The sequence below is a fragment of the Saccopteryx leptura genome, chromosome 2 (genome assembly GCF_036850995.1).
Source record: "Saccopteryx leptura isolate mSacLep1 chromosome 2, mSacLep1_pri_phased_curated, whole genome shotgun sequence".
In the NCBI taxonomy this organism is placed as follows: Eukaryota; Metazoa; Chordata; class Mammalia; order Chiroptera; family Emballonuridae; genus Saccopteryx; species Saccopteryx leptura.
The window spans coordinates 168,614,937-168,759,115 of record NC_089504.1 but is presented as its reverse complement, the minus strand read 5'-3'; the positions used below and the strand labels follow the sequence as shown (position 1 = coordinate 168,759,115).

At 39.0% G+C, this 144,179-nt stretch overlaps 1 protein-coding gene across 1 annotated transcript; it reads left to right on the top strand.

The window, feature by feature from the left end:
• Nucleotides 1-41,645: 41,645 nt before the first annotated feature.
• On the top strand, nt 41,646-133,513 carry UBL3 (ubiquitin like 3). The gene is made up of 5 exons (XM_066369285.1): nt 41,646-41,785; nt 95,703-95,811; nt 100,662-100,748; nt 130,246-130,323; nt 130,657-133,513. Exons 1-5 carry the CDS (start codon nt 41,759-41,761, stop codon nt 130,707-130,709), a joined length of 354 nt encoding a protein of 117 aa, XP_066225382.1. The 5' UTR covers nt 41,646-41,758; the 3' UTR covers nt 130,710-133,513.
• The last annotated feature ends 10,666 nt before the right edge of the window (nt 133,514-144,179 follow it).

Below are 144,179 nucleotides of genomic sequence, written 5' to 3'. Positions count from 1 at the left end.
GGTTTCTGAAGGGTTGCTGGTTTGAGACCTTATTGAAGAAAAATTTGGATGCCAGATTGGGGGCAATATTTGTTTCCCTAAGACCTCAGGAGCCATTCAATATTTGTTTTTAATTTTTTATTTATTAGTCACCAACAACAGAATCCACTCTGCTAGTCCAAACTGAAGAGGAATTTATTAAATAACATTAGTAGCTTATAGAATCTTTAGGTGAACCAAAAAGCCAGGCTCTGAAGCTAGATAACAGGAAAACTCACACTACCAACACTCCTGAGGCTCCAGAAACTCCCCACACTGCCTTTGACAGAAGAGTGAATCCCCTGGCAGCCACCACCAAAAGTTAATTCTCTTTTGATTCCACTTCTCTTTTGGGAACCTGAGGTGCCCACAAATCACAGAACTGAAATCATAAATCTGAGCCTCAGCTGCAAGGGAGTCTGGGAGATTGATTTCCACTTTAGAAAGACGTTGACTCAAAATATGCAAGGATGTTTAATGAGATGATGGTAGCTTTGCTACCAAATTAATTCAGCATGATTTGTGCAGAAGAATAAGAGAGAGAAAAAGCTGGACATGAATAAGAACACTTATAAACCTGTTGCAATTGTCAAAGGAAGCAGTGATAAGGTGTTTTATTACATGCTAGTGACAGAAACACAAAGGGGAAAGATTCTGGAATCGCTAAAGAAATAGAATTGACATTTACCAATGGTAGTTGATGCCATCATCAGAAATAGGGAAGTCAAAAGGAGGTATCATTCTGAAGGGGAAGGGTGAGTCTAGTTTGGGACACGTTCAATTTGGAGGAAAACAAGATACACCTAGGTAGACAAATCCAGTGGGCAACTGGAAAGATAAATCTGGGACTCTAAAGCAGGGGTCAGGAACCTATGGCTCGCGAGCCAGATGTGGCTCTTTTGATGGTTGCATCTGGCTCACAGACAAATCTTTAATAAAAAGAATAATAACATTAAAAATATAAAACATTCTCATGTATTACAATCCATTCATTTCCTACCGCTCATGTTCATGGTTGCGGGTGGCTGGAGCCAATCACAGCTGTCCTCCGGGACAACACCAAATTTTTATTGGATAATGCATAACATACACGGGTTGTTGTATGACTCTCACGGAATTACATTTTAAAATATGTGGCGTTCATGGCTCTCTCAGACAAAAAGCTTCCCGACCCCTGCTCTAAAGAGAAGTATCCAGTATTAGAGTCACCTACAGAGAGATGGTGGTTGAAGGAACAAAACTAAATGGGTGCAATTCAAAGTTAGTATTTTCATTACTTTTGCAATTGGTTTCTTTTAGGGGCAATGTTCATGATTGTCTGCTGTCATGATTTAAGGAGACCTTAACACAGAGCCTGTTTCTCTGCAGCAAAAAAAAAAAAAAAACCAGTTGAGGTTTTACTCATATCCAAATACACCTTCTTTTCTGCTTGGAGGAACATAGCAACTGTTTGCAAATGATTTCCCTGTTCTCTATATAACTATGTCTTGGGGGTTTGAAGACTGACTTCTGTGTCCAGGTGACAGGTGTGTCATGGGTAAGGAAGGTCAAGCCTTCTTTTCATGGCAGTCAATTTTCACCTGGTCTGAGAGAAAAACTAATGACACTCTGTAGTTCAAAAGAGTCCACATCACAAAGGAGAAAGTTTCTGAATCATTGACCTTAATGAGTCTCTGCCTGCAGAAAAGGGGTGGGGGCCTTGTCTCCAAGGCTGTAAGTACCCCCCAGCTCACAGCGCAGGCCTCCTGTCTCACATTCCACTTCCCGGTCTCCTAACAATGAGGCCTTCTCTGAGGCCTCGGAGAAAGAGACCCTCTGCAGAGAGAATGGGAGGCTTGTTGCCCACAAAGAGTAGACTAAGTAGGGACCAGCATTTTCTTTTAAATCAAGGGACACTTTTGTTTTGAAGGACAAGACTGTCTTAGAGTAGCTTGAGCTGCCCTTAGGAAAGAGGCCTTGGCCTCCTGCTCCACCCTGAACAGGACTGCAGGGACCCTGGCACTGACCAGAATCAGGGTCACCAACACCCCTAGAAGGAACCTGAAATGGGGGCCACTGACCTGCTCAGGGTCATCACTTGGGCACTACGTCACAGGTGCCCTCCTTCTGTTTGAGCGCTGCCAGACACGGAATCCTCTGAGAAGATGCCAGAGAGAGATGGACCTACACACACAAATGGATGCCTTGCTACAGAACCAGCCCTCCTAACATTGCTATTTGTTTTCTGAAAAGTAGGGGACCTGCAGTTGCCCAGAGGGGGAAACCCACTGACCACAGCCACTGAGCCCAGCGACGCTGCAGCTCCGCGCAAACCATCCCGTTCTCTCCACGTTGAGCAGTAAATAGTTGAGTCAGTCTTCAGGGCTCCATCTTCCCAAGAGCACTAGGAGAGGCAGGGCATCATTATGTAATATCTTGAGGCAGCACAAATGTGGATTACTCTAAACAGTGACTGGCATTGTCTCTGAGACAGAAAGAGTCTTTCAGGGGACAACTCAGGCAGGGAAAATGTGGGGGTTTCCTTCAGGAGATCGGAGGACTGAGGTGGCTCAGGATGGCATCTTAGATCTGGTTAAATTCAAACATCATACTGTCTGTGGGAGGGGCATTCTGCTGCCCAAGTTTTACAGATGGCTCTAGATGTGACAAGGAAAAGCAGACTTGCTTGGCAGAGTTTATACTTCCCAAGTGTTAGCCTGGGTTGTCGATTTTGCAACATCAGTTTTAGAGGATGTGGGACACTCACAAAGCCTATCTTGGAGGAGCAAGAAGACAAAGGAAGAGGTGCTAGTGACTCAGTCCTCAATGCAAAAGGACAACAGTCACACATGGGGCAGAGTGCAGAAATTAGCCAGTCACTGGGTGTGAGTCAGCATGGATTCTTTCCTTCTAAATAGAAGCATATTCTCAGGGCTTTCTGGTGGCCTCCAGGGACCCCAGTAGTGACTGTATTATCTATCAGGTTGGCCCCACAGAGTCCCAGGGCACTGGGGGCTGAGACTCAGCAGTGCTTCCATCCTGCAGAGCCCTGGGAAGAAAAACTGTGATGTTTACAGCAGAAACCTTCTTCCTCCCATCAAGACAGTAAATCCAAGGTCAGCTTTTCTGCTCCTTAGGCACTAAGCTTCAGAAAGTGAGTGCAAAGATTTTTTTTGCCTCTTGGTCCTGAAAATAATGCAATGTATATCAGACTTGCTTGGTTGAACCCTCAGAGGAAAGCCAAGATTGCAAAAGAGACTGAAGGTGTCAGATGACAGGAGTGAGAAGTCTGAGTTGTCAGCTTGCTCAAGGGTTATCCAGGAGGGAAAAAAAGGGGAGATCTGGGGGTTCTAGGACAGAGCTCCAGGATGGTAACCCCCAGTTGCTCCTTGCTTTATACCAGCCAGCATCCAGTAAAAATGTCACTTACCAGCTCTGAGTCAATTCCCTTCATGGATGGTCTGACCCAGTGGAGGTGGAGGTGGAGAGAATAAGACAAAGGACAAAATGACATGAGTCCACTGACCTTTTACCTTATCACAATTTGAGGGTGGTCTGGATGTCATGGATTTCAGAAAATCCTCCATGGTCTTCTGCCCTTCCTGACGATTTACCTCCTTTCCATGACTGGCTGGAAGCCTCACCCTCATACTTGTCCTTCTTCCTCTGACAGGCTGTTGACAACAGCATCCTGACATCTGTAGAGGCATTTACAGACCACAGAACATCTTCCTGCTAACCCTCATGACAACCCAGAAACTTGTTATTATTGTCCTCACCTTCTCAGTGTGTAACCTGAGGTCCAGAGAGGTTAAGAGACTTGTCCAACATCGTACTATCCAAAGAAAAGATTCCTAGGATCTAGCGTTCATTGAGCACTAATCACCTTCCAGATCAATGCTTTACTTGACTTTATTATTTCAACCTCATAGCAACCCATAAACTTCCTTCCCAGTTTATGGGAAGGAAGCAGAGGCACAGAGAGCAGGCAGGCATCTTGCCCTCAGGCTCAGCATTCATGGGATGTCAGTATCTATCATGTCAATCATGTCTGACCCTAGAGGCTTGGCTCTTCCTTCCAGGCTGTGCCTCTACCATAACTAGAATCTGGCCAAGGCAGGATTTGAATATGTGTCTTATACCAGTGGTCCCCAACCTTTTTTGGGCCATGGACCGGTTTAATGTCAGAAAATATTTTCACAGACCAGCCTTTAGGGTGGCATGGATAAATGTATCACGTGACCGAGACAAAAGTCAAGAGTGAGTCTTAGATGAATGTAACAGAGGGAATCTGGTCATTTTTTTTAAAAATAAAACATCGTTCAGACTTAAATATAAATAAAACAGAAATAATGTAAGTTATTTATTCTTTCTCTGTGGACCAGTACCAAATGGCCCACAGACCAGTACCGGTCCACTGCCCGGGGGTTGGGGACCACTATCTTAGACCACCTTTCCCAGTGCACGGGGATTTTGTAGAAATGTAGGTTCTGATCTCACAGGTTTAGGATATGGCCTACGGTTCTGCATTTTTAAGAAGCTCTCAGATGACATTGATGCTGATGGCCTGTCACCCCACTGTGAGTGATGGCCTTCTGTATTGCAACCAGTTTTTATTGCTACCTGGCCACCAAAATCCATTCACTTATCTCTGACTGCTACAACCCACTGCCCCTCCCATGCACTCCGCTGCCATACCTACTCCTAAATGTACCTTGTTCTTCTGATCTGCCTCATTAGAATAATGGCCCTTTACCAAGAATGAATCATTAGGGAGATATTTCAATATAAAAACACCTTCTCTTCAATCACAGACACTATGATTTAGTACATCAGGGGGGCCAGGGATTTGCACAGTGATTTTAGCTCTTTTTCCAATATAAATCAATCCATCCTTTCTCTTATCCTTTTAATTTACCCATTACTCATGTAATCTATAGAACAAGATCCAGAATTGGGCTAGCATATCCTGAGTGTTTATTCTTCCCCACTACACCTGGATAGGTCAGCCTCTCTCCCAATTGTACTGTGTACTTGTACAGGATTTGCTCTTCTACCACACAGACTTCATCCTTCTGCCAGGGTTGGTTTGGCCAATAGGCATAAATCTGAGCCTTTCTGGGAAGGATCAATCTTACTTCTGATCTTACAGGTATAAGACTGAAGGAGCAGGGATGTTTTCACTCTCCCCTCAATCTTTGAGCCCAGATTGCTAGCTGTTCTGGGTCTTGGCTGAGACATCAGAACTCTTCAAGAAGAGTCATTTCACTGTAAGGATTTTTTAAATTTAATTAATTGTGTTTAAATAGATTCTAGGAACACCCCGAATGTATCCCCCCTACCCCGTTTTACCCTCAACATCTCCCTTGCCCCACTCCCTACAGCGCCCGCCCCCCTTCCCTTCAAGTTTATCCCATCCTATCATCCCCTTTCCCTCTGTCCTCTTTTCCTCTGGTCCCTTTGATCCCTCCTCTGTCTCAATTCCATTCCTCAGTTCTCATTATTCCTTGGATTCCTCAAATGAGTGAGGTCATATGATATTTTTCTTTCTTTGCCTGGCTTATTTCACTCAACATAATAGTTTCCAGGTCCCTCCATATTGTTGCAAAAGGTAAGATTTCCTTCTTTTTCATAGCCCCATACTATTCCATTGTATATATGTACCACTGCTTTTTAATCCACTTGTCCAATGACGGACACTTGGGCTGTTTCCAGATCTTCACTATTGTGAACAATGCTGCCATAAACATGGGGGTGCATTTCTTTTTTTCAGTCGGTGATATGGTGTCCTTGGGATATATTCGTATAAGTGGGATGGCTGGGACAAAGGGCAGTTCCATTTCTAATTATTTGAGGAATCTCCATACTGTTTTCCACAGTGGCTGCACCAGTCTGCATTCCCACCAGCAGTTCAAGAGGGTTCCACTATCTCCACATCCTCGCCAGCACATATCGTGTGTTGTTTTGTTGATGAGCGCCATTCTGATTGGTGTGAGGTGGTATCTCATTGTGGTTTTAATTTGCATTTCTCTAATTATTAGTGATGTTGAACATTTTTTCATTTGTCTATTGGCCATCTGTATGTCCTCTTTGGAGAAGTGTTTATTCATTTCTTGTGTGCATATTTTGATTGGATTGCCTTCCTGATATTGAGTTTTACAAGTTCTTTATAAATTTTGGTTATTAATCCCTTATCAGATGTATTGTCGAATATGTTCTCCCATTGTGTGGTTTGTCTTTTTATTCTGTTCATATTGTCTTTAGCTGTGCAAAAGCTTTTTAGTTTGATATAGTCCCATTTGTTTATCCTGTCTTTTATTTCATTTGCCTGTGGAGATAATTCAGCAAAGATATTGCTGCAACAGATGTTGGTGAGCTTACAGCCTAAGTTTTCTTCTAGGATACTTATGGTTTCACAATTTACATTTAAGTCCTCTATCCATTTTGAGTTTATTTTTGTGCATGGTGTAAGTTGGTGGTCTAGTTTCATTTTTTTGCAGCTAGTTGTCCTGTTTTCCCAACACCATTTGTTAAAGAGACTGTCTTTACTCCATTGTATGATCTTACCTCCTTTGTCAAATATCAATTGGCCATAAAAGTATGGGTTTATTTATGGGTTCTCTGTTCTGTTCCATTTATCTATATGTCTGTTCTTATGCCAGTATCAAGCTGTTTTGAGTACAATGGCCTTGTAGTATAACTTGATATCAGTAAGTGTGATACCTCCCACTTTATTCTTCTTTTTCAAGATTGCTGAGGCTATTCGTGCTCTTTTTTGGTTCCATATGAATTTTTGGAATATGTGTTCTATATCTTTGAGGTATGTCATTGGTATTTTAATTGGTATTGCATTGAATTTATTAATTTCTTTGGGTAATATAGACATTTTAATTATGTTTATTCTTCCTAACCATGAGCACGGTATATGCTTCCACTTGTTTGTGTCTTCCTTTATTTCTTTGATCAATGTTTTATAATTTTCCGAGTACAAGTTTAAACCTTCTTGGTTAAATTTACTCTTAGGTACTTTATTTTTTTTGTTGCAATAGTGAAGGATTGTTTCCTTAATTTCTCTTTCTGACAGTTCATTGTTCATGTATAAAAATGCCTCTGATTTCTGTGCATAAATTTTATATCCTGCCACCTTGCTGAATTCGTTTATTAGGTCCAGTAGTTTTTTGACTGAGACTTTAAGGTTTTCTATACACAGTATCATATCATCTGCAAATAATGATAGTTTTACTTCTTCTTTTCCAATTTAGATGCCTTTTATTTCTTCTTGTCTGATTGCTGTAGCTAGGACTTCCAGTACTATGTTGAATAAGAGTGGTGAAAGGAGGCACCCCTGCTTTGTTCCTGATTTTAGGTGAATTGCTTTTAATTTTTGTCCATTAATTATAATGTTGGCTGTGGGTTTGTCATAGATGGCTTTTATCATGTTGAGGTCTGTGCCCTGTATTCCCACTTTGCTGAGAGTTTTGATCATACATGGGTGCTGGATTTTATTAAATGCTTGTTCTGCATCTATTAAAATTATCATGTGGTTTTTCTCCTTCCTTTTGTTTATGTGGTGAATCACATTAATTGATTTACAAATGTTGAACCATCCTTGCCTCTCCAGAATAAATCCCACTTGATCATGATGTATAATTTTTTTCATGTATTGCTGGATTTGGTTTGCTAATATTTTGTTGAGGATTTTAGTATCTAAATTCATCAGGGATATTGGCCTATAATTTTCTTTCTTGTGTTGTCTTTGCCTGGTTTTGGAATCAGAATTATGCTAGCCTAATAAAAGGAACTTGGAAGTGTTCCTTCCTCCTGAATTTTTTGAAACAGCTTGAGAAGGATAGGAGTTAGTTCTTCTTTGAATGTTTAGTAGAATTCACCAGTGAAGCCATCGGGCCCAAGAGTTTTGGTTTTGGGGAGCTTTTTGATAACTGTTTCGCTCTCTTTTGTTGTAGTTGGTCTGTTTAGGTTTTCTGATACTTCCAGATTGATTTTTGGAAGATTATATGTTTCAAGGAATTTGTCCATTTCACCTAGGTTGTTTAATTTTTTGGCATACAGTTCTTCATAGTATTTTCTTACAATATTTTGTATTTCTGTTGTGTCAGTTGTTATTTCTCCACTCTCATTTCTAATTTTATTTATTTGAGTCCTCTCTCTTCTTTTCTTGGTGAGTCTTGTTAAAGGTTCACCCTTTCAAAGAACCAGCTCTTGGTTTCATTGATCTTACGTATTGTTTCTTTAGCTTCTATATCATTTATTTCTGCTCTGATCTTTATTATTTCCTTCCTTCTACTAACTCTGGGCCTCACTTGCTGTTCTTTTTCTAGTTCTTTTAGATGAAGGGTTAGGTTGTTTATTTGAGCATTTTCAAGCTTCTTAAAGAACATGTGTGGTGCTATGAACTTCCTTCTCAGGACTGCTTTTGCTGTGTCCATAAATTTTGAGTTGTTGTTTGCTCTTTATCATTTGTTTCTAGGAATTTTTTTATTTCTTCTTTGATTTCATTGTTAACCCATTCATTATTTAATAACATACTATTTAGTTTCCATGTGTTTGAGGATTTTTCAATTTTTCTGTTGTGGTTGATTTCTAGTTTCATGCCATTGTGATCAGAGAAAATGCTTGATATGATTTCAATCTTCTTAAATTTGTTAAGACTGCTTTTGTGTCCTAACATGTGGCCTATTTTAGAGACAGGACCATGAGCACTTGAAAGAATGTATATTCTGCTGCCTTAGGGTGGAAGGTTCTAAAGATATCCAATAAATCAGTTGATTTAGTGTGTCCTTTAAGTCTGCTGTTTCTTTGTTAATTTTCTTTCTTGAGGATCTATCTAGTGATGTTAGTGGGGAATTGAAATCTCCTACTATTATAGTATTGCTGTTGATCTCGCCCTTTATATCCATCAAAGTCTGCTTTATATATTTAGGTGCTCCTATATTAGGTGCATAGATATTTATGATGGTTATTCCTTCCTGTTGAATTTCTCCCTTTATCATTATGTAGTGACCTTCTTTATCACTTACTATAGTCTTTGTTTTAAAGTTCATTTTGTCTGATATAAGTATTGCTACCCCAGCTTTTTTTTTCATTTCCATTTGCATGAAATATTTTTTTCCATCTTTTTACCTTCAGTCTATGTGCATCTTTTGTTTTAAGGTATGTCTCTTGTATACAGCATATGTACGGGTCTTGTTTTCTTATCCAAGCAGATACCCTATGTCTTTTGATTGGATCATTTAATCCATTTACATTTAAGGTTAGTATTGATATGTAGTTGTTTATTGCCATTTTATTCTTTAAAGCTGTATTCCTCTTTTGCTATATTCTTTTCCCACTTTGATCTGTTTATAACAGGTCCCTTAACATTTCCTGCAGCATTGGTTTGGTTGTAATGAATTCCTTGAGGGTTTTTTTTGTCTGGGAAGCTTTTTATTTCTCCTTCAATTTTAAACGATAGCCTTGCTGGATAAAGTAGTCTTGATTGTAGGCTCTTGTTCTGCATTACTTTGAATATTTCTTGCCATTCCCTTCTGGCCTCAAGTGTTTCTGTTGAGAAGTAGGGTGTCATCCTTATGGGGGCTTCTTTGTAGGTGATAGCCTTCTTTTCTCTAGCAGCTTTTAATATTTTCTCTTTATCGCTTAGCTTTGGTATTTTAATTATGATGTGTCTTGGTATAGGTCTTTTTGAGTTTCTCTTTAATGGAGTTCTCTGTGTTTCTTGAACTTGTGAGACCCTTCCTTGCATCAATTTAGGGAAGTTTTCAGCTGTGATATGATTGAACAAAGCCTCTATCCCTTGTTCTTTCTCTTCTTCTTTAGGAACCCCTATGATGTGAATGTTATTTCTTTTCATGTTGTCACAGAGCTCTCAGAGTTTCCTCAGACTTTTTGAGTCTCTTTTCTTTTTTCTGCTCTGCTTTCGTGCCTTTGTTTATCTTGTCCTCCAACTCGCTGATTCGATCCTCAGCTTCATCCATCCTGTTTTTAATTCCTTCCATTGTAGTCTTCATTTCTAATATTGTATTTGTCACCTCCGACTGATTCTTTTTTAATATTTCAATGTCCTTTTTTTATACCTGCTATCTCTTTATTTAGGTGTTTATAATGACCATTCATTGTTGTTCTAAGATCCCTAAGCATCCTAATAATCATTATTCTAAACTCTGCATCTGGCAGTTTGGTTATTTCCATATCACTCAGTTTCTTTTCTGGAGATTTCTCTTGTGGTTTCATTTGGATTGCACTTTTCTGTCTTCTCATATGTCTGTGTGTTTGGTGTGTTGTTTGTAGGGCTGGTTGAGTTTAGGTTTGGTGTTGTCTCTCACTGTAAAGTTTTTTAAAGACACCATCCTCTGTGATTAAGTTTCCCCTGACTTTTTTCTACAATGCCAAAGAAAGCCTCACATTGAGGAGAATTAGAAAGGCATGATTCAGGGATGTCGAATGTTTTCAGGATTCCTTCTTCTAAAGGCTTTGTTAATTGTACCCAGTATCTACAGTGATAAATTTAAAGACACATGAAACTGCAGTATCCCAAAGACACTGGACTATTGTATTGTCCCATTAAGTAGAAACAATGGGGCAGAGTGTCGAGCCTATCTCTCGGGCAACAGAAAATGCCAATCACAGTCAGGTGGACTTTCTGATGAATATTTTAGAAATAGAGTTTCACATACTGTGTTATTTTAAATATAGGAAAGTTAGCTCACAAAGATTTGTATTAAATTACGAACCAAAAATGTATCTCTGATTTTATCCCAAATTTTCTCTGTAGGTATTTTGTTGATTCAAGGCAAAAAAATTTTTTTTCTCTTTTCAAGAGCAAAAAGACACCATGGAAAAGTTCAAAACAACATATTAGCAAAAACAAAACAAAATAACAACAACAAAAGAACCCCATGCACACACACAAAAAACAAGAAACCTTTCTTTCAAATTTAAAAACATATTTTAACACTTAGGTATCAGCAGATCAATTGGCAATATTCTGTAGTCTGCTTACATGCTGACACAGTGTCTTAAATCTCTATTACTAAACAGCTTCACTGTGCTCTGGACACCAGGCATGAACCTTCTGAAAAGGCTGAGGCAGCCAGATGTAAGTCTGGAGCTATAGGTGAGGGACTCAAAGCATACTGAGGGGAAACTGCCAGTGCATCCATTGGGGACTTTAACATCAGTTTCTCAGTTTGGCCTCATCTGTCTCTGTCCCCGGTTGGTCCTCTGCACTCAGCTTTGATCCCTTGCCTTCAACTTTCCTCCATGACCACCCATTTGGGCATTTTTCTGGCTGACTTTATCCTTTTTTGGATAAGATTTTAGGTCCTTCTTTTCCTGACACATTTATGATGACTAAAAATAAAGAATTCTAGAACTGGGCTATTCAATATGGAAGCCACTAGCCACATGGGGCTATTTCAATGATTTTAAATTAAATAAAATGTAAAAAGCCAGTTCCTGTCTGACCTGTGGTAGCGTAGTGCATAATGCATCGACCTAGAATGCTGAGGTTGCTGGTTTGAAACCCCAGGCTTGCCCAGTCAAGGCATATGCAAAAAGCAACTGCAAGCTGATACTTCCTATTCCTCCCTCCTGCCTTTTTTTCTCTCTCTCCTCTCTATAAAATCAATCAATAAAAAAAATCTTATATAAAAAAGCACCAATTCCTCAGTACCATTAGCCACATTTCCTTCATTGCAGAAAGTTCTAGTTTACAATGACTTAGAGACATTCCTCCTCCCATCCTAACCCCAAGGAGATGATCATCTTTACTTGAGCATCTTCCTCTAAGTCCCCAAACCAGGTAATATGAGACTGAAGTGTCTAAAGTCTAAGATAATTGTATTAGCCCTCTATCTCTCTCTTCCCCTCCTGCAGTCAGGACTTCATTGGAGTCAAGTTGGCCTGGGCATCGAGGATGGCTCCATGGCCTCTACCTCAGGTGCTAGAATGGCTCTGGTTGCAATGGAGCAACATCCCAGATGGGCAGAGCATCGCACTCTGGTGGGCATGTCGGATGGATCCTGGCCGGGTGCATGCCGGAGTCTGTCTCTCTGCCTCCCCTCTTCTCACTTCAGAAAAATACAAATAATAATAATAAGAGTGGTTTTAAGAATACTTTAACATTAGAATCACTCCAAAGTCCATTCATCCATCATAAAATTTTAAAGTTTTTGAGTGCTCAAGGCAAGTTTCTTCTGCATTTTTTACTTAATTAGCTAACATCATCTTTTCTACATCCTTACTTTCATTTTATTCACTTGTTTATTTATTTAGTTAGTTAGTTATTATATATAGCTATTTTTGTGTGTCTACTCAGCATTGTTGTCTCTTCAGAGGATACAAGGTTGAATAATACCCCCTGGTCTAGAAACCTGAAAAGTGACTATGAAATCTCAATAAGACCCCTTTCTTCTAGAATAGAAGATTTCAGCCTTGCTGTCTTTGATTTGTAGTCTCCACCTCAAATGTTTGAATCCAACTCTGTTGGCTAGATTTCATCTTGTATGCCAAACTGAGGAAACCCTCAATAGTAGTGGCTTACACAAGACAGAACTTCATTTCTCTTTCGGGTAAAAGCCAGAGTTAGCTTCCAGAACTAATATGGTGGCTCATCAGGAAGCCAAGCTTCTCCCTTCCTCTGGTTTTGCCGACCTTCCTTAATCACTGCATGGTCTAAGAGCTGCATTCTAGGTAGCAGCAAGAAGGGAAGGAAAGAAGAGCATCTCTTCACCCATTCAGGAGGTGTCTCTTCACCTCCCTTGGCAGAATTTAGTCTCATGGCTGCACCTCACTACAAAAGAGAATGAAATGTTTCATATTGTCCCCCTCAGGCTTCTGATCCGAAAGAGAGTTTCTCGTGGACGGTAGGGTGATACTAACAGTCTCTGTAGCCTGCCACATACTCCTCCTAAAGAACTGTCCTACTCCAAGTGCACTGCCTACAGATATGTCAGTAATAATCCATGCCCTCTGGTGACGGAAACAAAAGCCATAAGCTAGAATGATATTATTCACATTGTGCATACTGCAAAGTTCTAATCTTTTGCTTGTCACCATAAGATAGGAGTAAAATGGAAGTCAGTGGATAAGGCAATTAAAACCTTTCATAAATAAAAAAGGAAAAGAATAAAAATAAAACCTTTCATATATATTAAGACAAAACCCTTGCAGCATAAAACACTAAAAGTTATATTATTAGAACATCAAAGGTTTTATTTTAAAAAAAAACAAAACATCAAATTGGTCATATTGACCATGAATGGTATTTTAAATTTCCAATTTCCTACTAATTGCAAAATCTTAGAATAAGACATGGAAAATGGTAAAATAAATTAATGTTACCATGAGAACCTGAGTTTTTTAAACCATACCTTTGAAGTAACTTTGTGCCTTTAGTTTTGATACATAAATGGAAGAAACAGAGCAGAGTGGGGAATGTTGGCATGTGTAATACTCATAGTGACAAAGTCCATGGAGGTTTTGATGTTAATATCTGACAAAGTTAAAAATGGACCAGCTCAGACCTCACCTGCTGTTGATATTTAATTGGGAACAATTAAATCACCATCAGGTTTCACAAGCAGAGAAGAGACTTTTCTCGTGTGAAGTAAAATATTTCTCTAAATTCTGTCTGAATCATACCCTAGGGAGAAGACTTCTTTTTAAACTGTTTAAACTGTTTGTTTTAACTGTTTGTAGCCACTGTTTCACTTCCTCTTGCCTTAGTAGTTAATATTGGTTCCTGGTCCAAAGTAAACAACCCTGTCTGTCTCCAAGTGTTTCTGAGAGCTCTCCCATGCTCCCTGTGCTCCTGAAAAAGCCAGGTGGACTTTAAAAGGCAGCTATGGTGGTGTTTCTTTTTCAAGCTCCCTGATGTCCCATCCTCTTCTCCTCAATAAAGTGCCATGTCTGCAAGCTATTGACAGGTGGTCATGTCTGTGAGTGCTGTGGCATCCTGAGCACCCTGCCAGCTCTGGTGGTCACTCATTTGCCTCTGCAGTATTCCACCTCACTGACTTCCATCTAGAACTGCCTATAAAATCAAATAGAAATGCTAAGACATGTTTGAACCCCAAAAGTGGAGCCAACATAAAGGGAGCTGGAATCCAGTGACAGAGACTCTTGTCTTCCAGTGTTCTTTCTCCCATTTTTCCATAGTAATAAAACCCACAATTTTTGAAATACAAAATAGAGGAACACTTTCTAGCTTCTCCTGCAGTTAAATGTAAGATCACATGCCTAAGCCCTGGCCAAAGAAATATAAGTAAAAGTGGGACAGAGGGGTCATAGCTTTCTTTTCTCCTTCCTCCTTTCTGTTGGTGAGATTGTAGATGCTGGAGCTCCAACAGCAATCTTAAAACATGAGATGATCTGAAGAATGAAAATACAGCATGCAAAAAACACCAAACAAACAAACAAACAAACAAGAAAAGGACTTCGGGTTCTTCTGACACTACTTAGTAAAATATAGCTCAGAAAAAATTATCTCCAGACTCACAGAATCTAAAAAAATTAATAATCTTTTTCTTGCTTAAATCACTGTTACATGTTACTCATAGCCAAATCTGATCTTAAATGTATGTTACAATTATAGAGCTACCCATAGTCAAATAGTGAGTAGATGAACTGGTTTTTCATCTTCTTGGCTCTCTTTTATGATTATGATTCTTTTCTCAGAGCTCACTGTGCTCTCATGCCCTCTGTCTTCCTTGGCACTAATGCCCTTTATCAAAGCGCTCATGCTCTGCAATTTTTCTAATCATTCTTCTAGCCAGACATAACAATCCTACATCCCATACCTCTTAGGATATGGCAGGTGACTGAGTAGCTAATGTGATAAATGAAATGTATACTACATTATTCATGGGAAACAATGAGTGTTTTTATTCTAATAGAGCATGCTAACAGAGATTGGTGTGACTAGACCGCAAGAATGACTATCATGTGTTTTCTAGTAGTTAATCATGGCAGTTATTTTCAGGCAGGCAGGCCTTTTGACATTTGATATAAGAAATATGGTTCTGCAAACTATCAGGCAGCTTCAGGTTTGTGCACGTAGCATGTGGGATTCAATTAAGATTCCCAGATACTTATTTCAGCTTTCTCCTTATAGCCTTTACTTGTGTAAAACCATTCCAGTGGTGTTCAAAATAAGACAGGTGGAGGCTGAATGAGAAGTGTGGAAGTTAACAGTTTAAAAACATTTCAAGTTTTCAGAAATGATATTTTTTTAATTTTTTCTACCATTGAAATTAGAAACAGTGTTTGAACAAGACCTCCACATCCAACACAACTATGCGTATTGAAAAGTCTTTGGTTTCTCCCATAAACTCCATAAGCTAGCCCTCAACCATACATATAAGCATACAATCAAAATAAAAATGGTGTGCTCCATATGGAAACACTGCTCCTGGACTAATCCCCTGGCTCCAGTCCTTCCAACAAAATTGCCATCTCATCCCAACACCCTTTGATTGGGAAATTATGGAGCTGCCACTGATAGACACAATATTATGTTTTGTGCTTCTCCAAACCATCAAAGCTAAGTCTACTAATTATAAAATAGTAATCATCTGTTGTTATTTCAGTAGCTTTTTATTAATAGGCTTTTCTCTAACTTTGTATAAGCCAGAACTAGCTAACAGTCAAGAAAATCTATAATGAGGAAATACAGGACACCACTTGAGTCACCGAATACTGCCTGAATAAACATCCACTTTTCCTTAGCGACCATTGGTATCACTTCCACTAGAAATACAGTAATTTGAGCCTGTGTCCTGAACCCCAAAGGAACAGCTTATGACTGACATGTAATTGTAAACCAACTTCCTTGAAGATAGCAGTGCCTTGAAATGTGAGGCTGGCCTTGGAGCGTGGGGTCCAGCAGCCTCATGGTAACCTTTTATCTTTGCTTTCAGCATCTCTTATCTTACTCTCCTCTTCCTTCTCCCTCTCTCTTTCCTCCCACTGCTGTGTACAACAATTGTCCCCTGGCAGGAAATGAGTTTTTTTTTTTTTAATTATCAATATATCCTCTGACCCACATTTTTTAAAAAATCTTATTACTTTCCCCCCTCCTTTTATTTTCTTTAAGAAATGTCTCTTAACTACATAATTGTTGTTCTTTTTTTTTAGGGCTTACCCCTAAGTTTACCAAGTTAGAGATCAAAGGCCAGGATACAAGGCTTAGGCAGAAGCACTCTCCTGGGCACACAGGGGAGTGTAAGTCATCTGGCAACATGACTGCCATAATTAACTGGTACTCTTCTTGTGGGAGGCAAGACAGAACAAATGAAACAAGTAGAAAACAATGTCAATTGAAGATAACTCACAGTGATGTCATGCTAGAAGTCAGTCCTAGAAATAACAACATACATTCCTAAAAATAGAGTTCAGGTGAGTAAGGTACTAGGTGGGTGGAAAGTGTAAGAACTGGAAAGGCCCAGTCAGAGCAAGGTGAGCCTCCCAACATCAGAGAGAGCTCTAAGAACCACTGCAGGCAACTGTTGAGACCACAACTCAATCCCGCTAAGGTCTTTACAAAGTTTCAGGGTTGAGCTTTCAGTACTAGTTAAAAGGAAATGGATCCTTAGGTATGCTCCTGAGTGGGAAAGCCACTCAGGTTACTGCGTCAGAATGACCCTGAGCTCTCTTCTGCATCCACCTGTCAAGGTTCATGGTTTTTCTTATTCGGCAAAATCCTCTGGGATGGCCTGACCAGGCGGTGGTGCAGTGGACAGAGCATCAGATTGGGATGCCGAGGACCCAGGTTCGAGACCCCGAGGTTGCCAGCTTGAGCGCGGACTCATCTGGTTTGAGCAAAAGCTCACCAGCTTGGACCCAAGGTTGCTGGCTCGAGCAAGGGGTTACTCGGTCTGCTAAAGACCCACGGTCAAGGCACATTTAAGAAAGCAATCAATGAACTAAGATGTCGCAATGTGCAACGAAAAACTAATGATTGATGCTTCTCATCTCTCTGTTCCCGCCTGTCTATCCTCTCTCTGACTCTCTCTTTCTGTCTCTGTAAAAAAAAAAAAAAAAAAAATCCTCTGAGATGCAAGGAGAGGAAGGAACAAGGATCACCCCACTAAAATGCTATTAGAGGGAAATAAGTGAAAATGAAATGAGGTTTTATTCTTACTTCTAAGCCATATTATACATATCTATACATAATGTTTGGTCTTTTTAGATGCACAGCAGTCAATATTTAATTACCCATGAATTCAATATAATTTGTCCTCTTAGAAATGTAAAATTCTTGCTATCAGAAGAAAAATTCAGTCTAAACTGAATAAGATTTTGCTCCTAATTCTAGGTTTAAATAAAGCTTCCCTTTAAACATAGTTTAAATGGTTGTGTTTATCAATTTATAACTTTGTGTTAAATGAGATAGAAAGAAAATGTCCACACACTGGCTGGCCAGCCACACTGTGTAGCGCTCAATAAATGATCATTTGTTATTTTTAACAAAACTGTATAATTAAGCTATCATCTGCATTAATACAGATTTATTGAGCGTTCTACTTTTTCATTAACTCAGTCCATGTTTTTCCACTTAGATGAGTTTAAAAAGCACAATGGGAACTGTTTGAAAATGTTCAGTTTTTAAATTATACTAGGCCCTCCCAAAAACTTTTATCTCAAGGTTCTGTATTAGAACTAATTCTCCTTTGTGTACTTCAGTAACCATATTATCTCAGTCAAGATCTTGATTTGCAATTTATCATTATCTCACCAGTCAAACTGGTCTTCATTAACAAAGTGATTCTGCTTCTCTAAAGTGGAGACGTTTTTGTGCATATGTAGTAGGTGTCCGTGTGTCATTCATTTTTAGAGAAACTGCTGCCAACCTGGTTGATCTCTGAAATGGTTTTGACAGCTGGTATCTTCCCTACTTTCTTTAGAAGTAGTTAGCATGTTTGGCAGGAGATGCTCTCACTATAAATGCAAGGAAACTAAATTATTTTCAATGCAATAGAGTTTTCAAATAAATCCACTAGTTGTTCTTTTGGAAAATGAATGATTTTTTCACAAAACCAATAATCACTTCCTAATGCAAGGGTTTTGCAAGTCAGGAATTCAATCCAGCATATTGGCTTAGAACAGGTGACCCTCTGTATCCGCTTCTCCGAGGGCTGGTCTTTTGGCCTAATTTTATTTATTTTTCTTTTTTTTTTTGTATTTTTCTGAAGTTGGAAACGGGGAGGCAGTCAGACAGACTCCCGCATGCGCCCGACCGGGATCCACCCGGCATGCCCACCAGGGGTCGATGCTCTGCCCATCTGGGGGGTTGCTCTGTTGCAACCAGAGCCATTCTAGCACCTGAGGCAGAGGCCATGAAGCCATCCTCAGTGCCCGGGCCAACTTTGCTCCAATGGAGCATTGGCTGTGGGAGGGGAAGAGAGAGACAGAGAGGAAGGAGAGGGGGAGGGGTGGAGAAGCAGGTGAGCGCTTCTCCTGTGTGCCCTGGCCGGGAATCGAACCTGGGACTCCTGCACGCCAGGCCAACGCTCTACCACTGAGCCAACCAGCCAGGGCCTTTCGGCCTAATTTTAATGGAAAGAGTAAAAGAATCGAGACCAGATTGCTCCAGTCACATTTGAGTTGGACAGGGTTGATGACTAAGATGTGAATAACAAGGAGGCATGAATGGGATAAAATAGAAGGCAGGGCAATGGGCTGGGAGACTGGCCCAGATCAGTAAGTTTTAAGATCTTAGCACAGCTGAAGTTTGAATAATTTATGTTTTCTTTTTAAATTTGCCAGACTCTTTGCAAGATTACATTCTCCAAAAACTAAGAAAAACCTGATATTGCACAACTGATTCTGTACACGAATGGTAGCAATAGAAGGGGTTGACTCCATCACAAGGAAGATATCTAGGCTGACCAAGCTAATGTCTAAGTTGATGTTGTAAAACAAAACCAGGGAGGTGGGAAAGGGCAAAGGAGTTGGAGAACTATGTTTTTCCAACGTGAAGAATAGAAAACTAAAAATAAGACCTCCTTCCTATCCAGAAAGGCTGGCCGTGTCCTTTACATTTCCCCTTTGTGCCCCTCACTCACATGCTTCCGTCTGGTGTGGCCGCCATCCAATCCTCCAGGGAGAAAAAGAATCTTGCTTTGTCCTTGCCAGACCTTCCAAGCAAATGCAGCCCTTTGTTTCAGAGCTATTTCACCTTCACAAAATGCTGAAACAGTTCCTACAAAACAGAGGAAATCTGATGGTGGGAGTGGGGGTAGGTTTGCAGAAAAATAATTTCCCTTCCTGCAACCAAGACAGGATACTTTTAAACTCACCTCCCCAGGATAAAGACTGGTGTGCTGGTGGCAGAGACCCGGCATGCCTTTAGGGATCCTTTCAGGGACTCTGTGCCAAGCAGTGTAGGAGTTAGCGGGGGAATCTATCCCACCTGAACACTCTGCCCCTCTAGCCGTCTATATTTTTCTTGCAATTTTTAGCTGAATGTTCTTCAAGGTGATGAGTTTTCAAAAGGAAACCTCCAATTCTGACTGCTCAGCTCAGTCAACCTCTTTGAACTTCATTTTCGAGTTCTCTAAATCCTCAGTGTGCCTTTCAGCTTGACATTGAGCATGAGGGCATTTTGGAGGATCAGTCGAAGATAATAGAAGGGCTTGGAGCTTTTATAATTTAAATAATGCTATTTTCACAAATTGTGAACAAGAGCACTATTATAAGCATTTAATTATTTCTATGAATACATTACAAACTCCTCTATCACTAAAATATAATAACTAAAAATGGCCTTACAATGAAATTTAAATGAATTTCATTTCATGAAAATGAGACTTTAAAGTCAGCCAAGCAAACAATGGCATATTTTTCCTGTTGGCTCCTCCAAACTGCTGTTCCATCAAAACACAGAGGAATGTTGCTCCCATCACATAAGACGTGATATCACTATCATCATAGTTCCAAGACCCTAGTTATATAATATTCCAAGGCAAGGCCAACTACTTCAAGGATTTTGAACCCCACTTCCAAAAAAAATGAAATAAATTTAATCTACACTTCTTCTACACCTCAATTAAAAAGGTAAACATGGGCCCTGGCCGGTTGGCTCAGTGGTAAAGCATCGGCCTGGCATGTGGGAGTCCCGGGTTCGATTCCCGGCCAGGGCACACAGGAGAAGCACCCATTGCTTCCCCGCCCCTCCCCCTCTCCTTCCTCTCTGTCTCTCTCTTCCCCTCCCACAGCCAAGGCTCCATTGAAGCAAAGTTGGCCCGGGCGCTGAGGATGGTTCCATGGCCTCTGCCTCAGGCACTAGAATGGCTCTGGTTGCAACAGAGCAACCCCCCAGATGGGCAGAGCATCGCCCCCTGGTGGGCATGCCGAGTGGATCCCGGTCCGGCGCATGCGGGAGTCTGTCTGACTGCCTCCCCATTTCCAGCTTCAGAAAAATACAAAAAAAAAAAAAAAAAAAAAAAAAGGTAAACATGAAGGATTTTTGGAGGTGGAAATATCAATCACCAACTATATTAATATATAAATATTTGTTTTTCACCAACTGCCAAGAGCCCAAAGCCTGGGGTTTGAGGATGCTAGATTAACCTTTGAAAAGTAAAAAAGTAAACATTTAGCCTGACCAGGCGATAGCGCAGTGGATAGAGTGTCGAACTGGGATACGGAGGACCCAGTTTCGAGACCCCGAGGTTGCCAGTTTGAGCGCGGGCTCATCTGACTTCAGCAAAAAGCTCACCAGCTTGAACCCAGGGTCGCTGGCTTGAGCGAGGGGTTATTCGGTCTGCTGAGGGCCCACGGTCAAGGCACATATGAGAGAGCAATCAATGAACAACTAAGGTGTCCCAATGCGCAAGGAAAAACTAATGATTGATGCTTCTCATCTCTACGTTCCTGTCTGTCTATCCCTCACTCTGACTCTGTCTCTGTAAAAAAATAAAAAAAAATAAAAAAAAGTAAAACATTTATATCCTTTCAATGTTGACTATTTAAGGGTTAAATATACAATTTTGAACCTTTTATTTTTCTACCTTATCACACCTAGACCTGCTGGTTTCGGCAAGAAAGGATATGAAAGTCATACTCAGGTAATTACTCTGGCTCAACTAGAAATAACATGTGTGTGTGTGTGTGTGTGTGTGTCTGTGTGTACACACACACACACATATATATATATGCTGTGGCACATTCTCATAATGGAACAATATGCAGCCACTCACTATGTTAACAAAGTACTGTGATGCTGGCCAAGTGTTTATGGTCATGATAAACAAAGGCAAGATTACAAATTGTATATATACAGTAAGTCCAAATATTTAAAGAAACATAGAAAACAAGACTGATAGGAGAGGTAAGGGAAGTTAGGGTTAGGGTAAGGGTTAGGGTTAGGGTCAAGGTAAGTGTTAGGGTTAGGGTTAGGGAAAGGTAAGGGTTAGGGCTAGGGTTATGGTTGGAGTTAGGGTAAGGTAAGGGTTAGGTTTAGGATTAGCGTAATTTTTTTCTAATGAGGATTATTATTTTTCTGTTTTTGATTTTCAACAATGTTTTAAAAGACAAATTCATTTCTATGCTCTCTCTGGCCACAGTCATTTTTAATTAATCCTCTTGTTAGTTTTGCGAAGGATTAGAGTAAAGAAGCCCCTTTGGTGTTGGTATAAATAGAGACCATTATAGTCCTCCCAGTTTCACAGAGTAGAACAGAGTCTAACTTGAGCAGGGTCTGTCCAGGTGCAGTACGTGATATCATGTTTGTATCTCTTAAATGGCTCTCCTGATTACTAAGGATTACCTTTGAATGGGTAAACACATGATACTTTTTTTATGTCTTCAGGAAAAAAACTAGAAGGCTTAGAAACTAATGGTTTAGGCGGTTTGAGGTACAGGCAGAAACAAGAAGACCATTCCAGAGAAGAGATTTGGTGTCTATTTCCATAGAAGCTGAGCATCTTAAGAGACCTCCTTTTTCGGTCAGAGACATTAAAATGGGAGTTCTGCCAAAACTGGAACCAGAGTAGAGGGCCCAGCAGAAGCCCCACTCTGCCGACCAGGAGGAACAGTTTGACCTAGTGAGTGGGTAAAGATATGTGGGGCCTGAGGCAGCTGGACAGAAATCAGGAAGATGTTAGATGAAAACAGTCTCGACTTGTGAAGCTGGGCAGAGCAACTCCATGGGAGTTGAGTGACCTGAACCAAACCAGACTCTATTTCATTACCCCTGCCCATGGATTGTACCCTTGTCATCTATTATCTGAGGGAAAATTGTTTCCATGGCCACACTTGCAAAGACTGGCCTGCGTGTGTATTGCTGGCTTGATGATCTGCTGGCATGATAATGATGACCTCTCAGGGAGAAAAAAACAAGGAGGATGATAGATTTTTGGCCAAGAGCAATAAGAAGAATGTCAGGCTCTTGAGGGGATAAAAGCAAGGACACAGAGGTCTCAGCTGTGTGGCATGCTCCTAGACATGGCAGCCACAAGCTGCAATGCTAACTAAATTGGCATTCCTTACCACCACTATTATAGTTCCTTAGAACATTTTGACATGTACATTTGTCCTTGGAATATTATCACTGTCTTTTTGGTAATCCTTTTCTTTATGTGACCAACTGCTGTTGATGTAGGGGGGCAATTTGGCTGGTCTTTCAACTCTACCTTAACACATATCCAGACTCCAACCATATGTCCATCTTTGCCCCCTCCCACCCAGACAGTCCAAGTCATCAATTCTTCTTATCTAATTTGCAGTAAAAATCTCCAGCTGTATTGCCCTGCTTCTCAGGCCTCTTTCACAAGGCCCCATTCTCCATAAAGCAGCCAGAGGTATTTGTGGAAAACTTAAGTGAAATGTTGACACTGTTCTACTGAGGTCCTCCACATTCCCCTGCATTAACATCAAGCCACATTCTTTGCTGGGATTCCAAAACCCTGCACAGGCTACTAACACCTGGCTTTTCTGATTTCACCTCTGCCAGCTCCCCCATGTGCACGGAGCTTGAGCTCCACCAGTCTTCTTGTCTCTTCAGCTCCCCGAGCCTGGCCCTGTCTCAGGGCCTTGGCACTTGCCCGTCCCTCTGCTTAGATAACTCTTACCTCTACTCTTTGTTTTGTTTTGTTTCTTGTTTTAGTTTGATTTCATCACAGATATTTTAAAAAACTGAACATTTTCAAATATAACTACCATTCATATATACAATGTAGAACGATAACATTTAGCTAGGCAAAGTAACCACTGTGCTTTGCAACCATGTCAAAGTCTGGAAGACTACACAATGAGATCTTGCCTAAGAAGGAGCATGGCTGGCTGTTCCTCCCCACAAAAGGCATCTCTGCTTACATCTCCTTAGTAACTTTACTGAAGTCCAGATTCTGAGCTTCACTCCTTGTACTCTTTTTTTAATCTGTTGTGTGTGTGTGTGTGTGTGTGTGTGTGTGACAAAAACAGAGAGAGAGAAAGACAGACACAGAAAGAGGAACATATAGGAACAGACAGACAAGAAGGGAGAGAGATGAGAAGTATCAGTTATTTCTTGCAGCACCTTAGTTGTTCATTGATTGCTTTCTCACATATGCCTTGACGGGGGGACTACAGCAGAGTGAGTGACCCCGTGCTCAAGCTGGTGAGCTGCGCTTAAGCTGGAGACCTCCGGTCCTCGGCATCCCAGTCTGACACTCTATCCACTGCGCTACTGCTTGGTCAGGCCACTCCTTGTACTTTTTATGTGGTTTTTCTCCTTGCCGTTAGGACTCAGCACAAATGTTCTTCTTTGGAGAGGACTTCTAAACTGAGTTAACTTTCCTTTCTATCACTTTGTCCCATCTCCCCATGTTCATTTTCTTCATAGCACTAATGCAATCTGAAGTGGCCATATTTATTTTAGTTATTGCATAAGTTTTTAAGGGTTGACATAATTAAGTACCACAAGACTGGGTGGCTTAAACAACAGAAATTATTTTTCTGGTTTTGTTGAGATATAACAGACATATAGCACTATGCTAGTTTAAGGTATACAGCAAAATGATTTGACTTACATATGTCATCAACAAAAATTAATTTTTCACAGATTTGGGGACTGGACACCTAAGACTAAGGTGTAGACTGGTTTGGTTTCTTTCCAGGGCTCTCTCTGTGGCTTGCAGATGGCAGCCTCCTCACATGGTCATTCTGCTATGCATATATCCCTACTGTCTTTCTGTGTGTCCTATATTTTTTTCTTAGAAGGTCACCAGTCAGAATGCAATGGGGCTCCACTGCAACAACCTTGTTTTTAACTTTATTACCTCTACAGTCCCATCCTGATGGGGTTAGGACTTCAATATATGAATTTTGAGAGGAATGCAATTCAGCCTCTAACTAATATAATTTGCTTTTATTGCTTACTTATTTATTTCTTTATCTGCCCACACCAGAGTTTTATTATCACAAGAGCAAGAATTTGTCTTTTGCTCACAGTTCTGATGCTACTACCGTGTCATTTCATGGGAAGGGCTAAGGGTTTGCACAAAAGCAATCAATCAGGGGTTTTGCATCATTCTTATTATTTTTCCCAATGTATTCTATTTTTCTAAACAATTTTATCACCTAAACTGCATTTATTATTAAGCTTTTACTAATAGATTCTCCCATGAGATAATCAATGCCATCACTTTCGAGTCCAAACTTAAGAAATCTGACATTTGAATTCTCTGAGCAGCCTCATCAGTCATAAATCCACAATTTCTATTAAACTTGTTAAAGTATTGAAAGTATCCTGGGGATTCCTTCTTTCTCTCTGCCCTATCACCATCTTTATAGGTCCTTAACATGAAGAAACCCGAACTAGAAACCTACTAGATTAATCCTTCTGGATGTTGCCACTCCAAGTTTCTCTGATTCTATGAGGCACTAAGAAATGTTGGCTAGTCAAGCCTCAAAATGTTACCCTCCACCTAGGACCACGTTTTCCTTTACTTATCTGTGTGGCTCAAGTAAATTCCAGGCCAACTGCCAGTTAGCACAGTTGAGCTAAAAGCAAAGGCTGAAAGGACAGCATCTGCTTTAGTTTGAGAATGCATGGTGAATTGTCCACAAAGTGAGATCCATTCCAAATGGCAGGTCCCTATGATTGATAGGAAAGCTTTGTCATATCTTGCAATCAGCAAAACATTTTTGCAAGAATGAAAAATAAACATACCCATGGTGCTATCAATAAAGCATGAACAGGGAGCCAGGTCAAAGACAAGCCAGCCCTCTAAAGCATGCGGTGCAACGGACAGCTGTTCTGAGAACCGCAGTGCACCCCTGACAACAAAGATACTGGCAGTTGACAATTAAGAATTTTAATTTTACGCTAACTCTCATAAGAATCCTTGCTAATTCAATTTCTTTGAAACTGGAGACTTCACACAGTTGATTTATCAGAGAAACTAAAACAAAATGGCACATGTGAAAAAAAACATACATAATCTCAAGTATAATTGGAGTTGAAACACAGTATTTGGAAGAAAAAAAACACCTCCAAAGACAACAAACCCTTCCCAGAACAGTTTTATAACTGTTCTTTGGTACATTCCAATGGAATCATCTTATTCAGATACAACTGGTTTGTTAATTTAATGGCCATATGGCATAAGCTCCAAAACACTGCCAGGTTGCAGATGGGGGCAAAGCACATTCAAGCTTCCAGCACAATTACCCTTCACTTTGTTCAGTGTGCTTCCTGAGAGATAATTTGAATTTGAAATTTACAAGCACATCTTTAGGGCACTTTAAAAAATGATCTTTAAACCACAGGCTCTCATCCTAATGAGAAGGAACTTGCAGAAAAAAGAAGGGTAAAAAGTCACAAGACCTCTTCAGCCCACCAAGCATTCCATGATGTCAGAACATGAACATGTGCTTAAGCTTCTCATAGTTTTATACGCATAATGTTAGTGGTGTGAATTGCTTTCAAATAAATGGTAAAATTTGATTTTGATTTCTTTTACTATGTCATGATGCAGAGTTACCTGTAATCATATTTGCCCAGAAAGTAGGAATATCCATCCAGGAATACGACAAACCTAAGAATGGATTGATGGCTAAATTATATCTTTAAAAGAAAGTAAGATCAAAATCCAACATTTTATTAAGCCAGTAACTTATTTCTTGGTTGCTAAATTTACCTATTTGTTTTTGCATTTTAGGGAAGAAAAATGTATATGTGTGAGCTAAGAAGGGTGAAGCTTATGTTCTTCTAAGGTCTTACAACAACTCTGCATTAGTGACTTGGTAGAAATGGTCACCTGCAACCTTTTCTAACTGTTCCCTGCCCTGCTCCTTAATCTTTTTCAGAATTAAGTAGACCTGAGTATGAATCCCAGTGACCTTGAGAGAGTTATCTAACTTATGAGCACTTTCTTCCTCTGTAAAAATGGGCATAATGATATGAACTCATGGGGTTGTCCTAAACATTTCACAAAAGAAAGTATATAAGCCCCATGTGATGGCCAACATGTGGAGGTCACCTGGGGGAGAGGAGTGCCATCCACCCGCCCTTCTGCCACCTCTCCTTTTCTTTCTATTCTCTGCTTGATTTTCCCTCTCTTCTCCTCACTTACCTATATCCTTAAAACAAGCAGATATGTGGTAGAAACCAAAAATACTTTTGCAAGGCATATTCCATATTCTTTGCCCCTTCTGCTACCTGATTAAAGCCACACCTTGTCTGAAATCTTACAAGTAAAAGAGCTCCACCAGTTTATTCATGTATGTCCATGGTTGTGTAGTTGCTATAATTCCCCTTGGGCAAGTTAACTAAACAGCCCAGGAATAATTTACAAATGCAGGAGATGAGAGCTAGGAGGACATGGAGAATGTCAAGGAGAGTTGTCCTGGCTCTTCTTCAGAAAGAAGAGGAAACTCCTAAGGCAGTCACAGCCATCCTCTGCCTCTTGCCCAGGGCATGGCCAGGGCTTGTGTTCATTGGTTCAGTTTATCCATTCACTTACTATTTGGCAAACTCTATGTCTGGGTGTACTGCTTCTGTCTCTTCCGTTTCTCTCCAGTTTATGTTTGATTTATATTCTATGTAGCACATTGAAGTACTTGGGATGAAATGTGCTCTGAGCACCCTAGGATTTAGGGAAAAGATGACTTTGCTGAGATCATGAATAATGGAAATTGCTGGGGTTCACCTTTCGTATCTTCAGACTACCACCCTGTATGGCAAGAACATCAAGTATACCTTTGTTCAAATTTCTGCAGTGTTTTGAAGTACCTACAAAATAAAGCATTTGGGGGAAATCCTTTGTCTTAGATTTTTTTTCAGTGGGAAATGACCTTTTTTCTCAACCTTGAAGCTTGTTTAGAACCCATGTGTGTTTTCATTGTCATACTCAATCTGAGAGTTTGTGACTTCAGTTCTGTTTGAAAATGTATGGCGAGACAAAAATTCCGCTAAACAGAAGTGAAAAGTGCTCCCAGGGCTTTACCAGAGGCCATGAAATTACTGCCCTCCTCTCTTTGCCACGGGATCTTGATCGCACCGAAGCAGCATGTGCATTCCTACAATGTAACTTGGGCTTAAGATCAGGAAAGTGACAGAGGAGAAAAGAACAGTAGGAAACATACAAAGGAATATTTCATAAAACCCTAGCTACAAAGACAACATAGAAAATGTCCTCCCAACAGCCCCACAGAATTTAGAAACCATCAGAACTGCCCATACCCAGGAGTCAGGGGCAGCTTTGTTTACAAGTCAGAAACCCAGAAACCCCCCACTGGTTCCACTTTTCTGGCTTGCCCAAGACAATTAGAGGAATCTTGTAATGCAGTATTTTCCAACAGAGGGATGCTAAGAGGGTCCTAAAAGATGCCCAGGCTCTAAAGCCTTCCCAATTTCTTCAGTTTAATAATCCAATCCAGCATTTATTGAGCAACTACTATGTGCTGGACTCTGAAAACATGCCAAGTATAAGTTTAGGATTTTAGATGTTTATGCGTGATGATTCGTTTCAGTGAGGAAAACCTGGCACCTCCTCCCCCAGCTCTGCACTGCACTCAGCTGGCTCCCTCTTTTCATCTGTCTCAGCTCAAATGCCTTCTCTCCTGAGACTTCTCTGACCACTCGCCCGGGAGCTGCCTCCAGCACCCTGCTCCGTCATTCGTTATTTCATTACTCCACTTTAGTTTTATTTTCTTTAAAGATTTGTGATGATGTAAAATGATGTTGTATATTCATCTCTTTACTTGTTGAGTTCATTGACCATCTCCTTCACTACAATACCAGCTGCACGGGAGCTGGGCTGTTCCTGTCTTGTCTGTGCACTCCTCAGGTGCCTGGCACACAGTGGGCAAATGGAAGCAAATGCAGAGCACACGCCGAATGAAGCAGTATTATTCAAGGGATATCACAGGGCCAGGGCTGTCCCCGGTGTCTTTCCCTGGTCCTTCCAAGGCTGACACTATGATCGAGGTTGGGGCAGGGTCATGGACTAGTTCAGACGGGCACTGAGCCAGCTGATGACTCAAGAACAGGATATACCAGGTGGGAGGAAGGGCTCAAGCAAATGCACGGATGCCAGAAAGAACTTATCAAATTCTTAGATTTTAAGGTTTTTGCTGTAACTGAAGCAAGAATTTAAGGATGAAAACAGGTAAAAAAAATAGTTGAGAGAAAGCACAAGCCAAATATCAAGTGAGACAAACTAAAATATTTGGGTTGTAATTAAAAGATTTTTAAGCAAGGAGACAAAAAGTAAACTGGTGCAGACCAATCAGCGGCTCTGAGTGAGTAAAACCCAGGTCCAAGCCTCAGTTCCACTACTTAAAAGCTACATGAGCTGCTGCCCATGCTGCCTCTAAAACAGGCATGAGAGCAGAACCCACCTCACACATCTGGTGTGATGCAAAGTCATCATGCCCTGTGCTAGACACAGAAAAGCATGTAATCCCTTTTAACTTGATGATATCGGGGACAATGTGATTCATTTATCCATTTTTAGAAAGAGCCTTCTAGAATGTGATAAGCTTTCACATTTCATGAACTAAAAAGGTTGTGAGAATGGGGACAGAAATGTAGGTGATGATTTAAGAAACACTAAGAGTGTAGAATCAGTAGGATTTGGATGCTGGGAACGAGTGATGGGAACAAGTCAAGTATAAACCCTGGGAGGAAGGAGGCACAACACGGGAGTGAGAACAGGTTTGGTGGAGAAGCGGGTGATGCTTTGGTTTGTAATGTGTTGACTTTGGTATTGCTATAGATTCCAATAGAGAGGTCTAACAGCAAAGTTGGGATGGATGGATCTGGAACCTGGGGAAGTAGTCTACACTTGAGATACAAAATTGGACATCATCAGTTCAGTATGGTATTTGAAGCCACTGGAGTAAAAAGAAGCAGGGAAGAGGAGGGGAGAGGGGAGAGGAAAAGAGCCACTAGTAATTTTTACCTTACTTCTCTGCCCCCGGGGAATTCTGATGAGCAATCAGGACAGAGAAGCACTGTTGGAGGGGGCAGGAGAGATATTAAACTTTAGTAGGAACACCTCATATTTGTAGAGGTATTTAGAATTTAGAAATGTTTCTGCATATATCTATTGAATATATGCAATCATCCACTGAGGTAAGAGGTATATCCAGGTAAGAAAACAGGCTAAAATCAACAATTAAGAATCAGACATAGTATAGAAATTAACAAAAAAGATGGAAAGGGAGCAAAGAGGCAGTTGGAAAACTAGGAAAGATGGTATTGTGGAAGCTGTATTGCTTTGGGTGCTGGGCACACAACACAATCAACAGTTCAAATGTTATAGGAATGTTTACCTGAAACCTATGTACTCTTATTGATCAATGTCACTTCATTAAATTTAATTTCTAAGTATAAATCATTTTTGAATAAAACTAAAATTAAAATAAATTTAAAAAAAGATAATGATAGTGAGCTTTTCTAGAGTGACATATCTATTAGGCATTGTGTTAGTGTTTTGTACCTAACACTATTTCATTGGGCCCTGACAACAACTCTGTGAAGAATTTACTACTATTAACCATATCTTACAGCTGATATGCTCCCAATTTATACAGATTAAGTAAACTCGCTTACACTGCCATGAATGGGAGAGTTGGAATCCAATCATAGAAGATCTAATTCCAGCCCTATCTGAGAGCAAAGGAATGTCCAGTAGTCAGTGGTGGGATTCAGCTGGTTCACACCAGTTTGGCAGAACTGATAATTAATTTTTTCATTGACTTCGGCGAACCAATTTTTAAAATGGCACTTATAATCAGGATTCTTGCTAAGGTAGGTGCCTGGGCAGGTGCCCAATGTGGAAATCACAAATTTACATTCCTTACTCTGCACAACAGCATATTCTAAGCACCCGTAGTAATGTTCATTCCATCCACAGGTAAAAAGAATTGCAAGTGAGGACGCCAATCAAGAAGCAATATGGAAATATCTTAAATGACAGTTTTATTGTTTTTTGTCAGGTATTATTTAATATTTTTTCATTAATATTTTAAAACTCTTTCTTATAACATAATCTAGTTTTGTGTACCTCTTTTATTGTTCTTATTTAAGCATTAAATGCGTGAAATAATAAACTACCTTTTGATATATCTTTTTTTATACTTAAAACAGTCATTAGGGCAGAGAACCAGTTGTTAAATTATTTGAATCCAACCACTGCTAGTAGTGCCAAGAACTCAGAGATTTGGTCAAGGATGACCAGGCCTAAAATGTGTTTGTGGCATTGGGCAGTTAAAAAGTCTGAGTAAAGTATGAAAGAAAGAGTAAATAAGGCTTCCTCATCCATTTATCTGTGTGTGGTCTGAATAATTGTGCATCCACAACTGCAGAAGGCACGGCTTGCCTCGACTATGACAGGAGTCCTTCACTGGGAGTTGTGAGGTGTACCAGCACAGCCCTGTGCAGCAGCCCTGAGTGGGGTTCGATGGAGTCTGTGGGACATGTTCCCATGGTCTTTAAAAAGCTTATGTAATGGGAGGGTCGAGACTGGGTAGGACTTAGAGAAGAGCACTAAGAATTGAGACAGCCTATTTGTTTATTTGTTTTAAAATATGGAAGCAGTTTGAGCATATTTCCATGGTAAGGATAAGTTTGCCTGGGTAGTCCCAGCTCCCCTAAACAGTGATTTACAGTGCCCTTTCCTTTCACTCTTCTTTGTTGGAACAACATATATTATGGTCGCCCTAAAGTAGAAAAACTTCGGGACAGGGAGAGGCAGAAGATGTAAGAGAGAGAGAAGGAAGGCTGTTTATTGGGACAAGGTTCTGGAGACAGAAGGAGTGGCTCCCTGGCAGGTGGAGAGCTGAGTCTCAGGAGGATGGCTGTCTGGCTTCCCCTGAAGCAGGCTGACCAGGAGGTGAGAGTAGGGTGAATGCTAACGAGTTAGGGGCTGGATACAAGCTGGGAGATTTCACATTTGATTCCTCTTCTCTGTGAAGTACATGAGGTCACAATTCAGGGTTCAAATTCCATGCTCAGTTTGCTTTACTCTGTTAGCCATGAGGCTAACATCCTTTTCATAAATTCAACAACTTTTTCATATATGTGCTTCTGTTGGCCTCTGTAACAAAAGGCAGACAGCATGGATAGCTCTGAGCTGAGCACAAACTGAGCTGCAAACACACGCCCGAAGAGAGGTTGGCTTGGTCCTGCCACCATCACTGGGGAAATGCTAGCATGGCAGGAAAATAGAGTGAGACAAACCTATACCACTAACACTTGAATTATGGTAATTAAAACAGTAGCTTATTATGGAGAGCTTATTATGTGCAAGAAGAGTTCTATTTTAAGTTGATATATTTTAATGTAATATTCTAAATGTACACATTTTTCTATTTGTCTTTTTTTTTTTTAGATGAGAAAATTGAGTAAGTTGCCCAATTTACTCACCTAGTAGATAGCAGAATAGGATTTAAATTCACCTGTTGATTTAAATTCATTTCAGGCCTTCTATGTCAAAGACTGTCATTGTGGTAACTAAATCATGGCTGAACACTTCCCCCAATTTGGTATTCTCACTCTTAGGTAGCATTCTAAGCAGGGAAACTCTTTTGGGAAGATAACTTGGCTGGGCCATTCAGAGCCACAGAAATGCTTGCAGACTTTGAGTCAGTGACAACAGTTTCTGGAGTTTGGTCCTTCAAAGTGCAGACAGATTTCGATGGCCTCCAAATGGGAAATAATTGCATGAACTGTAGGACACTGATGCTGTGAATAGCGCACAGCCTTTAAAACGAAGGAGTAGAAGATCAGGTAGCCATTTGAAAACATTTATTTTTTAATGTTTAAAAAATAAATTTTGATTAAGTGTTTCAAAGAAAAACAGTATACAATAAATATGTGGCCTGACCTGTGGTGGTGCAGTGGATAAAGCGTCGACCTAGAAATGCTGAGGTCGCTGGTTCAAAATCCTGGGCTTGCCCGGTCAAGGCACATATGGGAGTTGATGCTTCCTGCTCCCCCCCCCCCCCCTTATCTCTCTCCTCTCACTCTCTCCCCCCCCCCCTCTCCTTTCTAAAATGAATAAATTAAAATAAATAAATAAATAAATACGTGAAATCATGTACACCAAAATCAAAAATATTTTTTCTAGTTTCCAGAATTTCCATACTATCAATATTGCTTTTTTACTTTAAAAATAAAAGAGAAGATACGGACTGGATTGAATATATATTATTCATTAGAGCAGTGATTTTCAACCATTTTACATTTGGGCAGGAGAATTATTTTGGGGACTACTAAGGCAGGACTAAAAACCATTATTAATATTTTGTGCATTATCTTTTAATTATAAGACTTAAAATGAGGCCTTGGCCAGTTGGCTCAGTGGTAGAGCATCAGCCTGGCGTATGGAAGTCCCAGGTTTGATTCTGGGGCAGAGCACACAGGAGAAGTGAGCATCTGCTTCTCCACCCCACCTCCTCTTGCTTCTCTCTCTCTCTCTCTCTCTCTCTCTCTCTCTCTCTCTTTCTTCATCTCCTATAGCCAAGGCTCGAGTAAGCAAGTTGACCCTGGCGCTGAGGATGGCTCCATGGCCTCGCCTCAGGCATTAAAATAGCTTGGTTGCTGAGCAATGAAGCAGAACCCACATGGGCAGAATATCAGCCCCAGATGAGGGCTGCCAGGTGGATCACAGTTGGGGTGCATGTGGGAGTCTGTCCGCTTCCCTGCTTCTTATTTGATTTAAAAAAGAGACTATAAAATGAAAATTCTCTAAAATAACCAGACGAACTTCAAAAAATATATTTTTGATAAAATATAATTAAAACTTCTAGAGAGCAATATTTAATTCAAGTAAAGCTAGTGTGAAATCCGCTGTTGCTTCTTTGCAAGAATACTTGGTACCTGAGGCTGCAGTTTTGTTTCCGAGAGACAAAGCACTGCAGTGACTTCCATCTCATTTCTCTGTTTGCTTTTTATTAGTGGTAGGGCTGAGAAAGTCTCTTCACACATAGAGGTAGTAGAAAATACAATTAAAAATTCAATAGTACCTGACCAGGCAGTGGTTCAGTGGATAGAGCATTGGCCTGGGATGCAGAGGACCCAGGTTCGAAACCCTAAAGCCACAGGCTTAAGTGCAGGCTCATCTGGCTTGAGCATGGGCTCACCAGCTTGAGAGCAAGGTCACTGGCTTGAGCATGGGATCATAGTCATAACCCCATAGTCACTGGCTTGAACCCCATGGTTGCTGGCTTGAGCCCAAGGTCACTGGCTTAAATAAGAGTCACTGTCTCAGCTGGAGACCCCCAGTCAAGAGAAAGTAAGCAATGAACAACTAAGGTGCCACAACAAAGAACTGATGCTTCTCATCTATCTCCCTTCCTTTCTGTCTGTCCCTGTCTATCCCTCTCTCTCGCTTAAAAAATAAAAATAAAATAAAATAAAATAAAATTCAATAGCTTTGTAACTAAGAGATGGCTATTCTTTTTCCAGTGATATCCAAAATTGTGACAATGATTGCATTTTATGTTTGAACCCCACAGTGACATCAGAAGATAAATCAGTGTTTCTTTTTTATAATTATTAAGGGAACAGGAGTTGATATTTTCCATGGGTGAGTTATTGATTCAGAGGTACCTTTATAGGGATCCTCATTTTCAGGGTAATAATGGTCAAAGTTTTGAACTAATGCTCTTAAATGTTGAATTATTACACTGCTCACAAAAATTAGGGGATTAGGGAATGTCAGATACTCCAGTACTTTCAGACTTTTGTATAGTGCATTTTCACCAATAAAATAAAAGTTGGTTTAGCATCTCATTTGCATAATCAAGCAAAAAGTTGGTTTAGCATCTCATTTGCATAATCAAGCAACTTTCTTTGACTTGTTATTTGCTTTTCTGATGTTCTTGTTTAATAAAAAAATCAAATGCGGCCCTGGCCGGTTGGCTCAGCGGTAGAGCGTTGGCCTGGCGTGCGGGGGACCCGGGTTCAATTCTCGGCCAGGGCACATAGGAGAAACGCCCATTTGCTTCTCCCCCCCCCCCCCCCGCCCCCCTCCTTCCTCTCTGTCTCTCTCTTCTCCTCCCGCAGCCAAGGCTCCATTGGAGCAAAGATAGCCCGGGCGCTGGGGATGGCTCCTTGGCCTCTGCCCCAGGCGCTAGAGTGGCTCTGGTCGCGGCAGAGCGACGCCCCAGAAGGGCAGAGCATCGCCCCCTGGTGGGCAGAGCGTCGCCCCTGGTGGGCGTGCCGGGTGGATCCCGGTCGGGCGCATGCAGGAGTCTGTCTGACTGTCTCTCCCCGTTTACAGCTTCAGAAAAATACAAAAAAAAGAAGAAAAAAAAAATCAAATGCTTCTTTTTTTAATCGCTTCATATTCATTTTGAAATATCCCCTAATTTTTGTGAGCAGTATATATTAAATATGAATTTCCAGTTGATGTCTGAAGCAATCAAGAAGTCTTAGAAAAGTAGAAACATTTCTGCATCTTCTTCCTGTGACTTTCCCAGAGAATAAATTTCTTTTTGAGTGCATCCGTCTCATTTTTTAATGTAGAAATATTTGTGTTAAACCCTAAAGAAAAATATTTCGTTAATTGAAGAGGCTAAATATAACCACTATATATGCAAGCTTAGCCATCCATTGCTCATCCAACAAAAGCTCCACTAATACAGAGTCTCGCTCTTGCACAAACTGTTTCACTTCTTCTCTCAGCTCGAAAAGGCCTGAGAGAACTCTTCCTCTTGAGAGCCATTTCACTTCTGTATATAGGAGACATTGGTGTTGTGAATCTATGCTTTCACATAGTGTCATGAACAGTCTGGAGTTCTAACCTCGACTATGAATATCATTAACAATCTTCACTGAGACATTCATCACTGTGTTCAATTCAGGGGAAGGTTTCTTTGCAACTAAATACTGCCAGTAAATCATATATTGTGTGGACAATATCTCTGGGCGCATAACATATTTTATTTTCATAGCTACCAGTGAGTGATACTCAATCATGCTAGCAGCACTGTCTGTACCCACTCTGACACACTTTCCCCAGTCTAAGCCCTCTGCTTGAAAGTATTCAAGAACATTAAATATCTCTGAACTAGTGGTCTGACCAGGTAGATCAAGAAAACAGTAGTTCTTCCTTAAAGTCTTTTTCATCAATAATACAGTGTGTCTGTAAAGTCATGGTGCACTTTTGACTGGACACAGGAAAGCAACAAAAGACGATAGAAATGTGAAATCTGCCTGACCTGTGATGGCGTAGTGGATAAAGTGTCAGCCTGGAAACACTGACATTGCCGGTTCAAAACCCTGGGCTTGCCTGGTCAAGGCACATATGGGAGTTGATGCTTACTGCTCCTCCCCCCTTCTCTCTCTCTCTCTCTCTCTCTCTCTCTCTCTCCCCCCTATAATGAATAAATAAAATCTTTAAAAAAATTTTTTAAAAAAGAAATGTGAAATCTGCACCAAATAAAAGGAAAACCCTCCCAGTTTCTGTAGGATGATGTGGCAGCATGTGCGCATGCGCAGATGATGACGTAACACCGTGTATACAGAGGAGCAGCCCACGGCCATGCCAGTCAAGATGGGGACGGTACAGAGGAAAGTTCAGTGTGTTCTGTGGCTCACTAAATTCGAATCCGTAACCAAAGTGCAACATGAATATCGGCGTGTTTATAATGAAGCTCCACCACATAGGAATAACATTACTCGGTGGGATAAGCAGTTGAAGGAAACCAGCAGTTTGGTGGAGAAACCCTGTTCTGGTAGGCCATCAGTCAGTGACGAGTCTGTAGAGGCTATATGGGATAGCTACCTAAGGAGCCCTAAAAAATCTGTGCATGAGCCCACATCGAACTGCACTGAATAGGTATGAAACTAGGAGAGTTTTCCTTTTATTTGGTGCAGATTTCACATTTCTATCGTCTTTTGTTGCTTTCCTATGACCGGTCAAAAGTGCACCATGACTTTACGGACACACTGTATACCTCACAAAGCAAAGTAGAATATCATAGTTACTCACGTTAGTTAATTCATTAAGTTGAATGGCAAAACATTTTGATTTCTTTATCAAAATTTGCTCTTTGATACTGTTGGCCATATCAACAATTCTCTGAACGGTACTGTCTGAAAGCAGTATAGCCTCAAGTTTTTGTGCAGCTTGAGGATGTAAAATTCCCATGTGACATCTAAGATGCCAGGCTTTATTATTTCTTTACCAATAGTGAATGTCCTTTCCATTTTCAATATTCAAAGGACAGCTAAATAAGACACTAGAAGCAATGATTTGTCACTAGGCATTATTTTCCTCGTTTGAACTTTCTGGATTTTCATTTGGTTGGGTAATCTTTCAAAAAAAAAAAAAAAAAAACACCTGGTGGCTTCTTAGTAAGATCACTATGCTTCAAATGCAAACGGAAAGTAAGTTTGGTTTTGTTGTGTCATTTGACGGAATTTCAGAAAATACTCCACACAAGGGCTGTGGCAATAATTCACTACCAGGTCTGCAGTGAAAGCAAGTTTTAAATACTCCTTATTGTACTGCCTAAGAAAGTTTCTTTTTGTTTGTTTTTCAACTTGAAGCACTAACACTTGTTTACTTTTGGTGTCATCACTACTTTTATTTTGATATTGTTTTCACTTTTGAAGCAAGTTAAAATGTTTTGTTGTTTTTTTCTTTCCATTTTGCAGGGACACTAAAACACAATAATTTACTTGTAAACAATATGGACACATTTTGAACAGGCGAATACATGTATGACTATTTGCACAAGTATGAAAATATGTACTGCTGAGAGAGGGATGCAGCCAGAAAGGGAAACACACAGCAGATAAAGTTTTATCATACTGTGCACTATAATGCAAACTGGTACCTGATTTACAAGTGCCACATGTACAATGCACTGAACACTACAGAAGTGTGTCTGAATGCTATTTGTGCAAGTGTGAAAAAAATGAACTACAGAGAGAGGGGGTGGGAGTTAGAGCCTGCATGTAAACTAGCCTGCCGGAAACAAAAACATGCAATGATAGTGTTATCTTACCACACATAACAGTGCAACACGGTACAAGCTGCTCTTGATTTCCAAACTCCACAACTATGATACATTGAATACTACATAGTTTGTCTGGATGCTTTTTGTCTGTTGCGTATGATTTGTAAATACTCTGCACAGTGCAAAAGTCATCCCAATGAGCCTACAAGTTCCAAAGATATCTAAGACAACCACAGTAGTATTTCATCAATAATACAGGCTGGTAAGTGTCAATTAGCTAAGCAAATTCGACTAAGATCATTAGGTTTATAATCTTCATACAACATCAGGTGGTTAATGCTTTTGTGGACTGGCACAAAATTTCTGGCAGACCGACACAGGTCCAAGGATTGTTAGTTGAAAAACACAGCAATAGAGTAACTCAAAGTCCTCCCCGTTTTTGTGAAAGTTTGTTGGCAGGAGAAGGGATATTGGAACAAGCTCTGTATTAGGAGTCTGCCTGGTCTCCCATTAAACTGATGCCTTCCTCAATTGTGACATGAATAGTTGAGGTTTGATCATCTCTAAGACCCCTTATAAACTTTTAAATGTGAGTCCAAGAAGACATATACATGGTAACTAACCCCCAAAATACAGACAAATGGTACTATTGGAGTTCAGAGGACTTTTTCCATCCTTCTGTAAAAATAAATCTTATCATGATGCCCCCAGTTTAAAACCTTTTAATGGCTCCCATTTGTTGTCAGAGTAAATCCAAACTAATTTGCAAAACTTAAATTGCAAAGCCTTTGGTGACTGGCCTCCAGTTTCTCTCTCCTGCCCTTTTCTTATCTCCTTCCTGCTCACTCCTAAGCAGCTTCTGCCACTTCCCTTCCCTGCACCCTTTTCCTTGGCTTATAATCTAGGTCTTGGCTCATGTGTTTTCTCTTCCTTACTACACTATTGAATTGTGCACCTAAGAATATTCAAGATAGTAAATTTTACATTATGTGTATTTTACCAGAATTTTAAAAATACAAAATAAAGTCTCCCATTTAAAGTGTTCAATTCAATAGCTTCTAGTATATTTATAGAGTTGTACAACCATCCCCATAATCCAGTTTTAAAATATTTTCATCCATCACCCACACCCAAAGACTTTTATACCCATGAACAGTCACTTTGGGGGGAGATATTTTTACAAGCCTTGGATGTCATGTGCTAGTCTTCTGGGACTTGACACTCAAGAGACTCTTAGAAGTGACCTTAGAGATTTAGTTCCGCCTCCTCAGATAAAGAAATGGAGGCTCAGGGAGGCAGTGTCTTAGCAAAGGTCACACAGCTGATTCATAACAGAGCCAGGCCTTTTGATTTCCCATGAATTCCTAATGCAAATGCCATGTCACTCACCTCCTCTAGATTGATGATGGCAATAAATTAATGGGATCAAGAAGATACTACCCATCCCTGCTGTGGACAACTGGGCTCTTTCTGCAGCCTCCTATCTCACCTGTCTGAGTCTGGAATCAGAGAGTAAAGATAGAGAATCTACACTGTGTTCGGGAATGCTCTCATGCCTTAATTCAGTGAGGGAAGTTATGATGAGTTTTATGGAGAATAATGTCTCAGCCCCTCTTACAAGAGTGGTTGGAAACACAGATAGGTGCAGTGACTTTACTTTTGAAATATGTGGTCTTTTGTAGTGTTGCAGGTGTAATTGGCAGCAACATTGTGTCTGAAATGTCAAGGCTGTAGGCTGGTCATGATGGTTGTTACACCATATGGTCCTTGGAAAGCAGCAGAAGAGGTGTGAGTTGATGTTTGCATGAGTCCTGCTATCTTATGCTCCTTGCCTTCCTACTTACAGCAGCTTGGAGGCCTAGGAGACCTTGGCTAGGGCAGTTGTTGGATGAGAGTTGGTGCAAGGGGTGGGCTGAGGGACTAATTTTGTGAGCAAGAGCCTTCAAAATGTGTTTCAATATTCCCTCTGAACTCATTGACCAACTGAAGCATTTTCAACTGCCCTTATTTCTAGAAGACTGGGGAGAGGGCTCTGTGGTTGCTAAATATGGCAAATGAGCTACCAAGAACCATGGCCATAGACAATCATATAGCTATTGACACAAATATCTAGACAAAGTCCTAAGGCCTCATTGTGGTGTGATTTCAGCCTTTATTTCCTCTGTCCTTTGGTTTTTCTGGGCTTTTGCTCTATCTTCCTCCCTGGTTACCAAGCTAACTCACCACAAGATGAGGTAGCCCCTGGGGAATGCTTGGAATTTGCCAGGCTACTCAAGAGGTAGGCACTGGACATGTCCTGTGAACTTCCATGCTGATGAAACAAACCTGACTGCAGCGGTTGATGCAGGGAATGCTAAGCTGCCAGACAGTAAATTCCCTGCAAATAGTGCCTGGATTACCCATTTTTAAACTCCTGATGTCTAGCAGTGCCTGGCACAGTTGTTTGCTGAATGAAGGAGAAATAACATTTCACACCAAATATGTGCTATTACTTACAAAGGGATCTATTTCCCCTGCATGAACTCATTCTACTTTAATGGTAGAAGGTAGGCAAGACTGTCTTAGAGATACAGTCACATTGCTAGCTGTAGATTGGAGAGGTGACTTTCAGACCTTAAGTCTGCTGGCATTTTCACACAGGTGTCTTATTAAGACTGCCCTTCCTAAAATATTCTGCCAAAGCACTGAGAGATGAATAGGATTCAGATAGACATTTATAGTTTCTGCATTTTGTTCCTAAATCTGGGGTAGACATATTTTTCACCAGTCTCTCACTAAAGGTATTATTTTATGTTATTTACTAATCACTACAGGTATATAAGTTTTCAATTCTAATTTAAGTTAAATAGAATTAAGGAGATGGCTAGTGAATCACGGGTAGTTTGTAGTAGCTATTTTCTGATGTGGATTAGGCACTATTCATTATTTTATCTAATACAGGTTTTGGTAATTTCAATTAACTAGATAGTAACTTTATGGCCCTGGGTCTTCAGTAAACACATGTTCAAACATTTCCCCTGCTTACTAAGATCCGTGTTCCTGTTGAACTTTCATGACGTCATTGGAAATCAATGATTGCTTCTGATCTTCCAAATGTAATGTTGAGAAGACTTTGAGGAAATCACTACACAAAATGCTTTCAGATTACAGGATGTGGAGAGCGTGCTGTCATTAAAACAAATGATTCTGCTTCAAAATAAACTATACTTTAAATCTGTGTGTATATCGTACATGAGGGAATTTTCTGGGCAGAGATATCTCCCCTGAAATAATTCACCCCATCACACCTAACTGCTGGGCCTTAGCTTGGCAGGAGCGAGCTTTCCTTTCCTAGCAACTGTTACCGGGAGGGGCGTGGCTTCAAAGCGGGGCGAGGTCACGTGGACTACACTTCCCGTGATGCTCTAGGGTGGTCTCCGTAGTGACGCACTCCGTAGGGGGAGGAGGAGTGGAGGCTGCGGCCGCGAGGGGGGGTGCGAGCTGCCTGTGTACTGGACTCGCGTTCAGGCTGCTGCTGCCGACGCCGCCGTCGCCGCCGCCATGTTGGCTTAAGGGGCGATGACTGGAGGCGGCCGCGGCGTTTGAGACTGAGAAGTGGAGGAGGAGAGACGACGCTCTGAGAGGAAGCCGTTCCCAGGCCGGGGAGAGGGAAGACCAGCCTCTTCTGGAGAGCGGCCGGGTTCGGCGTCGCGGGAGCTCGCGAGGCCGGGGCGGGGAGGAGGCCGGAGAGGAGCGGAGGCGATGCGCCCCGAGTGCTGCTGCGGCCCGGAGGCGCCCGCGGCCTGAGCCCCAAGGGGCGCTGGGTCCCTGCCTGCCCGATCTCCGCGCCGCCGGCGTGCCGCCCCGGCATCGGTCTCGGTTCCCGACGAGTTAAATGCCCTTGAGCGCGGCTTGGGGCGGCCCGGCCCCCGCCACTCGGCGCTCACGCGTCCATGTGTAGCCGCATAGCTCTCCGTGCACCTCCAGCCGGGGCGTTCTGCACATAATGAGGACCTGACTCGCGCGGGGTGAATCACTGCCGGCCGCCGGAGGAGGAAGACGCACTTAACCCCCTCCCACCGCTCCATGCCCGTGTGTCACTCGGTTCGGTCCACTTGGCGCGGCCGGTCGCGGGGCTGCTGCTGACGACGACGGGCTGCCTCCCTCCGGGACGGCTGCTGGGCTCGCTCCTCTGCGCACAGCCTTGGCCGGGCGCCGCTTAGTCTCCGGAAAGCACACCGCGACCTGATCGGGATCCTTAACGTTGGTTTCTGCGACTTGAAGATTCTCTGCTCCTTTTTTTCTTCTGGGTTGGTTTTTTTCCCCGTGAACATCTGGGTGTATCTTATCAAGAGGCAAGATGTCCAGTAATGTCCCGGCGGATATGGTGAGTGGAGGCTAAGTTACGACACACTTTGATTTTATTGTGGTTTCCGATCTTATTTAATCAGAAAGGATGCAGGCGTGGGGCGAGGGTTTGCAGGGGACTGTTGAGAAAGCCACCGTACTAGGAGATTTGGAGAAGTTGGAGGTTCTGGTTTCCTTCTTTTAGAAAGCACTGCTTTTAGTATGGGATTTCTCCTTTGGTTGCGTTTTTTAAATCATTAAAGGCAATGGAGAAGTCGGGAAAGGCAGCGAGGAAGCTTGAAGTGGTGATCTGCTTTGCTAACAACCTCTGAACACTTGTGCCTTAAAGCTTCGGCAAACGTCAGCTGACAGCGGTGCCGAAGACTGTGTCCTTACTATCAGTAGATACCGAGGTCGACAGGAAAACAGAACTTCTGCTCTGTGACACTGACGAGCTCAGGGGTACATTGGGTACAAACTTGATCTTTGCGGGAACAAGGTCGTATAGCTCTTCAAGAAAAAAGTCCACGAAAATTGGCGCTGAGCTTTTGAAGTGTCTAGGTGAACAAGTATGGCAACAGTAAGATGTTTGGGGATCTTCACAAATCTAGGCCGACCGTTTATTGGGACTTTTAATGAATGATCCAGGGCATTTCGTATCAAATATGTGGTAGTATGTATTACATCATGGGACTTTTAAAAAGCTGATCAAACACGTTATTGAGCCTTGATCCTAAAATGTTGGGTAATCGAAACAAAAAGTGTTTTTGTTTATTGATGCTTTTCTTTTTGTTTGTAAACGTGAAGGTTGTGAGTTTGTTGACTAACAGTAGTAACCCTGTAGACTTAAAGTGGTGGAGGTGAGTTTGTGTGAGTGTTACACTTTGCAGTCCTAGGGACAAATATAATACAATTAAGAAGATGAATAATGTTCATGGAAGAATTGATGTTAACATAGTTACATTTTCTTACGTTGAGTTAATATTATTTGAGTGTTCATGTATTGCCCGCAAAAAATTTCTTTTTGAACTTTGTTGATTACATTTTAAAATGTCAGGTCTTTCTATAGGAGCAAACCTTATTTACAGACTTTAAAATAACTTAAAAAATTAAATGATTCTAAATGACGTGTTTTGACCTTGGTTAAAAGACATCTTGCTTATGTTGGATTTCCCGTTTAATGTGCTATTTAAAAGCGAAGGAACCACAACATTCTGTGGGGCGTCCACGCAGGAACCTTAACACTCTCTTTCCTGAATCTTAAAACTCCTGCATTTCCCTTCCCTCCTGGTGTGCACACAGAATAGTCTCTTGTCCACTTAAGGCGGTAGCTGTATATGGTTTCCTCTACCCATCTCTCAAAGTTACCTGGAGACATCTTAGGACTGAGATGGAAAATACTGTTTTCTGTTTGTTAAGTGTTTGGACTCATCACCTCCAGCAAAAATTTGGTCTTTAGAAAGCCACCATTTTATATCAGCTTGCACACTGCAAGATGTGTGCACTGCTCTATCACAGAGTTAGAATGAAATAGATTGGAGTCATTAAAGCAGTGCCACTACTTTCTTTAGGCCCAGTGATGAAGAAAAACTGGAATGTGTGTAGTAGTATCAGTCACAAATTGAAATGATTTATGTAATACTGTTTCCAAGTCAGAAGGTTTGTAAGCTAATATTTGGATCATGGGATTGGGAAGTAGTGGCAAGGTTTTATTAATAGCTGCAATTATAAAATATAACTATTTCTGTTTTAGACCGTATTTTAAGGCCTTAATGATTTTGTTGTGCTTTGAGATCCCTTCATTAAAGGTGATACGCAAGGGCACAGCAGTATTATGTAATAAACATAGAACATTCTGATGATGCTATTTCAGAGTGTCTAGGATACAGCTCAGATAAGATTGTTCTGCGTGTACTTATGTCTTGTTTCTAGCTGTTCAACCTGCTGGAGGTTTTAAGATGTCCCCCTCCTGTATTAAAGCCTTTTAAACTTTTATTTGCTCTTACTTTGCATTTTGTTTAAAAAGTGCCTTTATTTGATATGCTCCTAGAATTCTCCACTTTTTGAGCTATAACATGGTAAGTACTGGTTAGAAGTTGTCGATTAAGTGCTACAATTTTTTAAAAACTTTTAATAGCAATAATGACAATTAATTTGCGTTTTTATTCATGATGAAAAGTGACAACAATTTTACCACTCTGAAAAGGCTTGGCCTTCCCATCCCCACCTCTTTCTACTATCTGACGTTTCCCTTGCAGCATAACTCGAAATTGATCAGAATACATACTCATGCAAGTAAGAATACATACATTTTTTGCTGAGTGCAGTAAAATTTTCAAGTTTCTAAGTGGTGACAGCTAGTATATGAGAATTTCAAATGTTGCATTTTTTTCCATGTTAATGGTGCTTGTCAGCTGTATAGGGAAATCCTACCTATTTGGGAGATGAGGTGGGGCAGTGAAGTTACAATCCATTGTCATGTTTTCATTCGAGATAATTTATTCTTGAGCTACAATAATTGCTAAATAAATTGATATTTTTGCAAAGTCTTATGGCAATGATTATGACTCACTTTAACATAGATTTTTTTCTAGCATCTCTTATTTTGTAAATATAATTCACATTTAAAATTTATTTTTAAACATTCGGTAAATTTTTGTGTTTGCCATAAGGAATCTCTTTTTTTTAATAATTCAAATTTAGCAAGTTGATATTTTGGATGAGCAGTGGCACCTTTAGTGAATAGATTTCCTATATTCTTTTAAAAAGTGATTTGCAGTTAATACTTTTTCAATTAACATTCAGTAAATATGTCCTACATATAATATAAATGTATTTACATAAAATACTGGCTTTTTTGCCTGACCTGTGGTGGCGCAGTGGATGAAGCGTCGACCTGGAAATGCTGAGGTTGCCGGTTCGAAACCCTGGGCTTGCCTGGTCAAGGCACATATGGGAGTTGATGCTTCCAGCTCCTCCCCCCTTCTCTCTCTCTCCTCTCTCTCTGTCTCTCCCTCTCCTGTCTAAAATGAATAAATAAAAAATAAAAAAAGAAAAAATTAAAAAAAAATACTGGCTTTTCTTTTGCTAAGATGGACTGAGTTTGAAGTAAAGAGATTTACTACCATTCTAGTGTAGTAACTTGTGAATAAAATCTGAGAATATTTGAACAGAATATTATTATAATATTGTACATTGTAATTAAATGATTCACTTCCTTCATTTTTCTCTTCCTCAGCCCAAATCATTGGTTATGAAGGGGCAATATTTATTGTTTATAATTGTAGCATGAATTATGTTAATGACTATAGGTTTTCTGAAGGATAATGTATATGAGTTAGTAATAAGGCCTAAGGCTAGATAGCTTAGATGGTAATTTTATTTTCTGGATTAGGAAAGTTATCAAAAAATAAATTGTATTTATAAAAGTAGTATATAAAACAATTGAGCTACTATTTAGAGCTTTGGACTTAAAATTGTACTTGCTGATAGCTATAAAATTGAAAACCCTACCTAAGACAGAAATTGACATTAATGTGAGAATAATGGCAAAGCAATTTTGGTATTTGAAACATTTTAGATGATAAAATAGTTAAAAGCCCTGTGTTTTTTTGAACTATTAATGTAGAAATTGTAGCAGTGTAAAAGTTTTTAGGCTGGGGTTAAATGAGTGATAATTTGATTTTTTTCTGTAGTTAATGAATATTTTTATTGTAAAGTTATATCTTCCATTTATGGAAGAATTATTGGAGCCCTCTGGTGGACAGGAAATTACTAAAATGAATTTCCTTTTCAAGTGAACTTTTATCACTTTTCCAAGTACAAGTAAAATGAGAAGTGTAGAGTATACTAAGTGAAAACGTCATGCTTCCAGAAAACAAAATTGTTGACTTTGACAAAATATATTAAGATTTAGTGCCGCAGATTTTCTCTTTGCTTACAGCTCCTTTCAAGTTTTCTTTCTCTTGCTGGAGCTCTTATTTTAAGACTAAGTTGGGAGGTTTTCTGTGTGATGCTAAGCTGTCCCACTCTGTACAAAAGTGTGTTCCTTGGTGAGTAACTTATGTGTCTATAACAGACACTTTTTCTAAATTGTTTTACTTGAATGTGTCTTATATTTGGTGTTCTGAATTAGACGTTTTGTTAAAGCAAATGACAAATGATTTCCTTCAGCTTTCATTGCTCTTTTCTAACTCTGCATCCTTCTCTGCTTGTCCCACTCCTGTGAAAATGGTTTTGAGTTCATTCTAGCTCTTAGTGATCTTTCTTTACTGTGAAACATTTTCTGTCAGTATATTCAAGATTATTTTATGATGCCAGATTTATATGGATGTGTCTTATATTTATGTTCTCTTGTACTTTTTAAAACAGAATAGAATGGAAAAACTGGTTGATTTCTTGACTTATGAACCATTACTCTGTTATGGAAAAAGTAGATATTGTTTCATACTCCTACTAATAATGGTGTTAACTGTGAAGTCTGTGATGTCTGCTTTTATTACTACTTTGAATGTGAAAAATATATTTTTCATATTAAAGCTTGAAGTTATTTAAATTAATGGATAAAGGACTGATGACTCCCCTGGTTTTCATAATTGGAACAGTAAATGTATTCTAGGAGACCAAAGTAGATGCTTCTTAAATATGCTTTTTAAGATTTCTCTCATTCTTGGGTAAAATGGAAAGTGACTGTAGAATTTATGATAACTGTAATCTCTGGTTTGAGAGATTCTGAATCAGTAAATTTTCTGAACACATGAAAGTTGTTTTTTGGAAATATTACAATCTAACAATTTTCAATTACTGTCCTTTGGATTTAATATGCTATGCGTAATTTAACTAGGTGACTTAGAGCCATTATTTGAATATTATTGATTCAGTTCAGTCAGCATTCGTTGAGTACTTCTCAGTATAATGAAGTATCATTTTATAAACTATAAATGTCATAGCCTCAGTGCCTAATATTGTTAGTGAAGCTTTGTGCTCCTTTACTAGTTCAGCAATTTATTAAGTTTGATGAAGAAAGTCAGCTGTGATGTGAACATAAAAATACTAGAACTTCTGTGTTGATTTTGTGCTTCAAAATGGGGAAAGAACTGAGCTTTTATATTAATTACGGATTGTCCGTGAGACTTTTTTAGGTCCACATCCAGGTGGTTACGATGACTGTGATTTTCTGAGGAAAGATGTGGGAATTCTGTAATGTAGATAGAGGTCAGCAGCAGCACCTTCAGTTTCTCTTAAGTTGTTGCAGTTTTTCTCGTATAGTATGTATACTGCTCACAAAAATTAGAGGATATTTCAAAATGAATATGGAGCGATAAAAACCATTTTTTATTAAACAAAAACTCAGAAAGCAAACAAGTCAGAGTTGTTAGATTATGCAAATGAGATGCAAAACCAACTTTTATTTCATTGGTGGAAATGCACCATACAAAAGGCTGAAAGTACTGGAGTATCTACACGTTCCCTGATCCCCTAATTTTTGTGAGCAGTGTAGTTACCTTTAAAAATGCTTTTTAAAAGAATGTATGATACTTTGTATGGAGATGAGGAACAGAGAGGTTCACTGTCAAAAGTATTTAAAAGAGCTGTAGAACTCAAAACTGAATTACATATTTTTATTTTATTAAAGATGAATATTCTAGATGCTGATTTTCCCCCCATGATGACAAAAAGCTATCAATAGTATGCTACCTAGCAGATATTTTGAGAAATCAAATACTAAGTTGTTTCTTCAAGGCAAAATTGACATTTTAACCAATAAAGGAGAAAATACCAGCTTTTCAGAAGAAACTAATGTTATGGAGAGAACATTTTGAAAACATGTTTAGATAGTTCTAGCGTGTTGAAAGATCTTTATAGAGAATTTTGTTGGATTTTGGACTTTCGATCCCCCACCCCCTTTTTTAAAAAATAAAAAACAATACATTTTGCTTAGTTTGCAAAAATACCTGACATTAGGTAAAATAAAATTTTAATAGCATTGACATTAGGTAACTGACTTTTAGTAAAAGCTTGTGTATATTTGGTATTAGACTAGAAAAGTGATGTGACTTAGTAAACTACTAAATGACATTCTTTTATAGGGATCAATGCATCTTTGTGAGCTAAGTTTTTCAGTTATGACTATGACAGCTCTTAAAACCAAGTGTCAAACTACACTGAACTTCACAAATAAGGAAACCAAGATTTGAAAACACAGTGAGGTATATTCAAGAACAGTGCTCTCATTTAATACAGTAATAGTGTTTTTAGTGATTGCAAGATTAAAACAAATTAATATTTTAAGTAGTTAATATACATGACATACATAAATGTATGACTTATAAGTGAATATGCATATATTGGACGTATGGGCTCGAGTATTTTATAGTTGGGATTTTCAGTCAAAAAAATTAGAATACATTGCATAAGATAATAGCAAGATTTCTGAGCATTTTAAGTCCTTATGTTTGATAAAGTTTTTCTGTCTCTGCCTTGTTGAGCAGTTACATTTTTCTGTGTCAGTGTGCCTACCTGCCCCTTTCTAACTGTTTACAGATGCTGATTTTTATTTGCTCTAGATTTGGAAACCAGATTTTCAAAGTTTAGTAGAATAAAGTGTGTTAAATATGGGCAAATAGTGTCCAAATAGGATATTCAGGAGCTGCCCTATGGTAAAGTGTATGATCTTTATTTCATGAACTTGGTCATATCTCTTTTGGTTGCTTAGATTTCTCTTTACTTGAGGGGCTTATTTTCTGTGTTTACCATGGTTTGCAGAGATGTAGATTCTTATAGTGAAGAACTGTGTAGACGATTTAAAAAAATAAAATTACATACCTGTATATAGCTTTATTTTGGGCTCATAGAGGAGAAAAGCTAATAATTGTTTTGTATTTGCTATTTACCGGCAGATGCTTGGCATTTTACATGATAGCATTTTATCTAATTCTCACAGTGATCCTGTATAAATACAGTTGGTATATAGATAAAACTGCTGCTGCCACCAGGTGAAGACCACCAGGAATGTATCTGTAGTGGAACAAGTTAGGTTTGTTGATTTGCTGCAGCAAGGATGATCACATTGCTGAGGAACCCTGCTTAGTCTCAGGAAGAGGGATTGAAGAAGTTTTTGAAACATTTGGGCAGTGCAAGATGATTCTAATGAGAGACCAGGGTAAGTGGAGAGAGACTAGCTCTGGATGGATTTCTAAAACACACATGAAGTGGAGTGAGGTTAGTGATTGGATGTCTTAGCCATCCTTGTTTTAGAGGCAGGAGAGACATGAAGGGGGCCAGGGAAGATCTTTAGTCATTTTGAAGCTATAGCATGGCCCTGGAAGAAATTGTTATCTGAGGTCTTCTGTTGGCCTTGTCTGTGTCTTTTAGACATCCGCAGCAGAGATGATTTTTACTTTTCACAGCCTAGGTTCAGAGAGGATAAGGAGGTTCTTTGAATTTATGTAACTAGTAAATGTAGCGCCAGGATAGGAATTTGAATCTGATAGCAATAGTGGTAAACGTATTAAATCCTTAACCTCTGCCATCCCTGAGCAATCTTTGCTGAATCCCTCAGGCACACTTTCCTAAGCAGAATACCACAGTTTCCTTCCCAAGACCTTGTTCTACTCAGTCACTGCTGACTGCTCTGAGCTAGCATGGTTCAGTAGAAATGACACTTATTTATATATGTTTGCAAAATACTATATATAGACTCTCTGGATTGAAATGCCTTTAATGAAGGTGGATTGTCTTATTGATAAAATTAAAGGGAGTTTTCTTTATAGTCTTTGGAACTTTGAGTTCTCTTTTGTATCTCATATATAAAATTTTGAATGCAGAAACTATATTGCTTTATATATATATGTAAACAGACTGATTTGTAACAGTTTAGTGCTTTCAGGGTATTTTGTCTTTGTCTTCATACTATAACTGCTTTTGTATGATGCAGATGTTCTATTTTATGATCTAAATAAAGTACATACGTGGGCAATTTTCTATGAGTAGATTTTGAGAAGAAAATGTTCTTTCTGCTAAATAAAATTGTCCAAATTAGGCATTATATCTTCTGTTTGTGAACTTCAATTAAGATAGCATTCATTGTGTGTAGACAAAATGTTCTTTCCTGATACATGTTTAATTTTCTTTACTTTCAAATAAAATTAGTGTCTTTGTCTTAGAAATATTTCTGCTTTTTGTATCCTGCTTTTTTCAGTTAGTCATATATCATGAACAAATACCATACAGATCAGTAAGTATCCTTGAATTTCTGGGTAAACCTCACTTCACTATGCATTATCCTCTCTCTGCTAGATTTATTTCATTTACAACGTTTGCAATTTTGTTCATGAACAAGATTGACTAGTAATTTTAATTTCTTGTAAAGTCTTTAACAGATTTAGACATCAGGGTTATGCTGACTTCATAAGGTAAGCTGGAAAATGTTTTTTAGTCTCGGGAAGAGTTTGTGAAGATTGATTTTATTTCATCTGTATTTGTGTTTGGAAGAATTCTGGAGTGAAGTCATCTGGAGTTTTCTTGGGGATTATTGATTCTATTTCTTTAATACATATAGGACTGTTCACATTTTCTATTATTTGTCAGTTTGGACAAATTTTGATTTTCAAGGGATTTGTCCATTTTATCTAAATTTTCTATCTATTCGGCTTAAAATTTTTCACAATATTTTTTTTATTATCTTTTTGATGTTTGTAATGGTATGGTATCTGCTTTGTAAAATCTGTTTATTGGTAATTTGTGTTTTCTCTTTATCTCAATCAGGTTTTTTGTTGTTGTTTTAATTTTTTATTTTTCTTAAGTGAGACATGGGAAGGCAGAGAGACAGACTCCCACATGTGCTCAGACATGGATCTACTCAGCAAGCTCCCTATGGGGTGATGCTCTGCCCATCTGGAGCCCCTCTGCTCCATTGCTTGGCAACCAACCTATTTTTAGCACCTGAGGCAGGCCATGGAATCATCCTCAGCGCCTGAGGCCAACTTGCTCCAACCGAGCCATGACTATGGAATGGGATGAGAGAGAGAGAGAGAGAAGGGAAAAATGGAGGAGTGGAGAAGCAGCTGGTCACTTCTCCTGGGTGCCCTGACCAGGAATTGAGCCCAGGACATCCATGTACTGGGCCAGTGCTCTACTGCTGAGCCAACCAGCCAGGACCTGGATCAGTTTTTTTAAAAGCCAACTCTGAGATACAAATTGTTTTGCTTTTCTGTTGGGTTCTGCTTTTACTTTTATTTCTTTCCTTCTGGTTTTGTTTTTTTTAAAAATAATTTGGTGTTATTTTTCAAGTCATGAGATGGATGCTCAGATCATTAATGATCAGTCTTCTTTTTTCAAGTATGCATTTAAGTCTATGAAATGTCCCTATAAATGCAATGTTAGCTGGACCTTACAAGTCTGATATATTATTTTTCACTTAATTTAAAATATTTTTAAAATTCCATTGTGTTTTCTTATTTGATCCATGGGTTATTTAGAATAGTATATTGTATAATACCTAAGCATTTGGGGATTCTTTTTCTTTTAGCTATATTTTTGTTGTTGATATCCAGTTTAATGCTACTGTGGTCTTAGGATCATTCTTTCCATGAGTCCAATTGTGAGTCCTTTATTGACACTTGCTTTATAGTTAATTTTAGAAAATTGAGTGTGGTGTGCTTAATATGATTTAGATCAAGTTTATTAATCATGTTCAGAATCTGTTGCTGCTGACTTTCTGGGTTTTTTAAATCACTGAGTTGAGAGAAGTGTGTTAAAATTTCTAACTGTATGAGGATTTGTCTCTATGTTCTTTTAGTTCTCAAATTTTGCCTTAAAATTGGAGAATGAGAGGCTGCAAATAAGTTTATGATTGTTGTACAGCATCTCTTAATTACATCATTTTTCTTGTGCTTGATTTAACCTTCTGTTATTTTGTATAGTAATATGCTGTACAGGCTTGTGGCCTAGGAGTAGTAGTAGGCTATACCAGTGGTCCCCAACCCCCGGGCCACGCGGTCCGTGGGCCATTTGGTACCAGTCCGCAGAGAAAGAATAAATAACTTAAATTATTTCCGTTTTATTTATATTTAAGTTTGAACGATGTTTTATTTTTTAAAAATGACCAGATTCCCTGTTACATCTAAGACTCACTCTTGATGCTTGTCTCGTAAGTTCGACAATTATATTTTAAAATATCACAGTTTTTACACCAGTCGCATAATTTTACTTTGTGCATTTATCCGTCCCACCCTAAAGGCCGGTCCGTGAAAATATTTTCTGACATTAAACCGGTCCGTGGCCCAAAAAAGGTTGGGGACCACTGGGCTATACTATATGACCTAGGTGTACAAGTAGGCTGTACCATTCAGGTTTGTGTAAGTACACTCTTTGATGTTCACACAGCGTGAAATCACATAACAACACATTTCTCAGAACTTATCCTGTGGTTAATTAGCACCGGGCTGTATTGTGTACTTATGTGTGGCTTTTATTGTAATTCTTCATGGAGTTTGTAAAAAATCTTGAGTCTATGGTTTGTTACCTTTTGTCACTTTGGGAATTTTCTTAGCTGGTATTCTTTAAATATTGTTTCTATCCATTTCTCTCCTTTCTGAGACTACAGTTACATGTATGTTAGATCATTTGTTTCTATTTCTCCCCCTTCTCTGTATCAGTTGGATATTTTTCACTGATTATCCTCAAGTTCATGTCTTTACTTTTTTAAAAAAAGATTTTATTAATTTTAGAGAGAGGATAGAGAGAGAAATGTAGGGGAAGGAGCAAGACTCATAGTAGTTGCTTCTTATATGTGCCTTGACCAGGCAAGCCCAGGGTTTTGAACTGGCAACCTCAGCACTCCAGGTTGAGATTTTATCCACTGTGCCACCACAGGTCAGGCAAATGAAATACAGTTTTTTAAGAGTATGTTTATTTATTTTTTTTTTGGAGGGAGAGACAGAAGGGCAGAGGATCAGGAAGCACCAACTCCCATATGTGCCTTGACCAGGCAAGCCCAGAGTCTTTAACCAGCGACCTCAGCATTCCAGGTCGATGCTCTGTCCACTGCGCCATCACAGGTCAGGCTGTCTTTACTGTTTAATATCCAGGTATAACTAATTATAGAGTTCTTAATTTTTCAGTCCTAAAATTTACACAGATTCAAGTTCTCACAATGTTTTTATTTTCTTGGTTGTATCAATCACTGTTGTAATCTTTCTGTCTAATGACTCTAATACCTAGATCACCCATGAGCCTCTTTTGCCTGATTTTTGATCATTTGTTCCTCTTTTGTAGAATGCCTGCTAACGTTTTATTAACATTGTGATGAAAACTTATCGAGAGGACCAGAATGATGTTTTCTTTCTCCAGATAGGATTTAATATTCTCTAGCAGGCAATTTGAAAAAGATGGATCAATGATTTATCAATGAATGATATGACATGAGGCAGAATTCAGGGCAATCAAGAAATTCAGATAGCCTCACTCCGGGTGCATTAACACTTTTGAGGTTTCACTTGAAAGTTTGGAGTATTTACTAAGATGTGTCTTTTCTGGCAAGCCCTGAATTCTAATTGTGAAGCTGGTGAAAGCTCTGCTTAGCTTTTTTGCTTCCTTATAGCATCTTCTCACTAGATTTTCCTGTCCGTATTTCCTATTGTTTATGATTCAACACATTCCTTCTGGGAGGACAAAAACTGAGCAGAATGTGGGACTCATTCTTCTGTCTGGGAACCTCAATTCCTGGCTACTGTGGTCGTACAGAATTTCAGTTTTTGTCTTCCCGGCCCAGTAAGACTGATACCTGGGCCGGATACAGCTTTCTGCTTGGCTTTGTAACCTCTACTGGTAACAGTGGGGAACAAAATTTTTGTTACATCCACAAAAACAATTGTTCTTACCTAATTCGAGTGTGCTGATCTCAAATCTGGCATTAGTTTTTCTCTGTAAGCTACAGATTTTTGCAATTCAAGATTTTAGGTTTTCATCTTCTTGTAAAATTTTCAACATTTAGTTTAACATAATGAAGTAGAATGTCTCTTCTTGGGCATCATCTTTGTGAAAATATAATTTATATAATGCAGTAAATACAATAATACACTAAATGATATGATTACATCAGAATTTGTCTACAATTTCAAAATAGAACATATTAAAACACTTATTTTAATCATAAAATTTTTGCAAAACATTTAAATTCTATTCAGGCAAAAATTTGCATTTGTAGCTCTTGCGTTTGTGTCCTTGTCGAGGACAATCTCATTTGATCCTCCAGCAGTAGTCTGCTCATCACTAACAGCTCCAAGATTTTCAGGAAACTTATCAAGGTGACTGTTCAGGAAGTGAATCTTAATGCTCATGTTACATCCAATGTTACAGAAAGCCAACAGCATCCTTTGAACCAGAAGCTCATAGTTTCCTGCTTTTTTATTGCCAAGGAAGTTCTTTGTAACTGCCACAAAAGACTGCCATGCTGCTTTCTCCTCCTTATTCATCTTCCTGGCAAATTCTTCATCACGTATGAGGATTTGAATTTGAGGTCCATTGAATACACCTGCTTTTATCTTTTTGAAAGACAAGGCAGGAAAAGCAGAAATAATATATATTTTGAAAGCATTCACTTTCTCTGTTCAAAGCCTGAGCAAATTGCTTCACTAAGCCAAGTTTGATGTGAAGTGGGGAAAAAATGATCGTGTCTCGATTAACTACAGGTTCATTCACAATATTTTGCATCCCTACTTCCAGAGTTCATGTTTCGGCCTCTCCTTCTGTGTCCAGTGTTTCTCCCCAGCTCAGCTGTCCCACAAACACAGAAAGCAAAGATACTTCGTGAAACCTCTCTGTTGTCCTAGCAGGAAATTTACCATTTTAAGATCCACGCAAGTGATCCAGTTATGCTCCTCATACTTCAGAAAGTCGAGGACAGTTTTTATGTCATTATAATCTTCTCGCAGATGAGTTGAATAACCAATTGGAACCACTGCATAAACATTACCGTTGTGTAGGAGAACACATTTCAGACTCCGCTTAGAGCTGTCAAGAATTAGCCACCATTCTATTGGACTGTTAGTGGTAACACCTAGCTGGCTGAGAAGACTACTGATATCCTGACAGTAAAGAAAGTGTTTGTCTTTGGAAAAAAAGTCCACAAAAATTTGTTCACGCTTCCTGAAATGGGACTTTAGCTGACCGGTGAAGTACATTCTTTTCTTGAAGCCTGGAGGCTAATAACTCAGCTGCTTTCTTTGATAGGCCCAAATTTCTTACTAAGTCATTCATTTTGGGTTGGCTAAACTGCTGAGGGGTTAATGACTGCTTGGCATCAGAAGAAGACCCTTCAGATTCTACAACCATTTCCTCATGCATCTTATCAAAATACACTTGATCACCATGTTCACTTTCTTCGTCCTTAGAAGAAATAAAACCATTGAAAACTGGAACCTGGAGTGTCTCAGAGTGTAGGGTAGGTCGTATTGCTGAAGGAATATTAGGATATGCGATCATATGCCGTTTTTTCTTGCCAATGCCCTTTGTATGGATCAAACAGAAATAACAGTCACTGCTCTGGTCCTTAGGTTCACGCCAAACCATGGGAATACCAAAAGGCATTCCTTTGTGTTTTCCTTTTGTCCAGTCATGAAGCATTTTCTCACAATTATGACACACAATATGAGGAGCCCAATTTTTGTCTTGATCACCAAGGGGAACTTGAAAATAGGCAATAATATGCATGTGTCACAAATGATGAAATATTTTGCCTTTGACGTTGAAGTGTGTAACAGCCACATATATAACAGAAGTGTCAGGACTATTCTTACATTTATGCCTATTCAAAAAAGCCATGATTCAATCTTAAAACAAAATAAGAGGGTGTTTTTATCAGATAATAATTTTTACATTTAAAAACAACTACAATTATGTAAAAGTGATGTTTGTAAAACATTAATTGCCTTGTGGTTATGTTCAATCCAAGAGTCATTGCCCTTTAACTCCAATTTAAAAACCAATGCATGCAGCCTGACTGGGCGGTGGCGCAGTGGATATAGCGTTGAACTGGGATGCGGAGGACCCAGGTTCAAGACCCTGAGGTCGCCAGCTTGAGCGCATGCTCATCTGGTTTGAGCAAAGCTCACTGACTTGGACCCAAGGTCACTGGCTTGAGCAAGGGATTACTCAGTCTGCTGAAGGCCCACGGTCAAGGCACATATGATAAAGCAATCAATGAACAACTAAGGTGTCGCAACGAAAAACTGATGATTGATGCTTCTCATCTCTTTTTCCTGCCTGTCTGTTCCTATCTGTCCCTCTCTCTGACTCTGTCTCTGTAAATAATTTAAAAATAAATAAATAAATAAATAAAAACCAATGCATGCCATTATTTGTAACAAAAAGAAATTAAAATTGCATAAAAACTAGAGCATGCACCAAAAACGGATTTCAGATTTGGAATCAGTGATGCAGAAATACAGAGAAACAGTTCTAAAACCTTATGCAACAGAAAATGAAAAGAAATTGGCAGATACTTCAGGGGGCAAAAGAGGGGAATCTTCTCAATGTTTTCTTCTCTAGGGACTCTTGACTCCTAATCTTATGGCTTTGTTGGTTGCTGTCACCAGCTTTCAATTAGCTGGTATTTTTGTTGTTATTTTTGTATTTTATCTCACTTTTATAGTTTTCAGTGGGAAATTTGGTCTAATATCGCGTTCCCCCATAGCTTGACCTAATTGCTCTTTCTTTTTGAATAGCTGAAGTTAATTACTTAACCATGGCACCGTCAGCCAAGCCGTTTTCTTAGGTCAGACATCTAGGAGTCATCCTTGATTCCTTCCTTTCCTTTATCCCCCAAATCCAGTCCACTTGAAAATGTACCTGGAATCCATCACTTTTTCTTATTTCCATACCCTATTGCAATGCAGCACCATTTTTCTCTCCTGAACTACTGCATTGGTCTTAAGAACTAATTCTTCCACTTCCATTCACATCTTCTGTAATACATTTTCCTGAAATAGCTGAGTGATCTTTATGAGACATGAATTGAATTATCTTTCCCTCTGAAAAACAGGAAACTTCAGCAGGTTTCTATTGAAGAATAAATTCTGATGGCATAAGATCACAGTTTTTTACCGTGGCCCTGCCGAGTCCTGCATCATCTCTGGCTCCTATCTGTCTCTGTGATCTTACCTCATTGGCTAACTAGGTTTCCATTATACTGGGTTCCTCTCAGGTCCTCTCACAAGTCATAAGCTCTTCACATAGCTGGGTTGAGCCTTTGCTTGTATCATCAGTTCTTTTGCCTAAAACACCCCAGAATATTTCTTTTTTTTTTTTTTTTTTAATAAATTTTTATTAATGGTAATGGGATGACATTAATAAATCAGGGTACATATATTCAAAGAAAACATGTCTAGGTTATTTTGTCATTAAATTATGTTGCATACCCCTCGCCCAAAGTCAGATTGTCCTTCGCCACCCTCTATCTAGTTCTCTGTGCCCCTCCCCCTCCCCCTAACTCTCCCCCTGTCCTCCCTCCCCCCACCCCTGGTAACCACCACACTCTTGTCCATGTCTCTTAGTCTCATTTTTATGTTCCACCAATGTATGGAATCATGTAGTTCTTGTTTTTTTCTGATTTACTTATTTCACTCCTTATAATGTTATCAAGATCCCACCATTTTGCTGTAAATGATCTGATGTCATCGTTTCTTATGGCTGAGTAGTATTCCATAGTGTATATGTGCCACATCTTCTTTATCCAGTCTTCTATTGAAGGGCTTTTTGGTTGTTTCCATGTCTTGGCCACTGTGAACAGTGCTGCAATGAACATGCACCCCAGAATATTTCTTGTGTGTATTTTGGTCCGTGGTTTGTTTTTTACATTTAGGTCTAGGACCCATTTTGAGTTAATTTTTGTTAAACTTCTGTACCCTCATTTTCTCACTCCCTTGGTTTCTGTCTCAGGACCTTAGCACTGGCTTCCCCCATAGCACTTAGCATTACATAGTCTAGCATTACATAGTCTACACTTTGTAATGCACTTGTTTGTCCTTCCAATAGCCATAGATTCTGAGAGGAGTGTGTTTTCATTTGCCACTATAACCAGTACCTGGAATGTAGTATGTTCTTCATAAATATACTGCTCACAAAAATTAGGGGATATTTTATGTCTTCATATTCCTTTTGAAATACCCCCTAATTTTTGTGATCAGTATATTTGTGGATTAAAGGAGTCGATGACTATGATGGACACTATGCCAAGCTTATTACTTAAAATAGATTGAATCCTCAAAAAAAAAACAATTTCAAAACAAGCCTATCAGGTAGGTAGGTACTAGTGTTAGCTGCATTTTAATGAAGAAAATAGAATTAATCTTGTTTGGGAATTTTCCTGATGCCAGCTTTTTTGTATTTTTGGATTTTTCTGCTTTTCTAACTTTTTAGCCATTCATTAACTTCCTTATGTCATTTCCTTTTTACTATATCTTAGAGCTAATGGCTATGATTATACTAATATTGCAGTATTTCAATTTTAACTTCTTGCCTTTAACATTTAATAATAGCCAAAGTGTCACAAAAGAAATTAGAAGGTTGTAATGAGAATTGAGAAAATGTTAATACTTGAAGTGGTAGATTTGTGGTGTATTTATCTGATATTGTGAATGATTTTACAAGCTGTAAAATTGGTGACTAATAGACTTAAAATTAAATACATATATTTGAATATTTGTATATATAAAATACATTTTTTTTTTATATTCAATGTGAGGAGGGGAGGCAGAGATAGACTCCTTTATGTGCCCCAACCAGGATCCACCTGGCAAGCCTACTAGGGGGTGATGCTCTGCCCGTCTGGGGCGTTGCTCCATTGCTCAGCACCTGAGCTCTTCTTAGCACCTGGTGTGGAGGCCATGAGCCATCCTCAGTGCCTGAGGCCAATTCCAATGAGCCATGGCTTCGGGGAAGAGCAGGGGAGAGCAAGGAGGAGAGAGAGAGAGAGAAGCTAGAGGGGGAGAGATGGAGAAGTAGATGGATGCTTCTCCTGTGTGCCCTGACTGGGAAACAATCCCAGGATATCCACACACCAGGCCAACGCTCTACCACTGAGTGAACTGGCCAGGGTCCAAAATACATATTTGAAGAAATTTTTTTTTAGGCTTTTATATTTAAAGGACTATTTAGATACAGAGACTTTTAATTTTGGCACTCAATAGAATTTTCATGTTAGATATTTCATATCCATAGTCTACGTGTAATCTGCTCTTTTTATTTTATTGCATTATTCATTCATTCAAACCAGCAAGTGTTTGTTGAACACATGCTATATGTCAGACACTTTTTTAGGCTCTGGTGTACAGTGGTGAGTGAAACTCAACAAACTACTTAAGTAAAATATATAGTATGTTAGATGGTTCTTAAGTACTACAGATGAAAGTGGAAAAGGGTTGAAGAGTGCTAAGACAATATACCTGTGTTGTTTCAATTTTAAATATGTAGTATGTTCGGGGAGAGCTCATGGAGATGTTGATGTTTGTACAGAGGTCTGAAGGAGGTGGGAGCAAGCCCTCCAGGCATCTTGGGGAATCCCCCTCAGGCCTTGTCTGATTATTTTGTTCCTTTCAGTTTCTCTCTGTTTCTTCTGCCAAGCCTTCCCCTAGATTTTTGTGTTTCTCGTGGTTTTTGTTTTCTGTCCTTCTCTGTGATCAAAGTGAACATTATCTTCCTCAGTAGTTTGTGCAACATAAATTTATTGAATGTCAACGTGCCAAATAGATTCTGTCAGCAGTTAGTGCCAGTTTTCTCTTATGTCTCTCAAATCAATGTTTCTTCTTTACCTTCAACAAGGTCTTCTTCCACATATGTTCCCCTTTATTTATACACCACTGTCTGACTTCACCCTTTTCTTGGGTTTGTCTTTCGAACACAAAAACCTTATCCTTTAACTATTTTCCTATAACAGAGGCCAGTCCAGGCCAAGAGCTTAGGTGATGTTAAGGCTCTTAGCGGTTGGGCTGAGATCCAGCCTCATCTTCTGCTGTTTCCTCCTTGTATGTCCCCTGTGTTTGAGTTGTAATGAATTCTCTGCTTGCACACAAATCTTTCCATTCACTTTTATGCTTACCTTTTTCATCCTGGCTTCTTAACTCTCTCTTTCTGCTTAGAATATACTTCTCTGCCTTCTTGCTCCATTGGCATGTGAGATGTGTTCCGTTGCAGCATCAATTCCTTGGTCATGCCTTCACACTTCTTGTCAGGCCCTGGGCCACTGTCGGTGTAGCAGCACATGCTGGGAGCTCCTGACCAAGTGACAGTTGAGGCAAAGCTGTCTCCCAGAATGGACCAAGGGAAAATAGCCAGCGTAGCAGAACAGCTTTGTTATTTGTTTTGTTTTTTCTTCCTCCCCCCCCCCCCCCCCCGGCCCCCAAGAGTTGCCAGCAGTATAAAGCATTAAGTCCAGAGGGACGGAGCTAACTTAAATCCTGTTTAGGTCTTGGCTTCTCTGGTTCTGTCAGCCCAGACATTTATGGGTAGTGGTGAGTCTCAGCAATACTTGGCCATACCATTTTAACACCTGGTGAACAAGGCCAAATCCACAGAAAAAGCTAGGGAAACGATTGGAATCCTAGCTAATCAGTCTGGAATTCAGAGCTGGGCCCCTTAATCAGTGACTCTCATAAATGTCATTATCTGTACTCTAGGACTGATTTGTAAATATTTTTATGTTTCCTACACTAGATAGGTATATGCTCTTTGAGGGCAGAGAGAAGCTTTTTTTCACTCATCGTTCTATAGCCCTGTGCCTAGCATATTGCCGACACCGCGAGAATCCTCAGTGAAGGTTGAAGCAGCACTGCAGCTTTGTCTGATAGAGCTTTCTGCAATGATCGAAATGTTCTTTGTCTCTGCTGTCCGATAAGGTACCCATGCCTATTGAGCACTCACAGAGTGGCTATTTTGACTGAGGAGCTGAGATTTTTGGTTTATTTTAATTAATTTAAGTGGAAACAGCGATGTGTGGCTAATGACTACAGTATTGTACAGTGCAGTTACACAGTTTACATAGCTCTCTCAGTGGACTAAAGAGATCTGAATTTTTTTTGGTGGGGAAGGGGGGTTTGTTTCCCAAATGGGCCTGGATTGCTAAGCTTTAAGTTTAAGTTGTGATTTTGTTGTTGTTGTTTTTATAATATCAGCATCCAACTTTTGCTATTATTATTATATATATTGTCATCAGCCTTTTTTTTTTTTACTTTTCAGCTCTTATATGACATGGAAAGATGAAATCAAGTTTATAGAATTCTCTTAAAAAAATAGTCTAAGAACCTGAGAGTCATCTTTGACTTCTCTTTAACCACAATAGGAATGTGAAATTAGCCTGACCGGTGGGGGCACAGTGGATAGAGTTGACCTAGGATGTCGAGGTCCCAGGTTCGAAACCCCTAGGGCGCAGGTTCACTAGCTTGAGCGAAGGGTTGCTAGCTTGAACAGGGGATCGTCAACGTGATCCCAAGGTTGCTGGCTTGAGCCCAAGGTCATTGGCTTGAGCAAGGGGTCACTGGCTCAGCTTGAGCCCCTCCCCCAGTCAAGGCACGGATGAGAAGCAATCAGTGAACAGCTAAAGTGATTCGACTACCAGTAAATGCTTCCCATCTCTGTCTTTTCCTCTGGTGTCTCTCTCTCTCTCTCTCTCTCTCTCTCTCTCTCTCACACACACACACACACACACACACACACACACACACACACACACAAAAGTGAAATTAGCCCCCAGGAAAGAAGAAAGGGCTAAAAATATAAATTAGTGTGGGCAGTTGAAGAAAAAAGACCAATATTGTATGAGATTACATGAATTCACCAAGAGAGGGGACAGCCTAAAAGTATAATGCCTCTATTTAGAGATAGAATTTTTAAAGTGACAAAAGGAGCAGAGTTACAGGACAAGTTAAAAGAAAAATAGTTTGATTATCTTGAAAGCCAAGGAGGAGGAGTGGTTGGGTCCAGCAGATACTGAATGGAGGTGAATATTGAAGATTAAAGACTAAAGTTCGTTTTTGTGTAGGCTGGTGAAGGCTGTATGGATCTTAACTCGCCATGTGTGGTCAAAACAGTGTTTTTGTTTTAATTTCCAGTTTTTCTTCCATATTGAAATGCTAAGTGTAGAAGAATTAATTTTACTCACTTTTATTGAAGTCATTACTGTTTTTCAGTTTCTGTGTCCACGTCTTTCTCTCAAGCTTTTCTACTTGTTTTGAATCTTTAAGACCTTCCCAAATCAGAACATTTCAAAATGAATCATCAACTGTACGGGCAATGTTTTGCTTTGCTCCTGTATATAATCTGGACAACCATTAATGTTTTTTGCTCTGAGATTGAGCTTGTTAAAATCTGGCGGAGGTGAGTTTCTTTACTAACTAATAATAGCAGGATTGTTGCTTCAGTAGCAACCATTCAGTTCATGCTTTGATACAAGGATTACTAAGAGATGTTGTTTCTTGTTAAATTTTCCATACCCAGAGAAAGACAGCTTACTAAAAAATTGAGACATCTTGCCTCTCAGAGGTGTTGTCAGATTTCCAGCTGGTACAGAAAGCAGCAAAAGTCTTTTCATTTCCAAGAGTACTGTCTACCTTACTCCTTTGGGACTTAGGATAGGCAGCCAAGGAAAATAAAAAACTGGGAAAACACTTTCCTTAAATATTTTTATTATGGCCCTGGCCGGTTGGCTCAGCGGTAGAGCGTCGGCCTGGCGTGCGGGGGACCCGGGTTCGATTCCCGGCCAGGGCACATAGGAGAAGCGCCCATTTGCTTCTCCACCCCCCACCCCCTCCTTCCTCTCTGTCTCTCTCTTCCCCTCCCGCAGCCAAGGCTCCATTGGAGCAAAGATGGCCCGGGCGCTGGGGATGGCTCCTTGGCCTCTGCCCCAGGCGCTAGAGTGGCTCTGGTCGTGGCAGAGCGACGCCCCGGAGGGACAGAGCATCGCCTCCTGGTGGGCAGAGCGTCGCCCCTGGTGGGCGTGCCGGGTGGATCCCGGTCGGGCGCATGAGGGAGTCTGTCTGACTGTCTCTCCCCGTTTCCAGCTTCAGAAAGAAAAAAAAAAAAAATTTTTTTTTATTATGAAATGGAGATGGGTTCACTCTTAGGTTGTATATGGTGCAGATATTAGATGGTTATATTTTCTATTTTCATTATTAGTCAACACATGAGTGATTTCTGAAATCTCATTTCTTAATTAGAACCTCTAGATATATAGCTGAAATCTTCCTGGAATAGTTTAAGTTGCCATCCCAGATGGACAAAAGATAGAACAGTATATACTGAAATTGTAAATTTTTTTTTCTTGTTTCCCAGGTGACTTAAATAACTTGTTATAGTTACCTGAAAAATACACCAAAGGTAATCACAAGGGCAAAAGGGTGATACTTCAAAGGCAAGAGGAGTACCCCTTCCACTCTGTTTGAAAACACGGTCACATATGTGGTCATTTATTATTAATTTTCACTTATGAGTAACTTTCCTAATTTAACCATCCTTGTTTTGTTAATCTTAACATCTGAGATTAAAAAAAACTATTTAGAAGGAAAGGTAATCATAATTATGCATTGTCAAGTAGATGGTGACTATTGCTCAGCAATAAGTGAGATGTAACCTATCCTCCATAGTAAACTGAGTGACATTATCCAATCTGTGATCTCTCCATATACACTGCTCACAAAAATTAGGGGGCATTTTATAGCATCACATTCATTTTGAAATGTCCCTTAAATGTTGTGAGCAGCGTACTTGACTAGTGTTTTCTAAAGGGAAGTGTTTATTTGGCTTGTTGTCTTATGCCTTTTTTGGCCATAGTTTTATATTTATTTTATGTATTTTACTCTTTCTTGGCCATAGTTTACTTATTTTATGTATTGAAAAATGTAAACCTTATTTTTTATTGTTTTATTCTAATTGTGTAACTGATTAGAAAAGCAATAGGATTGTTGTAAAATAAAACTTGAAAACAAATAATACCATTTATAAACTTTTGTTACTTAGTATAAATGCTGTATATGTTTTGTTCTTTTCTCATCTAGACTTTTGTGTGTGTGTGTGTGTGTGTGTGTGTGTGTGTGCGCGTGCGCGTGTGCGCGGGCTTGTACAGTTGATTCATTTTGTAATGTTCTGATTTGGAGAGGTCTTAAAGATTCAATTTAACTATGTGTAGTCAGTTTACATTCACTCACAAGAACCCTTTAAGCCTTTGAGTTTTTCCAGTGAATAAAACAAGCTTCTCTTTATCACAACTTGTCCATACCATTTTTCCTTTTTAAATGCAGTCTTCTTTCTGGAGATTCTGTAGAGTTTAATATGGATGTGCTAGTGACAAGAAACATTTTGTTAATTTTAATTCAGTAATTCCCCATAAAGTTAAAGCAAAATAAACACTCACCCAAACAAGAGTACTTTATTTCAGTAGAATCAACAGGAGGAGGAGTTTGAATTTATGTATACTTGAGATCTCATGGCATGATTATTTAAAAGACCTTGGGACCTCACAAAAGGACTGAACTTCTTTTTAAAACTTTTCTCCCCTCCAATTAGTATATTGCCTTGTCCTGTTTGTAGGTTTGGAAATACATATATGGTAAATAGATATTACATCTATTTATAGAATTTTAAAAAAGAATCTTATACTTTAAATTTTATTGTTTATTTACTCCCTCTGCCACCTGTTAAAAGTAAAAAAAATATCTGAATGTATGGTTTAAAAATTTTACATATTTTGTTTAGAATGTGAACCAAAGAAGTTAGCATATTCTTTTGGAAAGATCAGTCTTCAAGTTCTAGGTAAAATTATCTGCAAAACAATAAGTAGCACAGTCTTTAATTTCAAGGTTTTAAAGGGAATTCAAGTCCAGGCATTCTGTTCCCAAAACCTGTTATGTGACAGTGTAACATCTCTGGAATTTTGGGAGGTTGTACTATATGTATTATTAACTACTATATATATTAGTTGTGAGGCAGTTCATTTTATGAACATGTCATGATTATAGAGCAGAAAGGCAGCATTCATTGAACTAATAAAGGGCTGACTTTATTATCTTTAGTATGCAGTTTGTATCATGGTTGTAACCTAACATGCTGATTTAAGCAGTGTTCATAAATTGATTCTTTAGCTTGAAAGAACAGGAAAGTAGAGTAGAAGATAACTCAAGGTGGGAGAAGAAGAAAAAACCCTGAATATAATGTTTATAAATATCTAGTACCATTTCAAATTACAGGAACCATGAACGTACAGTAAACTCCGGGACCGCCAGGAATCTGGGAGTAGTCTAAATCTATAATTCACTCTATGTTACTATAAAATGTTTAAGGACCTCTCCGTCAGATTCTGCTAATCTCTGGTGCATCTCTTTTGCAGGGTCACTAACATACCACTGTCGTTAAGGTCTTCGTTAGAGCAGCTTTATTTCCCAGAAACAACAAAATACCATGTCTTGGAAGTTAAGAGACATTGTTAGGCTTAACTAAACACAGTAAATCATTCTGTTAAGCTTATACATAGAATCAGTTACATTTCTGTAGTGGTTAACATGTTATCCTTGCAGTTGCTTAGAAAATTTTGGAGGTTAGAGGGTGGGGAGAAGGGATTGTTATCCTTGAGTTATCCCCTGTGATGGAGGTCTCAGGTGTTTTCATCAGCTTTTGACCTTAATGCATGTTGCTCCTTAATTATTATTATTATTATTCCTTCTTCTTCCTCTTCCTTCTTCCTCCTCCTCCTCCTCCTCCTCCTCCTCCTTCTTCTTCTTCTTCCTTCTTCCTCCTCCTCCTCCTCTTCCTCCTTCCTCCTTCCTTCTTCCTCCTCCTCCTCCTCCTCCTCCTCCTCCTTCCTCCTTCCTCCTTCCTCCTTCCTCCTCCCTCCTCCTCCTCCTCCTTCTTCTTCTCTCTCTCTCCTTGTTGTTAAATGATGTCCTTTCTGAGTAGAAAGAAAAGCATATTTTATTTTAAAAAACTGCTTATAAGAAAAGAAATCTACATAATTTGCAGTATCCTAGTATTTTAATTCACTATTAATTAGTAAACAGTAATTATCCAGGATCGGTTACTGAAAAAATAACTGCTTTATTAGGTCAAATTGTCTAATTCCATGAATAGGTTGATGTTTTGCAGATATGAAATAGTACTATGATAGCAATCTCCTTGGTTTATGCATTTGGCTCACAGGCCACTGCATTTCTTAAGAATTTTATAACCATGTTTCTTTATTTTAAGATTTCTACTATGGATACATACTGCAACAAAACAACTTTGGCCATTTTTTTCTGTCTTACACTGTGCATTTCTCATTTTCTGTCCCAAAGCTAAATTTACAGTTGGACTCAATTCTTTCCCTCCCTTCTTTTGCTTCCCTCCCTCCCTTCCTAATTTTTTCAATTACAATTTACATTTAGTATTATTGTATTAGTTTCAGATGTACAGCATAGTGGTTAGATAGTCATATACTTTATAGAGTGTTCCCCCCTATATTTCTAGTACCCACATGGCATCACACATGGTTATTACAATCTTATTGACTGTTTCCTATGCTCTGCTTTTCATCCCTGTGACTGTTTTGTAGCTACTAATCTGTACTTCTCAATCCTTTTACTATTTTACCCATGGAATCAACTTTTTTAGATTATAATATTGAGTCATTTGGGTGTGATTTTTGTAAGCACTATTTTAAGTTTTATTAAAACCTTCAGACATATATGGAAGTGGACAGAATAGTATTATGAAAGCCCATGTATCCATGTCCCAGCTTAAACAGTTATCAACTAATGGTGAATAACATTTTATCTGTATTCTGCTGTACTTGTTCCTCCTGGATTATTTTGAATCAAATCCAAAATATTAAATATATTTGATGTTATGTATGAGATATATAATGACTCTTTAAAACCAACCACAAAACTCATCACAGTTTCAAAATTAACAATAATTATCTAATATCAAACATACTTATATAAAGCATATAGACAAATTTTTGTTAACTTTTAACAATATGAACTGAAGGCACTAAAAAATTAATATTTCAAGATGTGTTTAGCATTTAAAGTGGTTTTGTCTCATGAACATTAAGAAATGTAGGAGGCATAGGAAAGTTCTTTTTAAACCCTATGTTAGACAATATTCTTTAGTTCTCTGTTTTTCTGTCCTAACATCTAAAAGAATTAAAAATTATTCTGACTTTGCTGTCCGTATTTACAAACTATTATACATTGGCCACTAATGTTGAGTACAAGAACACTTGTAATATATATATTGAATATTATATGAAATAAGAACTTTTAAGCAACAAATTATTTTTGAAAGGTTAAAAGAATTGGGTCAAGATTTAGAGATAATTTTTGAATAGAGAAATATTCAGGAGAGTGATTGGCTTTAATTTGGGAAATAACTAGGTTGCTGTCTTCCTCAAGAGAAAGTAAGAAAATAAAATAAATAGAATCCGCACCTCTGGTCAAGTGACCTATTTTGTTCTCTTTTTTCCTTTGCTCTGTAATAGATTAGTAGTTCTTTAAATAATTGATGTTAAGTGTCTCTGAATTCCTGTGGTTTGAAGGCTCTGCACATACTTTTAAATTTCTCTTCCTGACTGAGGAGGATGTGTTAGTATCTTTTTTTCCTTAGTCTAAATTTAGACTTCTTGATCATGAATTAGAAAACTGTGAGTGTGTTGAACTAGAGATGAAATATTGCTGTTTTCTTTTTTTGTTTGTTTTGTTTTTTTTGTTTTAGCCCCCCTTTTTTTTTTTTGCTACTTAACTCTCTTTTTTTCACTTCTTCATGCAATTAAGGGGGAATGGAGAGCTAAAAATAAGTGTTTGTAAGCAATTCAAGCTAGAGGGAATTATTTTTCTGTTGCTCTTGAACTGAATAAAAAAGCAAAAGTTTAAAAAAAAATTCTCTGACTCAAGTTTCATTTGGAATACTTGGTTTACAGAGAAAGCATTTCTTTATTTAAGGCTGCCATCAGCTGCCCACTCTTCCGTCTCACAAAACTTTGGCCCAGTTCTGGATTAGGACAGGGATTGGCTGCACACACAAAAGTTTATATATGCACTCTACCTGTATGTGGAAATTTGCACTTGAGTATAACTTTTTTAACAACTTGATAATCTTATGTTGACTAGAATTTTGTAGTTTTGTGTTTTTTTAAATCTGGATTACTTTCTGTTTTTAGAATTGGATTATAGAATTGACATTTTAAAAGTCAAAAGCCTCTAGAAACCCTGTCTTTTGTAATATGTTTAAACTATCTTGTTTATGACCCTTTCTTGTCCTTCCCAACCCATTCTCTCAGTCCCATCACTGTACTAGCCTTATTATCATAACCCTCTGCCCCACAACCCCCCAGGGTGTGGAGGGCCTAAAGCAGTGATTAAAATGCAAGGCTGCCTTTACAGATCTGTCAAACAGGAGGCAAAGTAAACAGAAACAAATTTAGTTGTTAACAATTTATATATTCATTTAAAACACTATAGCCTACTGAGAGCTATAGTAACTAGGAGCTTTCCCACATTGACATTCAAACTCTAAACTCCAAAATGCTTTTTGTTCCTTGTTTTCAGAATGAGTAAAATACAGCCAGTAAGAAATTAAATTCAAGTAAACACCTTCTACCTATGATTTAAAGATTGAAATAGCATTTAGCACTGTATTGAACAGTCCTCAGCACAGCATGTTGAGAATATGGAGGAAACAGCACTACAGCATTGACTCAATTTTTATCTCAATCTCTTGAATATAGTTACATGCAGCCAAGATGACATGTGTTTCATATCTTGAATCAAGACATGATACAATTTAGGATAAATAACCCCTAACTTAGCTGAGAAAATAACAATCTCCAAACAGCAAATATATCACACCAATTCTTGTAACCAAATCGATATACTTTATTCCTAGATTTCTAGAATTCAACATTAAGAGCAGAGTTGCTCTTAATTTAGACACAATTTAAAATTGATTAACTCAGCCTGTAGCAAAAGAATATGTTTCCTAAGTAGCCACAAGTGGCAGCTTCTCTGATGAAAATTTCTTACTATGACTTGGTTTCAAAACATTGTAAAATAAAGCTATACCAGTTGCTAGGAAACAGGAAGTTTTTTCTGCTGACACTGAAGTCTGAGACAGAGTAATATAGTAGCTTTCTCCAGATAAATAGTATAATAGGGAGTTTTGAATGGTATTAACTCCTAGTCACAATTGGGTAAAAAAAAAAAAAAAAAAAGATTCTTTTAAAGAACAGCACTCTCTATTGGTGGTGGCACAGTGAAAGAGCATTGACCTGGGATGCTGAGGTACCTGGTTCGAAACCCCGAGGTCTCTGGCTTGATCGCAGGCTCCTTTGTGTGAGCACAGACTCACCAGCTTGAGCTATAGGGTCTCTGACTTGAGTATGGGATCATTGATAGGACCCTAAGGTTGCTGGGTTAAGCCCAAAGGCTGCTTGCTGGCTTGAAGCCCAAGTTCTCTAGCTTGAGCCCAGGTCACTGGCTTGAGCAAGGAGTCACTGGCTCAGCTTGAGCTGCCCCCCCCCCCCCACTTGTGAGAAGCAATCAGTGAACAACTAAAGTGAAGTAACTACAAGTTGATGCTTCTCTCCTCTCCCTCCATCTCTTTCTGTCTCTCTCTCTTGCTCTGAAAAAGAAAATAAATAAATAAAACACTGTCTAATAGAATATACAATGTATAATTTAAAAATTTTTATCAGCCACATTTAAAAAGTAAAATAAAAAGATGAAATTGATTTTAATAATATATTTTAGTGCAACATATAAAAAATACTATATTATCTCAACATGTAATTACTATAAATTAATAGTATTTAAAAATTTTTCATGCCAAGTCTTTGAAATTGACTTATAGCACTTGTCAATTCAGATGTTAAATTCTCATTGGAAATATTATAAAATATTTAATAAAATTTAGTTGAAAAGTAAATAAACCCAAATTCCATACATAATTAAAGTTTTCTAGTGACTGAATCTCACATAACAGATTTAAATTTAAATTAATTTCAAGTGCTCAGTAGCCACATATGACCAGTACCTACCACATTGAACAGTGCAGCCATAGAATACTAAAGTAGAAAAATGTTACCCAAAAGTACATACACACCAAAATCACCTGGGGCCTTGAATGTAGGTGCCCTTAGAAATAACTCAGTTGGCATGGGGTGGTTCTTTAGACTAGCATATGTATTTTGGAAAAGTTTCCCAGTTATATTCTGATTTATACTCTTAGTTAAGAATCTCTGATCCCAAAGAGAGAATGAGTTGCATATACTTAAAGTATTTGTGACCATGAACAGTGTGGTTCCTGCACCCAGCCTTTTGGTAAGGGTTTCAGCAATGAGAGGGCAAATGCAGGTATTCTGCATTCCCAGCCTGAAAACTCTTAAAATTTAATTTTGACTGTGCTGAATCTGATGCCACTTTGAAAGGGAGGGTTTACATGTAGAATAAAATACAGGAGGTGGAGAATAGTGAGTGAATAAATAAATGAATGGGGAGAATTGGACACTTCAGGACATAATTCCTATGGCTCTTTGGGAAAGGTCCTTGAGGGCCACAGGAATTAGGCCCTGTAAGAATTAGTAAGATTAGATGGGACAGCTATCCAAGGATGGGACTAGTGTAGTTTCAGCCAATTTTGAAGAAGATGTTTTGAAATGAGATGCAAAGCCAGAGTAAGTGAGGAAATTTTGTATATTCAGAGGGGAGCATGAAGACACTCAGATATTTGAGGGGAGGTGGGAATGCTATTTGCTGGAAGGAAAAAAACTTTTAAAATATAATAATAGTGACATTTAATGAAGAGATCTCATACAACAAGAAATCTGGATAAAGGCAGGGTCTGGTGTAGCAGCTTAATGATGGCCATCAAGCAGCCAGGTTTTTTTCATTTTTGGAGGTTGGTTTTTCATCTTTGTGTTTGTTGCCTGTGGTTTCTTTTTTTTTTTTTCCTGAAGTTGGAAATGGGGAGGCAGTCAGACAGACTCCCGCATGTGCCTGACCTGGATCCACCCGGCAGGCCCACCAGGGTGCAATGCTCTGCCCATCTGGGGCGTCGCTCTGTTGCATCCAGAGCCATTCTAGCGCCTGAGGCAAGAGCCCACAGAGTCATCCTCAGCTCTCGCCCAGGCAAACTTTTGCTCCAATGGAGCCTCCACTGCGGGAGGGGAAGTGAGAGACAGAGAGGAAGGAGAGGGGGAGGGGTGGAGAAGCAGCTGGGCGCTTCTCCTGTGTGCCCTGGCCGGGAATCGAACCTGGGACTCCCGCACTCCAGGCCAACGCTCTACCACTGAGCCAACTGGCCAGGGCCGCCTGTGGTTTCAAGATGGATATCACAGCCAGTTCAAAGGCTGAGGGCAAGGGATGGAGTAGACTGGGTATTGCAGGTAACAGTTCAATAACCGTTCTCATTTAGCTCTCATCAGCAAAGGATAAAATTTCCTAGTAGACCCATCAGTCTTCCTTGTACCCCATTGTTCCGAACTAGATCTCACAGCTACTCCTGGTTGCAGTGGAATTTGCTATAGTCCTAATGTATTTTTGTATTAAACATTAACTTCATTTTAAAAAAAACTGAGAAACTTTAGATCCCAAAACAATCAGGTAGGTTGGGTGTCCAGGATGTCATAGCAATTAAGTGGTAGGGCTGATAACCAAACTCAGGCTATGTATAGTAAGAGTGGGAAAATCTCGAGTTTTGAGTAATAATATTAGAATGTCTTCATGAACTTGTGTGTGTGGATGTGTTTTTGGACAGGCAATACCATGTACTTTTCTAGAAACCATGCAATAAATTGGAAGTTATTTCTTATGATAATGATGTTATTGTTGCATCTTCAATTAAGGACTCAGCATAAAGTAAACAAAACTGTCCCGCAATATGTCATAAAAGCAAATGCATAGCAATTGAAATTCTATAATTCTTTAAAATAGTAAGATCATGCTTTAAGTTTATTAAATGGGCATATATACACTGTATGTATTGAGTATACATAGAGAAATAAGCAGAACACAGCACCTTTTAATGTTAATTTTCTAGCTATACATTATTTAATATTAAAAGTCATAAGGGCTCTGGAATAAAGCATTAATTAAAGCTGCCTACACAGTGACTTCTTTTACTTCAGTTTTTTCTTAGCAAACAGGCTTTCAGAATTCCATTATATATACCTGACACCTAAAAGTACTATAAACTGTTTAATTCACATTTGTTAATAATAATTGTGCCCTGGCTGGTTGGCTCAGGGGTAGAGCGTCGGCCTGGCGTGCGGGAGTCCTGGTTTGATTCCCGGCCAGGGCACACAGGAGAAGTGCCCATCTGCTTCTCCACCCCTCCCCCTCTCCTTCCTCTTTGTCTCTCTCTTCCCCTCCCGCAGCCAAGGATCCACCGGGCTCTGAGGGTGGCTCTGTGGCCTCTGCCTCAGGCGCTAGAATGGCTCTGATTGCAGCAGAGCAAGGACCCAAGATGGGCAGAGCATCGCCCCCTGGTGGGCATGCCGGGTGAATCCCAGTCGGGTGCATGCGGGAGTCTGTCTGACTGCCTCCCCGTTTCCAACTTCAGGGGGGGAAAAAAAATAATAATAATAATTGTGGTTTTGACCCACTAGAAAGAATTCCTAAAGTAGATTATTAATTGCATAATCCATTAAAAAGCAATAGATAATTCTTTTAAAAATTTGAAAAAATATAGAAAATATTTTTGTTTGATTTATTAAAAAAATATTTTTTTCATTGATTTGAGAGAGAGGAATGGAAGAGAGAGACAGGGAAGGCTGAGAGAGAGGGAAGCATCAACTCATCATTCCACTTAGTTCCATTTAGTTGTATACTCATTGATTGCTTCTCTGCAAGCCCTGACCTGATTGAACCTTTGACATGGGTGTACCAGGCTGACAGTTTATGCACTGAGCCATCAGCCAGGTTAAAAATATTTTTTAAAGTTGCAGAAAAGTCATCCATATTATTGGATGACCAGGTAAAATGACCAGGTAAATATTTTGCTTTATTTGTTGCTAATCTTGCAGGTAGTAATTGTTAAAAGTAAGTCTTAAATCATCTTTGCCATGTCTTCTTCAGAATTCCTCATTTTTCAGAACTATAAGCAAAACTGCTTATAATTTGGTCAACTACAGCCCTCAAGGAAGCAGTGATGCTATTAAGACTTTTCACTTGACAGTATGTTCACAGTTATTAAACTAATTCATACTTTGATAAACAACAATAAAAACAGTTACTGGAGAAAAAAGAAACTTCAACAGTTCATAGAATTAATTTGTTATATGAAGTTTGTTGTACTTGTATTCTCTTTAACAGTAGATGAGTCTCTGGAAAAGGAATGAGAATACAATAAACTTTGAGCATCAAACATCTAAATTCAATATCTGACCAATTAACTTTTTGCTATCATTGATATTTCATTGTGATTTCATCATTTTAACGTGAACTACATGTTACAACCACTCATAATTATAATTGAAGTGATATATGGTATATATTACAAGTTAATTGGGAAATACAGCTCCACAGGAGGAAAAAAGGAGGTGATTATTGTAAGACCTAAAAACTAAGCCATTGATGCACAAGCTACTGAATAAAGCATTACTAATCATAAAACAAACAAAAAGGATCATGAGTATACAGACGTATCGCTGGGTTAAGGGAGATGACAAAGCCAAGGGCAGTATGTTTTTATAGGCAATGGCCCTGTGATATACACAGAAGCAAATTTGGAATAAAGATTTTTTTTTAATACAATCTATATTTAAGCTAAAGAACTCGTAACTTAGCAGCATTCACAGTTGAGAAAAGATCTTGGAACAATTTAATAGGCGCTAGACCAGAGTCAGTAAATATATGGCACCCTTTTAGCTCTGCCCTTTCCCCCAGTCTCTAGTCTTACCCTTTACCCATGACAGACATGGGTAATTAATCATAAATAGATTTTTCCAATAACATGGTCATGCTGTTGCAACAAGTTCAAGAGCTTAGCCGTTTGATTCTTAACCGAGATGATTTTGCCCCCTGTAGACATGGCCATGTTTGGGGATATTTTATTATTGCCATGATTTTTTGGAAGACAAGGTGCCGCTGACATCTAGTGGGGAAAGACTAGGGATGATATTACACATACGACAATGCACTTAACAGCCCCACAACAAAGAATTATCCAGTCTGACATGTCAATCATGCTGAGTTGAGAAACCCTATATGTCTTAGCCTAAGATCTGGGCTTAGAGATAGTCAGATCTGTATTCAGTCTTCTAGTTTCACTTTGGTGACTGTTTAACCTCAGATAGCCTCCAGTTTCCTCCTCTGGAAAATAAAGATAACATCTGCATTTTTAAGCTTACAGACTGGGCTGTACACTTTTCAAGGTCAGCTCTTCAGTAGTTGTAGTGGCTTGTTAGAGACTGCATTGTTTATCATGGTAACCATGGTATTTTCTAATGGCCCTGATGATTTTATTGATGCAGTTAGAGAAGATGATCAGCTGTGACAGTATTTGTACCATGCCTTCAGCTATCACAAATACCTACTGTGAAAATCTGGCGAATGGTGAGAGAAAGCAGAAGGAAGTGAAGACACAGGTGTACAAAGCATTGTGGTTCTTGCCCTTGATGAGTTTACCGTCTAATCCAGGAGATCAAACTTGCATGTTTAATTAACACTCAAAGGATTTATAGGCTTAACTGTGTGGTAGACATCATATGTAAAGTAGAAAATAATTGAGCAAGGTTAGGAAAAGGACAAATCAAGGATAACTATATCATTTGATTAAAGCTAATTACTAACATATAAATGAGTCATATCACTTTGAGTTCTTATAATTTACAGTAAATATCCATACTTATTTTATTTGATCTTTGCAGTATCCAAGAAGGTAAAGTAACAGTTATTAAAGTGCTTTCCCAATGCATGTCAGTAATATATATAATATAAATTAAATTACAGATTTGAAAATGTATTGGGGAATGTCAGTGTAGAATTAGAAGACTGTCTTCAGCACTAACTTGGCCAGTGGACATAAATGTGTTAGGAGACCTTGAAGAAGAGAGGGGTGTTCAATTGATGGAAACATCCTATAGAGACATTACACTCCTTTAATTCTAAGGTTTTGTCTGTACCCGTCAAACATACTTGACTCACTAACTAAGCCTGTTTCCTTTATTGTCAGCATTAGATTTCTTTCACAAGTTAGCAGAGCATCTAGCACACTTCTGTCTTTATTTTCTGACCTGAAGAAATGTCATTTTTTGGGAAGACTGAAACCAGGAGAATATAGGAATAATGGAGAATTAGAAAAATAAATTATGAATTATTTTTCTTTAGATCTTGTTTGATAAGGTTGTGTTTTCATAAGGTATTTATACTTATTAAATTTATAAATAATTATATTAACTTTAATTTGTAAATAATTATAACTATATTAACTTTAATTTGTAAATAATTATGTTAACTTTATTCCATGGCACTGTAAGTGAAATGTAAATGATAAAAGAAAAAAGATACTTAACAAACCACATTCTCTTACATAACAGGTAGTTCCTGTCCTCAAGTTTTTTTCTAAACTCTTCTTGTCTGTTCTAAACCTAGAACATGAAACCCTTGGGGAATAGCAGCTGAATTAGAACAGTGCCTAATGAAAAAGCTGAAAGAATCTGCAGTAATACCTTTCAGTGGCATGGCCTTACCAGTTGTGATCAGAATTCAGACCAAGTCATGAGGAGAAGTCAAGATTAAATCACTTAACTATTTTATTACCTAAAAGAATTATAGTCCAAAAAGATAGGAAATATATGGAAAGATGCATATTCTGCCAAGTTTGAGGTTCTTGTATAGTTGTATGAGAACACATCAGCACATCTGAAGGTTCAAATAGATACCAAATGTAATCCACCAAATTAAGAGTTATAGATTTGAATAGGCAAAAAATTAGGTAATATATATGCTATAATAAACTTAGAAGCTAAGGGTCAGAGTTTTTACATATGGTCATTCAGGTTGTCCCACCCAAGGTAAAGGCACCATTCATATCAAATAGATCTTTGATTATTTTGAAAGTTTTAAAAATTTTAATTAACAATTGTTGACTGCAAGGATGGATGATTTGTATAAACCTCTTGACAGCTCCCTGGCAGGTAATAGGTGTCTTGTGTCGGGGTCAGTTAACTATCATTTAGGTTTGAGGGAGGTTTCTGTAAGTTGTGGAGTCATTGGTATAACAGCTGTAAAAAACAGATTCAGTCTGGCAGTTGTGATTGCCACCAAGAATTCATGCTTGTCCTAGCAGGGCCTCTTTGGTCTTGAAGAAACCTTAGCAGCTGAGAAGGTAATTCTAAAATTTTTATGAGAAAATTTTCCTAAAAATCTTAGTGATGATATAATTGTTTTATTAGACATACTTCCTTTACTTTCTGGGAAATTTTGAATTAAGTTTAAAAAGAATGCACAAATAAACTGTATACTGTATTTGTCAGTATGTGTAGTTTTCATAGTAAAAACAATTTGACTTATAGTAATACGACTGCCTTATAATTAAAATTTAAAAAAAAATTTTATTAGAGAAAGTTTCAAACATTCATAAATATAGAAACGATAGTCTAAAAGACCCCTATGATACCTATCACCAGGCCTCAACAATTAGCAACACACACCATTCTTGTTACATCTACTCAACACCATCCTCCACCATCAATTGTTTTTAATAGAGTATTTTAAAACAAATCAGAGATATTTTGTCATCTTTTAAATCTGAAGGTATGACTCTCTAACAGGTAAGCGTATAATCATGACTTCATTACGACAGTAATTTCTTAGTAATATTTACTCTCCAGTCCATACTCAAATTTTCCTGACTAATAGTTGGTTTCTTCAGATTGAGATCTAAACAGGTTTGCACATTGTATTTATGTCACTTAAAAGTCTTTTATTATTGAGGTTTCTCTTTATCCCCCTTTCTTTCTCTTATGCAATTGATATGTTAGAAGAATAGGATTTCTATCTTGTAAATATACTACATGTTGAATTTGGTTAAGTTTTGCTTTTTCATAGTGTCTTTTTTATTCCTCTCCATTTTTTTTTGTAAACTGGAGACTCAGATTCAGGTTCAATGTAATTCTACTTCTTAAAAATTTAGTTATAGTTTACATACCATAAAATTCACCCTTTAAAGTATACAGTTTAGTGGATATTTAGAATATTTGTAGAGTTGTACAAACATCTATTTAAGGTTACGTATTGATTGGTGGATGAGAATGTTCTGACCACAGGCTCACAACCAAACCTTATATTTCCCCTAGAAAATGTAATGGTTTAATATTCTCTAATTCAGTCTTCACAGGGCTTTGTAGAACAGAACTGCTGTGGACAACGAGAATCAACCATACCTAAGATTGGAGTTGTTGGGTCATAGGGTAAATGCATGAGGACTGCCAAACTCTTTTGTAGAGTGGCTGCACTCTTCCATTCCCATCAGCAGTGTTTGAGGATTCTAATTTCACCACATCTTTGCCAACACTTGCTTTATTTTTGATATAGCAGACCTACTGGGTTTGAAATGGTATCTCCTTTGATTTTGGTTTCTTACTTCTCTGATGACTGACATCAGTGGTCCCCAAACTTTTTACACAGGGGGCCAGTTCACTGTCCCTCAGACCATTGGAGGGCTGCAACATACAGTGCTCCTCTCACTGACCACCAATGAAAGAGGTGCCCCTTCCGGAAGTGCAGCAGGGGGCTGGATAAATGGCTTCCCGGGGCTGCACGTGGCCCGCGGGCCGTAGTTTGGGGATGCCTGAGACTCTCTTCATGTACTTATTAGTCAGTGTACTTCCGATTTAAAGTATGTAATTGAGTTGACTTAACCTGTGAATTTTAGGATAAACGTGTAAGTTTATTTACAGTATTGTGATAACATACAGGAATTTAAGATTCACTATTTTTTATAAATTTATTTTATTAGTTTTACGAGAATTATTAAGTAATTAGAAAAGTTTGCCATCAGGTAGTTGAAATAGCTAAAAAGAAAAAAGCATATTCATTTTATAATTGCAGTATATAATCTAAAGAATTAATGGAAAGCTGCTCATAGTTGATATGTTTTGACAAATTTGTTAACTAAATAAAAATTAAAGCTACATTTAAGAGCTAGGACCATTTGAATTTGTAACTTTAGTAAATCAAACATTAATTTAACAAACCAAAACCAAAATGAACTTCAAAATATAATTTCCTGTGTATGTAAACTATCACTGGGACAAAAAAAGTTGCCCTCAAGAGCTCCAAAAGAAACTCACATCTTTAGCCTTTTAGCACACGACTTAATTTTCATCATCACATTATTTCTGTTAGGCTGACTCTGATGTACCGCCTCTTTTGCAATGCATCTTTTTTTTCCATCTTTTCTCTCTATCATAAGAATTGACCAGCAGAACTAAATTATTTTCGATGCCATTGAAAATAAAAACTTTAAAATTATTTCCTTTAAAAAACAAAATCCAATATTTAGATGTAACTACATTAGAAAATTTGACATCGAAGCAGGAATTGCCATTCTCCATAACCCCAAATTTCTAAAAAAAAAACAAAAAAACCCAAAACAAACCCACCCATCTCACAAGAGATTAAAAAAAGAGAATGGCAACAGTGAATACCATAAGGAAATAGGATTTGCAGTATCTTCAGTGGGGTAGGTGGGATCGGGTCCTCATTTTCTCATACATTTTTATTATAAGGTTAAAATTATATCTAAGGTTTGCTGTCTGTGGGATCACAAAACCAGATGCCCATGACTGGCGAGGTCTTCTTTGCTGCATTTCTATGAAGTAGCTGTTGGGAAAAAAAAGTGAGGAGAGCAGGGGCTGCAAGGAAAAACACAGCCTCGATCATGCGCCTCACACTCAACAGCTCTACAATAGTCCACTCATTCCCCATTCAAATAAAGATGTCTTCCTTATTAAGTTCAGATAGCTTATATTCTTAAATCGTACTTTATGGTTAATGTGCATCTCAGTTTCATATTTTCCTCTTAAGTTTCTTTCTACCTATTTATTGATCTTTTTTTTTAAAGACTCAAAACTGACCACACTGAATGCAGTCTTGATACACAGACCACAGACACAATGACCTTGGATGCAGCTTTAAAAACTGTAGTTTAATTTACCTTCTGAAAAATAAAATTAATAAAATAGAAAACAAAACACCAACCACCACTGCCATCACTCATACATTTTAAAAAAATAATACTCAGTATTGATTTTACACCTAATTGGAAGCTCTGACTTGGTAGAGACTTTGGACTTTTAGTTTACCTTGTACTTGGATCCGTTGGCTTGGAGCAATATTGGACAAGTTATTTATGTAGAAAAAGTAGTTTCAAGAGTACCAGTATGCCTGACCATGCAGTGGTGCAGTGGATAGAGCGTCGGACTGGGATGCGGAGGCCCCAGGTTTGAGACCCCAAGATCTCCAGCTTGAGCGCGGGCTCATTTGGTTTGAGCAAAGCTCATCAGCTTGGACCCAAGGTTGCTGGCTCAAGCAAGGGATTACTCGGTCTGCCGAAGCCCCACGGTCAAGGCACATGTGAGAAAGCAATCAATGAACAACTAAGGTGTTGCAGCGAAAAACTAATGATTGATGCTTCTCATCTCCGTTCCTATCTGTCTATCCCTATCTGTCCCTCTCTCTGACTCTCTCTCTCTGTCTCTGAAAAAAAAAAAAAAAGAATACCAGTATGATTCACAAAGAATCACATACCATTTTTAAGCAATATGATTACTCTAAAGGCAGGTTTCAAAGTAATGGGAGAAGGAGATGTTACCCCTAATTTCAGGGTTCATATATGTAGTTGATCACAGCCGTGTGTTGATTGCTGTTCCACAGCTGGTCTCTTCACTCACACTTTGGGCAAGGGCTAGATTTTATTTCATACTCTTGCTCCCATACAAGGTGACTCAAGTATCTAGGATTATTGACCTCAATTATCTACAAGTTATAGGGTCAACAAATAGTTTATACTTTACACCTAGTCTTTTAGTCAACGATTTTTCTTCTTTTCCCGCTGACTTGGAGACTATGTCTCTTCATTTCTTTCACTCTACTTTAATTGTCACTGAGTTTTCTCTTCATCCTCCAGTCAGTCCATCACTTCTCCCCAGTCTTCTTGAATTCACAGAAAAACTAGTCCCAAACTAGCCCCATACACACAACTGTGAATTTTTCTGATTTAAACCTATGTTAGTAGTTTCTTTAAATCTTTGCTTCTTGGGGCAAGGAGATAGTGCTACAAAGATTGGTATTGTCAAGATCAGTGGTGGAGGGAACTTTGCAGAGATGTACAGATGGAAGTAACAAGCTGTAACTTTGTCCCCAGGAAATATAGCATACAAGACAATACTAAAAACTGGAATCAAAAATTACTATAATATGTTTCTGGAGCGATTAGTAGAAATCATGACAATATTTGCCCTTGCAGTTAACTTCCTGACTGAGATTTTTGTTTTATGTTACTGTTTGTTTTAAGCCATACAAGTCAGGTTTTACTTCCTTAGGAGGAGTGTATTTTGGAGACAAATGGGACAGTCCAAATGCTTCAGTTACCCAGGGACTCTGACCATATAGACTGATCCTGAAGTAAATTCTGTATATACATGTGTGAGCAATTCATTAAATAACAAGGATTGAGTGAAGTAATGAAACCCTTAGACTTTAGAAGAACATTAAAGTATGAGATACATCATTTGGAGTAAAACCAAGATGTACTTTTAAAAATTTGTATACTCTGCAGGCTAAACTACCCAAAACATGTTAGTGGATCTAGGCAATTGAACATAGTGGCTGGAAAGTGCAGATCCTGGACCTGGTGCTGGTTGGAGACCTGCTCAAGTACATCTTAGTTGTTGGCCTTTGGACCAATTATTTAGTCTCTGCTGCTGTAGTTTCCTCCTCTGTAAGCATGGGCATGATAATAGTAATTTTCGTATCAGTTGCTATGAGTATTAAATGAATCAAATGTGTGTAAAATACCTAAAGAGAATCTGGATGTTTGTGGTTATTAATGTTCATATGTTTCACTGCTTATTAGGCATATTTTAATCAAATTATTAAATGAAATAGATTTAGGAATTCCCTGGGAAACTAACTGCCATATATATAGCCTTTTTCAATACAAATGTAATCTGGGTTACAAACAATGGATTTACAAATATGAAGCCTTGGGACATAAAAGCTTATTAAGTAGAATTGGTTGGAGTCTAAAGTATTCAATATTTGCTAGATTAAAGTCATTAATAGTAGAGTTGTTCCTGGAAGGCATTAAGTTCTGTGCACATAAAAACTTACGTATGTGTTCAAAACCACTAATTCTGTTCATGAGTGAATAGTACGAATAGTGGAATGTGATATGAATGTTTGCAGTCCTGTCAGGAGTGCCAAGAAAAGACTATCTTGGCTCTGATAGGCAATAATCATTACCAGTAACTTTGAATAGAATTCTGCCTTTGTTTTTTTGTGGTCCAGATGTGTAATTAGTTCTTCCCCACAACTGCTGCAAGAAAACATAATCAGATACATAGTCAATTTCATGATCTCAGAAGCACATACACAAGTTTACCTGCTGATTTCTGTTGCTTTAAGTCTTGAATATTCAAGCATTCACTTAGTAGGCCCATGATAAGTACCTGTTAAACATTTGCTTCATGGATGAGTTATATAGTACGTAAGATTAACTAGAGAAAGATGCTTGAGAGAGGGGATACTGAATGTCCAGAAAGACCAATTAGATTGTTTAACTAGTGATAAGGTTTTTGGTTTTTTTTTGTATTTTTTGAAGCTGGAAATGGGGAGAGACAGTCAGACAGACTCTCGCATGCACCCGACTGGGATCCACCCGGCACGCCCACCAGGGGGCGATGTTCTGCCCCTCCGGGGCGTCGCTCTGCTGCGACCAGAGCCACTCCAGTGCCTGGGGCAGAGGCCAAGGAGCCATCCCCAGCGCCCAGGCCATCCTCGCTCCAATGGAGCCTTGCTGCAGGAGGGGAAGAGAGAGACAGAGAGGAAGGAGAAGGGGAGGGGTGGAGAAGCAGATGGGCGCTTCTCCTGTGTGTCCTGGCCGGGAATCGAACCCGGGACTTCTGCACGCTAGGCCGACGCTCGACCACTGAGCCAACCGGCCAGGGCCTAGTGATAAGGTTTTAAACAAGGATGTTGACAAATGAATATGGGTGAGCAGGAGGAAAAACTTTAATGCAGAAGGAAAAACATTAACAAAACCTGGTAACTGCATAGTGGTAGAAAAATGGTTGTGATCAAAATATCATGTAAAATCACATGTACTAGGAGCCTCTCATTCAAGAATTCATGTTCTTCATATCTTCTTCTAACTTCTAGAATCATTGTTGTATTCTCTAAATTAAATTAACCTTTACTTTGTTTCCATCTGACAGAAATAACTAAGCTAGGCCAGAAAAGATCCATGTATTTGTGTATATGTAGGTATATGCATGTGTGTGTATGTAGTGTTATTTTTGATACATATTCCCTCTTAGCGTTGTCAAGTTGCTTTTGAAGAAATTAGGAAAAAATAATATTATATTCCCTAAGAAAGCACTTCATTGCCATAGTCATACTTTCTAAAACTTTGAAGATAGAGTAAGAACAAACAGTACCATAGGGATTAGTAAGTATTGGAACATTAATGTCACAAATATTCAGAAAATAAAAATCAAATTCTTTAATGAGAGGTCCAGAAACTCATTAAATATAAAAATATCTGACTTATATTTTTTATAGTATTAGTTATTCTGAGTTATTGTTGATACAAATTAGCAATTTGGGGACTTTCTTGAGTATTTTTGCAGTTGTGTTAATAGATACGAATCTATGTTATCTCACTGATTAAAAATTAACACATTGCTCAGCATATAGTCCAAGTTACAGGATTGTCATACATAACTGACTTGTATCAGTTTATTTGGATCACTGTTCTGGTTGTTTTATAACTCAAGACAATTATTTGTTAAATCATCCCTAGCTGGTTGGCTCAGTGGTAGAGTGTCGACTGCTTCCTAGTCAGGGCACAAAGGAGAAGCACCCATCTGCTTCTCCACCCCACCCCTTGCTTCTCTCTTTTTCTTTCTCTCTCTCTCCCTCTCTCCCTCTCTCCCTCTCCCTGCAGCCGTGGTTCAGTTGGAGCAAGTTGGTCCTGAGAATGGTTCCATGTTTCTAGAAGAACTCAGTTGCTAAGCAACAGAGTAATGCCTCTATTGGGCAGAGCTGCGCCCCCTAGTGGGTTTGCCAGGTGGATCTTGGTCAGAGAGCATGCTGGAGTCTGTCTCTCTGTCTTCCCTCCTCTCACTAAATAAAAAAAATATATATATTTCTTTTTTTTTTTCATTAACTCGAAACCTAAGTCTAAATTTACAAAAAGTGTAATATGATACTTTCTAGCTCAGTGCCGCAGTCCTTTCAGTACTGGAATTGTTTCTGTGGCAATGCTGCATTCTGCCTTTTCATGTCCATGTCTTCAGATAATTGTCTAATGTATTCATAACAGTTTTTCTTGTTTATAAATATTCCTTCTTTTGCTGATTGTTAGTCATTTACTTTTTCCCAGAAGTTCATCTGTTTCTCTGCTTAACAATTTCATTATCAAGTTTTTCTGTTTAGTTTTAATTTGTACTTTATTACTCTGCAGTTCTCTTTATTTTCAGTCATTGAACCCATCTGCTGCTGTTTGTCTTGCTTTCTGTATTGTAATGCTAAATGTTCCATGCTACTGGATTTATATTCTGTAGCCACTCTTTATGAGCATTCAGGTTTTTTTTGTTTTTTGTTTTTTAGTGAATAGCACTCAGTGATTATAGTCATTAACATTCTTAGCTTGGGTGGTCTGTGCCGCACAGTTGCCGGGTTTTGTGCTTTATTTACCAGTACTGGCATTTAATATCATATACTGATGCTGATGCATTTGCCACATTTGCCCACTTCCTCTATGCTGCTGTGCAGAGCTCCACCTCTTGAGTGATTTGTCATGCTAATCCTAAGTAAGCTGATAAATTATTTATTAGGATTTTAAAATTTAATAATAATTGATAAAACACAATTGCATTCAAGTAAGAATTCATGAGTATTCCAGAGACATTAATTTATAAATGAGAACCTCAGTATTAAGAGTGCATGAGGTCACGGGTATCTGGGACACCACTAAGGGGACAGTATCACTAGTCACAGGTTGATGCAAATTGTGCGAGCTGAATAGGACTGCAGAGTACAGGCAGCCTGAAACAATTGTTTTCTTCATAGACAGTGTATTCTTCTTAAGTAGGAGAGCTTGCTATCCCTTTTGAATAATGAGTGGACTGACAAACATAAAGAATAGGGTGGTTTTTTTAACTTTTTTTTTTCTTCTTCAGGGCAGCTGATTTTCATTATCACTGTGGTCCATTTCAAGGCCTGTAGTCCATGGTAGTTGTGTGTGGAAAATAGTATCATCACACAGCTCTGTACAACAGTAAAACATGTTACCGGACATTTTTTCTTGGTAATTGTTGGTGGAGTCACTTCCTGGTTGTACTTCAAGTATCCTGTTACATTTACATCATTGCAGTATATATTTTAGGAACCTTGGCTATATATTCTATAGTCTGGAATATTCTGGTACATATTTTCATCTTCCAATATATTAAATACCTGCTATCCTTCAGGCACAGGTGATCATATAAGGTTAACCATATGGATTAATTTAAAATGTATATTTTTCCTCTTTTGTTCTAAAAGCAGGATTTAATTGGGAAACAAAACCCAGCCAAAGGCACCTAATCTCCAAAATTATTCTGTAGCCACACATGCAAGAGGTTGTGCTGTTAATATAAGTTAGCCACTTCTGAGAGAACTATCAAGAAGTCTTAAGATTGATTTTTCACCATAAAGGAGCATGGTTTAATTTCAGAGCTGAGACACATGCATGCTTCAGTAAATGATGCCCTTACTATTTATTGTCCAGATTTAGATAATTTGAGTGTGAAAGGGGGCCCTGTTCATAATACTGAGACAACAAACATAAATGAGTATTGTCCCAGGCAAACGTGGACACATAGGGTCGCCCTGATCCTCACCTGTGATTGGATAGGAACTCTGAGGGAGGAATGAGAGTGTAGGCCCTAGTGGTCCCATAGGCTTCAAAGCAGACATTAGAACTTCAGTGAGAGGAAGTCAATGAGGAAGTCTGCTTGTGATTCTCGCCAGGATAGGATTTATAGTGAAGATATCAACTTTGTTGGAATAGAACTTTGGTTAGTGAAATACTAGTAGTTGGATTGGACTGAGAAGTTGGGTTATGAACTGCATGATCTTCAAAAGTTTAAAATGTGTATTTTTCCTTAACCTCAGTGTCCCAGTTTGCCATTAACAACATGGAAATAGCAGTACCTATCTCATCAGACAGTATGACAATGAGCTGTACCTGACGGAAAGTACTATGACGTAGCTGGGGCACACTGGCAGAGTTCTAAACTGTTTTAGGTGTTGGTAATGTGCAGGGTGGGTTGCAGTTGAGAGGCAGCAGGGAGACTTTTAAAGAGTTTAGTTTAGTAACTGATGAAGGAGAGATGAGAAAAGAGGGCAGAGTAAATGATGACTCTGAGCTGCCAAGCCTGAGTGACTGGGAAACCAGGGGAGTTTGGCAGAAATAGTGAGGAGGGTTACCTGTTATTTAGGAAGAAATAAGTTCAAAATTAAAAAATAGTTTTGAGGAGAGAGCAGGCTCTCCAGATAGAAATGGTCAGCTGGCAGGCAGAGGAAAGAAAGTGGTGCTCCATGGAGAATGAGTTTGGGAGTGTTCCCAGATATGTGAGCAGTTGAAGCCTTGGGAATGAATGAGCTCTCCCAAGGATAGACTGACTGCTGGGGAAAGAAAAGATTGATGAGGGAACCTTGGAAGCCCATATTTGGAGTATAAGAGGGGAAAAAAAATGAACTGAAAAAGAGGATCAAAGAAACAGGTATAGTATTTCCCAGAGTATGTTTTACCAAACACTAGATCTGTGGTGTGGTAGCACAGAATTGTGGAAAAGGAAATGGGTTCTGTGGTTACATTTTACAGCTCTGTTTAAGTTAAATGATTGTGTTCACTGCAAGAATTCTCTGGGTTTTTAATATGTTAACATACATGGCAAATCTCCAAGAGGGGACTATATGAAGTAATACTTTGCAGGTTTATTCAGTTGCCGAGTCCTCTTCTCCCCCAGAATACTTCACGGAGGCTAGTGTTCCAGAAAACACACTAAGGGAATATAGAAACCCAACAGGAAAGATTTTTGAAGAAAAGCATTAAATTTTTCAGATGTTGTAGCTCTCTAAGGAAGATGAGAAATGAAAAGAAACTACTTTTTTTTTTTAATTAAGTGATTATATATGACCTTTAAGAAAAATACAGTTTAATAGTCTGGCTTCAGTAGGCATTGGTTTATAGGGAATTAAAGGTAAGAATTAGAGATGAGAAAATGAAGGCAGTAGGTTTACATCATTCCACCTCTGTTAATTCAATTATAAAGTGTGGTTGTGTTAATCCAAATTCGGAGGGACCCGAATTATGGAAGACAGAAGCAAGGTCCGTCATTTACACATTAAAGCTTTATTGTCTAGCTTGGCCAAGCGTCGGGAACTCCGACAGAAATCTGACGGAGAGCGCGCCGGCCCTTTGTTCTACTTAGTTTTTATAGTTTTGTAAGTGGGAAGTACAGAAGCAAAAATTGCAATTAGGAGCCCCTTACCGCTATTGGTTATAGTCATATGTCCTTTAACATGATAGGACCACGTTCAATTTGCAAACCATACATCATTTTGGAGAAAACAAAATTTACAAGTCAACACAATGGTAGAAAGATATCTCTTTACATATTAAAAGGCCTTCCTATATTTTCTAGTGTTCATCCGCCATCTCTCTGTCCAGAGTCAGACGTATTAACCACATTCATTTACATAAGAGAGGTAGTTTCCGTGGGGACAAATGCCCGCAAATGGCTCATTGCTATAAGAAAAGGTTTATTTTGGCTTTTACCTTCCTGCACCTGGCTAGCCATTCACTCCTTTCCCCACAGGTGTGGTGGAATGTCAGGGAATCTATGCTTTCCTTCCCTTTTCATTTACAATACAATGGCAAGAGCCATCCTGGTTATGCTAATCACACAGCACAGAGACTATTCTCACAATTTCTCTTAACCCAAATTAATAAAATGTTCTCCAAGCCTCCTAAAATATTAATATTAATTCTGTAGCCTTTGGTACTTTACAACACCTGTGGGTGAAATGGCTCAGTGGCTCCTCAGTTGGAAGGAACAAATTGGTCATTGCTGAATGTTTATGTATCCTATGTATATTTTTATTGTACATGATAAAATCGTTACATTACTAAATAACATGGCCTTTTTGTTTAATGCTAATTAGATGATATTAGAGCTGGAAGGGACAGTAACAGTCATCTAGGACAGTGCCTCAAAGAACCATTAGTTTTCCTTTCATAGAGCAAAGGCACACATTAAAATTATTTTCTAACCACACTGCCTGGCCTGTGGTGGCGCAGTGGATAAAAGCATCAATTTGGAGTGCTGAGGTCACCAGTTCAAAACCTTGGGCTTGCTCGGTCAGGCAATCAATGAACACCCATAGTAAGCAACTATGATATGAAACTTCTCGCTTCCCTTTCCCCTCCTCTCTCTGTAAAATCAGTAAATAAAATCTTTTAAAAAATTATTTTCTAACCACAGCCATAACATCAAGTCGAAACAAATTTTTTCATTTTTTTTAAGTATATTGGAAAGATAAGCCTTTTCAATTGTGTGTTTTAAGGTATCCATCATATATATATATAAATCTCTGGATAGAACCTGTTCTTTCTTCCAGCAGTGATATAAATATTTAATTCACGTGCTTGGTTGACAAATAATTGTACTGAAGTTTTGTTCTTAATTGAGGCATACGACCTAAAAATCCTGCTCAAACAAAGGCTTCCCTAGATACAAATCCCATGCCCCAGAGAGAGTGTGCTTTGATTTCATTCAAATTTACTATTTGATAATATGTACAGGAAATTTAGACTGCTATTATTGCAAATTAAAATCTGGTTAAAGCAGCTAGTTTCTATTGTCAAGTTTTAAAGAGATAGCCTGCAGTCAGGTTTTAAAGTGATACAGAACCGTAATTTAATTTCAGAACCAATGTGTTTTCTGTTTATAGGGTTTGAACTTGAAAAAAATACATTGTTCAATCTTCTCATGGAATTTCAATTTTATCAAAAGTTTTTGAAACTTATTTTAAAGTAAATGTACATTATAAAATATCTAAAGAGCATTATATAGTTAGTATTATGTGATTTGCTAAACTGATGATGGATATGATGATAGTGGTAGATCATTTGTGATAATAGGCACTTACTGCGTGCTAAGCACTAAATGCTATGTAAGTTTTGTGCTACATTATTTGATTCTAAATTTTACTTATAAAAACCCAGTGTTTTCTTTGTTTCTTCATTGATGAGAAAATAAAATTAATCTATTTAGAAGGCGAATAGGTTTCTATTACTGTTCATTCATTTTTATAGTCCAGCAGCTTCTCCCTGTTCAGTGCTGAGAAACCAATTTAATGAATAAATAGTTGAGGGTTCACATAATTCAAAAACCATTAATATTGTTTTGGGATTTAGTGCTTCACCTAAATTTTAAAATGAGTTAAATGTTCTGGAAATTCGTATTTTCAGTAAAATGAGATGTTGTAAAAGTTTAACTTGGGCCTGACCTGTGGTGGCGCAGTGGATGAAGCGTCGACCTGGAAATGCTGAGGTCGCCGGTTCGAAACCCTGGGCTTGCCTGGTCAAGGCACATATGGGAGTTGATGCTTCCTGCTCCTCCCCCCTTCTCTCTCTCTCTCTAAAATGAATAAATAAATAAAAATTTTAAAAAAAAAGCTTAACTTGGGAACTTAAGCTAGAGAACTCTCTTACCTCCTCTTACCAATCTTTCAGGGTAGATGTTTCTGCAGTTAAAAATAAGAGTCCCACTGAGTTTACCCGCAAAGATTTAATATTTCATATATATTAGAATGGACATCATGCTGAATGCTACAAAGAATGTAGAACAAATTCCATAGTTTAAATCCATTTAGTGAATCTCAGAGCACCCTAGTTTATGACTCCATACTACAAGTAAATTCAGACAGGAATTCAGGTAACGTGATTTCTGAGAGGTTAAGATCTATTGTCATGGATGCCTTAAAGTAACTTTTTCACAAAATGGGCTTCTGCTCCCTTCCAGTGGGGAATGAGAATGCTTTCCTGCTTCTCTAATTCAATTTTGAAATTCTTTTCCTACAATTAAAAAAACTTAATTTCATCATTTCATCCAGGATGATTAACCTTAGGAGAATTTGTTGATGCCAGCCCCTCTCAAACATATATCAGCCAGAATGTGTGTGGATTGGGTGGGGAGTGGAGAGCATTCCAAGCAGAAAGAACACCCTTGTAAAGGCCTTGAGGAACTAAAAGAAGACACCTGTGGTTGTAGCCTATTTAGTGAGGGCACCAGTGAGGTGATGATGGAGAGTAACAGTGGAGACTATGGTGAAGAGTTTGCTGGAGCTACCTGGTTCATCTAGCAGAGTGGTGAGCAAGTAGGTATTGTGCTGTTAGTACACCTGAGTGCAAATCTCACTGAGTTTCCCTACTTCCTAAAGTCTCTAAGGTCATTCCCACAACTCTAAATGATAGTAATACCTGCTTCAGAGCCTGGCTGGTAATCCAGGTACCAAGAATAGTGTCTGCTTCAGAATATATTTGAATAAATGGACACCTAAAAGAAAGTTTATGAAACATATTTTAACACTGCAGTTGTTTAGGTCATTTGTGTTTTTTGTTGTTGTTGTTGTTGTTTTATTCATTTTAGAAAGGAGAGAGAGAGAGAGAAGGGGGGAGGAGCAGGAAGCATCAACTCCCATATGTGCCTTGACCAGGCAAGCCCAGGGTTTCGAACTGGTGACCTCAGCATTTCCAGGTCGATGCTTTATCCACTGCGCCACCACAGGTCAGGCTCATTTGTTTTAAATCAGTTCTGCATGGAAAAGGGAATACATTTCTTGTCCAACTCATTTCATTTTCCTTTATGAAAGTTCAAAACATGCCAGTTATAAATCCATAACTCTAGAAAAATATAAAATATGCTTATCTATTTTCAGATTCACACATTGCCTCTAAATAAGTCATTGATAGGTTTATATCTTTTTCAAGATTAAGTAGCTATTATGATACTATATTTTTAAAAAGAACTGTTTATCTTCAAATGCAAATAAGACAACTAAGTAAAGACAGGCATGTAATACCAGATAAATTTTTAGCAAGTTGAGTGCCGGCTTTCTTTTAAACAATGTTTATTTTGAGATACTTAGAGCTTCAGATGCCTTGTAGGAACTAGTAGAGAGAAATCCCGTGTACTGTTCTCCCAGTTTTCCCTAATGATAACATCTTACGTGTGGTACAATATCCCAACAGGAAATGAACACTGATAAACTCCACAGGCTGTATTCAGATTTCCCTCATTTTTATGTACTGATTTGTGTCTATGTGTATTTAGTTCTGTGCAGTTTTATCATATGTGCAAGATTCATGTGACCACTTACCAGAGTAAGATACAGGATAATTCCAGCACAGGATCCCTGTGCTTCCCTTTTGTACACACAGCCACCTTCGCCTCTTAGCCCTGGCCACTACAATTCCGTTCTCCATTTTATAATTTTGTCATGTCAGGAATATTATATGAATGGAATCATATGGTATCTAACCTTTTGGAGTTGGCCTTTATTACTCAATAAAATCCCCTTGAGGTAAATTAAGAGCTTTTTATTTTTATTTTAAAAAGTTTTATCGAATTTATTGGGGTGACATTGGTTAATAAAATTATACAGGTTTCAGGTGCACAATTCTGCAATACATCATCTGTATATTGCATTGTGTGTGCACCACCCCAAGTCGAGGAGAACTTTTTAAATGTGATTTGCTAAGGAAGTCTATCATCTTTCCTATTGGTTCCCTTTCTTGTCCTTTAGCAAAAAAGGTAGGAATCAGCACTATAGAGGCAAAGGTTTCTTCCCAATACTCATGTTCTTCTTCAGAGACTCTCAGAGAAATTGGAATTTCCTTTTCTGATCTACATGTTAATCTTTTGGTAGAAAATACCATATTTTTTTCCCCCTGAAGTTAGAAGCGGGGAGGCAGTCAGACTATCATAGTTCTTTTAAAGGACATATTCTTTCTCCATAATTGTCTGTTTTATGTCTAAACACACTTCTGATTCACTTTATCTTTCATTTCCTCGCTTTCCTTCCTCTAATTTTTTTATCCTGACCAATTGAAAACAAATTGCTATTGAATTAATTAAGTTCTAGATGATATTTCTCCAAATTGATGTAAATAATTTGACTGAAAACCTTTTTAAGCTTGAAATTACATGCATGGAAGAGTTCCTGTTTTCATTGGCCTTACAGAAAGTGATCATAGCAGTTCTACCTCACTAATATAATAGTCTTGGTTTGCCTCAAAAGTAATTATAAAATATATAATTCATTTGAGTTATCTTAATGCCATCCCTTGGGAATTTTATTATGTAAAAGCTTCCATGTCATATTAAGTCATCCAGTCTTAATAGCTCTATTTTTAGATAAGTATGTATATATAGTATATCTAATTTTAAGCTGTACATAAGAATCTTCTTTTTAACTTGTTGATATGTCGAGAATCACACTACCTCACAAGTAGAGGTTTAAGGCAAAGTTTTTCAACCCCGTCCGTGAACCAATATCTCAGGTCCACCAGAAATTTCATGCCGGTCTGTGAAAGAGTTAACCATCCTGATTTATGAAGATTATAGACCAAATGGTCTTAGTTGAATTTGCTTGTGCTCATGGTAATTGCCACTTATCAGACTGTATCGTTGATGAAATTACTATTGTGGGTGTCTTAGATAGCTTTGGAACTTGTAGGCTCATTCGAACAACTTTTTGCATCATGCAGGGCATTCACAAATCATGCGCGATAGACAAAAAGCATTAGGACAAACTTATGTAGCTTTCAATGTATATGTGGAGTTTGAAAATCAAGCGCCAGCTTGTACCGTGTTGTACTGTTATGCGGTAAGATAAAACTTTATTTGTTGTATGTTTTCATTTCTGGCCAGCTGGGTCACTAGTCCCCAAGTGTAAAAAGGTTGAAAACAACTGTTTTAAGGTACTTTATAGATTGACTTAGCCTGGCTTCCAAGAAGTAAATAGGTATTTCATTAATAAATATTTAAATAATTGGTACATAATCTTTTAAATAAAATTAGCTCACAGTTGGAACTATATCTACATCTCCATATCACTACTAAAAATTACTGTTACACATTCCCATTCTACATAATGCACTGGCCATTTGATAAAATGCCTAGAATGCTGAAGCCTAGATTTGAATCTTAGTGCTGATCTTTCCAGTCTACATTTCCACTTGCATCTTGAAACTAAAGAAACTGAAATATTAGTCAATCAAGAAATCCCTGTTGAGTCTGACTGATGGTGGCACAGTGGATAGAGAGTCGACCTGGGACCCTGAGGTCGCTAGCTTAAACCTCGAACCCAAAGTTTGCTGGCATGAGCAAGGGGTCTCTGGCTAGGCTGGAGCCTGCCAGTCAAGACACATATGAGAAGCAATCAATGAACAACTAAAGTGTCACAACTAGGAGTTGTTGCTTCTCATCTCTCCCCCTTCCTGTGGGAGTGTCTCTTTCCCCTGCCCCTCCATTGCTCATGTATGCACACAAGCTAAAAAAGAAGAAAAAAAGAAATACTGGTTGAACAAATGCTGTGTTTCAGGCACTGTTACAGGCACTTCAGGTGTTTCAGGCAATATGTTTACTTCACGCATCAACTTAATTATGTGGGTTTATTGCTCTTATTTTAAGTTTGGACATAAGCTTCTTTCCTGAAGAGGTCTTTATCTGTTATTGTCAGTTTTAGGTAATTTTTACGGAGATTTGGTAAATGCTTAGTTTTGCGTATTTATGGGCTTACTCTTGCATTGTCATATTTCCCTCCATCCATATCAACAGGGATGATAAGATATCCTCCCAGTAGATTTTAAAATCTTACCCTGCTTTCCTCATTTTGTAGTCTAAAACCACTTTCAAACTCTGCTGCGAGTTACAAACTCAGATGTTCTCTGGGGCCTGGTAGGTATCATAAGTACCGTATTTTTCGCTCCGTAAGACACACCTGACCATAAGACACACCTAGGGTTTTAAGGAGGAAAAAAAAATATTCTGAACCAAATGATGTGTTAAAATATTTAATAAAGTACCCTATTTTTCGCTCCATAAGACGCATGGGCATTTCCCCCTCCACTTCTGGGGGGGAAAGTGCGTCTTATGAAGCAAAAAATACGGTATATTAAGCAGACCAATGTAAGTAAGTAAGGATTAGTACAGTCTGTGTCAAACTGAGAAGTTCACGTCCATCTGTAAACATTTTTAAAAATATTTTTAACCTGTGTCACACACATCTGGAGCCCAAAAGTTTCCAACATTCTGAACATCTAGATAAATTCTTTAGACTTTTGATTTTCAAATATGAAAGTGAAATATTAGTTTATTGGTGACAGTGATGTGTACCAATTTTAAAATAGAAAATACGAGAACTTTGCAGCATGAACTCAAACCTAGTGTTACATATTTACAGAAAATCTAAAATAAGCCTTTTTTCTTGTTATTTTAAAATATTATAATTTGAATAAAAGCCTAATAGAAATTAATTTTAAACTAAAAAGAATATTCTAAGAAATAGTAGGTTCATATCATTTACGTAACTCTTAGGAAGCTTGAATTTAGTTATTTGTTTCTGATTAAACAAACATGTTTGGCTGAACTGTTATGACGGTCATCATTTCTTGGGTGTTAATGACTAAAGGGCCCTTATACAGTAGTTGGAAGCCTTTAGAGGATTCCAAGTAAGTTTAGAGCATAGTATGTATGTATCAATATTCACACATAAATAAACCGGCATGAATAGAGATGTACCTGTTAGAACTAACGTTCACATCATATTGTGTAGATAGATGTTGGGTTCCTTGCTTGAAGAGTCACTCATTGTTTGTTTGTTATAGGAGATAAATAAGGTGGTGATTTCTTACATTTTGACCATTTTGGCAACCCACTACTTGAATTTAGTTCAAATGGAACTTACAAACTTGCTGAATCAGTGTGATTTCATCAGATTGCTTCCTGTATTAAGCTCTTTGGTCTAATTTCATTCTAGTTAGAAAAGGCAGCAAAAAAATTCTTACTGAGTACTTATTAACAGCTTTTCACTTGGAGTGTAGATTTCTATTTTTTTTAACACTTAAAAATGTTTGGGTTTTTTTGTTAAGATAAAATGTACAATACAGTTCGAATACATTTTCTGATATAGAATCCAGTTCTACTCCATCTGATATGTAACCCAGGTGTACCCTATTAAATGTAGAATTGTTTGTGTATAGGATTTTTCTAGATGAGATATTTTATAACTTATAGTTTGTGGTAAGGCACCTGGAGTGGCCCTGGCCATGGTGGTGGTGGATAGTAGATCCTTGCCTTGCTGTTTTAATGGTGCTGCCTCGGGCACCAGTTTATTCACGGGAGGCTTTGCCATCTGACAGATTTTCTGGGAGTGTTTTTGTTTGCATGTTTGTTTTTATGAGAAAAACTGGTTACTGAAGATGAGAGCTTGGGTAACCTGGGACCTCACACAATTACACTGGTACAGTGACATTCTCTGTATTTATATATAAAGAAGCTGGGCCAGTCCGAGGGCTCAGCTCTGACCAGACCCAACTTTTAGGAAGGTCTTCCCTCTTTTAACAGAGGCCCAGAAATATAGAAAACTGTAACTTAGAGGGAAATGTATGGATGCTGTGGTCTAAAATATAATATCAAGTTAATCAATGATAAAGATAAAAATTAGAAAGAGAACATTTTGGAAAACTTGTTAAGAATGGCATGAGCAAATATATATTTAGTGAGAAATGTAAATCTAGTGGGTCTCAAATTTTTTAATTCTGTTATCTACCTTAGGTTCACTGAGAATTTGTGTTCTTTGTCGTGCATAGCTCCTCCCCCCCCCCCCCAAGAAAATGTATGATCATGAATTTGGGATTAAAGTAACTGCTATCGTTGACTTTACTATTAACCATAATAAAGTTCTTTAAAATTATAGTTGCTGGTTAATTTGTCTAGGTTTGAATAATTATTTAGAATAAAAAGTTGTATGTAACTTATTGTTTTCTCTTTATTTTTTCCAAAATGATTAGTGACTAAATTTTTTTCATTTAGTGAAATTATTTGCTTTTCAGTGGAAAATAACATTTTTCAATGGGAAATATGCATTCTATAGTAATAGTGATAACCATGTAAAAGTCCAATTCTGAACATTGTAATAGTTAAAAAAAAATTTTTTTTTATTATTTTCATTGACCTGAGATAGAGAGAGAGAAAAGCATCAACTTGTTATTTCACTTAATTTCATTTAGTTATATACATGACCTGACTACGGTCGAACCTATGTTCTCTGTTGCACCAGGTGGATGCTTTATCCACTGAGCCACCCGGCCAGGGCCTGGAGTAGTTAAATTTAAAGGCATAATGAATTTTGGTTTTCCTTTGTTCATTTATTATGACAAATATGTCTGCTCCCCATCATATATATTAAATATCAGAAATAAAATATATATTAAATTCTCATCCCCTAAAAAGGTTTTTTTTAAAAAAATTGGTAAATAAAAATGAGAAAATGGTATTAGTAATAATTTAGAATGTGATTGAAATGAAAAAACTAAGTCATTTTTTACTTAAGAAATTTCAAGGTTTATATTGAGAGCATCATGTCTTCTTTCAGATCAATTTGCGCCTCATCTTGGTAAGTGGAAAGACGAAAGAGTTCCTGTTTTCTCCTAATGATTCTGCTTCTGACATCGCAAAGCACGTGTATGACAACTGGCCAATGGGTGAGTGGGGTTTTCTCTTGAGACTGAATAACATTAATTCTCTATGCCATATTTTGTTTCACAAACGTTTTGGGGAAGTTTTAAACATATAAGCTATAAAAAAAACAAACAATTAATTGAGGGTACAAGGCTCAAAGTTAAAGGGACCTTCCCTTTTTTCCTCTTCGCTTCCTCCCTGCAAAATGTAGAGAAGCCACTGTGCCAAATCCCTGCTTTTGACTTAGACCTGTAAGTGACAATTATCTTTGTAAATGACAATTATTTTTTTAAAGTAAAACACAATACAGCTGACATACACACACTTTCATTTTAGTAAACCTGTTTATACCAAGGCACAAAGTGAAGGAAAAGAAAAACTACCTTTATCAAATTACAATACATTTGCGTTGGTTTATTCTATATATGGCCTACTTATAATTGAGTTTGACACAAAGTTAATTTCTAATTTATGTCACTTCATGTGTTCTCTGACCTACTAAAAGGTCACGAAGGTAGAAAATCCATTTGTACTTTGCATTTTTTCAGTACCTGTGACACTAAAATTTGGGGGGATGTGTGTTCCATCTTTTTGGGGTTTTTTCTGTGCAGTAAGACTTGTTTTGTCATTCTAAAGTGACTTTTTAACTTACTGTTCTTCCTTTGAACTTTTTCCACAACTTCTTGACCCTTTTATGGCATGTACCATAGTGATATGACTGTTTCAGCTGATTTCACTTAATTTTGCTAACCAAAGCAATTTGGACCTTTAAGGAGAAGACTCATTTAAACAAACAATGCAATATATACAAAACAAATCAATTACATCACTGTGTCTCAACTCAAATATTATATGCAACTCTTTTAGAGGAAAGTGCTGACTTAAATGATTTTATCACAATATTTATTTTTAAAGATAGAGCTGTCAACCCAGTTAAAATGCTTTATCCTTATTAAAACTCATACAACCATAAAACAGATTCACAAGGAAAATGCAAAATTAACTCTAAAAAAAATAATGTTCAAATTAACAACAGTGTGCCTGATGATGTGTTTTGACTGAAACCAACCTATGGCCTGCACCATGAATATGGTGCTGTTGAGTTGACACACGTGTGCTCTGGCTTGCTGTATGAGGAGCCAGTCACCGCAAAACCTTCATTCACACAGGGCACCAAATTGTCATTCAGCCTTCACTCAGTGAGAATGAATCGTTTATGTGGTAAGTCAACCTCTTCTTTCCTTGTTAGCCTCTTGACAATGAAGTCCTGCTTGGTGCCAGTTCAGTCATAAACTTAAGCACATGCATGGGCGTTAAAATCCCAAAGCTGTACTTGGTTATAAAGTGATTATTCAGATTATCTAGATAATCTCTTCCAGATATCATTAAAATGAAACACAGTTTTAAAATTCTTTGAGGACTTTCAGCCTCTAAGAACATGTCTTTGTAGATTCATAGATCTGAATTTAAGAAACACTGATTTAGACAGATACTTTCAAATAACTAGACCTTTCTTCTTGTTGGTAACCAGGGGGAAAGTCAATGTTAGTCCCAAATCTGGGAGCTACAGAAGCTAAAGGTTACAGCCGAGAAGGAATTTCAAAACAGCTAAAATGGGCTAAATTTGGGACTCTTGGAATATTGTAATGTCTTCATGGCCAGGCAGGAGAGATAGCTGTCAGTATGAAAAGCATTTTAAAATACCTGGCTAATAGTGATGTTTACTAAGTATGATGTCATTTTACTTTTGTGATTTTGGAGGCAAGAAGGTTAAAGATAACTTCTGACATTTACACATATTGTAGAAAAGGGTACACAAGAAAAAATGGGTAATTCCTTTCAAAAGTTTATTTTATTTAGGCAACATTATAACTTGAGGTAAAAGAAATACTTTTACCTTCATAACTGTTTGCTTTGGATATTAAATTAGTTTTAACTCCTAGACTATCCTGACCAACCGTAAACAGATAAGACTCAAGTGCAGTTCTTTGCCATAGTTTCCCAAATAAATGAACCATCTACCAGCATTGGAAATTGAGTGTATCAATCCAACAGTACTAACAAATGTGTTTGAACCCAGCCTTTCTTCAATTTGCCAGTTATACTCAGCAATTTTAGACAATGCAAGGAATAAAAATAAATAATTTAATTTTTATTTTATATGAAATATTTAAGTTGAAAGTTTCATTTTATATTGTATCACATAATGCACCAAAGGCCAGCAAATGTAAATACTTAGTGTTGCTAATAACAAAAGTGCAGTAAAAGTCAGTTGAAGAAAATACTTTGTACAATATATACTGCTTACAAAAATTAAGGGATATTTTATTGCTTCATGTTCATTTTGAAATATCCCCTAATTTTGGTGAGCAGTATATATCTGGAAGGAATTGGATTTTCTTGGTATAATTGTACTCAGTTTAGGGGAATATTGTTAGTAGGTGGAATAGTGACACACTAGCTGTTACTGGGTCAGAGCTCCAACATGTAATTGACTAAGTACACAAACTGGCAGCTGAGATTCCTCCTCGAAGCACTGTCCTTCTACGGATCTCTAAATTTCAAATCCTCTGAGAGGGAAGGGGAGCTGGCGTGTTAAACCAGTGCGTATGTGGAAATCAGGACACTGCATAATATAATGAAATATGTGGCAGCTCAGAAGTTACTTTCAACATTTTTAGACTATTTTTTCTGAGCATTAGACAGTTACTGTCATTTGTCTTTATATCTGTCTATGAAGCACTTCTGTCTTGATCAGAAATAGTCTGTTAAACAATAATTTTGGGTGTGATGGCTTCAGAATAATCCATACAAAAGTGTTTGAGGCTTATTTGACCTTTCTTCTAGAAGAGGAGGGATCTGGGTGCACTGGCATAGAAGGAATGCAGGCAGCCTGCCAGGGGGAGGTAGAGAGACCGGAGAAAAGGCAGGAGGGGCCTGGGAGAGGGGGAGGGAGAGGGGGTAGAAATGACAGATTCATTTCCCCACTACCCGCTTTTGTTGTGCTGAGTCACTGGTTTTATGAAATTCATATTCATCATTTGAACACACACACAGAGGCAAAAGGAAAGGGTACTACTTACCCCCTTTCTCTTCTATTACTTCCTCTTTGGGATATTTTAAGTTAGTTTCTGTGTTGACAGTTGTCTCCTGATAATAGGAGCCTCTATAGGAAACAAACACATCATATCAGAATTGTTGAGAACGCTAACTGTGGAATTCTCAAATTTCTATCAAAATCACAGCTTAAATTGTTATATTCAAAGCTTATGAAAATCATGTACCACTGTCTCTAAACCATTATTTTAACAGAGTAGTGTTTCATAAGTTACACGCTAAAATAAACCGTTCTGGTTACTCATCCTGACCAGAAGTTTGTGTTTTGATTTTCTTTATACACATTCCTAGCTTCCATAGTACCTTCTAATATGTTTATGGTTTTTGTTTTTCAGGTTTCTTTTGAGTATCTTTGGTAAAATCAATTGAAGTGTCTTCTGTTAATGTTTACCAAATAGCTTAAAAAGACAGTGAAGTAATAAAGTCACCATTGTCCAAAAGTAAACACAATTGTTTTATTGTTTTTTTAAAGTATTTTACTGAATTTATTGGGGTGACATTGGTTAATTATACAGGTTTCAGGTGCACATTGCTATAATACATCATCTGCAAATTAAAATTGTGTATTCACCACCCCAAGTCAAGTCTCCCTGCTTCACCATTATCCCCCTCTACCCTTCTCCACCTTCCTCCACCCCTTTCCCTCTTGCTGTCCCCATGTTTTTGTCTGTGTCTATAAGGTTTTTTTTCCTTTGCTTAATCCCTTCACCTTTTTCATGCAGTCCCCAACCGGATCCCATCAGTCTGGTCTTTGTATCTATGAATTTGTTCCCTTTTTGTTACTTTTGTTCATTACATTCCACATATGAATGAAATCATAATGGTACTTGTCTTTTTAAATTTTTTCCTCTGGTTTTATTGAGGTATTTTTTATGCTATTCTGTATATCAGTATATTAATTCCTTAAAAACTCTTTGTTAAATCTATTGTTTCTAGCCTCAAGTATATTTATTAAAGGTACAAATCTTGGAAGATTATAATATTGTTAATTGAAAATAATTTGCAAGTGACATTTATCTTTACCTAGGATTAGATTTTCAGTTCGTTTTAATTTTTAAACTTCAGAGCTCTATTTTAGCACATATTAGTGTTCTTAAAAAACAATAACTAGCCCTGGCCGGTTGGCTCAGCGGTAGAGCGTCGGCCTAGCGTGCGGAGGACCCGGGTTTGATTCCCGGCCAGGGCACACAGGAGAAGCGCCCATTTGCTTCTCCACCCCTCCGCCGCGCTTTCCTCTCTGTCTCTCTCTTCCCCTCCTGCAGCCAAGGCTCCATTGGAGCAAAGATGGCCCGGGCGCTGGGGATGGCTCTGTGGCCTCTGCCTCAGGCGCTAGAGTGGCTCTGGTCGCAACATGGCGACGCCCAGGATGGGCAGAGCATCGCCCCCTGGTGGGCAGAGCATCGCCCCCTGGTGGGCAGAGCATCGCCCCTGGTGGGCGTGCCCGGTGGATCCCGGTCGGGCGCATGCGGGAGTCTGTCTGACTGTCTCTCCCTGTTTCCAGCTTCAGAAAAATGAAAAGAAAAAAACAAAACAAAAAAAAAACAATAACTAGTCTTTCTGCAGCTCTTGCTGTTTGAGAAGAACTAGCAAGAAACAAGGCTGTAGTGATTGTGTGGGTAGCACCTGTTGTACTTAAGTGGAAGCTCCAGTGTCTTCTTTGATGTATTCTGTCTGATTTGGATTAGAAGTTAGAACAATACAGTAATACCTTAATTTTGTGTTGAAATACTTCTAACATTTCATTATTTCTTTTCAGACTGGGAAGAAGAGCAAGTCAGCAGCCCAAATATTCTGCGACTTATTTATCAAGGACGATTTCTACATGGCAATGTCACATTAGGAGGTATAGTTAGTCACCTTTGTAATGTCTGTCTCATGGCAGCATCATCCATTTGTTTGTTTAATGCTAATGTCTGATTTTACTAAAAATTAAAATTTCAAAGTCAATATGAATTTTCACTTTTTTTATGTCTACTTTTTCACATTTTACATTCTGTTAAATTTAACTTTAGCATTATGGTGTTTACTGCCTTGTGAAATAAACTCTATCCCATTATAGGTAGAGGTCCATACCTATTTTATAAATGTGATTTTATTTACTTCTGAATATAATTTAAAATTTTTATTAAAAATTTAAGTTTATTGATTTTTAGAGTATGGAAGAAAGAGCGTGACAGAAACCTTGATCTGTGCCTATATGTGCTCTGACTGGCGATCAAATCTGCAACCTTTGCATATCTGGAGAATGCTTTCACTAATTGAGCTTATAATACGGCCAGAGCTGGATAATATAAGATCTACTGGAAAGTTCTGTCCGTTTCTATCACAACAAGTTTCCACATGTAAGCACATGTTTATTTGGTACATGTGTGCCTCTCTGTTTTTATCACTTAATGTATACATACTGATGTAGCAAATTAACTAAAACAAAGTTGATTCACGTTAGTCTTATATGTGAAGCCAAAGTGTACCCATGGCTACTGATAAAGTTCATTTACGCCACTGTAATTTTTACGAATTTCAACAAGGAAGAAATGCTACAGAAGCATGTCTGTCGCATCCACCATATTCCCCGGACTTAGCACCCTCCGACTATCACTTGTTTTTCTCCTTACAAAATTTTTTGAAGGGCAAAAAATTCAAAAATGAAGAAGATATCAAACAAGCACTGGTTCAATTTTTCGCATCAAAAGATAAAACATTTTTCAAAAATGGGATATACAAATTGCCCTCACGCTGGCAAGAAATCATTAATAATGGCAATTACATTATTTAATAAAGTTTATTGACGGTAAGAAAAATTTGTATTTTGTTTTATTCCAAAAATGAACAGAACTTTCCGGTAGACCTTATATAATATAGATGTAATATTTAAAGTTAAAGCCTGACACACAAACTAGGAAAAGTTTATAACAGTTGGTTTTCAAATATAATGATGAAGGAATGTTTTCGGTTTAACTGATGTAGCGGCCATTCATGCAAGAATTAGTAACATTAGGGAGACTACCACGTAGTGACTAAAAGAGCAGATTTTAGAGCCAGACTGTCCAAGTTGTACCCTTGTAACCTTGGGCAAGTGACTTCACTGCTTGTGTCCCAGTTTCCTCATATTAAAATGGAATAGCCATCATGCCTATTTCCTATGTTGAGAGAATTAGATTAGTTTATACACTCAAAGCATTTAGAACAGTGCTTGATAGCTATTACTGCTTTTTACATGTGATTAGAGAAATGTAGCTCAACAGTGCCCCCTTATGGGTATATTTTCTACCATCAGCAGGGTTTGTTTTGCTTTTAGTACATGTATTTCAAGAGTATTCTGATGATTTTGCTGTTCAAAAGCTTTTTAGTTTGATGTAGTTTCATTTGTTCATCCTGTCCTTTATTTCACTTGCCTGTGGAGTTAAATCAGCAAATATATTGCTGCAAGAGATGTCAGAGAGCTTACTGCCTATGTTTTCTTCCAAGATGATCATAGTTTCACAACTTATATTCAAGTTTTTTATCCATTTTGAGTTCATTTTTGTGAATGGTGTAAGTTGGTGGTCTAGTTTCATTTTTTTTTGCATGTATTTGTCCAATTTTCCCAGCACCGTTTGTTAAAGAGACTGTCTTTACTCCATTTATGATCTTACCTCCTTTGTCAAATATCAATTGGCCATAAAGGTGTGGGTTTATTTCTGGGTTCTCTGTTCTGTTCCATTGATCTATATGCCTGTTCTTATGCCAGTACCAGGCTGGGTTTTTTGTTTGTTTGGTTTTTTTTTGTATTTTTCTGAAGCTGGAAACGGGGAGAGACAGTCAGACAGACTCCCGCATGCCCCCGACCGGGATCCACCTGGCACACCCACCACGGGCAACGCTCTGCTCACCAGGGGGCGATGCTCTGCCCCTCCGGGGCGTCGCTCTGCCACGACCAGAGCCACTCTAGCGCCTGGGGCAGAGGCCAAGATGCCATCCCCAGTGCCCAGGCCATCTTTGCTCCAATGGAGCCTTGGCTGCGGGAGGGGAAGAGAGAGACAGAGAGGAAGGACGGGGGGGTGGAGAAGCAAATGGGCGCTTCTCCTATGTGCCCTGGCCGGGAATCTAACCCGGGTCCCCCACACTCCAGGCCGACGCTCTACCGCTGAGCCAACCGGCCAGGGCCTACCAGGCTGTTTTGAGTACAATGGCCCTGTACTATAACTTGATATCAAGAAGTGTGATACCACACACTTTATTCTTCTTTTTCAAGATTGCTGAGGCTATTCGTGTTCTTTCTTGGTTCCATGTAAATTTTTGGAATATTTGTTCTATATCTTTGAAGTATGACATTGGTATTTAATAGGAATTGCATTGAATTTATAGATTGCTTTGGGTAGTGTAGACATTTTAATGATACTTATTCTTTCTGTCCATGAACACAGTATATGCTTCCACTTGTTTGTATCTTCTTTTATTAATGTTTTATAATTTTCCCAGTACAAGTCTTTAACCTCCTTGGTTAAATTTACTCCTAGGTACTTTATTTTTTTGGTTGCAATAATGAAGGGGATTGTTTTCTTAATTTCTCTTTCAGACAGTTCATTGTTGGTGTATATAAATGCCATTGATTTTATATCCTGCCACCTTGCTGAATTCATTTATCAGATCCAGTAGTTTTTTGACTGAGACTTTAGGGTTTTCTATGTACAATATTAAGTCATCAGCAAATAATGAAAGTTTTACTTCTTTTCCAATTTGGATGCCTTTTATTTCTTCTTCTTGTCTGATTGGCTGTAACACAGCAAAAGACAACATGAACAAAATAAAAATACAACCCACACAATGGGAGAACATATTCGCCAACATGTCTGATAAGGGGTTAATAACCAAAATCTATAAAGAACTTGTAAAACTCAACACCAGGAAAGTAAACAGTCCAGTCACAAATTGGTCAAAAGAACTGAATAGACACTTCTCCAAAGAGGACATACAGATGGCCAATGGGCATATGAAAAAATGTTCAATATCACTAATTATTAGAGAAATGCAAATTAAAACCACAATGAGATACCACCTCACACCTGTCAGAATGGCTCTCATTAACAAAACAACACATAACAAGTGCTGGCAAGGGTGTGGAGAAAAGGGAACCCTCTTGCACTGCTGGTGGGAATGCAGACTGGTGCAGCCACTGTTGAAAACAATATTGGAGATTCCTCAAAAAATTAAAAATGGAACTGCCTTTTGACCCAGCCATCCCACTTCTAGGAATATATCCTAAGAATAACAAATCACTGATTCAAAAGAAGAAATGCACCCCCATGTTTCTTGCAGCATTGTTTACAATAGCCAAGACCTGGAAACAGCCCAAGTGTCTATCAGTAGACGAGTGGATTAAAACGCTGTGGTACATACACACAATGGAATACTACGCCACTGTGAAATAGAAGGAAATCTTACCCTTTACAACAACATGGATAGACCTGGAGTCTATTATGCCAAGCGAAATAAGCCAGGCAGAGAAAGAAAAATATATGACCACTCATATGAGGAATCCAATGAACAATATGAACTGAGGAATGGAAGAGAGGCAGAGAAGGGAGTTAAAGATTCCAGAGGGAAAGTGGTCTGAGGGAAAGGGGATGAGAGGAGGGATCAAAGAAAGGAAAGAGATTAGGGAAAGTATATACACATAACACAGAGAGATAGAGGGCAGGATAGTAAAACATGAAGGGAAGGGGGAAGACAGTGGAGGGAGGGGCAAAGGGGTATCAAGGAGAACATGGGGGAGGGAGGGAGATATATTTGGGGGAACACTTGTAACTATATAAACAACAAATTAAAAATAAAAGAAGGTTTTTGGAAAACATTAAAAATAACTAGAAAAAAGTATTCTGATTATTAAAAGTTTGTAGGCAAACTTTGTTTAAATATAGTCTTTTTCCCTAAAACTAATGTGAAATGCTTAATTTGTTTTTCCTTAAAGGTAAAATATCTTCATTCATTTCAGCACATACCTAGTCTTATGGGTCAATGCTGTGCTAAACAGTTGGGAGGTCCAAGGTTAACAAGATGGAATCCCTTCCTTTAAGGCACTCTCGTATTCTGTAGACACAGATGAAATCCACTGCTAAAAGCACTGTGCCATTGGGGCTGGAGTAGATGAGTGCAAGTGATGATTATAACAACAGCAAGTAGGCAGACATGACCAAGTAGCAGTGGCAGGGTAGCAACTGGTCTAAAAGGTGCTGTCTACTTTGGAGATAGCTGCCGTTTCAAACAGTGCTTTTGAAAGGTTCATAGTTCTTATCATAGCTCTGTGTAGTTACACAGACCAACTCTTCACATAAGATTTGACTGTTAGCTCCTGGCTGTACTGGACATTCATTAAGGATGGTGCCATGATTGAGTCTTTTTTTTTTTTTTTTTTTTTTTTTTTTTTTTTTTGAGTGTCTGTGTCATGTAAGCTCTTGTTCTGTTGATGGATAAATGTTGAGTGAATTTAATCTGTTGACATGAATAAATCTTGAGACTCCATTTCCCTTTGAGTGTTGATTTGGGTGAGCATTTCCCATCAACTGAATTCTTTATCTTTCTGTTGTGGCCCCACAGTTCCAACTTCATATTGAAAATTGTGGAATTTGTGTTAGAATCAACCTATTGATTCATTCTCATTAAAGTCTAAATCTTAGTCAGTTTCTTTGAGGGAAATTCTTTTGGAATAATTAGCAGATTTATTTTTTATTATTACTGTCATTCTGTGGTGCTTTTAGTCTTTTCAAAAACAAACTATCTCTGGCCTTAGTGATTTAGGCAGATAGCATAGGAGCAAACCTAGACCTTTCACATTGATTATTATATGTGGGTGTTTGATAAAGGTTGAGTAATACTCAACTATTTGGTTTTGGTAGCAATTTTTCTTTTTAGTCTTCCTTTGTTCTTGAATGTGGATAATGAAGGAGACAACACACAGTGTCATAGCAACTATCTTCAAATATTTGAATGACTAGTGCGGGGAAGGCTAGGCTTGTGACTTGCTCTGTAACCCTGTGAATTAGATGTAGGACCAACAGCTAGAAGTCAAAGGTAAATGAATGTCTATTCAATACTAGAAGGAGTCTTTGAGCAGGTCGAGCTGCCTGAAGAAAGAATGGACCTCTGTGGGAAAGAGTGAGATCCTTGCTATTGGTGATGTTCAAGCAGTGGGTGAATACGAAGTGGGGAGAGACAGCCGGGAGGGTGGGGGGATCAATCATTATGTGGATGTTAACCAGGACACCTGGGCATTCTCTGCTACTCTTGAGATTTTGTGGTTCAGTAAGTTTCAAGTTTAAACTTTTTGGTTATCGATTTTCTTAAAACATAGCCCAAACCCTCTATTTTTATCTCAGTTACATAGAATTTCAGTGTACTAAAGAAAAGGTGTGATGACAGCCTTACTAATTGGAGGATAAAGCAGGTCAGCGCCAGATTTGATGTGCAGATATCCCAGGTCAGGGTTTCCCAAAACCTGGCTGAGCCAGTGAGCATGGGAGCCACTTGGTTTCTGCACGCTCCCCTCCTCCCATCCCCAGTCTTCTCCTGAGCTGAATCCTGAGTGATGTTTATGTGAAGGTCAGAAACTCTGGATATTGTGCAGTGTCTCAGTAGAAAGGAGTGTCATAGCGACGGAAAGAGGAAGCATGTCAGTCAGATCCTGTGCTGCCTTCCTCCAGCTTCTTTGATGCTGTTAGCATCTGTAGCTACTATTTCTAGTTAAAATTCAAATGGAGAAGAAAAATCATAGTCCTCTTCAATTCAAATTTTAGCTGCAAATAGCCAGCCACTCAGCAGCTCTCCAGGCCTGTCCAGCAGTTCTCTAAATTGCCGTCTCAGTTCTCTGACTTATCCTTGCTGTCTCACAACATTGATATTAATAATGACCATGGGAACATTTGCGAGGTGCTTTCTTTGTGGCAGGCCCCGAACTTAAACACTGTCGTTGGATGGTGTCATGTAAGCATTAGAACTGTTAAGGAGCAGGTGATAAAATTAATGTGGAGCAAACTGCGGCTTAGCAAGGGGGGAGCGATAACTCACTTTCCTTTCACAGTTGGTGACTAGCTGAGGTGTGGTTTTCAACTCAGATTTGACTTACTAGTCAACAGTTAGTATGACAGTGATGTACAGCTAGGCGTGGGTACATTTTATATAGATTCAGTCAGGCTTTCCCAATACATTTAGTGAAATTTTTATTAATATGAAGCCTTCTTTGCATTTTAATGTTAAATCAGGCCTGGGAGATTATCTAAAAAGGTCCTCCTCTTTTTCCATTATCATGTATATTCATGGTTCACTTGAACTTCAGAAGTTAAGAAAATAGACCAAAAAATGGCTGGCTACTTTTAAATAATATGGAAACTCACTGTGGTTATATGAAGTATTAACAGTATTGAAGATAATCAGGGCTCTGTTTTAATCCACATGTTGGCCATCATCCACCAGAGCAGGATTGAAAAGGCAGGTGCAGGAGGGTTGTACTAGCTAAGTGATGGTCGTCAGCCTGCCTGCAGTTTGCAATTAGTGAGAAGCAAGTGGTTTGAGCTCTCAGAACACAAAAGTTTCCAACAATGGAAATAGATCTAGAGCAGTGTTTTTCAGCCACTGGTCCACCAGGAATTATCATGCCAGTCCACAAAAGAGTTAGCCACCCTAACCTGGTCAGGAATCGAACCTGGGACTTGTATATGCTGGGCTCATGCTCTACCACTGAGCCAATCGGCCAGGGCCAATATTTTATTTTTTTGAATGAGAAAAACCTTTTAGACTTGTTTAGAGAATAGTGGTTATTAATAATGCCAACACAATGATTCTTTTCAAGTAACCTTTTAAAGAAACTTATTTTTAATTGAAGAATACAAGGTTATGATCAAATATTTAAAATTAAGTTTGTCATTTCTTCTATTTCTACTTTATAATTGCCATTTTGGTGCAGTAACTTTATTAGGTGACTAACATAATTAGATTTAGAAACAAATGTCTCTTATTATAAACTTTCTGTATCTAGAAAAAATAGCCTTTAAAAATAAAAAAAAATGCTTTATTCTGGGATATAAGGCTTTTTTAAATTAAAGTGTAGTTGATATATTAGTTTCAGGTGTACAGTATAGTTATTTGACATTTATATACCTTACAAAGTGATCATGAGAAGTCTAGTAAACCATTTAATACCATACAGTTATTGCTGTATTACTGACTGTATTTCCTATGCTTTACCATCCCCGTGCCTTATAACTGTAAGTTTGTACCTCTTAATCCCCTTCACCTTTTTGCCCATTTCCCCATCACCTAACTCCCCCCCCCCCCAGCAACTGTCAGTTTGAACTCTGTATCTATGAGTCTGTTTTGTTTTGTTTGTTCATTTGTTTAGTTTTTTAGACTCCACATATAAGTGAAATAATATGGTATTTATCTTACTCTGACTGAACACAATACCCTCTAGGTCAGCGGTTCTCAACCTGTGGGTTGCGACCCCGGCGGGGTCACCTAAAGCCATCGGAAAATACATAATGCATATCAGGTTTTTCCATTCCGGATCATAACTGTAGCAAAATTACAGTTATGAAGTAGCCACCAAAATTATTTTTTGGTTTGAGGTCACCGCAACATGAGGAACTGTATTGCGGGGTCACTGCATTAAAAAGGTTGAGAACCACTGCTCTAGGTTCATCCATGTTGTTACAGATGGCACGATTTCCTTCTTTTCTATGGCCAAGTAATATTCCATTTTATGATGCATCACATCTTTATCCATTCATCTACGGATGAACACCTAGGTTGCTTCCATATCATGTCTATTGTAACTGATGCTGCAGTGGACATAGGGCTGCGTATGTCTTTTCAAATTAGTGTTTTTATTTTCTTCAGATAAGTGCTCAGAATTGAAATTGCAAAATTGTATGGTAGTTTTATTTTTAATTTTTGGAACCTCCATGCTATTTTCCATAGTGACTGCACCAAGTTAATGTCCCACCAACAGTGCACGAAGGTTCTGTTTCTCCAAATCCTTGTCGACACTTGTTTCTTGTCTTTTTTCTTTTTTTTTATAAATAAATTTTTATTTTAATGGGGTGACATCAATAAATCAGGGTACATATATTCAAAGAAAACATTTCCAGGTTATCTTGTCATTTAGTTCTGTTGCATACCCATCACACAAAGAGAGATCATCCTCCGTCACCCTCTATCCAGTTTTCTTTGTGCCCCTCCCCCTCCCCTTCCTCCCCTCCCCCCTTCCCTCCCCCCCCCCCCTAACCACCACACTTGTCCATGTCTCTTAGTCTCGCTTTTATGTCCCACCAATGTATGGACTCCTGCAGTTCTTGTTTTTTTTCTGATTTGCTTATTTCACTCCGCATAATGTTATCAAGGTTCCACCATTCTGCTGTAAGTGATCCGATGTCATCGTTTCTTCTAGCTGAATAGTATACCATGGTGTATATATGCCCCACCTTCTTTATCCAGTCTTCTATTTTTTTTTACAGTGATTTAAAGCCTTTAAGCAAACTCTTGGCCAATACAGCAAGAATCCCTAAAAGAGTAGTGTCCTTAACATGTTCACCAAGTCCAAATTGGCCCCATCACCATGCCAAATCCCTGAAAAATGCAACCCAACCACAGTTCAGTCTGTTTGGAGCTGTCACAGGGAGCAGGAGTCCAGGAAAAGTCCACACAGGAAAAGTCCGCATGGCACTGGAATTGTTGTCACCATTCTATACTTTGCAGCTCATGTCCAAGTCCCAATGACCGCTGCTTCTAGCTGGTAATGATTCAGGTAGACTGGAAAAGCCATTTGCAGCATGCGTGGATATGGAGCTTCTGTTCTCCTCTGCCTGGAGAGTTGAGACCAGGTTGCTTTTCCCTGGAACTCTGCGACTGTGGCATGGTAAAGAGAACCTTGGGATACACTAAGCTGGGTGGCAAAGGTAAATTCATAATACAAGTTGGCAAAAGGGGGAAAGAGAGCTCTAAATTAGGAGTAGGTCCCAGCCTGAAATATGAGTGGGACGTTGAGGTAGGAGGGATAAAGGAAACACTATATATTAAACAAAGCAGCAGAAAATAGGACTATCAACACCCACAACAGAGATCTTTGAGGGAAGAATAAAAAACCTGACTATTCAGGCAAAACATAGTTAAGTGGCCCTTGTGCAAATGAGATCAGTTTACCTGCTTCTTGGAAGAAATACCCTAGGCTTGTCCACAGTGTTGTAGATAGGGCCGACGGCCCTGGGCGCCTTCAGTGGCAAACCCCAGCTTTCTGGGCAAGGTTAGGTCATAGGTGGCTGGAGCAGGGCTGGAAGAGACTGAACCCTCCCTTAGAGGAGCGAGGGGGAAGCCCACCTTCCAGTGTCCCTGTTTCCTCACAACAGAGGCGTGTAAGCCTGGCAGGCTTTAGCTCAATGACTTTCCTTTCCACTATTGAAGCAGGACCCAGATGGCATCCTATGAGACCCCTTTGGGGCGTTGGAGCCTTTAAGGGTGTATCCTAAAAGCTGGTAGTTCCCCTGATCTCTGTTGGGCTTTTTCTGTCTCTAGGTATCTTAAAAGCCATGCTCAGAAGATCTCACTGAGAGGTTTGAGGATCCCCATCTGCCTATTTAACTCTTTTCCATATATCTGGAGCTATTTGGAAAAAGACAAAACAGTGTTATTAGCTGGATCTAATAAAGAAGGTAGTAGTTTGCAGGCGAAAAAGATTTGGTGTCTCCTGTTCATCAGCCTTCAAAAGAAATGTAAATTTTTTTTTTTTTAAGTAAAAAGCTTGATATGGTAGACCCGTCGGAGTCATTGGCCTGGTGTGCAGGATTCCCGGGTTCGATTCCTGGCCAGAGCACACAGGAGAAGTGCCCATCTACTTCTCCACCCCTCCCCCTCTCCCTCCTCTTCGTCTCTCACTTTCCCTCCCGCAGCCAAGGCTCCACCGGAGCAAATCCACCCCGGGCACCAAGGATGGCCCCATGGCCTCCGCCCCAGTCACTAGAATGGCTCTGGTTGTAACAGAGCAACACCCCAGATGGGCAGAGCATTCCCCCCTGGTAAGCATGCCAGGTGGATCCCGGTCAGGCGCATGCGGGAGTCTGTCTGACTGCCTCCCCATTTCCATCCTCAGAAAAATACAAAAAAAAAAAAAAAAAGGGGGGGGGGGGCATTCCCTTGTGTTAAAGCTCCAGGGAGCATGGAGTGAGCTTGAGTATGTCCTATGAAACATGGAGCTCTATGTTGACATATAAGTCTTTGAAGAAGGAGGAACTGCTGAAATAGTTCATCAGCATTTGTCCCTAAGACAGCAGTCTGTATAGTGGAAACACCATAAGTAAATATTTGCTGTCTGTCTATAGATTAAAGGGGGAATATGGCAAATGCTGAAAAGCCATGCTCTTTGTGTCCCTCCCCTCCCCCAACCCCCTTCCTCTCCTCCCCCCACCCTGTACCCCCAACACTGTTGTCCACGTCTCTGAGTCTCATCTTTATGTCCCACCTATGTATGGAATCATATAGTTCTTAGTTTTTTCTGATTTACTTCTTTCGCTCAGTATAATGTTATCAAGGCCCATCCATGTTGTTGTAAAAGATCCTATGTCATCATTTCTTATGGCTGAGTAGTATTCCATAGTATATATATACCAAAGCTTTTTAATCCACTCGTCCTCTGATGGACACTTGGGCTGTTTCCAGATCTTTGCTATTGTAAACAATGCTGCCATAAACATGGGGGTGCATTTCTTCTTTTCAAACAGTGCTATGGTGTTCTTGGGGTATATTCCTAACAGTGGTATAGCTGGGTCAAAAGGCAGTTCGATTTTTAATTTCTTGAGGAATCTCCATACTGTTTTCCACAGAGGCTGCACCAGTTTGCGTTCCCACCAGCAATGCAGGAGGGTTCCCTTTTCTCCACATCCTCGCCAGCACTTATTCTGTGTTGTTTTATTGATGAGCGCCATTCTGACTGGTGTGAGGTGATATCTCATTATGGTTTTAATTTGCATTTCTCTAATCATTAGTGATGTTGAACATTTTTTCATATGCCTATTGGCCATCTGTGTGTCCTCTTTGGAGAAGTGTCTATTCATTTATTTTGCCCATTTTTGGATTGGATTGTTTGTCTTCCTGGTATTAAGTTTTACAAGTTCTTTATAAATTTTGGTTATTAACCCCTTATCAGACACAACGTCAAATATATTCTCCCATTGTGTAGTTTGTCTTTTTATTCTGTTCTTATTGTCTTTAGCTGTGCAGAAGCTTTTTAGTTTGATAAAGTCCCATTTGTTTATCCTGTCTTTTATTTCACTTACCTGTGGAGACAAATCAGCAAATATATTGCTGTGACAGATGTCAGAGAGCTTGCTGCCTATGTTTTCTTCTAAGATGCTTATGGTTTCACGGCTTACATTTAAGTCTTTTATCCATTTTGAGTTTATTTTTGTGAGTGGTGTAAGTTGGTGGTCTAGTTTCATTTTTTTGCAGGTAACTGTCCAATTTTCCCAACACCATTTGTTGAAGAGGCTGTCTTTTACTCCATTGTATTTCCTTACCTCCTTTGTCAAATATCAGTTGTCCATAGAACTGTGGGTTTATTTCTGGGTTCTCTGTTCTGCTCCATTGATCTATGTGCCTGTTCTTATGCCAGTACCAGGCTGTTTTGAGTATCAAATATCAGTTGTCCATAGAACTGTGGGTTTATTTCTGGGTTCTCTGTTCTGTTCCATTGATCTATATGCCTGTTCTTATGCCAGTACCAGGCTGTTTTGAGTACAATGGCCTTATAATATAACTTGATATCCGGAAGTGTGATACCTCCTGCTTTATTCTTCCTTTTCAAGATTGCTGAGGCTATTCGTGTTCTCTTTTGGTTCCATATAAATTTTTGGAATATATGTTCTATATCTTTGAAGTAAGTCATCGGTATTTTAATCGGTATTGCATTGAATTTATAAATTGCTTTGGGTAACATAGACATTTTAATGATGTTTATTCTTCCTAACCATGAGCACAGTATATGCCTCCACTTATTCGTATCTTCCCTGATTTCTTTTATCAATGTTTTATAATTTTCCGAGTACAAGTCTTTAATCTCCTTCGTTAGATTTATTCCTAGGTACTTTATTTTTTTGGTTGCAATGGTAAAGGGAATTGATTCCTTGATTTCTCTTTCTGACAGTTCATTATTAGTGTATAAAAATGCCTCTGATTTCTGAGTATTGATTTTATATCCTGCCACCTTGCCAAATTCATTTATCAGGTCTAGTAGTATTTTGACTGAGACTTTAGGGTTTTCTATATACAATATCATATTATCTGCAAATAATGATAGTTTTACTTCTTCTTTTCCAATTCGGATGCCTTTTTATTTCTTTTTCTTGTCTGATTGCTGTGGCTAGGACTTCCAGAACTATGTTGAATAAGAGTGGTGAAAGGGGGCACCCCTGCCTTGTTCCTGATCTTAAGGGGATTGCTTTTAATTTTTTCCCATTGAGTATGATGTTGGCTGTGGGTTTGTCATAGATGGCCTTTATCATGTTGAGGTATGTTCCCTGTATTCCCACTTTGCTGAGAGTTTTGATCATGAGTGGGTGCTGGACTTTATCAAATGCTTTTTCTGCATCTATTGAAATTATCATGTGGTTTTTCTCCTTTCTTTTGTTTATGTGATGAATCACATTGATTGATTTGCGAATATTATACCAGCCTTGCCTCCCAAGAATAAATCCCACTTGATCGTGGTGTATGATTTTTTTCATATATTGCTGGATCCGGTTTGCTAATATTTTGTTGAGGATTTTTGCATCTAAGTTCATCAGGGATATTGGCCTATAATTTTCTTTTTTTGTGTTGTCTTTGCCTGGTTTTGGAATCAGAATTATGCTCGCCTCATAAAAGGAGTTTGGAAGTCTTCCTTCCTCTTGAATTTTTTGAAATAGCTTGAGAAGGATAGGAGTTAGTTCTTCTTTGAATATTTGGTAGAATTCACTTGTGAAGCCGTCAGGCCCAGGACTTTTCTTTTTTGGGAGTTTTTTGATAACTGTTTCAATATCATTTGTTGTAATTAGTCTGTTTAGGTTTTCTGATTCTTCCAGATTGATTTTTGGAAGATTATATGATTCAAGGAATTTGTACATTTCATCTAGGTTGTCTAGTTTTTTGGCATACAATTCTTCATAGTATTTTCTTACAATATTTTGTATTTCTGTTGTGTCAGTTGTTATTTATGTCATTTATTTCTGCTCTGATCTTTATTATTTCCTTCCTTCTACTAGCTCTGGGCTTTACTTGCTGTTCTTTTTCTAGTTCTTTTAGATGCAGGGTTAAGTTGTTTATCTGAGCTTTTTCTAGCTTCTTGAGGTATGCTTGTAATGCTATAAACTTCCCTCTCAGGACTGCTTTTGCTGTGTCCCATAAATTTTGAGTTGTTGTATGCTCATTATCATTTGTTTCTAGGAATTTTTTAATTTCTTCTTTGATCTCAATGTTAACCCATTCGTTATTTAATAACGTGCTATTTAGTTTCCAAGTGTTTGAATGTTTTTCAATTTTTCTATTGTGGTTGATTTATAGTTTAATGCCATTGTGATCAGAGAAAGTGCTTGATATGATTTCAATCTTCTTAAATTTGTTGAGACCGTTTTTGTGCCCTAACATGTGGCCTATTCTAGAGAATGTACCATGAGCACTTGAAAAGAATGTATATTCTGCTGTTTTAGGGTGAAAGGTTCTGAAGATATCTATTAAATCGAGTTGATCTAATATGTCCTTTAAGTCTGCTGTTTCTTTGTTGATTTTCTTTCTTGAGGATCTTTCTAATGATGTTAATGGGGAATTGAAATCCCCTACTATTATAGTATTGCTGTTGATCTCGCCCTTTCAGTCCATCAGAGTCTGCTTTATATACTTAGGTGCTCCTATATTAGGTGCGTAGATATTTATAATGGTTATATCTTCCTTTTGGATTTCTCCCTTTATCATTATATAGTGACCTTCTTTATCTCTAACTATGGTCTTGGTTTTAAAGTCCATTTTGTCTGATATAAGTATTGCTACCCCAGCTTTTTTTTCATTTCCATTTGCGTGAAATATTTTTTTCCATCCTTTTATCTTCAGTCTGTGTGCATCTTTTGATTTAAGGTGTGTCTCTTGTAGACAGCATATGTATGGGTCCTGTTTTCTTATCCACGCAGCTACCCTATGTCTCTTGATCGGATCATTTAATCCATTAACATTTAAGGTTATTACTGATATGTAATTGTTTATTGCCATCTTTTTTCTTTGAAACTGTATTCCTCTTTTGCTATATTCATTTTTTCCTTTGATCTGTTTACAACAGATCCCTTAGCATTTCTTGCAGCCTTGGTTTGGTTGCAGTGTATTCCTTGAGTTTTTTTTTTTGTCTGTAAAACTTTTTATTTCTCCTTCAATTTTAAATGATAGCCTTGCTGGATAAAGTAGTCTTGGTTGTAGGTTCTTGTTCTGCATTACTTTGAATATTTCTTGCCATTCCCTTCTGGCCTCAAGTGTTTCTGTTGAGAAGTCAGAAGTCATCCTTATGGGGGCTCCTTTGTAGGTGATAGTCTTTTTTTCTCTAGCAGCTTTTAATGTTTTCTCTTTATCATTTAGCTTTGGTAATTTAATTATGATGTGTCTTGGTGTTGGTTTCCTTGGGTTTCTCCTTAATGGAGTTCTCTGTGCTTCCTGAACATGTGTAATGTTTTCCTGCCTTAATTGGGGGAAGTTTTCCGTTATAATATGTTTGAACAAAGTCTCTATCCCTTGTTCTTTCTCTTCTTCTTCAGGAACCCCTATGATGCGGATGTTATTTCTCTTCATGTTGTCACAGAGCTCTCTTAGAGTTTCCTCAGACTTTTTGAGTCTCTTTTCTTTTTTCTGCTCTGCTTCCGTGCCTTTATTTATTGTGTCCTCTAACTCACTGATTCGATTCTCTGCTTCATCCATCCTGCTTTTAATTCCTTCCATTTTATTCTTTATTTCAGATATTGTATTTGTCATTTCTGACTGATTCTTTTTTATTATTTCAATGTCCTTTTTTATATTTGTTATCTCTTTATTTAGGTTTTGTAATGGCCATCTATGGTTGTTCTAATATCTTTGAGCATCCTAACAGTCGTTATTTTAAACTCTGCACCTGGTAATTTGGTTATATCTGATTCACTTAGGTCCTTTTCTGGGGATTTCTTGGTTTATTTGTGTTGTATTTCTCTGCCTCCGCATTTTCTCTTCACAGGAGTGGCTGTGATCACATGCTCAGGTGCACAAGCGTTGGTGGCCTTGGCCTTTGCCCCGCCCCCGTGTGTGACATTATGCTCAGTCCTGAGGGCACTGGCGAGCACCTTTGCTCAGCTGCGGGTCTCCACCTGTTTCCGGGCTTTCGCCCTGCCCTTGCAGGAGGAGCCCACTCAAGGAATGGCTGCTAGCCTTGGCTCTACCGCTGGGCAGGACTGCGTTCCCAAGCTCAGCTCAGTAGTGGAACTCCGCCTTTTCTGGGCTTTTGGCTCCACCCCCACGGGAGGAGCCGGTTGCCAAGTCAGACCGCAAGCCTGGGTTGCACGGGCGGGGCAAGGCTGTGCTCCTCTGCCCTTGCTCAGGGGCTGTCTCCACCCTTTCCGGGGGTTCCCGCCCTTTTCCTGCAGGCTGGATTACAGGCCTCCGGCAGCTGAGCTTGACCGCTTTTGCACGCCCCCTTCTCCCCATCCGGGCAAGATTGAGCTCACACCTGAGCCCAGTGGTGGCCAGCTGGTTTCTGCCCCTGCCAGCAGAACCGCGCTTTTGTCTCCTACTGCCGCCCGCCCTCTGGCACACCCTCAGCCGCGTGGGTGGGGGCGTTGCAGCTCGGACCCTAAGACTCACTACTGTAGACCCAAAAGCTCCCTCCTTCTATGCGACTCTGCTCTGAGTGCCACGGGGGAGCTTGTTTGGCTGCTCTCCTGCTTCCCTTTGCTGGTATTGCTGTTTCCAGGGGAAATATTCACTTCAGCTTTGGGGAGTGACTCGTCCCAGGGGTTAGGGTGGCTATCTCCCAAAATGCTTCTCCCTGTGCCTTCTAGATTAGACTCTCTTCCTGTTACTCTGGTCCTCTCCTCTCTCCCCCTGTCCCCAGGAGCCCCGGGTGGGTGGTTATGAGAGAGATGTTCTGCGCGGTCCCTTTAAGAAGGATCCTGGGTCTGAGAAATCAGACTCTTTCTCAAAAACAGTATCCCGACTTGTTTCCAGCTAAATACTGTCCTTACTCCTCTTCTGGGCTCTGGGGCTGCAGGCTGGGGCTTTGTTCCTGGGGCTCAGGACCCTTCCCCCTCTGCTAAACTCACTTTCCGCCACGCGAGCCTCTCCCTGCTTCCCTTCGCTCTGGGGAGCTGGGCAACCCTCTCCGCGTTTCCCCCTTTCTGCTTTTCCTACCAGTCTCTGTGTGGCTTCTTCAGCATTCCTTGGTTGAAGAGTCCTCTTAGTTTAGTCCAAAGTTGGTTTTTCCAGATGATAGTTCATAAAATTAGTTTGTAATCCACTTTGGTTCTGGGAGGTAGATGTTGGTACGTCCGCCTACTCCAGCGCCATCTTGTCTCCCCTGTTTCTTGTCTTTTTGTTGACAGCCATTCTGACAGGTGTGAAGTGGTATCTCATTGTGGTTTTTACATGCATTTCCCTGATGATTAGCGAGGTTGATCATCTTTTCATGTGTCTGTTTACCATCTGTATGTCTTCTTTGGAAAAGTGTCTATTCAGGTTTTCTGCCCAATTTTTAATTGGATTACTTTGGGGTTTTTGATGCTGAGTTTTATGGTTTTTAAAAAAATATATTTTGGATATTAACCCTTAACTGATCTATCATTTGCAAATATCTTCTCCCATTCAGAAGGTTGTGTTTTTGTTTTGTTAATGATTTTTTTTGCTGTGCAAAAGCTTTTTGTTTAGCCTGACCTGTGGTTGCGCAGTGGGTAAAGCGTCAACCTGGAATGCTGAGGTCAGTGGTTCAAAACCCCGGGCTTGCCTGGTCAAGGCACATATGAGAGTTGATGCTTCCTGTTCCTCCCTCCCTCCTTCTCTCTCTCTCTCTCTCTCTCTCTCTCTCTCTCTACTGTCTCTAAAATGAATAAATTAAATCTTAAAAAAAAAAAGGATAATTTAAAAAGAAAAGCTTTTTGGCTTTTTGTTTAATATAGTCCCATTTATTTATTTCTGTTGTTGTTGCTGCTGCTTTTGCCTAAAGGGACACATCCAAAAATATATTTCCAAGACCAATGTCAAAGATTTTACTGCCTGTGTTTTCTTCCTGGAATTTTATGGTTTCCAGTCTTAAATAAAATCTTTAATCCATTTTGCATTTTTCTGTATATGGTGTAACAAAGTGGTACAGTTTAATTTTTTTTTAATATTGCTGTCTAGTTTTCCCAGCACCATTCATTGAAGACTTTTCCTCATTATAGATTCTTGCCTCCTTTATTATAAATTTAATTGGTTATATAAGTGTGGGTTTATTTCTGTGCCCTTTATTTTGTTCCAGTGACCTATGTCTGTTTCTTGTGCTAGTACCATACAGTTTAGATTACTTTAACTTTGTAGTTTAGTTTGAAATCAGAAAACATGAGGTCTCCAACTTCAATTTCATTTACTTCTGGTCTTTATTACTTTCTTCTTTCTACTAACTTTGGGCTTTGTTTTTCCTACATCTTTATATATAAGATTAGATTGAGATTTTTCAGTTTCTTGAGGTAGGCCCAGATTGCTATAAACTTCCTCCTTAGAATGGCTTTTGCTGCATCCCATAGCTTTTGTAATGTTTCCATTTTCATTGGTCTAAAGATATTTTTTGATTTTCTCTTTGATTTCTTCATTGAGCCATTGGTTTTTGGTAGCATGTTGTTGGCCTCTGCATCTGTTCTTTCCCATTTTCTTTTTAAAATTAATTTCTGGTTTTATATCATCATGGTCAGAAGGATGCTTGATATGATTTCAGTCTTTTTAAATTTATTGTCTTGTTTTGTGGGCAAACGTGATTTATTCTGGAGAATGTTCATGTTTACTCAGTATTATATCAATACTATTTGTGGATTAAATGTTCTGTACATATCTATTATGCCGGTCTAGTCTAGTGTGTCACTTAAGGCCAATGTTTTCTTGTTGATTTTGTTTGGATAATCTATCCATTGATGAAACTGGGGTGTTTCAGTCCCCTATTATTATTGTATTACTGTCAATCACTCCCTTTGTGTCTTAATATTTGCTGTATGTATTTTGGTGTCCCTATGTTAGGTGCTTAGATGTTTAAAAGTGTTATATCCTTTAGTTGGATTGACTTCTTTATTAATATGCCATAGCCTTGTATTTTGTTACAGTTATTATTTTAAAAATTATTTGGTCTAAGTAAAGCTACCCGGCTTTCTTTTCATTTTCGTTTGCATGGGATATTTTTTTCCATCCACCTTCAGTCTGTATGTCTTTAGATCTGAAATGAGTATCTTATAGGCAGCATGTGTGTATATCTTTTTTATATCCATTCAGCCATCCTGTGTCTTTGTTTTTTGTGTGTGTGGGGGGGGAGACTGGGACAGGAAAGAAGAGAGATGAGAAGCATTAACTTCTGGTTGTGGCACTTTAGTTGTTCATTGATTGCTTGTCATATGTGCCTTGACTGGGGCACTCCAACAGAACCAGTGACCCCTTGCTCAAGCCAGTGACCATGGGATCATTTCAATGATCCCACACTCATTCCACTGACCCTTCAAGTTTGGTGAGCCTGTGCTCAAGTTAAATGAGCCCATGCTCAAGGCGTTGACCTCGAGGTTTTGGGCCTCAGATCTCAGCATCCTGGGTCAACACTCATTCCAGTGCACCACCACTGGTCAGGGCCCTTTTAACATTTCTTGTAATACTGGTTTAGTGATGATGAACTCCTTTAGCTTTTGCTTGTTTGAGAAACTCTATCTGTCCTTTAATTCTGAATGATTACTGTGCCAGGTAATCTTGGTTGTAGGTTTTTCCGTTTCTTCGCATTGAGTATATCTCTGCCACTCCCTTCTGGCCTACAAGGTTTTCTGTTGAGAAATCAGCTGACAGTCTTTTGGGAGCTCCTTTGTAGGTGACTTTCTCTTGGTGCTTTTAAGTGTTTCTTAAACTTTTAACATTTTAATTATGATGTGTCTTGGCGTGAGCCTCTTTGGGTTCACCTTGTTTGGAACTATTTTCTTAACCAGGTTTGGGATATTTTTAACCATTTTTCTTCAAATAGGTTTTCTGTCCCTTTCTCTTTCTTCTTCTTCTGAGACCCATACAGTATGAATGTTAATATGCTTGATGTTGTCCCAGGGATCCCTTTTTCTGTCTTCACTCTTTTTCATTCATTTTTCATTCTTGATCTTTCAATTGGGTGATTTCCACTACCTGTCTCTCTGATTGCTGACCCATTCTTCTGTACTATCTGATCTACTGTTGATTCTCTCCAGTGTATTTTTTATTTCAATGGTTATTATCTTCAGTTCTGATAAGTTCGTTTTTACAATTTGTATCTCTCTGTTGAAGTTCTCACTGAGTTTATCCACTTGTCTGCAGAGTTTGATGAGCATCATTATGACTGTTACTTTGAACTCTTGATATGGTAGACTGCTTACTTCTGTTTTGTTTAGTTCTTTTTCTGGATTTTTATCTTTTTTTTTCTTTAGAACTTTTTTTTTGACTGAGATAGAGAGTCAGAGAGAGGGACAGATAGGGACAGACAGACAGGAAGGGAGAGAAATGAGAAGCATCATTTCTTCATTGTAGCACCTTAGTTGTTCATTGATTGCTTTCTCATATGTGCCTTGACCGGGGGGCTACAGCAGAGCGAGTGACCCCTTGCTCAAGCCAGTGACCTTGGGCTCAAGCCAGCGACCATGGGATCATGCCTATGATCCCACACTCAAGCCAGCGACCACTAGCTCAAGTTGGTGAACCCCCACTCAAGTCGTATGAGCCCGCGCACAAACCGACGATGTTGGGATTTTGAACCTGGGTCCTCCGTGTCCTAGTCCAACGCTCTGTCCACTATGCCACCGCCTGATCAGGCTAGAACATACTCTTCTCTCCTCATTTTACCTATTTGTTTCTATATACTAGGTAGGTCAGCTACATCTCCTGGCCTTGGAAAAGTGGCCTTATTGAGAAATGTCCTGTGGAGTCCAGAGGTGGTATCCCTCTTTGTCACCAGAGCCAGGAGCTCTAACGGTGTTCCTTGGATGGACTAGTGTGGCTCTGGTTGTGGTTGGGCCACAGTAGCTAAGGAAAATCTGACAGGAAAGGTTGGCCCCTGGCCCAGCCGACTGTGAGGCCTGGCCACAGCTGTTGCAGGTGCATTTGTGTGCGGTGCAGGCCTTTAGTGTGGCTGGCTGCCAGGCCCACCTCAACATTGCAGACCCATTGCTTTGTGAGGACTGTGTGTGGCAGGGCAGGAGCCACTTTGGGGGGGGGGGGTAGCTGGGTGGGTCCATAGCAAAACGACAGAATGGGATAAACATTGTTAGCAAGGTTAACAGAGAATTTCAGAAATGGCACCTGCCAGCATTAGACCAGCTAGGTGGAAGGAATGTAAAGGAGGGATGAGGGAAATAGTTCCCACCAGCACTTCCGACTGTGGAGAAAGTTCCAGCAGATCACTGTTCCTCCAGCACACATGATAAAATTAGTCAGTGTGTCACCTTCACATATGAACCAGATATTTTTCTAACTGTGTCTCTGTTCTGGTTTCCTACGGCCCTTCAGCTCTCCCAGGTATAAGCCCCACTGGTTTTCTTTTTTTTTTTTTTTTTTTTTTTTTTTTATTATATAATTTTATTTTTTTAATGAGGTGACATCAATAAATCAGGATACATATATTCAAAGATAACAAGTCCAGGTTATCTTGTCGTTCAATTATGTTGCATACCCACCACCCAAAGTCAGATTGTCCTCTGTCACCTTCTATCTTGTTTTCTTTGTGCCCTTCCCCACCCCCTATCCCTCTCCCATTCCCCCCTCCCCCCCCGTAACCACCACACTCTTATAAATGTCTCTTAGTTTCACTATTATGTCCCACCTACGTATGGAATAATACAGTTCCTGTTTTTTTCTGATTTACTTATTTCGCTTCGTATCATGTTATCAAGATCCCACCATTTTGCTGTAAATGTTCTGATGTCATCATTTCTTATGGCTGAGTAGTATTCCATAGTGTATATGTGCCACATCTTCTTTATCCAGTCATCTATTGATGGGCTTTTTGGTTGTTTCCATGTCCTGGCCACTGTGAACAATGCTGCAATAAACATGGGGCTGCATGTGTCTTTACGTATCAATGTTTCTGAGTTTTTGGGATATATACCCAGTAGAGGGATTGCTGGGTCATAAGGTAGTTCTATTTTCAGGTTTTTGAGGAACCACCATACTTTCTTCCATAATGGTTGTACTACTTTACATTCCCACCAACAGTGTATGAGGGTTCCTTTTTCTCCACAGCCTCTCCAACATTTGCTGTTACCTGACTTGCTAATAACAGCTAATCGAACAGGTGTGAGGTGGTATCTCATTGCCGTTTTGATTTGCATTTCTCTAATAGCTAAAGAAGATGAGCATCTTTTCATATATCTGTTGGCCATTTGTATTTCTTCCTGGGAGAAGTGTCTATTCATATCCTCTTCCCATTTTTTTATTGGATTGTTTGTTTGTTTGTTGTTGAGTTTTATGAGTTCTTTGTATATTTTGGATATTAGGCCCTTATCTGAGCTGTCGTTTGAAAAAATCATTTCCCATTTAGTTGGCTTTCTGTTTATTTTGTTATCAGTTTCTCTTGCTGAGCAAAAACTTCTTAGTCTGATGTAGTCCCATTCATTAATTTTTGCCTTCACTTCTCTTGCCATTGGAGTCAAATTCATAAAATGCTCTTTAAAACCCAGGTCCCTGAGTTGAGTACCTATGTCTTCTTCTATGTACTTAATTGTTTCAGGTCTTATGTTTAGATCTTTGATCCATTTTGAGTTAATTTTTGTACAGGGGGAGAGACTGTAGTCCAGTTTCATTCTTTTGCATGTGGCTTTCCAGTTTTCCCAGCACCATTTATTGAAGAGGCTTTCTTTTCTCCATTGTGTGTTGTTGGCCCCTTTATCAAAAATTATTTGACTATATATATGTGGTTTTATTTCTGGACTTTCTATTCTGTTCCATTGGTCTGAGTGTCTATTTTTCTGCCAATACCATGCTGTTTTGATTGTCGTGGCCCTATAATAGAGTTTGAAGTCAGGTATTGAAATGCCCCCAGCTTCATTCTTTTTCTTTAGGATTGCTTTGGCTATTCGGGGTTTTTTATAGTTCCATATAAATCTGATGATTTTTTGCTCTATTTCTTTAAAAAATGTCATTGGAAGTTTGATGGGAATTGCATTAAATTTGTATATTGCTTTGGGTAATATAGCCATCTTGATTATATTTATTCTTCCTAGCCAAGAACAAGGTATATTCTTCCATCTCATTATATCTTTTTCGATTTCCCTTAACAATGGTTTATAGTTTTCATTATATAAGTCCTTTACATTCTTTGTTATGTTTATTCCTAAGTATTTTATTTTTTTTGTTGCAATCGTGAAGGGGATTGTTCTTTTGAGTTCCTTCTCAGTTGTTTCATTGTTGGCATATAGAAAGGCTATTGACTTCTGTATGTTAATTTTGTATCCTGCGACCTTACTGTATTGGCTTATTGTTTCTAGTAGTCTTTTTGTGGATTCTTTGGGGTTTTCGATGTATAGTATCATATCATCTGCAAAAAGTGATACCTTTACTTCTTCTTTTCCGATATGGATGCCTTTTATTTCTTTGTCTTGTCTGATTGCTCTGGCTAGAACCTCTAGTACCACATTAAATAAGAGTGGAGAGAGTGGACAACCCTGTCTTGTTCCTGATTTAAGGGGGAAAGCCTTCAGTTTAGTGCCATTTAATATGATGTTAGCTGATGGTTTATCATATATGGCCTTTATCATGTTGAGATATTTTCCTTCTATACCCATTTTGTTGAGAGTCTTAAACATAAAATTGTGCTGTATTTTATCAAAAGCCTTTTCTGCGTCTATTGATAAGATCATGTGGTTTTTGTTCTTTGTTTTGTTGATATGGTGTATTACATTAACCGTTTTACGTATGTTGAACCATCCTTGAGATTCTGGGATGAATCCCACTTGATCATGATGTATTATTTTTTTAATATGTTGTTGTATTCGATTTGCTAGTATTTTGTTTAGTATTTTAGCATCTGTATTCATTAGAGATATTGGTCTGTAGTTTTCTTTTTTTGTGCCATCCTTGCCTGGTTTTGGTATGAGGGTTATGTTGGCTTCGTAAAATGTGTTTGGAAGTATTGCTTCTTCTTCAATTTTTTGGAAGACTTTGAGTAGAATAGGAACCAAGTCTTCTTTGAATGTTTGATAAAATTCGCTGGTATAGCCGTCAGGACCTGGACTTTTATTTTTGGGGAGGTTTTTAATGGTTTTTTCTATTTCTTCTCTACTGATAGGTCTGTTTAGGCTTTCTGCTTCTTCTTGACTCAGTCTAGGAAGGTTGTATTTTTCTAGGAATATATCCATTTCTTCTAGGTTGTTGAATTTAGTGGCATAAAGTTTTTCATAGTATTCTACAATAATTCTTTGTATATCTATGGTGTCCGTGGTGATTTCTCCTCTTTCATTTTGGATTTTGTTTATATGAGTTCTTTCTCTTTTTTCCTTGGTAAGTCTTGCCAAGGGTTTGTCAATTTTGTTGATCTTTTCAAAGAACCAGCTCCTTGTTCTATTAATTTTTTCTATAGTTTTTCTGTTCTCTAATTCATTTATTTCTGCTCTGATTTTTATTATCTCCTTTCTTCGGCTGGTTTTGGGTTGTCTTTGTTCTTCTTTTTCTAGTTCCTTAAGGTGGGAAGTTAAGTGGTTCACTTGGGCTCTCTCTTGTTTGTTCATATATGCCTGAAGTGATATGAACTTCCCTCTTATCACTGCTTTTGCTGCATCCCATAGATTCTGATATGTCGTATTGTCATTTTCATTAGTCTGTATATATCTTTTGATCTCTGCACTTATTTCTTCTTTGACCCATTCATTTTTTAAAAGTATGTTGTTTAGTTTCCACATTTTTGTGGGATTTTTTTCCTCTTTTTTGCAGTTGAATTCTAGTTTCAAGGCTTTATGATCAGAAAATATGCTTGGTACAACTTCAATTTTTCTGAATTTGCTGATGTTGTTTTTGTGGCCCAACATATGGTCAATTCTTGAGAATGATCCATGTACACTGGAGAAAAATGTATACTCAGTCACTTTGGGATGAAATGTCCTGTAGATGTCTATCATATCCAGGTGCTCTAGTGTTTTGTTTAAGGCCACTATGTCTTTGTTGATTCTCTGTTTGGATGACCGATCTAGAGCCGTCAGCGGTGTATTGAGGTCTCCAAGTATGATTGTGTTTTTGTCAGTTTTTGTTTTAAGATCAATAAGTAGCTGTCTTATATATTTTGGTGCTCCTTGGTTTGGTGCATATATATTAAGAATTGTTATGTCTTCTTGATTCAGTGTCCCCTTAGCCATTATGAAATGGCCATTTTTGTCTCTGAGTACTTTTCCTGCCTTGTAGTCAGCATTATCCGATATGAGTATTGCTACACCTGCTTTTTTTTGGATGTTATTTGCTTGGAGTATTGTTTTCCAGCCTTTCACTTTGAATTTGTTTTTATCCTTGTTACTTAGATGAGTTTCCTGTAGGCAGCATACAGTTGGATTTTCTTTTTTAATCCATTCTGCTACTCTGTGCCTTTTTATTGGTGAGTTTAATCCGTTTACATTTAGTGTAATTATTGATACTTGTGGGTTCCCTATTGCCATTTTATATCTTGCTTTCTGTTAGTTTTGTGTCTTGTTTGATCCTTCTCTTTTGTTTTTCTATCTTTTGTTTTTATTTGGTTGTATTCCATACATCTTTCCACTGTTGCTATCTTTTTTATCTCATGTGCTTCTGTGGTGGTTTTTTCAATGGTGGTTACCTTTGAATAATGAAAAGGGTCCCTACCCTGTTCATTGTAGCGAACTATTTTGTGAGTACTTTTGCACTCCATCGTCCTTTGCTACTGTTAATCTCCATCTTCTCCCCCTCTTTCTTTTTGTTGTTGTCACAGTTTAAATTTGGTTTTATTGTGTTCTTCTTGGAGCTTTTACTTGTGGCTCTGTTTTTTTTTTGTTCTTTGTATCTGATTGGAGAACCCCCTTTAGTAATTCCTGGAGTGGGGGTTTTCTGATGATAAATTCCCTCATCTTTTCTGTATCTGTGAATGTTTTTATTTCTCCTTCATATTTGAAGGATAGCTTTGATGGGTATAGTATTCGTGGCTGAAAGCTCCTCTCTTTCAGGACTTTAAATATTGGGGTCCATTCTCTTCTAGCTTGTAGAGTTTCTGCTGAGAAATCTGATGATAATCTAATGGGCCTTCCTTTATATGTTGTATTCTTCTTCTCCCTGGCTGCCTTGAGAATTTTTTCTTTGCTGTTGGTTTGTGTCAATTTCATTATGATATGCCTTGGAGTAGGTTTGTTGGGGTTAAGAAAACTTGGAGTTCTGTTTGCTTCTTGAACTTGAGGCTTTAGTTCTTTCCACAGGCTTGGGAAGTTCTCATCTATTATTTGTTTGAGTATGTTCTCCATTCCATTTTCTCTCTCTTCTCCCTCTGATATACCTATTATTCTTATGTTATTCTTTTTGATAGAGTCAGATAATTCTTGTAGGGCTATCTCATTTTTTTTAATTTTTGAGTCTCTTTCTTCTTCTCTCTGTTGTGCCTCAAGTTGCTTGTCTTCTATTTCACTAATCCTCTCTTCTATCTGACCTGTTCTATTAGCTAAGCTTGTTACTTCGTTTTTCAGCTCGTGAATTGAGTTTTTCATCTCTGTTTGATTTGTTTTTATAGTTTCAATTTCCTTGGACATATATTCTTTGTGTTCATTGAGTTGTTTTCTGAGCTCCCTAAATTGCCTTTCTGTGTTTTCTTGTATATCTCGGAGGATTTTTAGGATTTCTATCTTGAATTCTCTGTCATTTAGCTCCAAGGTTTCCAATATATTAAATTTTTTCTCCATAGATTTTTCCTCATCTAGCTGTGTTACCTCTCTTTCTTTTGTATCCATGATATTCGATTTTCTCTTCCTTAATAGCATCTGAGGGTGGTTTTGTTGATAGTATTAATGAGATTTAATAAAGAATAAAAAGTTTAAAAAAAATAATAAAAAAAATCGAAAAAAGTTGTTTTTTTTAAAAAAAAATTAAGAATGAAATAAAGAAAAATAAAATAAAATAAAAATTAAAAAAAAAAAAAAAAAAAAAAGGAAATTATTCCCCCCCTCCTTTTTTCCTCTCCTCTCCTCTCCCCTCTTTCTTGTTAAAATCTTGTGGTGGACTGTGAATTATAACAAACAATGCCTGTGATGGAGGGCCTGAATTGGGGTAAAGTAATAAAGGGGCAAACAAAACAAAAAAAAAAAAAAAAAAAAAAAAAAAGAAAAAAGAAGAAAAAAAAAAAAAAAAAAAAGAGCGTATGGACCCACAAAAAGCAAATAAGGAAAAAATTTGGGTCAAGAATAAAATGATTTGCTTTTAGGTGTTGGTTGTCTAAGAGTTATGATGAGAGGATTAAGAGGAAAACGGAAAAATGGGGGGAAAAATTAAAAAATTACTATTGTATTTAGTGGAACAAGAACTAGATAATATGGAGAGCCAGGGATGGGAGCACTGCTAGTGAGTTAAAAAGGTGAAGTAAAAACCCCCCAGAATGCCACAAACATAAGTTTGAGTCCCAGATAAGATAATTTGTTTGTTATTGAGGTTTGAGTGAGAGGAGATGTAAAGGAGAAAGGAAGAAACTAATATAGAGGGAGAAAAGAAAGAGAGAGAGAGAGAAAAAAAAGAGGGAACCACTAAAAGAAGAAAAAAGAAAGGGGAGAGAGAGAGAGAGTTAAGGGTTTTGGAGTGCAACCCTCATAGAGAGAAAGGAAGAGAAGAGAAAAGATAATGGGAGATGTAACACTTATGGGTAGTGTAGTTCAAGGAGAGGAGAGAGTAAGACCGGTAGAGAGTTAATCGGCCAAATTGGAGGAGGAAAAAAAAAGTATCAAGAATGAAGATAAGAGAAACAAACGAACAAATATAATAAAATGGGATAGGTTATAAAGTCTGCAGATTATTCTTGATTTTGAGAGGTTATCTTCTTGCTTTTTCTTTTCTCTCCCTCTTCCTGGTCGGTGACTCTGTACCCCGGGTTTTGCCCCTTTGCCACGCTCAGGTGGAGGTTTGCAGTTGATAAGTCTCTATGGCAATGTCATGTATTGTGCTTTAGTCTCGTTGGCAGTCTAGGCTATTAGCATTTATAGGCTCCGACAGTGAGAGAGTCCGTGTTCCTAGAGCCTTTCTCCTAGTCTTTCCTTCCTCAATTAGTAGCCTGATAATCCAGCTATGGGGTTGCTGCTGCCTCTGCCTGGATAGTAAGAGGCTCAAAGAGCTGGCAACTCCCCACTCTATTTCCACTCAGCACAGGGCTCTGGGTAAGGCTCAGTCAGTCAGAGCTGCTAGCATAATCAGGCGGGCTTTCCGGCCATTCAAAGACCTCTGGCTCTGCCACTCTGTCCGGTAACACAAGCGGGTGCCCACTTCCGGGGCGCTTGGAGGAAACTCTTACTCACTGGCTGCGCGCGCAGACCAGGATATCCGGCCAGCAGTCTCACGCTCTGAGTGAAACCCCCAACCGCAGGGAAAAGTTGCAGCGTTGGAATTGAGTCTCGCTCCGTCCCCGTGCGCGGCTTTTGCAAGGCGCTGGGGCGGCCCGAGATTCCGCTTTCGGCCCACACAAAGGCCCCTGACTCTGCTCCTCTATGCGATAACACGAGCGCGCACTGCCGGGGCACTCGGAGGAATCGCTCACTCCTTATCTGCGCGCGCAAACCAGGATATGAAACACCCTCCGGCACGGAAAATCTCCACCGTTGGAATTAGTTCTCACTCCCTCTCGTGCGTGGCTTTCCCAGGGCGCTGGGGCTGCCCAGAGACTCTGCCCTTGGCCCACAGAAAGGCCTCTGACCCTGCCTCTCCGTGAGGCAACACGGGCACTGACTCCCGGGGCCTAGGAAGAAATCTCTCGCCCACTAACTGCGCACCAGCCAGGAGACCGGGTAAAATGGCCGCGCCGCTTGTCTTTCTTTGTTTGGGTTTGGCGCGAGTGTTAGCTTGTATTGCCCGGGTTGCCACAGGATCAGATTTTCCTCGGCTTGGATCTCCGTGCCACAGCCTGGTTCGGCCGTTTGTTTCACGGCCTGGATGTATTCACCTTCTTTGCCCGCCTCAGTTTCTATATTCACAGTTACCAGAGAAAGCCGCCCTGTTTAGGTTAGTGAGGAAGGCGGAGCATTTCTTACTCCCTATTTCCTTCGGGGTTTGGTTATATATTTAGCCAATTTTTCACTCAATCATACCTTTGGGTGTATTGCGAAGCATCTGGAAGCTCCAAGTATAGGTTTTTCTGTTTCTGGTTGAAGATCTTGTTGAGTTTTGGGGGAGATTTTCCGGTATCGCTTCCTACCCCGCCATTACTCTGACGTCATCTCAAGCCCCACTGGTTTTCAAAGCCAGATGTTATGGGGGCTCTCTTCCTGATGCAGGTCCACCAGGTTGGGGCTCAGACCCCTTGCTGTGCAGAGGGTGACTTCCATGATTGTGATATCCTTCCCACTCATGGGTCACCACACGGGGAGTTGAGGGCAGGATGGGTCCTGACTATACTGAGTCTCTGCCCCTCCTACCCATTTTATGGCTTTTGTTTTTGCCCATATCTGCAGAAAATATGCTCTGCTAGTCTTCTGGTCATTCTCAGAGATAACTGTTCTGTATGTAGTTGTAGCTTCAGTGTCAATTAGAGGAGGTGAGCTTAGGATCTTCCTATACTACCATCTTGAATGTGAAGCCAAGAGCCTTGCTCTTGATTGTCAGTATAGCTTGTCCATGAAATGTTGCTCCTTGTGGTTCATTTATTGTCCCTGGATCACCAAATCACTGTCCCCAAAACAATTTTTAATTCCCTTTCTCTTTTAACAGTTATTTCTAGTATGAACCAATTATGGATTTCCTCTTATCCCCTTCCTTAAACAGTATGGTTATGTCTCAACCTAATAGCCACAGCTGAACTTCTGAATTGAAGCAGTTCAATCTGTTGAGGAAGTCATACAAAAAGCAATCAATGTTTCAAATGGTTTCAGTTCTGGTTAGTGATTTCAATAATTTGATGTATATTTAACAGATGTTTTCTACTTTCCACACAGCATTAAAACTTCCTTTTGGCAAAACAACAGTGATGCATTTGGTGGCCAGGGAGACATTGCCAGAGCCAAACTCTCAAGGTAAGCCAGGCACGGGGAGGACTTCACTCAGCCATAGAGACAAGCGTCCAAAAATGGCTCCATTTTTCTTGGACAAGAATTTTTAGGTAAAGGAAGTTTTCATAGTTTATGACTAGAACTTGTTAAGCCTATAACTGGACATTTTGGAAACAGACTAAAATGAAAAGCATTTATTACAACTTTTACATCTTCTCTTATATAGAAAAAAAATTAAAATAAAAAAACCCAAACAACTACAAAAAACTACTTGTTGTTATGCTTCGGCCCCTCCTCTTCTCCCCCACCTTCAGTTGGAGTGGTTTTATAAACATGGCTTCTCTTTATTTTTCCTAGGTCAGAGGAATCGTGAGAAGACTGGAGAGAGTAATTGTTGTGTAATCCTGTAAACACTGTCTGCTAAGTGTGATGTGATGTCGTCCTTGTCTTTCATGCTGCTTGGACAGAGGAGACCCAACGTTGCTTCAGAAACCCTTAGAAAGTCCGCCTGCAAAGCCATGGGACTGAATGCTCACATGGACACTGTCACTTCATGAAAGTAAAAAGAATCAAGAACATTTTTTGCTATGATTTTATATTCCTAGTATTTTGTTTATGTTGAGCAGTTTTAGAATACTGGGTTTGAATGCAGTCACTCTCCAGGGGGAAAAGTTAACAAGTTACCTTTTGTAGGGGAAGCTGTTTTGCTGCCACAAAATGTTATCACCAGAACTAACAAATCAAGTGTTCCAAATGCAGTTTGCACTAAAAAGACTGACACTGTTTTCTTCATCAGCAGATCTATATAGCATAGTTCATGGTACCTAGAAATGCTCATGTACAATTCCACACTGGAAAACACTCAGCATAATGAAGTTAATGTCTGGGCCAACTGGAGAGGGAGTAAATAGAAAAGAAACTAAAATATTGGGTGAATTCTACCCAAGTCAGCCGTAGTGACTGCACTGACACAGACACTAAACCAGTGGGACGGTCTTCACTGCAGCACGTAAAGAAGCAGAGGCGCCTGTTGCTTGAAGCACTCAGTGGAGCGCTGGTGAGCAGATTGTTCTCCCTTAACAGGCACACTCTTCAGGTGTAGGTCACCCAGTGCTTGTTCACACAGCACAGAAGGGAGGTGTGTTTCCTAGCCTTAATGTGGGGGGAGGGGTTCCAATCACTCATAGACTTTCATGATTGGGCAGAAATATCAGAACTCTTCATTTACTATTCAATTTTATGTGTTTGAATATAGCAGATGAATTTTTTCATAATTTTTGCTCATCTGTAATTATGTCGTGTCACACTTACTTATTAGAGAGTTCAGATGAATTATTAAAATTAAACAATTCTCCATAATAACTGACTTGTTTCTTTATGTAGTTTGCATTTGGTATCAGTGCTTGGTATTAAAATCGATTCTTTTGTTTTAAAACAATTTTAAAATTGATATGCTAAAAACAATTTGCACAGCACTAAAAAGCATGAGCTAATTTCATCTAAAACTGTACAAATATAAAAGATTTTATATTTTCTCACTGGGAAGAAAGTTTTCCTGGATGAAATTACAAATATGTGTAGAATATATTTAATAAAAGACTTATAAAGTACCTAACTATAGAACTTGTTATAGATTGGCGTGTAGTATATAGAACAATATTCCATATAAATAACTTTAGCCTTTACAAAATGACAATGACGTTGTAGGCTGACATGTTCTATACTTAAGTGTCCACAGTCCTTAAAAACATGAAGTGTAAAGGGTTTCAGATGGCCAGCTTTGTTTAAAGGTTATTTTATTCATTGTTAATGCTTTGAGGAAAAGGCTTTATATGCAGTAGATCTACAAAAATATTGTTCATACTGACAGAATTAAATTTGTATAGAGCAGAGTTTTAAAATGAATGTAAATAGCACTAAACATTTTCTTTCTGCAAACTGCACTTATAAATTCTTTCTGTAAACTAAATTAAACAATATAGTAGTGCGTTTCAGTGGTCATTTTAAAGGTCTTAATTAGTCAGTAATTGTTTAAGTACTGTCTCATTCATGTTACAATTTTCTATTTTTATTCTTAATCTTTAAAATTTTGTTTAATTGATATTCTATTGTTGGTTTGGGGAGTTATTCACAACATATCTGTGATATTTAACCTGGTTAATTTGTGCATATAGACTATGTAGTCTCTGTTATCACTAAAATGTTACATTCAAGAAATGTGAAATGTTTATATGCTCTGTTGACCAACTCAAATGTGAGTTCTGAGAGTGTTGACTAAAGAAGAATCTGGTAGTTCCTTAACTGGGCAGTCATGCTGTTTGTGGCTCTATTCTTCTTTTGGAAAACAAACAACTGGTAATTATTTTAATATCTATTTTAATTCTAATTACTTTTCTATTTTTCCATAGTTAAAGACCATCAGCTAATTGTGAATGAATTTTTACGACGGTTAAAAATATTCTTTATTGGTTTCAACTTATTTTTCTGTGCTCTCCTACATTATGCATTTTCCTTTCAGAAGACCTTTGTAGAGTTTGCAAAATGGATAAACTTGTTTATTAGTAGAGAAAGAATTATGTCACTTAATGTTTAATATCGTTGTAAAATGAAAAGAGAATTCAAAATAACAGTAAAATTATATACTAAAACCAAAAATTCAAATGCCTTAATAGTGTATTCATAAAAATACTCAATTATCCCTTTGAAATAGTTCTTTAGGCTGCCTGACAGCTGAAATCCAATTGGTCTCAGCCAAGGCTGCTACTGAAGTCCCTCTGGCAAAGGGCAGCTCACTCACCAAAATACAGGAGCTGCGTTGGTCAATAATGTAAAGAAGGCCTGAGTCATGGGCCTGTGACTGCCCCGCGCTTGGTAACTAACACACCACTTTTACCTAAATTACCCTAGACTTTTAAGTGTTCTAGGCAAGGCTAAGCTTACCTTCACCATGAAACTTCAGCATGTCTCCTTGACCTGAACTGTTTGCTTTCTCTTCAAGATAAGTTGTATCTTATCTATCATGAAAAACATAGTATCTAACATCCCATTCACATTCAACAGGTTTTCTCATAACAAACATTTATCCTTAGTTTTATGTATCTTGACCTTTGTTACAGTAATCTCTGTTAGCTGATTGTTGTAAACAATGTTTAATGTGAAAAGAAATTAAAACTTTCTTCATCCGTTGTAGAATACTTCCCTATTTAAATTACTTCTATTCATAATTTTGGTGTATTTTCCTATTCTTTACCTCTACCGTTTCTCTTTTTTCCTTCATTGTGCAGTAAAATCAGTACTGTGTGTGCCAGCCTTTATTCTTCTACAAAGAGAAGTGACCAACCAAAACTTAGTGTGCCTTTATACTGAACATCCTGACTGGTAATTGTCACAGGCATGTTTTAGTTTTTCCACTAACATTTCCATAATGTAGTTGCGTGTTAGCCCAACAGTGATTGGGGTAGATGAGGGCTGTGAGAAACCTGTACGACCTAGAATTATGGTAGAAACACAAGTGCCGGCTACTGCCGTTATCCAGGCACACTGTCCTGGCAGAGGTGGAGCAGGCTTCATGGACGTGGGCAGCGGTGACCAGCTGTGACTCTCCGCTTCTCCCTGCTGGCCACCTGGTGCCCTTTATTCAGAAGACTGTGCCATGTATGAAGTTCTCTTACAGATGTGGTAGGGGGATGGCTTCTAAAAGAGTTCATGCACAGAATTAAGTGAGAAACATCTACTTCTAAATGGTAAAGTTCAAACCAGTACTAGGATAGGAAAACAGATTTTACTTACTATTTTGTGGTCTCTGACAGTGATTTCAAAACGTTTGTCCTTTTTTATTATTTTCTTGAGCTTTATTTTGGTGAAAGAGCTGTCTTCCATGTAGTGAGAGAAACTTTGCTCTGTTTAAATAACATAAGGAGGCACCAGACTCTAGGAGGGAATAGTGACTGACCACCAGTGGACCCAGAACCTCAAGGTGTGGATTGGAGCTGCATTTGTGCAGACATTCCATACAATCATGAAGTGCAGAGTCTAGCCCGTTCCCAGGGGTCTGCCTTTAATGGTTACCAGTCTGCAGCCTGGCCTCCTTCATACTCCCTTCCTTATCTCACTGGGGGCCCCCACCACCACACTGGGTGCATTGCTTTCCTGAATTCCTCTCATTTGTGTGCCCCCCCCTCCCAGTGTCTCTCAAAAACATTATTAATCCTATTATTTGAACAGTGTTTTGACTGACACTCATTTGGTCCTCAGATTTCAGAATCCCATGAGAATAGTTGGGCTCTGAAGTCAGGCCTGGTTTCAAGCTGGGTGACTGAACAATTTATTTAATGTTTGACCTTTCGTTTTGTTTATATAGAAAATAAGAATACCTGTTTTGTAAGGTTCTAAGAATTATTTTTTATTTTTTAAACCCTTTGATTAGTATGAACATTCACTTACATCCTTGTGCCTCCTGACCATCCAGAGTATGATTGTACAAAAAATTTTTATTTTAAAAATGTGTAAGGCAACATTAAGAAAAGGCAAATATATGTTCTTCTTGTTTCCATAAATTGGTTATCAAAAAACCATGATTTTAAGTTAATGAAACTGGAACTAATTTTATTTTTTGAAAAGAACTCACTCCTGGGGGTCAGCAAGCATGAAGAAAACTCACTACTCAAAGGGTTAATCAAGTGAGAGACAGATTTCCACATACGCCCCAGCTGGGATCCATCTGGCAACCTCCATCTGGGGCCGATGTTCTACCCATCTGGGCCGTTCTGTTGCTTGGCAACCAAGCTGTTTTAGCTCCTGAGGCAAGGCCATGGAGCCATCCTCATCACCTGTGGCCAACTGGCTCATTCAAGCCATGGCTGCAGGAGGGTAAGGGGTGGAGAAGCAGATGGATGCTTCTCCTGTGTTCCTGACTTGGAATCAAGCCCAGGACTTCCACACAACAGGCCAACACTCTACCACTGAACCAACCAGGCAAGGCCTCTAACGATTATTTTTAAATAAGTCTTTAGGCCCTGGCCAGCAGGCTTAGTAGTAGAGCATCAGCCTGGTGTGTCTAAGTCCTGGGTTCAATTCCCAGCCAGGGCACACAGGAGAAGCACCCATCTGCTTCTCCACCCTTTCCTCTCTCCTTTTTCTCTATCTCTCTCTTCCCCTCCCACAGCCAAGGCTCCATTAGAGCAAAGTTGGTCTGGGCGCTGAGGACGGCCCCATGGCCTCTGCCTCAGGTGCTAGAATTGCTCCAGTTGCAACAGAACAATGCCCCAGATGTGCAGAGCATCGCCCCCTGGTGGGCATGCTGGGTGGGTCCCCGTCGGGTGCGTGCAGGAGTCTGTCTCTCTGCCTCCCCATTTCTCACTTAAGAAAAATACAAAAAAATAATAAATATTTAGACACTGATTTTCACAAGAAGTCATTTGACAGACTGGCAAACTTGTCAAAAGCTTTCTATTGGAAATTAAGTACTAGGCATCATCACAATGTACTCCAGACTAGACAAATACAGCTTATAAAAAATGTTAGAAGCTGTGTGGGTGGTGGTATGTTCAAAGATTTCTCAAAGGAAAAGTGGGAAGATCTTCAGCCTCAGTTCAGTCATCACCACTGAAACGGCTTCAGTTAGAGGTTATAGACAGCAGGTGCTACTTAGACAGTAAACAAAGAACTGGACGTAGTAACACAAGGACGTAACTCTGACAGTGTTTGAGATGGGATATGTTGACCAAGATAAAAATTTGTGTATACATGATTCAGATGAGGCTGGTCTGGTCAGGGTGGAAACAACAGGGCAAGAGAACCCATGTGAAGCTTCACAGCCCTGAGAGCTGAAGCGGGTGAGGAGCAGCTGAGTCGTGATGCAGAACAGAGACAGAAGGTAGGAGACACCTGCACATTACCTTGTGTGCAGGCGTCTGCTCCGATACCTGCCCAAGGAAAGCTTGAGACAACATAAGGATGAGGGAGGGGGTCTTACTTGCTGAGAGACACATTGGCCCTTGACTTACTGATAATACCATCCCACAGGGTAACTGGCCTAACAGAACTACTGTATTTGGATTAATTTGAACTCAATAATTCCAGTGCAAATGTTAGGAGCCTGCAGAGGAAACTTGTGGCTTAGATTGTTGTGATGACACAGCTGATTAAGGGAGACCCTGGCCATTGCTTCTCCCATGTTCTCCCTTCTCCCTTCTTCCTTCCTTCCCCCACTCCCAGATGAGCTCTGATTTTCTTGTTTGCCCCACTCCCACGTGGCTCAGGGAATTGTGGCTTTATCTCAGCCTAGAGGGCCAAGCCTAAGCCCTTTCGTGATACTGGGTTAGGAGTGGGCCTGGGACCCAATCCTGGCCAAGGACAGTGGAGGGAGCTTCCCGGTGAAGGTGCGGGAAGTAGTTCTCACCCCCAAAGAGCTTAGCAGAGACTTGGTGTTCTCCTCTGGACGTGGTCTTGTGTGGAAGTGATGATTGAAGCTGCCACCTCCACCTTGGGACCCTGCGGGGAGCCAACCTGAACGCAGAGCTGCCCACTGAAGGAAGCCATGCAGAGGAAATGGAAAATTCCAGGCCCCTGGGGACACCACGGGGCTGCTGGTTCTGCCCAGCAGGAGCCCGCTGCTCTAGACCTCTCCATAGACAGTCTAATGCGTTTCTCAGTTTTCTTCCACTTCCGCTCAAAAGCATCCCTAATGATGCATAGAAGGGAGGGCTACACTTCAACACGTTCTTTCAACTTCATGAAATTAGATGACAAAAAGATGAAAATAGGAAGATGATTTGGTATTCAGATCTCCCCAAAGTAAACCTGACTATATGATCACAAATCCTGATGATGAAGGAAAATGACAACTAAAGAGACCATTGTAACTACAAGTCAGCTCTCCAATCTCATAATTTAAAAAAGCATGAGCAGAAAATAAGAGTGTGGGCCCTGGCCAGGTAGCTCAGTTGGTTAGAGCATCAACCCAGTACACCAAGGTTGTGGGTTTGATCCCTGGTCAGGGCACATACAATAATCAACCAATGAATGAATAAATAAGTAGAACAACAAATCAATGTTTCTCCCTCTCTCTCTAAAGTCAATAAAAAGAAAATGAGAGTTGGAATTATAAATCAGGGATGAATAGCAAATGGCTAACACCTCTGAGATAATGTTAGAAAGTGCTGGAGTTGACAGAAAATAAGAAGCGCTTGTTTGCTGTGTTTAAAATGAGCAGTGCGGGCTATGGGGCTGGTGGTCAACCCCACTGTGCACGGGACCCATCCAGGGACCATTTAAGTTTTACTTTTCAGTATCGACACCGGGGCCGCTCCCATCAGCCAGATTGAATCTGAGCACCTGCGGCTTGGAGCAGCTGCCTTAGTTTTTGTGGATAACCAGAAGCAGAAGCCCAAGAATCCGGGGAATACCGTGGAAGGGTGGGGATGAGCGTAGTGCAAATAGCATTGGAACCAAGCAAGATGACGGAGACAGGCACCACGTGCCATCTACTGTGGGGTCCAGTCGGCAGACCCTCCCGACTAAGAGGCTCGTGTGCCCTGAGCCATGCTGTCCCTCTGCCCACCTCCCCAAGCCATGGTCAGGAGAAGGGGGAGCCTGGAACCTCACCTTCCTCCGACCCCCAGCCCTCGTATAAGCTCACCACCACTGTCTGCTCAGACCACAGAGGCCAGGCTAAACAACTAGGTCCCCTCTTGATGTCCTCATTATAATCCCCATGTGGCCTAGGATGTCCACTTTTTTTGATTTTTAAAATTTCTTTTTTGATAGAAGAAGAGAGAGTGAGAAGCATCAACTTGTAGTTTCATTTTAGTTGTTCCTTGATTGCTTCTTATATGTGCTTTGACTGAGGGGGGGGGGGGGCTCAAGCAGAGCCAGTGACCCCTTCGTCAAGTCAGCAACCTTGGGATTGTGTTGGTAATCCCAAACTCAACCCAACAACACCTTGATCAAGGTAGTAAGCCCACACTCAAGCCAACAACCTCAAGGTTCTGAACCTGGGACCTCGGAATTTCAGGTTGATGCTCTAGCAACTGCACCACCATTGGTCAAGCTAGGATGCTCACTTTCTGTCCTATTTCCTATCACTTACCTGCCCGCCACTCCGAAAACCAAGGATCCAGCAGAAACCTGCCATTTGGCCTCCCCTCTTCTCTGGAAGTCCCTTTCATTCTCTTGCTCAGATCCCAACTCTCACCTGAAGACACTACCTTCCCTGCAACCCTTGACTGTTGTGTTCTCAAAGGCTATCTTTGAGCGTCTACTTGGTGATATCACTGCTTTGTGGTTTACAGGTGCTAAGACATGCCCAGAGAAGTACAGCAGATTTTTGAACATATAAGTTCATTTTCTCAGGCAGAGATTGTTCTTGAAAATATTCTTTTTCTTCTTTTAAAACTGGCATTTGCTCATTGTAGAACATCTCATGATTATGTAAAAGTATAAAGAAAAAGAGACTAATTCTTCCTCCAGAATCAAGTGTTAACATTTTGGTGAATTTCTTCTAGTCCTCTTTATTAACATGTATACATTAAAATAAAAAGTGTACTAGACACACACTTTATATGTTTTTCATCTTTTACATATCAAAAGCATGTCCCCAATATTGTCTTCTTTAACAACACTTTGTTGATAGCTACATAACACTCCATTTCAGAGTTGTATCATTTTCATTTATACATTTAGTAAAAGTTTAATGTTAAAACTGCAATGATGCCTGGCCAGGCGGTGGCACGGTGGATGGAGCGTCGGACTGGGATGAGGAATGACCCAGGTTCGAGACCCCGGGGTTGCCGGCTTGAGTGCGGGCTTATCTGGCTTGAGCAAAAAACTCACTGGCGTGGACCCAAGGTCACTGGCTCAAGCGGGGGGTTACTCAGTTTGCTGAAGGCCCGCGGTCATGGCACATATGAGAAGGCAGTCAACGAACAGCTAAGGTGTCGCAACTAAAAACTGATGATTGATGCTTCTCATCTCTCTTCGTTCCTGTCTGTCTGTCCTTATCTATCCCTCTATCTGACTCTCTCTCTGTCCCTGTAAAAAAAAAAAACTGCAATGAGCCTGATCAGGCGGTGGCGCAGTAGATAGAGCGTCGGACTGGAATGTGGAGGACCCAGGTTCAAGACCCCAAGGTCGCCAGCTTGAGCACGGGCTCATCTGGTTTGAGCAAGGCTCACCAGCTTGAACCCAAGGTCGCTGGCTCAAGCAAGGGGTCACTCGGTCTGTTGTAGCCTCCCCCTCCCCACCCCCCCATCCCCCGGTCAGGGCACATATGAGAAATCAATCAATGAACAACTAAGGAACCGCAACAAAGAATTGATGTTTCTCATCTCTCTCCCTTCCTGTCTGTCCCTATCTGTCCCTCTCTCTGACTCTCTCTGTCTCTGCCACAAAAAAAAAAAAACCCAAAAAAACAAAAAACCTGCAATAGAACAGTGCTGCATCCTCACTAGAATGGCTGAGATGAAAAGGATCGACAGTATCAAGTGCTAGCAAGGACGTGAAGCAACCAAATGCTCATATGTTCCTAGTGAGAATATATTTGAGAACAACTGTTTTACAGAACTATGTAGTGTGTACCAAATACATGTATACCCTGTGACCCAGAAATTCTCCTGGGTAAACATCCAACAGGAAACATTGTGTGTCCATAAGAGACAGGTGCAGGAATCCCCACAGCCATTGCATGCATAAACAAGGAGCAACCCAAATGCCCACCCAAGGTAGAACGGACTTGAAAATTGTGCAACAATGAATACATACTGCATGAGCTCATTTAAATTAAGTTCACAGACAGACGAAACTAGCCTAATGTGACAGTGTCAGAATAACAGTCACCTTTGGTGGGCAGGGTGCTGTTAACTAGGAGAGAGTGAGGGGCATCTTCTGGGGTCCTGAAAGTGTTCTGTATCTTGAAATGCATGGGGTTACGTGGGCGTATACGTACACATGTAAATATTATTCAAGCTGTACACTTCAGATTTGTATAAATATATCTTATTGTACGTAATTTCTGGATATAAGTCAGATGTCGGGAAATACAAAGAAATGTACAACGTGCCAGGAAATATGCCACCTACTAGAGATACAATGGCAGTAGCCCAGGCCACTTCTGAGCTCACTGTATTTCACCCATTCACCTAATTTTGTATATTTAGGTTATTTCAAATGTTTCTACACATAAATCAGTAGAAGAAATTACTAAGGATATGTCAAACGCTTTACTATATAAAAACAGTAAATTTCAATTTTTTTCTTAAGTTTGTATTTAAAAGATTTAACCTATAGAAAAGTTACAAATATAGTCTAATGAAAACTCATGTTTCCTTCCTTCAGTGGTGGGATTCAAGTAATTTAACAACTGGTTCTCTGCCCTATGACTTTTAACTATGAAAAAAGATATACTGAAAGGTAGTTTATTTCATGCATTTAATACCTAAATAAGAACAATAAGAGAGGTACACAAAAGTAGATTGTTATAAGAAAGAGTTTTAAAATATTAATGAAAAAATATTAAATAATACCTGACAAACAACAGAACTGTTATTGAAGATATTTCCGTATTGCTTCCTGATTGGCGTCCCCACTTGCTATTTTTTCACCTCTGGACGGAATGAACATGACTACGGGTGCTTGGAGTACACTGCTGTGCAGATGAACGTTACAAAAGAGTAAGGAAAGTAAATTTGTGATTTCCACATTGGGCAGCTGCCCAGGCGCCCACCTTAGAGAGAACCCTGCTTATAAGTGCCATTTGAACAACCGGTTTGCTGATCTCAACAAAAAGTTAGGTTAGTGGTTCTGCAGAACCGGTGCAAACCAGCTGAATCCCACCACTGCTTTTTTTAAATCTATGTATTCATCCTTTGTTAACACTTTGTCACATTCATTCTATCTGTGGGGAGACATAGATACAAGTAATATAAAGAGATAGAAATTTGAGAGCTGAATCCTTTAAAAGTACAGATCTCATGACTCTTTATCCCTAAATTCTATGACATACATTTCTTAAGAAACATTCAGTAAATTCATTTTATATTAAAAAAGAAATTAATATTGGTTCAAAACATATCTAAATTGCAACCAATATTGACATGTCCACAATTGTCCCAATGATGCTTTTTAAGCTGTTGGATCAGAAAATTTGGCTCATATATGACTTTGGGGAACTATATATGATAGCTAATATTATGGGTCAACTTGACTGAGCCATGGATAATCAAATACTATTTAAGTATTTCTGTAAGAGTGATTTGTGATGCGATTAATATTAGATTTGTAGATTGAGTCAAGCAGATTGTCCTCCTTAATTTGGGTGGGCCTTATCCAATCAGTTGAAGATCTGAATAGAACAAAAAGGGTGACCCTCTTGGAGTAAGAGAATTTTCTGGCATATGCTACAAGGATGAACCTTGAAGACACTATTGTAAGTGAAATTGAGAAGGGAGAAATCAGAAGAATGTAAGAGAGGGGGCCTGCAATGTCTGTGATCTTACGCTCAAGCCAGTGACCTCAGGGTTTCAGACTGAGGAGGAATGGCTGTCTGAGAAAGTTTGAAAAATAATAAATCACAGCTGTAGCCCTTTTATCAGTTCCCTGAAATAAAGTTGCAGCACCAGCAAGAAAAATGGGATATGTGAATAATCAAGGACAGACAGCCCAAAATTCCCCTCCTACCCCCTCCCCTCCTGGAGACACAAAAGTCATGTAGGCCTGCAGACAAAGAAGTCAAGGAAATCAGGCACTTGTCACATAAAAACTAAAACTGTAAAGGTATATTCGATTCAGAAAAACAAACTTTGGGGAGCTCATGTCTTTTTGTTGTTTTGTTTTTTTGTTTTTGGGGTGTTTTTTTTTACAGGGACAGAGAGAGAGAGAGAGAGAGAGAGAGAGAGGGACAGACAGACAGGAACAGAGAGAGAGATGAGAAGCATCAATCATCAGTTTTTTGTTGCAACATCTTAGTTGTTTATTGATTGCTTTCTCATATGTGCCTTGACCGCGGGCCTTCAGCAGACCAAGTAACCCCTTGCTCGAGCCAGCGACCTTGGGTCCAAGCTGGTGAGCTTTATGCTCAAGCCAGATGAGCCCGCGCTCAAGCTGGCGACCTCGGGGTCTCGAACCTGGGGCCTCCGCATCCCAGTCCGACGCTCTATCCACTGCACCACTGCCTGGTCAGGCACCATGAGCTCTACCAGCTACTAATAAATTATTCTTCCTCCATCAAGTTGTCTGGACATCTATTATCCTCCATTTGTGGGCCATTTCCTACTACAAAATAAGCAGATACAAAAGGACAAATACTGTTTGGTTCCACTTCTATGAAGTACTTTGAATAGGCAAATTCACAGAGAAAAAAATAGAACAGAGGTTACCAGAGCTGGCGTAGCAAGAGAGTGGAGAGTTATTACTGAACAGAGACAGAGTTTCAGTTTGGGAGAATGAAGAGAGTTCTGGAGATTGATGATGATGATGGTCGTACAATGGGAACATTGTTAATGCCCTTGAATCGGCACTGAAAAAGTGGTTAACATGGTTAAAGGTCATGTTATATATTTTACCTCAATAAAAAAAATAAAAATTTTTTTCAAAAATATGAATAGGGTCATTCAGTGCTTGCGGGGGTGCTGACTTATCCGAGTTTCCTAGAATCAAGGGTTTCTACCTCACCAGCCTTATTCACCTCTGTTCCCCATAAAAAAATAAAAAAATAAAAAAAGAATAGGGATTATCCAGAAACAGGAGTGTGGTGAAGACTCAGAGACAGAGGGAAAAGGATGGTGCAGGTGGAGCAAACAGAAATGCAGAAGGTGGCCCTGGCTGGATTGCTCAGCGGTAGAGCATCAGCCTGGCATGTGGATGTCCCGGGTTCAATTCTCAGAACAAACAGGAGAGGAGATCATATGCTTCTCCATCCTCCCCCTCCCCCCTTCTCTCTCTCTCTTTCTCTTCCCCTCCCACAGCCATGGCTTCATTAGTTTGAGCATGTTGGCTTAGGCACTGAGGATGGCTCCTTTGAGCCTCCACCTCAGGCACTAAAAGTTGTGAGCACAGCCCCAGATGGGCAGAGCATCAGCCCCAGAAGGGGGCTGCTGGGTGGATCCAGTTGGGGTGCATGCGGAGTCTATCTCTCTCCTCCTCTCACTTGGAAAAGAAGAAGAAGAAGAGAAAAGAAATGCAGATGGCCAGGATAGAGAGTGAGTGAACTGGCCAGGAAGTGAAGGGTAGCTCCATGTGACAAGAGTGTGCCACACCACATACCTGATGGGAAGAAGTGGGAAAACTGAAGCTGGAAAAATAAGGAAGCTTGCATGACCTGAAAACCTTTGGAAGCCTGCCAATGACTTTGAAGCCTGAACCTTTTTGAAGACAGCTGTGCAACTAAATATCACCCACAGTCACATCCCACGGATACGCCCCGGGTCATCTTGGCATATCCCTTTCCAGCCTTCCAGTTGTAATAACTTATAAATTACTTCACTTTTCTGTAAAACAAATGCTGATGATAAGGAATGCAAACGTCCTGACCATGGAGAGATGAAAGTGTTTTATATAACTCTGAGCCCCTTGTTCATGAATAAGAACATCATCTGACTGTGCTATGTTCATATAGAGAGTAGAGATGGCTAGTAAGCAACATTACTTTTATGAACGAGGGATCATATAGTGGAAGCTGTTTTTGTTGAATTTAACAAAAGAATCCAAAGTGAAAAATGAAGGAACCTCAACTGTCACACTTAAGTTTCTTCATCACAAGAAGGTTGTTTCCTAAAGATCCCTTTAGGATTAAAGAAAGAGCAATTATGAAAAAAAAAAAAAAAAAGAGAGAGGCTGGGGTTATTTTTTATTTTTATAACTTTATATCTCAATTTCAGATGAAGCTG

What these genes read in the sequence shown, in the direction of transcription:
- UBL3 (XM_066369285.1), top strand. Translation starts at nt 41,759, where the DNA reads ATGTCCAGTAATGTCCCGGCGGATATG. An exon ending in GTATGACAACTGGCCAATGG is followed by an intron (nt 95,812 to 100,661) that starts GTGAGTGGGGTT and finishes ATTTCTTTTCAG; the next exon opens with ACTGGGAAGAAGAGCAAGTC. An exon ending in GCCAGAGCCAAACTCTCAAG is followed by an intron (nt 130,324 to 130,656) that starts GTAAGCCAGGCA and finishes TATTTTTCCTAG; the next exon opens with GTCAGAGGAATCGTGAGAAG.